The sequence below is a fragment of the Oncorhynchus tshawytscha genome, linkage group LG17 (assembly GCF_018296145.1).
Source record: "Oncorhynchus tshawytscha isolate Ot180627B linkage group LG17, Otsh_v2.0, whole genome shotgun sequence".
Classification (NCBI taxonomy): Eukaryota; Metazoa; Chordata; class Actinopteri; order Salmoniformes; family Salmonidae; genus Oncorhynchus; species Oncorhynchus tshawytscha.
The window spans coordinates 19422451-19566629 of NC_056445.1; the positions used below are offsets into that span (position 1 = coordinate 19422451).

General features: G+C 43.1%; 2 protein-coding genes across 14 annotated transcripts in view; both read left to right on the top strand.

Annotated features, from left to right (window-relative positions):
* Nucleotides 1-29348: 29348 nt before the first annotated feature.
* Nucleotides 29349-99844, top strand: LOC112217034 (protein phosphatase 1 regulatory subunit 12A-like). Of its 12 annotated transcripts, none has more exons than XM_024377262.2 (28): nucleotides 29349-29683; nucleotides 54845-54975; nucleotides 64937-65055; nucleotides 70686-70845; nucleotides 71511-71655; nucleotides 71793-71867; nucleotides 72101-72192; nucleotides 72801-72961; nucleotides 73574-73710; nucleotides 75262-75369; nucleotides 76227-76490; nucleotides 79063-79154; nucleotides 79551-79670; nucleotides 80236-80388; nucleotides 80754-80921; nucleotides 81144-81302; nucleotides 82123-82213; nucleotides 82847-83029; nucleotides 83226-83427; nucleotides 86221-86354; nucleotides 86627-86692; nucleotides 89757-89773; nucleotides 90077-90188; nucleotides 90316-90420; nucleotides 90544-90591; nucleotides 90763-90793; nucleotides 93779-93829; nucleotides 98131-99844. In XM_024377262.2, exons 1-27 carry the CDS (start codon nucleotides 29447-29449, stop codon nucleotides 93808-93810), a joined length of 3342 nt encoding a protein of 1113 aa, XP_024233030.2. In that variant the 5' UTR covers nucleotides 29349-29446; the 3' UTR covers nucleotides 93811-93829; nucleotides 98131-99844. The 12 variants fall into 12 exon arrangements, with proteins under 12 accessions (XP_024233030.2, XP_024233025.2, XP_024233026.2 ...); XM_024377257.2 differs by lacking the exon at nucleotides 90763-90793 and adding an exon at nucleotides 94820-95031; XM_024377258.2 differs by lacking the exon at nucleotides 90763-90793 and adding an exon at nucleotides 94820-95031 and having other exon boundaries at nucleotides 81144-81287.
* Nucleotides 99845-126890: 27046 nt separating this feature from the next.
* Nucleotides 126891-144179, top strand: part of LOC112217036 (putative ferric-chelate reductase 1) — a 17845-nt gene continuing 556 nt past the window's right edge. Inside the window, exons 1-14 of one of the 2 annotated variants that reach the window (XM_042300368.1) lie at nucleotides 126891-127190; nucleotides 127392-127525; nucleotides 134720-134886; nucleotides 139078-139175; nucleotides 139868-139997; nucleotides 141154-141348; nucleotides 141651-141752; nucleotides 141932-142076; nucleotides 142412-142519; nucleotides 142658-142773; nucleotides 143194-143280; nucleotides 143464-143555; nucleotides 143672-143730; nucleotides 143878-144179. The exon at nucleotides 143878-144179 is cut by the window's right edge and continues 556 nt beyond it. In XM_042300368.1, coding sequence (XP_042156302.1) covers nucleotides 134740-134886; nucleotides 139078-139175; nucleotides 139868-139997; nucleotides 141154-141348; nucleotides 141651-141752; nucleotides 141932-142076; nucleotides 142412-142519; nucleotides 142658-142773; nucleotides 143194-143280; nucleotides 143464-143555; nucleotides 143672-143730; nucleotides 143878-144098 — 1500 coding nt within the window. In that variant the 5' untranslated portion in view covers nucleotides 126891-127190; nucleotides 127392-127525; nucleotides 134720-134739 and the 3' untranslated portion in view covers nucleotides 144099-144179. The remainder of the gene's footprint in view (nucleotides 127191-127391; nucleotides 127526-134719; nucleotides 134887-139077; nucleotides 139176-139867; nucleotides 139998-141153; nucleotides 141349-141650; nucleotides 141753-141931; nucleotides 142077-142411; nucleotides 142520-142657; nucleotides 142774-143193; nucleotides 143281-143463; nucleotides 143556-143671; nucleotides 143731-143877) is intronic. The other variant, XM_024377269.2, reaches the window with a different exon arrangement.

Sequence of the window (144179 nt, forward strand, 5' to 3'; positions counted from 1 at the left end):
GAGCCACAGGTCTTACCTTTCATATCTCTGTCTGTGGGTCCATGAATAGGCCCTGTCATTCCCACTCTTCACCCTACATCCTGCTCTTAAAGAAGTCACATGCATCAACCTTCCCAGTTTCGTCATAATGACTTGTTCCACTGCGTAAAAGGCAGGCCATCCAAGGTTAGGTTGTGATTAGTCAGACAAAATAGGAAAATGACAGTTGATGTATCAGCGACATGACCAGGCCACCATCCTCTAGCTGTGGGCATGTTGGCTTGTTTAGTTGACGCACACAGCTATCCAAACCATATATTTTCCCATAATGCCTAGCCTTAAAACTTTACTCCAATGCCCTTAACCCCTTTAGGTCTAAGCCCTTAGAGCGCAATATCTACTAAGCTAATATATGGAATTGTTTTAAGGACCCATGCAGGTATAAAAAAATATATACCTATATTTGATAAAACATTGAATTTGGCCTTTACTGCTATAGCCCATAGAAACGCATTGAATAACACATTTGTACATGGCAAACAGACAGTGTCTGTCCTATTTCCGAGAAATATAAGAACTTTGTGAGAGTCTCCCTTTTCTATAAAGGTGACATTATTTTGTAGCTCCAATGATTTGGTCTGGACAACTTGTTCTGTGAGAAGATCTCTTCGAAATGAGGATGTCCGCGACAGTTCAGACAACTGATGTAAAGCTTGTGGATGTTGTAGAACGAAACAACCGTTGTGTTCGTGAGTCTCATTTTTCGATGGTGGTGACACTAGTTTGTAGCTCAAACATTTTGGGTTTTACACATGATTTCGTGATGATTTTCTTGTCTGGATCTTGTCATGTATAGAAAAAGACCGCTATAGGCTCAAACTCTATATCGGTGGAAAGAAGGGATTGAGCTGCAGCCACAACAAGAAACAGCAAGTCTTTAGCAGAAACACACAGGGAGCTATTCAATATTCAAAATGACATCACTGTGTGACGCACAGGTCTGTCAATGTGACATAATTGTAGTCTACTTATAGGCTACTGTATGCATCCACAATTTTTAAGTGGAATCATATTGCTACATAATTTAAACACTTTTCCTGCTTGTCCATAGAAACATTGCTTGAGCTTCTCAGTGTCAGTTGTGTACATACTGATAGGCTCTGAGTGACAGTTATTTACAGTATGTTTGGCCGCCTCCAGCCTCTTTCCAGCCTCTTTCTTAGAAGCACCAGGGTGCATAGCGGTGGGCCACTGAAGGGGGGATTTCCTCACCCTTTACCACAGTATAAAGTTACCCTGGAGGGCAACCAAAATGGCCGTCACTCCATCTCCACCTCTTACTGTTGTGCCATGGCAGCGGTAAATATTGATGTCTGCTGCTGTGTGTGACAGCTCAGGCCGGTAAAATGTGTCCTGGTATTAAACCCTCGTTTGGACTTGAGCCTCTTCCATTAATTTGGCTATTTTAGCAGGCATCGGCTGCATAGTGGCGGGCCTTGCAGACAGCTGTCCTCTAGCCCACTGGGGTGGGAGGCATTGTCCCCTGGCCTGTACACATGACCTGATGCTCATCATTAGACAGAGCATTAGGTTCCAGGAAGAGACAGAGACTCACACACACTGCTTTTTCAGCAGAGAGAGAGAGAGACAGAGAGAAAGATGGATAGAGAGAGAGAGATGGAGAGAGACAGAGACAGAGAGACAGAGAGACAGAGACAGAGAGAGAGACAGAGAGAGAGATAGAGACAGAGAGAGAGAGAGACACAGAGAGAGAGAGAGAGAGAGAGAGAGAGAGAGAGAGATGGAGAAAGACAGAGAGAGAGAGACAGAGAGAGACACAGAGAGAGAGATGGAGAGAGAGAGATGGAGAAAGACAGAGAGAGAGACAGAGAGAGACAGAGAGAGAGAGAGATGGAGAGAGACAGAGAGAGAGAGAGAGAGAGAGATGGATAGAGAGATGGAGAGAGACAGAGACAGAGAGAGAGAGATAGAGACAGAGAAAGAGAGAGACAGAGAGAGAGAGAGAGATGGAGAAAGACAGAGAGAGAGAGACAGAGAGAGAGAGAGAGAGAGAGAGAGAGAGAGAGATGGAGAGAGACAGAGAGAGAGAGAGAGAAGATGGAGAAAGACAGAGAGAGACAGAGAGACAGAGAGACAGAGAGAGAGACAGAGAGATGGAGAAAGACAGAGAGAGAGAGACAGAGAGAGAGACAGAGGCAGAGACAGAGAGGCAGAGAGAGGGAGAGAGAGAGAGGTTCATTAACAGGGTAATGTTTAACAGCCAGTTGTAAACATCTAGATGTTTGAGAAAAGGCACGTAAGGGAGAGTGGGGTAAGTTGAGCCAAAGAGGATGAGACACACTTGTTTCTAGGAAAACATACACAAAATGAATAATTTGACCAAATATTTAGGAAGTCATCATTCCATTGAGTCTGTGAAGGAAGAAACCACAAGGAAAAAGTGGTAAGTATTAGGTCCAAAAAAACGATTTTCACAAAGTTAAACAAATGTATTGTGTTAGAGGTTTCATGATGCTTACATCTAAACAAAAGTAGAAGATCGTTTTATACATCAGTTGAGATAACAACAGGGTCTAGCCTGTGTTAAAATTGTTTTAAAAATAAACTTACCCCACTCTCCCCTACTGTAATATTAAGTTAAAAGCTAGCGCGATGTAATGGCCATGACATTAAGGTGATATCCAATGTGTTCTGTTCACATAAGCTACATTTCTTCATCCCACTTTCTCTTAAAGCATCATTATGTATTTTAGGGTTATTATTTTATGGGTTATTGTTTATAGAGTGTCTGGATCATTCAAAGGTTCTGTCTTAAAGCTACACTTGAAACATTGAGAACATTGAGTTGACCTGGGAAAGTAACTAAACTTGCCAACGCAGTAGTCATTCCCTCACTGTCTCTCTGTCACATTCACACTCTTTCTCCTCCTTTCTCTCAGCCTTTCACTTTCTTCTCTCTCTCTCTCTCTCCCCCTTGTCCTCCTTTTGTGGTTCTGGTAAGGATTCATGCAAGAGGCAGAGTGTGGAGGGTGTGTGGGGGCCATCAGCAGCGTTCGAGTCAGGGCAGGGAGGGCCACCACAGCACAGTCTGTCTCTGTCTATCTGATGGGCTCTGGGACAGTGGCTGCAGCCTGGACAACATCTGCTGGACCTGGGAGGAAATACAATGACGGATACTGCTGCCAGAACCATGGAGGTTCTTTCCACCACCACCACCACACTCTGAACATGGCCTTGCTGATGAACACCAGTTAGCCAGACTGAATCATACAGTGATAGCGGTAGTGTTATTGCTCTACCTCAGTTACATAATGGACCACCATTATAAATCAATTATTGAATTGATGCATGGAAATACATTTTGGTCTGTCTCATTTTTTGGGGTCTTTGAGTTTTCCTGTTAGCGTCTGTCTGTGTAGTATGGCTGCATGCATATGCACAGTGTGATTTACTGTCTGTTCCTCTGCATAATGTACAGCGTTTTTGTGTTTATAGTTCAGTGCATGTCTGCGTGTCTATAGGATAGGTGTCTCTGATCCACGAGGCCTGTAATGTATGCCATTTTCTGTCCTCACCATAGCTAATCAATGACATCATCAACGATATAGTTCCCAAACCAAAAAGAACTCCAGCAGGACTGAGGCCCTTTAGGACTGGGGTTGTACACCCCTGACATAAGCAGCCTGACGGAGTGTCTCTGTGTAACCGTACAGCATGTCTTTGTATCGTCACTGTGTGTGTCTGTGTCTCAGTACAGTCCGTGTCTGTGCTCCTGGCTCCCCAGGAGAAGAGAGGACGGGGCTGGGAAACTGTGTTCTGCTGCAGCTGGGAAAGTGGGCCAGCACAGCGCTCACAAGGCCTCCACAGGAGCACTCCTTAAAAGGCCAGGATGAATGATGTCGTCGTGGACTCTTCTTTTCATTTTTTTTCTTTCCTACTTAAAGAGGAGAGAAGCCTAGCAGCAGGCTTTGTGGCTTTGTGGAACTCGTCGTGCACATCAGATACACACACAACATCGATGACTTCAGAGGGCTGGAGTACGTAAGCCTCATGTCCATCATATTCTGACTGGTGCACACAGAGACCATGGGTTTATTTGACAAATTGCTACAGTATGTGTAGTCGTTCAATGGGACAATGTTTATATTTGTCTCTATTAGATATTGGAAAAGTAGAATAAATCCCTGAGTAGTATAAAACTGTTATTTCCAGCAATGCAATCGAATTGTCTCCTCCTCTTCCTCACAGTCAAAGTTACGTGGTTCTCCATGATAGGGCATGTTTAAGGGAGAAAGTGAGGAAGAGAGGGCTGTCCACTTTGATAGAATGTGACATGAACATGGTTGACAATATGATGCGTCGAGGCAGGGTTCTCAAGCGTTCTGGACCATTTACAGTCTGCTGAAGGCTCTGGAGAAGGGCGTCATTAATTCAACTGTCATCCTTATGAAACCCCGGTTAATGTGCATGGTTCAGTCTTGGGGCCACTGAAGATGGAGAGAAAAACAAGATCATGGAGTGAGCCAAGGAATATATGGGAACAATAGCAGGTTCCCCTTCTACGAAAAATATTAACATTTCATCAACTACCATGTATGTGTTAATCTAGGCCGACAATACAAATATCAGCAAGATGTATCAAGTGATAATTTCCATGCTATGAAATTCTCATGCAGTTACCAGGAAGGCTCTTTAGCTACATCTTGACCCTAACAACTAATTAAAAAACACAGAGCATGTTCAGTAGCGGATGTCTTCTTCAGACAACAGCTGTTGGCCTCTCAGTTTCAGGGGGTTCAACTTTTTCCACCAGGACCTCACTGATAGGGGTCAAGGACTGCTTTATGTACACAATGCTACAACATGGCCGAACCCAGGGTCCCTCTTAAACCCCTGTTTGCCTCCACACAGGACAATTTGGTAGCCCTGTCTGAAGTCTTCCCTTTCTCCTCAGTAAACCGCCGCACCAAAGGGCCTGCGATGCGAAGCGAGTGTGGGCTGTTCCTCCTCTCCCCGCTACGCCCAAATCTGTGAGCCATCTGCTGTTATCTGAGGAATGTGCTGCACACTTTATGGACATATATGTACCAGCGCTTTGACGTCTTCCCTATTTTTAGACACCGGCCCCACTGCTGGAGGTTGTTATTATGATGTCACAGGCTCTGAAAATAAATCAGTTTGTTTGTCTTAGGTTGCACCTCCCGCCTGCTTTCCATGTCAAGTCTGTTTGTGTTTACATGTCTGTTAAACTGCATTTTTTTGATGGCTTCCATGCAGGCTGGTCACAGTTCCAAGGACATTTCCTTGAACGATTTCCAAATGTGGAGTTGATTGGAGGACAATGTGGTGTGTGGATTGGAACCCCTTTCAGAGCTGAGAACCTGAAAATGGTTCCTTTTGCTGTATCTTTTCCCATGACAATGTTGAAGTCCATCTCCAGAATCGCGTAGATCTCGATTGGAGTCAGCTGATATTCAGTTCCCTGGAGGAGATGCATAAAATTCATATGTAAAACTGTAACCAGAAAATAAGCATTAATGGGCTGGATGATTTCCATGTCATATGAATTGGATGATAATTACTTCCCTGCTTTAGTTTAGTTGTCACTTTCTCTATCGGTAGATATATCAAATTATTGTACCCCTATTTTGAATAGACAATGAGTCCATTATGTAATGATCACATCCTGAAAACAGCATGCCATGAGAGATGTATATGCTCTCCTGTGAGTGAGTGTGAGATTACATGCACACATTAACACGTGAGAGACCTGTATGTGTGTGCGTGGGTGCGTGGGTTTGTGCGTGTGTGCGTGTGTGTGTGTGTGTAGAGAGAGGGGCATCAAACCATGCAGGGTGAGTTGATCTGGGGTGACAGGTAAATGTGTTTGACTAAGTCTGATTTAGGGAAGTTCTGACATGAGGATCCCCCAGAGGTGTCTGGGAGGTACATAGTGACTGGCTCCACAAGCTGCTTGTCACCCCTCCTTCTCCCTCTCCGACACATACACAAAAACACACCTTATGTCCTCCACCCTCCATCCTCCACCACACCTCTAGTACAGGCAGAGGAAGAGAAGAAGCGAGAGATTTTACTCTGCCCAAAATCTGTCCACGAAAATAATCCCACAATGTGAGGAATTTTAGCATGGAGGTCAATGAGAGAGTGTGGAATAACTTATTTTCGATGTGAGGTTTATTTGATTGAATAGAAGTTTGGTTAGGTTGTTAGGTTGTTACGAATGCACTGATATAAGTGAACGGACATGGCATTTCGCAACTTTATATCAAAGCATTGCCTGTTGTCATAGAGATAGATAAAGGACACATCATGGATATAACCTGTTTTAGCATGGACATTGCCCTTGAGAGCTTCCACCATTTTAAAGTAGTCAACTGGGTGGGGATTCCAACGAGTTGGGAGATATCAGCCAATGAAGAAAAAGAAAATGGACTATGATAAAATGGAGATAGCCTCAAAGGCACTGCCTATGCTGTCACAGGTGCTATAATGGCACAGATACAAAGACGAGTCATTTTTCTATCTCTATCGCCTGTCTTCCATGTAAGTATCTGCCCTCTTATGGGCTAGAATGGTCCCACCTGATCTCGCCTCCTCCCGCCTGCCATCCATCTTTGAGGACATGTAATTACCATTGTTAGAGTGGTCACTTGACTATCTTGTCAATATAATAGACAGTCTTTGGAACATGTAATGCGTGAGCACTGATCAGGGCCTGTCACGGGGCTGATGACAATTTCCACATGATGAACAGCGTCAGTCGTCGGCTTGTCTTCTCTGACACAGGACACCTCGCCATAGCTCAGAGACAACACTGACATTACCTCATTATCATGTAGCAGGAGAGAATACCCATTCAGACTGGCTTGTTGTATTCTACCCTATAAAACTCAACATTTTGTAATGTATACCTGCAAAATACGTTATACATTTTCCATTGAACCTCAATATATATATATTTTTTAAAATTTTTATTTCACCTTTATTTAACCAGGTAGGCAAGTTGAGAGCAAGTTCTCATTTACAACTGCGAACTGGCCAAGATAAAGCAAAGCAGTGCAACACAAACAACAACACAGAGTTACACATGGAATAAACAGCCAATAACACAATAGAAAAAATCTATATACAGTGAGTGCAAATGAAGTAAGATTAGGAAGGTAAGGCAAAAATAGATCGTAGTGGCAAAGTAATTACAATTGAGCAATTAAACACTGGAGTGATAGATGTGCAGAAGATGAATGTGCGAGTAGAGGTACTGGGGTGCAAAGGAGCAACAAAAAAACAATATGGTGATGAGGTAGTTGGATGGGCTATTTACAGATGGGCTATGTACAAATGCAATGATCTGTGAGCTGCTCTGACAGCTGATGCTTGAAGTTAGTGAGGGATATATGAGTCTCCAGCTTCAGTGATTTTTACAATTCGTTCCAGTTATTGGCAGCAGAGAACTGGAAGGAAAGGCAGCCAAAGCAGGAATTGGCTTTGGGGGTGATCAGTGAAATATACCTCCTGGAGCGCTTGCTATGGGTGGGTGCTGCTATGGTGACCAGTGAGCTGAGATAAGGCGGGGCTTTACCTAGCAAAGACTTATAGATGACCTGGAGCCAGTGGGTTTGGCGACGAATATGAAGCGAGGGCCAGCCAACGAGAGCATACAGGTCGCAGTGGTGGGTAGTATATGAGGCTTTGGTGACAAAACCGATGCCACTGTGATAGACTGCATCCAATTTGCTGAGTAGAGTGTTGGAGGCTATTTTGTAAATGACATCGCTGAAGTCAAGGATCGATAGGATAGTCCGTTTTATGAGAGTATGTTTGGCAGGATAAGTGAAATAGGAAGCCGATTCCAGATTTAATTTTGGATTGGAGATGCTTAATGTGAGTCTGGAAGGAGAGTTTGCAGTCTAACCAGACACCTAGGTATTTGTAGTTGTCCCCATATTCTAAGTCAGAACTGCCCAGAGTAGTGATGCTGGATGGGTGGGTAGGTGTGAGCAGCGATCGGTTGAAGAGCATGCATTTAGTTTTGCTTGTGTTTAACAGCAGTTGGAGGCCATGGAAGGAGAGTTGTATGGCATTGAAGCTCTTCTGGAGGTTAGTTAACACAGTATCCAAAGAAGGGCCAGAGGTATACAGAATGGTGTCGTCTGTGTAGAGGTGGATCAGAGAATCACCAGCAGCAAGAGCAACATCATTGATGTATACAGAGAAAAGAGTTGGCCCGAGAATTGAACCCTGTGGCACCCCCATAGAGACTGCCAGAGGTCTGGACAACAGACCCTCCGATTTGACACACTGAACTCTGTCTAAGAAGTATTTGGTGAACCAGGTGAGGCAGTCATTTGAGAAACCAGGGCTGCTGAGTCTGCCGATAAGAATGTGGTGATTGACAGAGTCGAAAGCCTTGGCCAGGTCGATGAATACGGCTGCACAGTATTGTCTTTTATCGATGGTGGACTCAATGATATCGTTTAGGACCATGAGAGTGGCTGAGGTGCACCCATGACCAGCTCGGAAAACAGATTGCATAGCGTAGAAGGTACGGTAGGATACGAAATGGTCAGTGATCTGTTTGTTAACTTCGCTTTTGAAGACCTTAGAAAGGCTAGTAACAGGGGTTGCAACAATTGCGGTGGATAATTTTAAAAAGAGAGGGTCCAGATTGTCTAGCCCAGCTGATTTGTAGCTCTTTCAGAACATCAGCTATCCGGATTTGGGTGAAGGAGAAATCGGAGAGGCTTAGGCAAGTTTCTGTGGGGGGGTGCAGGGCTGTTGACCGGGTAGGGGTAGCTAGGTGGAAAGCATGGCCAGCCGTAGAAAAATGCTTATTGAAATTCTCAATTATAGTGGATTTATCAGTGGTGACGGTGTTTCCTAGCCTCAGTGCAGTGGGCAGCTGGGAGGAGGTGCTCTCATTCTCCATGGACTTTACAGTGTCCCAGAACCTTTTGGAGTTTGTGCTATAGGATGCAAATTTCAGTTTGAAAAAGCTAGCCTTTGCTTTCCTAACTGCCTGTGTATATTGGTTCCTAACTTCCCTGAAAAGTTGCATATCGCAGGGGCTATTTGATGCTAATGCAGTACGCCACAGGATGTTTTTATGCTGGTCAAGGGCAGTCAGGTCTGGAGTGAACCAAGGGCTATATCTGTTCCTGGTTATATATTTTTGAATGGGGCATGCTTATTTAAAATGGTGAGGAAAGCACTTTTAAAGAATGACCAGGCATCCTCTACTGGCGGAATGAGGTCAATATCCTTCCAGGTCGATTAGAAAGGACTGCTCACTGAAGTGTTTTAGGGAGCGTTTAACAGTGATGAGGGGTGGTCGTTTGACCACAGAACCATTACGGACGCAGGCAATGAGGCAGTGATCGCTGAGATCCTGGTTGAAGACAGCAGAGGTGTATTTAGAGGGTAGGTTGGTCAGGATGATATCTTTGAGGGTGCCCGTGTTTAGGGATTTGGGGTTTACCTGGTAGGTTCATTGATAATTTGTGTGAGATTGAGGGCATCTATCTTAGATTGTTGGATGGCCGGGGTGTTAAGCATGTCCCAGTTTATGTCACCTAACAGTATGATCTGTGAAGATAGATGGGGGGTATTCAATTCATATATGGTGTCCAGGGCACAGCTGGGGGCAGAAGGTGGTCTATAACAAGCTGCAACGGTGAGAAACTTGTTTCTGGAAAGGTGGATTTTAGAAGTAGAAGCTTGAATTGTTTGGGCACAGACCTGGATTGTATGACAGAACTCTGCAGGCTATCTCTGCAGTAGATTGCAACTCCGCCCACTGTGGCAGTTCTATCGTGCCAGAAAATGTTGTAGTTAGGGATGGAAATTTCTGGATTTTTGGTGGCCTTCCTAAGCCAGGAGTCAGACACGACTAGGACATCCGGGTTGGCAGAGTGTGCTAAAGCAGTGAATAAAACAAACTTAGGGAGGAGGCTTCTGATGTTAAACTCTTGGAACCACCCCCCCCTCCCAGATCCGGGATAATTGTCATCACCAACTATCAACTACATCAAATTATGCTTTACAGCGAAAACAATACAAGCGTTTGTGTAAGTTTATCGATATACTAACAAAACATTATGTACACCTTGCGGCAGGTAACTCAAATCAAATCAAATTTTATTTGTCACATACACATGGTTAGCAGATGTTAATGCGAGTGTAGCGAAATGCTTGTGCTTCTAGTTCCGACCATGCAGTAATAACGAACAAGTAATCTAACTAACAATTCCAAAAAAACTACTGTCTTATACACAGTGTAAGGGGATAAAGAATATGTACATAAGGATATATGAATGAGTGATGGTACAGAGCAGCATAGGCAAGATACAGTAGATGATATCGAGTACAGTATATACATATGAGATGAGTATGTAAACCAAGTGGCATAGTTAAAGTGGCTAGTGATACATGTATTACATAAGGATGCAGTCGATGATATAGAGTACAGTATCTACGTATGCATATGAGATGAATAATGTAGGGTAAGTAACATTATATAAGGTAGCATTGTTTAAAGTGGCTAGTGATATATTTACATCATTTCCCATCAATTCCCATTATTAAAGTGGCTGGAGTAGAGTCAGTGTCATTGACAGAGTGTTGGCAGTAGCCACTCAATGTTAGTGGTGGCTGTTTAACAGTCTGATGGCCTTGAGATAGAAGCTGTTTTTCAGTCTCTCGGTCCCAGCTTTGATGCACCTGTACTGACCTCGCCTTCTGGATGACAGCGGGGTGAACAGGCAGTGGCTCGGGTGGTTGATGTCCTTGATGATCTTTATGGCCTTCCTGTAGCATCGGGTGGTGTAGGTGTCCTGGAGGGCAGGTAGTTTGCCCCCGGTGATGCGTTGTGCAGACCTCACTACCCTCTGGAGAGCCTTACGGTTGAGGGCGGTGCAGTTGCCATACCAGGCGGTGATACAGCCCGCCAGGATGCTCTCGATTGTGCATCTGTAGAAGTTTGTGAGTGCTTTTGGTGATAAGCCGAATTTCTTCAGCCTCCTGAGGTTGAAGAGGCGCTGCTGCGCCTTCCTCACGATGCTGTCTGTGTGAGTGGACCAATTCAGTTTGTCTGTGATGTGTATGCCGAGGAACTTAAAACTTGCTACCCTCTCCACTACTGTTCCATCGATGTGGATGGGGGGTGTTCCCTCTGCTGTTTCCTGAAGTCCACAATCATCTCCTTAGTTTTGTTGACGTTGAGTGTGAGGTTATTTTCCTGACACCACACTCCGAGGGCCCTCACCTCCTCCCTGTAGGCCGTCTCGTCGTTGTTGGTAATCAAGCCTACCACTGTTGTGTCGTCCGCAAACTTGATGATTGAGTTGGAGGCGTGCATGGCCACGCAGTCGTGGGTGAACAGGGAGTAAAGGAGAGGGCTCAGAACGCACCCTTGTGGGGCCCCAGTGTTGAGGATCAGCGGGGAGGAGATGTTGTTGCCTACCCTCACCACCTGGGGGCGGCCCGTCAGGAAGTCCAGAACCCAGTTGCACAGGGCGGGGTCGAGACCCAGGGTCTCGAGCTTGATGACGAGATTGGAGGGTACTATGGTGTTGAATGCCGAGCTGTAGTCGATGAACAGCATTCTCACATAGGTATTCCTCTTGTCCAGATGGGTTAGGCCAGTGTGCAGTGTGGTTGAGATTGCATCGTCTGTGGACCTATTTGGGCGGTAAGCAAATTGGAGTGGGTCTAGGGTGTCAGGTAGGGTGGAGGTGATATGGTCCTTGACTAGTCTCTCAAAGCACTTCATGATGACGGATGTGAGTGCTACGGGCGGTAGTCGTTTAGCTCAGTTACCTTAGCTTTCTTGGGAACAGGAACAATGGTGGCCCTCTTGAAGCATGTGGGAACAGCAGACTGGTATAGGGATTGATTGAATATGTCCGTAAACACACCGGCCAGCTGGTCTGCGCATGCTCTGAGGGCGCGGCTGGGGATGCCGTCTGGGCCTGCAGCCTTGCGAGGGTTAACACGTTTAAATGTCTTACTCACTTCGGCTGCAGTGAAGGAGAGACCACATGTTTTCGTTGCAGGCCGTGTCAGTGGCACTGTATTGTCCTCAAAGCGGGCAAAAAAGTTATTTAGTCTGCCTGGGAGCAAGACATCCTGGTCCGTGACTGGGCTGGGTTTCTTCCTGTAGTCCGTGATTGACTGTAGACCCTGCCACATGCCTCGTGTCTGAGCCGTTGAATTGAGATTCTACTTTGTCTCTGTACTGGCGCTTAGCTTGTTTGATAGCCTTGCGGAGGGAATAGCTGCACTGTTTGTATTCAGTCATGTTACCAGACACCTTGCCCTGATTAAAAGCAGTGGTTCGTGCCTTCAGTTTCACACGAATGCTGCCATCAATCCAAGGTTTCTGGTTAGGGAATGTTTTAATCGTTGCTATGGGAACGACATCTTCAACGCACGTTCTAATGAACTCGCACACCGAATCAGCGTATTCGTCAATGTTGTTGTCTGACGCAATACGAAACATCTCCCAGTCCACGTGATGGAAGCAGTCTTGGAGTGTGGAGTCAGCTTGGTCGGACCAGCGTTGGACAGACCTCAGCGTGGGAGCTTCTTGTTTTAGTTTCTGTCTGTAGGCAGGGATCAACAAAATGGAGTCGTGGTCAGCTTTTCCGAAAGGGGGCGGGGCAGGGCCTTATATGCGTCGCGGAAGTTAGAGTAACAATGATCCAGGGTCTTTCCACCCCTGGTTGCGCAATCGATATGCTGATAAAATTTAGGGAGTCTTGTTTTCAGATTAGCCTTGTTAAAATCCCCAGCTACAATGAATGCAGCCTCCGGATAAATCGTTTCCAGTTTGCAGAGAGTTAAATAAAGTTCGTTCAGAGCCATCGATGTGTCTGCTTGGGGGATATATACGGCTGTGATTATAATCGAAGAGAATTCTCTTGGTAGATAATGCGGTCTACATTTGATTGTGAGGAATTCTAAATCAGGTGAACAGAAGGATTTGAGTTCCTGTATGTTTCTGTCATCACACCATGTCACGTTAGTCATAAGGCATACGCCCCCGCCCCTCTTCTTACCAGAAAGATGTTCGTTTCTGTCGGCGCGATGCGTGGAGAAACCCGCTGGCTGCACCGCTTCAGATAGCGTCTCTCCGGTTAGCCATGTTTCCGTGAAGCAGAGAACGTTGTAGTCTCTGATGTCCCTCTGGAATGCTACCCTTGCTCGGATTTCATCAACCTTGTTGTCAAGAGACTGGACATTGGCGAGAAGAATGCTAGGGAGTGGTGCACGGTGTGCCCGTCTCCGGAGTCTGACCAGAAGACCGCTTCGTTTCCCTCTTTTTCTGAGTCGTTTTTTTGGGTCGCTGCATGTAATCCACTCCGTTACACTGGTTGTAAGGCAGAACACAGGATCCGCATCGTGAAAAACATATTCTTGGTCGTACTGATGGTGAGTTGACGCTGATCTTATATTCAGTAGTTCTTCTCGGCTGTATGTAATGAAACCTAAGATGACCTGGGGTACTAGTGTAAGAAATAACACGTAAAAAAACAAAAAACTGCATAGTTTCCTAGGAACGCGAAGCGAGGCGGCCATCTCTGTCGGCGCCAGAAATACTAAGGGGGCACTATTTTTATTTTTGGAAAAATAACGTTCCCAAAGTAAACTGCCTATTTCTCAGGACCAGATGCTAGAATATGCATATCATTGACGGCTTACGATAGAAAACACTTTAAAGTTTCCAAAACTGTAAAAATATTATTATATTATTATATTGCAGGCGAAATCCTGAGAAAAATCCAATCAGGAAGTGACTCTTATTTTGAAACCCCTGTCTTTCTATGCATCCCTATTGCCCATTGAAAGGGATATCAACCAGATTCCTTTTTCCGTGGCTTCCCTAAGGTGTCTACGACACTGACTCTACTCCAGCCACTTTAATCATGGGAATTGATGGGAAATGATGTAAATATATCACTAGCCACTTTAAACAATGCTACCTTATATAATGTCTAATAATCTCATATGCATACGTAGATACTGTACTCTATATCATCGACTGCATCCTTATGTAATACATGTATCACTAGCCACTTTAACTATGCCACTTGGTTTACATACTCATCTCATATGTATATACTGTACTCGATATCATCTACTGTATCTTGCCTATGCTGCTCTGTACCATCACTCATTCATATATCCTTATGTACATATTCTTTATCCCCTTACACTGTGTATAAGACAGTAGTTTTTTTTTGGAATTGTTAGTTAGATTACTTGTTCGTTATTACTGCATTGTCGGAACTAGAAGCACAAGCATTTCGCTACACTCGCATTAACATCTGCTAACCATGTGTATGTGACAAATAAAATTTGATTTGATTTGATTTGATTCAGACAGCTAGCGGGCCGGGGATAGCAGGCTAGAGGAAGGGCCTTAGGGGGACGTAGCAACGGAAGAGTCTGTTGTAGCCCCCTCGGACGGTTACGCCGGCAGACCAGTCGTGATGGATCGGCAGGGCTCTGTGTAGGCAGTAAAAGGGTCCAGGCCAATTGGCAAAATAGGTATTGTAGCCCAAGAAATTGGCTGATGGACCTCTTCAGCTAACAGTCCGATATGCTCTAGACAGCTAGCAGGCCGCGGCTAGCAGGCTAGCAGATGGGGCTTCTGGGGACGTCGCAACAGAGGAGCCTATTGAAACCCCCTCGGGCGGATTGCATCGGTAGACCATTTGTGATGGATCGGCGGGGATCTGTGTCGGCAGTAAAAATGGGTCCAGGCCAATTGGCAAAATAGGTATTGTAGCCCAAGGAGTGGCTGATGGACCTCTTTCAGCTAGCCGGGAGATGGGTCTAGCAAGAGGCTAGTTCCAGGCTAACTGGTGCTTGCTTCGGGACAGAGACGTTAGCCAGGAGTATCCATTCGGATAGTAGCTAGCTAGCTGCGATGATCCAGGTGAAAAGATTTAGAGCTTGCGGTAGTAATCCAGAGATGTGGAGAAAAAGCAGTCCGGTATGCTCTGGGTTGAATCGCGGTGTGCAGACTGGCAGGAGCTGACCGTGCTAAGGTTAGCTGATGACCGCTAGTAGTGGCCAACTGACTACTAGCTAGTAAGCTGGCTAGCTTCTGTTGGGGGTCCCGGTTCTCAAGTATAGAAAATAGCACATCCATACCAATAGATTGTATATTGGCAGCCATTTTGTTTTTACTATCTCTGGGCCTAGGATGGAGTGGGACCAGTGGGACCAGTGCAGTGGGACCAGGGTAGGAGGCTGTTATTGTAACTTTGGACATTCAGTTGACCTTGACCTAATTTGTTACTCTAAATTTAAAGCGCATCCCAGAAAGCCGTAGTGGTAGCTCGCCGCTCGGTGACATAACCAACATAGTCTAGTTCCATGGTCAAAATTATTGACCATTAGCAGCTATGCTGAAACGGTTACTGTGTGGTGTAGATTGGCCTTGGAGTCTGTCAGAGGGCCGACGTACGACACAGTTGTCTGGTCATGAAGGGCAAGGCGAGAGAGGGACACTGGCTGTGTTTGGAATAGGATTACAATGAGCTTGATGAGCTATTTCACTCTATTTGTTTAATGAGAGAACGTCTGTCTGTGATAAGTCAACACAGCTGAGTAATTCTACTCCTGTTAGAAATGCAGGTCTCAGCATAGCTTCCCTGGAGGCTGAATATTCATATTCACACCTGTGACACCAAGCCCTCATCTCACTGAAGCAGAATCACTCTCATTGAATTATTATTGCATTTTATGATAATACATGAATGCATTAATCCTGCTATGTTAATGCCAATGCCATCTCCTTCTACGTGTGTATATTGTATACTTCAGGCCACCTGTGTTAACTGATAAACCAACTAGATTGTGTGCTAAAATAATAGTTTTGTTTCAGCTCAGGAGCATGATTTTTACCTCCTCACTGGTCTTCTGATTCTGGTGAGTGGAGAGCTGCAACATAAACGCTAATAATGAGTGTCTCCAGTGTAAAGAGAGGGGGAAGAGTTGTATCTAAGTAAACAGAGGAACACAGCTCTATTTATAACTCTGGTTGGAGGGTCTATTCTGTTTGCTTCATCTTGCAGACACTCAACACTGCTGCTCCAGGGCTTCTTGTGTAAAATGGAGGGTCTCTCACTGTACATGTGCCAACTCTCCACAGTGGTAACCATGGCGGACTAGGTTTAAGGAGGATTATGTCTTCAATGGCCAGAGGCTCTGGTTGTCTATCTATCTACCTACAGTATTTTTGGTCTGGGCTTCTATTCGCTCTGTAGATGGTCAACTAACACTGGCTACAATGTTGTGGATAGATAACACTAATTTCCTGTAACTAGTTGTTTTGCTCTGGAACTCTGGGGGATATGAGGCCGATGGGAAACAAGATATATGACACCTGTTAATTGAAACGTGAACCTGTCTGCATGCAGATTTGACTGCCTTGAAGTCCTGTCCATGGCAAATGGACTGGTCTGGTGAACTTTGAACCCTTAGATAGAGATGTCTCCACTAGGCTCCCATCCACTGATCATCAAAAGGGTTTGAGTTCAGTTCCAACTGAGGGTTGAAGACCCGACAGCCCTCAGGTTGAGTGATCGATCAAGTGGCTGCCCTTTTCATCACATGGTTGTCATGAAGGTAGGCTAAATGGAATGGAGTCTGGATAGGAGATATAACCAATAGTAACTCTAAAGGGGAAAGCCTTTGTCCCAGTGGTATATTTTACTCTTTGAAGTCAAGAGGCTTTCTAATATATTCTCCATTATCAACCACTCATTAATGTTAACCACTGATATGTATACTGTCATGGAGAAATGGAGGACAGACAGACAGACAGACAGACAGACAGACAGACAGACAGACAGACAGACAGACAGACAGACAGACAGACAGACAGACAGACAGACAGACAGACAGACAGACAGACAGACAGACAGACAGACAGACAGACAGACAGACAGACAGACAGACAGACAGACAGACAGACAGACAGACAGACAGACAGACAGACAGACAGACAGACAGACAGACAGACAGACAGACAGACAGACAGACAGACAGACAATGAGGAAGTGGCAAGAAAAATAAGGAACAGCAAATCCTCCCATTGTTAATAAGCCAATAGACACAAATGGAGGAGTAGGCAGCTGAGAGTGCCTCTCGTCAACTGATCTCTTGATGACGCTGCCAGTGCAAATGTTGCCATGGTAATAATTAGCAGCCCATAGGAGTGAACAGGTCAGCTGTTTGGTAGAGAGACTAAACACACTCCATCACCATAATACACCGCCTCACCAATGGCCTATATGTTGTTAACCTTTTATGACAATAAACGATGGATAGGCAGGCGTCTTTATCCATGGTTTGCTCTGTCGGAGTGACTAATTTGAGCTCTTAGCTCTAACCCATTACCGGTTGCTGCACAGCTCCAGATTCATACTATTATTAGACTCTTGATATGAAACAAGGTCAGTCCAATAGCCTTGTCTTATTAGGCTGCCACTACTTTGCCTTAAAGAGACATGTATCCCTGTACCAGTAGAGTAATGTTCATAGTATACATCCATTCATTACAGTAAACCATAGCCATACCATAGGAAGTATAACCCCACACTGTGGGATATCTTAAAAGTTGAAAGTTCCTTTGATGGACTACAGTATCTGTGTATGTGCTGCCTTTAGACTAGTAGAGAGAATGGAGTGATGCTATAGTAGGAAGAGCTGCTAAATGAGGGGCCTGCCCTGTATCTGGCTGAGGCAGGACCTCAGCTGTTGTCCATGACAAGATCAGCTCATGATCACTCCTCCTCTGGGGGGGTTGGCGAGGGATGCTCTCGCTGAGATATATCACGTGTTGAACACAGGGGCGCACCAGCAAATTTTGCCAGGTGGCATTTGACAGACTGGCTGGTATTCTCAAAGAACTGCCTGCCCGCTCACAACGGAGAAATATTGCTCCTTACGTTGAAGAAGCCACATGCTCAGTGGTGTAGATATCCTAAGAGTGTGAATTCAAAGTGACAAGCTCCCTGAGACTACAGAGAGAAGCTGAGCCTCCCCCCATAAGGAGGCTCTGAAGAGCACAGTGAAAAAGGGGGCCATGGGACAGCTGCAAGGGGGGGGGCAGCTCCATCACAGATCTGTCTGACCTCTGACCCCTGGATGCAAGAGTCAAATCCCTGAGTCTCTCTTCCTCAGTGTCTCTGCTCTGCTGCTGTTTGCTGGGCGCCACAATTATACCCTGCACTGAGAGTTTAGCCACAGCTTATTCTTTCCACTACTGCCTTTCTGCTATCTATTTAGTGATGTGTTTCCATGGTTTGGTTGTTGGTTGTATTTGGTCTTCTGTGAACCTCAAATTGATTGGACTCATCAACAACTGACATGGGCAATAAACTACACTTCAACCCTTGAGAAGCTTGTCTCACAGAAGCGTGAAGTGTGTCACCCACAATGTCAAACCTAAAACCCCAGCCTTACATTCATTTTATTTATTTACTTGGGGGAACTGCTCAATATATTTCTATAGAAATTATGCAAACATGTGCACTCACACACACACACACACACACACACACACACACACACACACACACACACACACACACACACACACACACACAACAACATCAACAGACTTCAAATCATGTGACTGGCTGCTGCGGAGATCAGCTTGCTATTATTACTCTACACAATGAGGAGGGTCTGACAGAATCTAACCACACTGCCTCAGCCAACTCAGCTCAACTCATGGTGGTTCAAAGTTCCACATGTAACATACTTTGAATATTTACAGTAGAGGCATAGGACCTATTTGTCAATGACAGGCGTGGATGAGCACAGATGTATAGGAATGGTTGCATTGGGCCTGCTGCCTAATTAAACGTCATGCTGTGCTTTTCTGGGAATGTGATGACATGTACTTTGCCCATTGCAAAACAGCAGGCCCGAGAGCGACACTGTCTGCAGACCTGCTAACTCTCACCTGATACCAGGGGCTTTAAAATCTGACAGTGACTAATTGAAGAGGCTACGGTCTGAGCCGGCACTATCTATGCATTTCTTGCAATCGCCTTTCGCATCCCAGATAACATCAAAGCAGGACTATTTCTATCAGTGTGATGATAGCACTGCAGTCTGTGTTTTCTGCTCTGGGAGGAGTTGAGTGTATGTCACAGGCGCCAACGTCGCCGAGGCAGCAGGCAGTGGGCGACAGGAAGTGGGCGCCTGGCTTCACTCAGATGGTGCTCACTCGTCCACACTCACCCAGCTCTGAGTGGCTGCTGCCTCAGTTACCTTCTGGGACATGTTACTGTTGTTAGTGAATATGTCTGAAGAGACCGTTTTACTGTCAATGGTAGTCAGTTATTTATTGGAAGGATTCTAACTAAGCTGTATTTTATCTTCAGTGCAATATCTGATCATTTAACCCTGTCCAATATATTAACAGTTTCACTCCCACTCACAACCACAGGCAATAGCAATCATCCCACTCACAACAGTCCACAATATTGTATAGTCCTCCACCCTCGGCCTCAGTCAGCTATCCCTTATGCTCTTAGGCTCCTCACCTCATCTGGTTTTACAAACCACATCAGGGAACAGTTGTTTCAGAAACACTCAATTACAACAGTAAACACCAGCTTCCCCTGAGGAATCAGTCATAGGTATAACCGTTCTGACATGAGATCACACAACAGCACACACACAACAAGCCCCTGGGATAAGTCTTTAAGACTTCAGTCACTAACATGTCAATGGACACTGCCAAAAAGAGAGTGTTGGTGGTTCTCTCTACCAAACAGCTGACCTGTTCACTCCTATGGGCTGCTAATTATGGTCCTCTGTGAGGAACAGGAACAACAGCAAACAGTCCTCTGGCATCAAAGTGAAAGGTAATGAGGGACAGAGTTCGTCTGGATTTCCTTCCCTCCCAGTGACACATGATGACTGGACTGGCCTGCATGCAGATGAGGCAGCCACTGATGGCCCACGTGAGCATTGTGGTAAACACAATTGTTTAGTGTTTAAGGAAAAGACACCTAAACATTTATTATACATTCAAGAGGTAGGTTAGTCCACATGGGAAAAGCCAAACAGAGCGCACACAGTCATATAACTGATGTGGTTGGATGATGGATCACTTGGTTGCCCCAGGGAGCAAATGACCACTGTTAGACAAGCAGAGGGGCTATGGCAGTTGTGGCGAATGACTACAGACAGGACCTGGCAGGTTGGGAAGTACAGGCCAGAAGGAGGGGCGGTGGAGAGTGGATATTAATTCACTTTGGGGGCCGTATGATCTACTGTTTCTCTGCTGAGGCATCCAATCAGAAACCTGTAACAAATTAGCACTATGATGTCTCAGAAGGCCTTAGCTGTAAGATAGATAGAGCTTGGCTCTGTATTACACCCACAGATGGTTCCTTGGTGGTACCTGCCTCGTGGAGAGAGACAATTCACTGCCATGCTTGGCTCTGCCTGCATCGCAGACTTTGTCTTCTATATTCCGCTCAAACTACCAATGATCCCTGCAAATTTTATTACAAGCAAATGGATTTACTGTGTTTGACGTGACATCATCCTTACATAATGAATGGTTGGATCTTTATAATCTAACCCGTGGGAAAGGTGTAGCTGTTCAGTCTCACATACAGTATGGTGCTGCATGTTATGTATAGTAATAGCATAAACCGATGACAGTAAGGTGTTTAGGTAGGAGAGGGGCCCTGCTTTAAGGTTGATATACAATTTCTCCACTATTGGCTTGACAATCAACATTTTAAAGCAGTAGCAAGAACTTTTGAAGTTGATTTTGACACACATTTGACACATTTTCTAGTGTGTGTTTATTCGGTAGGATGATTTCATTGAGTTTGAGCACCTCCATTAACACATTGAGAAGAACAATACGCAGACGCTGACAGATTGTCAGTGTTCCAATACAAACACTACAGATATCAATGCCGTCCAACACACGTACCTTGAACTCACTCACACTGTCCATCACATTACGGGGAGGTCTGCTCCCTGCAATGCCCAGCAGCAGCTTACACTTCACGTTCCACTACTAGCTCTCCTGATATCAGCACATAAAACCCTTTTAGCCATCATCCTGACACCACAGACGTTTGGCGTGCTCCACCTCCCCTGTAACTAAACACAAAAGACCTCCCTCCAGGATCTCCTGATGGCTGTTTGCACCATAGACTTTGGTTCGAGGGGTGGCCAGTAAATCAGGATGAACTGGGCCTGATCCCCCTTCTATGTATCTTGGCCTCCCACGGGTTCTCCTGGACTAGAGATCCTCCACGCCTCAGCGTCGGTCCTACCAGGAGGCTGATTTATGCTCTGAGTCTGCAGAAATCAATTACTGTTAAGTCTGTCCTCCTTATGATTAAAAAAACATGGCAAAAAAGACCTAGATGGCAAAAAAGACCTAGATGGCAAATATAATCTATCTAAAAAACTGGAGGCCACTTACACTTCAATAGCAGCTACCTCTCAGAGAGTTTTGACATTTCAAGAGGAGTTAAAGAAGGGTGTCCTCTGTCACCATATCTATTTGTTATGGCCATCGAAATGCTAGCTATTAAAATCAGATTAAAGAACAATGTTAGAGGATTTGAAATCCAAGGCTTAAAAACAATGTTATCTATGTATGCCGATGACTCACGTTTTATATTAAGTCAGCAAGCTAGATCCCTGTGTTGTCTCATTGAAGATCTAGATGACTTTTCAAATCAAATCATATGTATTTATATAGCCCTTCTTCAATCAGCTGATATCTCAAAGTGCTGTACAGAAACCCAGCCTAAAACCCCAAACAGCAGGCAATGCAGGTGTAGAAGCACAGTGGCTAGGAAAAACTCTAGAAAGGCCAAAACCTAGGAAGAAACCTAGAGAGGAATCAGGCTATGAGGGGTGGCCAGTCCTCTTTTCTGTTCTCTCTGGACTTAAACCTAATTATGTATACAATATTACGTATTGAATCTTTAAAAAAGACAACTTTTACATTACACTGCAGTTTACCTATAAAATGGGCTGACGGTGAAGTAGACATACTTGGTGTTCATATCACAAGATATATAAATGATCTCTCCACAATGAATTTCAATAGAAAACTACTAAAAATAGAGAAGATCCTGCAATCATGGAGAGGTAAATACTTGTCTATTTATGGGAAAATTGCAGTGATTAACTCCTTAGTCATATCTCAATTTACTCACTTACTTATGACTCTGCTTACTCCCGATGTCACGCCCTGACCTTAGAGAGCCATTTTATTTTTCTATTTGGTGAGGTCAGGGTGTGATGTGGGATGGGCATTCTATGTTTTGTATTTCTTTGGTTTTGGCAGAGTGTGGTTCCCAATCAGAGGCAGCTGTCTATCGTTGTCTCTGATTGGGAATCATACTTAGGTAGCCTGTTTCCCATCTATGTTGTGGGTTCTTGCTTTTTTTTTTTTTGTTTGTTAGCTCTGTGAAGCTGGCAGAACGTGATGGCCGTTATATTCCTTTTGTTGTTTTTTGTTTGGTGTTCTGAGAATTAAAGATCACGAACACTTATCACGCTGCACCTTGGTCTACTTCTTCAGATGATCGTTACACCCAATGATTCGTTTTTCAAATCATATGAGCAGAAAATATTTAGCTCTATCTGGGATGCTTAACCAGACAAGATAAAGCATGCCAATCTATATAATGAATATGAACTGGGTGGGTTGAGATTATTAAATATAAAAGCACTAAACATATCTCTAAAAGCTTCACTTAAACAAAAGTTTTACTTGAACCCTAAATTGTTGTCAAGTAGATGACTAAGAAAAGCTCATCCAATGTTTAAAAATAGCCTTTTTGCCTTTGTGCAGATTGCCATGTCTCATTTTCAATTAATTGAAAATTGAACTTTTTTCAAAGTATTTCTCTATTTCAAACAAGCATTGCAATTACAATTTCAAATTCATCCCCCTGAAAAGATAAAACAAATATTACAACAAATATTATGACTGAACTCAAATGTGCTGGTTGATAGAAGACCTGTATTTATGGAAAATATGTTTGAAAAGTGTATTTTGTTTTTAAATGATATTGTAAATTGGAATGGTAGAGTTATGTATTTCATGGAGTTCTCAGAATTGTATGGGAAGGTCTGCTCAATCAAAGATTAGAACCAATTGATTACATCATTACACCAAAAATGGAGGATGCAGGTGGCAGCGGGAGGTGGTATGGAACTGGTCTGCCTGCCCAATATAAAGGATCCAAACTGGCGGAGGAATGAAATTAGCATAAATAGGAAAGTATACCAGTTTCATTTGAGGACCAGGATGTTGACAGCTGTGCTATACAGATTGTAAAATAGTTGGGAAGAGATTTTTGATAAACCGATTCCATGGTACAGGGTGTAGGAGTTCAAGACTTGCCACCAACAAAATGTTGAGTATTTGGGGCATGCAATCATCGCAGCTCTGCAGATGTTGTTGTGAGGATTCATAATCAATATACCATTTGTTTTGGTTTTGACCTCAGGTAGTCAGTTTCTGGTCTCAGGTTCTGGAATGGCTGAAAAAGCTTAACATTAATCTAAAATTGATCCTAGAAATAGCATTGTTGGGAGATCTGGAGAGACTTGGTCAGTCAATTTCTAACATACTAATACTCTAAAAGTATTTTTCTTCAACTCACAATCTGTGGATAGTATTCGATTAGATAGATTCAAACTTTATGTTAAACATCACAGCATTATTGAAAGATATTCTGTATGGTGCATAGAAATCCGAAGAGGGTGGCCAGCAGAGATAGGTGGGATGGGACGAGGGAAGCTGAGGGTTGGGATGTGGAATTGGAGACAAGTGGGATTGGGATAAAATGACTGTCAATGTTTGCTTGAGGCTGATGCCAAGCAGCTGTTTGTACGCGTGTACACATGTGAATACACACACTCTCATTCAAACACACACACATCTACTTTGTGCATGACACAAGTAATTTTTCCAACAATTGTTTATAGACAGATTATTTCACTTTAATTCACTGTATCACAATTCCAGTGGGTCAGAAGTTTACATACTCTAAGTTGACTGTGCCTTTAAACAGCTTGGAAAATTCCAGAAAATGATGTCATGGCTTTAGAAGCTTCTGATAGGCTAATTGACATAATTTGAGTCAATTGGAGGTGTACCTGAGGATGTACTTCGAGGCCTACCTTCAAACTCAGTGCCTCTACTCTTGACATCATGGGAAAATCAAAAGAAATCAGCCAAGACCTCAGAAAATTGTTTTTAGACCTTCACAAGTCTGGTTCATCCTCGGGAGCAATTTCCATACTCCTGACGGTACCACATTACAAACAATAGTACGCAAGTATAAACACCATGGGACCACGCAGCCGTCATACCGCTCAGGAAGGAGACGCGTTCTGTCTCCTAGAGATGAACGTACTTTGGTGCAAAAATGCAAATCAATCCCAGAACAACAGCAAAGGACCTTGTGAAGATGCTGGAAGCAACAGGTACAAAGGTATCTATATCCACAGTAAAACGAGTCCTATATCGACATAACCTGAAAGGTCGCTCAGCAAGGAAGAAGCCACTGCTCCAAAACCGCCATAAAAAAGCCAGACTACCATTTGTAACTGCACATGGGGACAAAGATCATACTTTTTGGAGAAATGTTTTCTGGTCTGATGAAACAAAAATTGAACTGTTTGGCCATAATGACCGTCGCTATGTTTGGAGGAAAAATGGGGAGGCTTGCAAGCCAAAGAACACCATCCCAACCGTGAAGCACGGGGGTGGCAGCATCATGTTGTGGGGGTGCTTTGCTGCAGGAGGGACTGGTGCACTTCACAAAATAAATGGCATCATGAGGCAGGACAATTATGTGGATATATTGAAGCAACATCTCAAGACATCAGTCAGGAAGTTAAAGCTTGGTCGCAAATGGGTCTTCCAAATGGACAATGACCCCAAGCATACTTCCAAAGTTGTGGCAAAATGGCTTAAGGACAACAAAGTCAAGGTATTGGAGTGGCCATCACAAAGCCCTGACCTCAATCCTATAGAAAATGTGTGGGCAGAACTGAAAAAGCGTGTGCGAGCAAGGAGGCATACAAACTTGACTCAGTTACACCAGCTCTGTCAGGAGGAATGGGCCAAAATTCACCCAACTTATTGTGGGAAGCTGGTGGAAGGCTACCCAAAACATTTGACCCAGGTTAAACAATTTAAAGGCAATGCTACCAAATACTAATTGAGTGTATGTAAACCTCTGACCCACTGGAGAATGTGATGAAAGAAATAAAAGCTGAAATAAATCATTCTCTCTACTATTATTCTGACATTTCACATACTTAAATTAAAGTGGTGATCCTAACTGACCTAAGACAGGGATTTTTTACTAGGATTAAATGTCAGGAATTGTGAAAAACTGAGTTTAAATGTATTTGTCTAAGGTGTGTGTAACCTTCTGACTTCAACTGTATGTTTGACAACTATTACTTTTATTTCACTACATTCCTAAAAAATATATTGTACTTTTTACTCCATACATGTTCCCTGATAACCCAAAGTACTTGTTACATTTTGAATGCTTAGCAGGACAGGAAAATTGTGAAATTCACATACATATCAAGAGATCCAGTGGTCATCCCTACTGCCTATAGTCTGGCAAACTCACTAAACACAAATGTATCTTTGTAAAAAAATGTCTGAGGTTTGGAGTGTCCCGCTGGCAATCGATACATTTTCAAAACAAGAAAATGGTGTTGTCTGCTTAATATAAGGAATTTGAAATGTTTTATACTTTTACTTCTATTTTTGAAACTTAAGTATATTTGAGTAATTACATTTACTCTTGATACTTAAGTATTTTTAAATCCCAAAAAGTTTGGACTTTTACTCAAGTTGTATTGTACTGTGTGACTTTAACTTTTGGTACTTTTTCCACCACTGGTCCTTGCTGGATGTCCACTGAGTCTGATGGAGGGACCAGGGTTGGGAAAAGAAGTGGCAGCTGGATCTGCAGAGGAGATCTCTCTCTCTCTCTTCTCTCTCTCTCTCTCTCTCTCTCTCTCTCTCTCTCTCTCTCTCTCTCTCTCTCTCTCTCTCTCTCTCTCTCTCTCTCTCTCTCTCATCAACCCTTCTGTCCTCACAGTTGTCGGTCTGTCTTGAGGTTTAACTCATGTGGGTGGAGCTGTGTAAATGTTTTGGATAATTTCTTTGCTTGGATGGCTTTTTGGCTCAGGTTGTCAGATTTTGTCAGATTGTCCAGAGTCAGGCGGGTTTAATCGCACAACAACATCTCTGATGCTGCTGACAGATACTAGAGGGTTCCATTAACAAATTAAGCATTGTGTCAAGCAACGTTACAGAAGATTAACTAAAGCAGCCTATAATGGGCAACCAACTTAAGAAATATGTATCTGTATCACTATTATCCCCACTTGTTTTATACACAGGGATGTTCTAGATTGTAGGAAATAAATTACTTTGAGATCCAGGAGCCATTCCCACCAGAATTAGCAGGACAATTAGACCAACAATTATTGCACTCAAAACCATAAACACTATCATTATGAACATGACAGTAAATGGCACTTCTATTTAAATAGTTGTGGCATGCTCCATGATGACTGCCTAGGAACTGGCCTCTAGAAACAACTCCACAACCAGCATACATGGAAGCAAAACCACACCCCTGTGACGTACACATGGGCATCTGCCAATAAAGGTATTTTCCCCCGACAAAACACACACACAAACACTACTGAGAGACAAAGCAGTCCATACCATGGCTTACATCCTTGTGTTTCCAATCCAATGTGAGGCCAAGGAGGAAGTCAATAGTTTCCTTTAGATGTTGTTGTTGCACACTAGTCACTAAATGTTTTCCTATCGACCCACAGTGCTTCAAAGCACCCATGGTAAAAGGCTTCTACTTGGTCTCTCTCATATCTAATGTAATTATCTCCATGGACTGGCCAGCTAATGTTTCATTGACAATAGTCTCTCTCTCTCTCCATAATGGCTCCTCTGAAGGAGTGGCACAGCTGACACAGATGGGCACAAACTAAGTAAACATACTAATATCCTGCTACTACAGTGAAACTACCACAGAGACATTTAAGTAGAAAATAGAGACATATTTGTTCAACTAGTGGTAGTTTTGTAAACAAGCTATTGAAAATTCATAGTCTGATTAAGTGACCATGGTCACATTTCATTTAAAGGCCCAGTTGAACATTCTTTGGGATGTAATTTCATCTGGCATTTTAATCACTGGTGAGATGATTGAGTTTTTTTAGGGCTTCACAAATAACTCTAAATGTAAAAACAATGTAATAGCACCTCATCCTTGATGAATAAAAGGCTCCGAAAATAATTTAGATGAGACATGCATTTAACTGGCCTGTGTTGCACAGTATGTGGCCTGCCTGTCGGCTGATATTGGCTCTGCAACATCAATTTAACTTTTTTTTCTGAGACCTTGGTGTGCAATGCTCAATGTGCTACCTTAAAAAATCTGCAAGTTCTACTTTTGGGGATTGTGCCCTTTTACACCATTTTACCACTGTTGGTAAAACATAAACCCCATTGCCTATTTCTATTGCCAATGTTATTTAATTGTTATTGTCTTCCTCTGGTAATTTCATATGAATAAGGGATGATGTTCTTTGAACGTTATTAATAAACAGCTGAAAAAAAGAATGAAGGAGCTATGTTTACCAATCTAAGAAATTGCCATCACACTACACACTGCCCTATCCCATCTGTACAAAAGGAATACCTATGTAAGAATGCTGTTCATTGACTAGAGCTCAACATTCAACACCATAGTACCCTCCAATCTCATCATCAAGCTGAAGGCCCTGGGTCTCAACCCCACCCTGTGCAATTGGGTCCTGGACTTTCTGATGGGCTGCCCCCAGGTAGTGAAGGTAGGAAACAACTTCTCCACTTCGCTGACCCTCAACACTGGGGCCCCACAAGGGTGCGTGCTCGGCCCCCTCCTGTACTCCCTGTTCACCCATGACTGCGTGGCCATGCACGCCTCCAACTCAATCATCAAGTTTGCAGATGACACAACAGTAGTGGGCTTGATTACCAACAACGACGAGACAGCCTACAGGGAGGAGGTGAGGGCAATCGGAGTGTGGTGTCAGGAAAACAACCTCTCACTCAACGTCAACAAAACAAAGGAGATGATCGTGGACTTCAGGAAACAGAAAATAAATAAACCCCCTTATCCACATCGAAGGGACAGCAGTGGAGAAGGTGGAAAGTTTTAAGTTCCTTAGTGTACACATCACAGACAAACTGAAATGGCCCACCCACACAGACAGTGTGGTGAAGAAGGTGCAAAAGCATCTCTTCAACCTCAGGAGGCTGAAGAAATTTGTCTTGTCACCCAAAACCCTGAACAACTTTTACAGATGCACAATCGAGAGCATCCTACCAGGCTGCATCACGGCAACTGCACCGCCTTGTGCAGGTGTGGTCTGCACAATACATCACCAGGGGCAAACTACCTGCCCTCCATGACACCTACAGCACCCGATGTCACAGGAAGGCCAAAAAGATCATCCGAGCCACTGCCTGTTCACACCGCTACCATCCAGAAGGTGAGGTCAATACAGATGCATCAAAGCTGGGACCGAGAGACTGAAAAACAGCTTCTATCTCAAGGCCATCAGGCTGCTAAACAGCCATCACTAACTCAGAGAGGCTGCTGCCTACATTGAGACCCAACCACTGGCCACTTTAATACATGGATCACTAGTCACTTTATACAATGCCACCCTAAATAATGCCACTTTAATAATGTTTACCTATCTTACATTACTCATATCACATTTATATACTGTATTTTATACATCTATTGCACCTTGCCTGTGCCGTTCGGCCATAGCTTATCCATATACTTAAATGTACATATTCTCATTCACCTCTTTAGATTTGTGTGTATTAGGTAGTTGTTAGGGATTGTTAGATTACTTGTTAGATATTACTGCACTGTTGACAAATACAATTTTATTTTATTTGAAATAAAATACCTATTTTCTCAAATGTTTTGACTTAGTTTGACCAGTCACCATAAAAACCCTTGAAAAAAACTGGAAGCCATCCTGATAGAACTCACAATGAATAAAATCGACATTATGCTGGTCTCATTGCTCTTATTTATGATAATAAATTATAACACTCTAACTCTGTCAACGAATGTAAAACCTCCTTTTCCCTTCATCTGCTGATGATGACGTTATACTGCAGATCCTGAGGTGACGTTGCTTTGTCTCGCGAGTTTATGGAAAACAAATCCAGACGCTCTCTCAGGCCCCCCTTCCCACGCCCAGTGCGCTGTGGGATAGTGGCAGTATAAAGTATATCCTCTCTCGGAGAAAGATAAGAAGCCCGAGACAGGAGGGGATGAAGATGGCGGACGCCAAGCAAAAAAGGAACGAACAGTTGAAACGGTGGTTAGGGTCGGAGACAGACATCGAGCCTCCTATTCTGAAAAAGAAGAAGGCGAAGGTGAAGTTCGACGATGGCGCCGTGTTTTTGGCTGCCTGCTCAAGCGGTGATACCGAGGAGGTGCTCCGAATGATTGACCGGGGTGCTGACATCAACTACGCCAATGTAGACGGTCTGACTGCCCTCCACCAGGTTTGTCTTTTTCAGCTATAAGCCTAGACACTTCCCATACAAGAGCACGACAACCATATGTCTTGCCAAAGATCGTAGCTAACGTTACCTCCTGCCACAGTAATGGAGAATGGAGTAATTCCTGCTGTAGCTCAGTCTGTTTACCTAGCACGCCCGTCTTTTTTTAAGACGAGACAGGGCCATTTCATTTGTTGGGCTGTGTTGATTGAATTGGATCAGAAGCGAAGGGGTGGTTAAACTCATAAAATATCTGATTGGTAGCTATCCTGTTTGAGCTAGCTAGGTATGTTTAAATGCATTCGTAGCTTAGCTAATGTTATATGGATTGTTAGCTATTTGGTCTTCGTTTATCAGCAACTGATTCAAACATCCAATAGTCAGGAAGAATGACGTTGGCTTGCATGCTAACATTTAACCAGCCACTTGGGTGGTGCAGTTAGCATAGCTAATTAACGTCAGCCAGTTACAGGCACAGCCCAGATCTGCAAACCATTATTGGAACTGATCTGCTGCCCTGCTCTGGCTAACCTGTGTAAACTATGAAAGATAGCTTTACTCCGTATTGTTGTTTAACAAATACCATTTTGTTAGTCTTTGGCGAGGTTAAAACTGCAGCCAGTTGTGTTATTTGAGTCAATAGGAAGTACAGAAAAGTAACACTTTTTTTGTTAGTTGATAGCTAGCTAGCCAACTTGTAGCAAGCTAGCACAACTAACGTTAGCTAACCTGTGGAAAGAACGTTTAGCTAGCCAGTGCAGTGGCACTGTTCGTTACCATGCAGTCGGTTGGCAGTAAAACTCCATTCAAATTAAATTCAGATGTCAGCTTGGATCACATCGAAACTGTAACATGCAACAATATTTTACAATATGTTTAGCTACTGTAGCTATGCCGCAGTCTCTAGACTAAAGGGCAGGACGACTGTAAATTTAACGAGCTACAGTCATGACACATTTATATTTTCAAGAAATATTATGTAACTAACCAGTATAACTCAATTATCATACAACAGCCCACTAACGTGTTACTAGCAAACGTTAGCCTCAGTAGCCAAGTCTTTTGACATTATGTTGATACTCCTATTATTTTAATAATACTATTGTAGCAATTTGATAACGTTACAATTTGTACCCACATTTTGTAATTTCCAGTGTTATATATAAATAAATAAATAATATTACACATGTATCACAATGCATTTGGCCTAGTTTCTGTTGCTGCTGTAAGGTGGGCACATCTTAGTTATTGTGATATATGGAGGCTATAGCTATGCATAGATCTGTGTAATTGTAAGCTCTCTGCATGGATTGGCAATCAACTTGTGCTGTTTCAAAGTAGTTAGGGAAGTCTATTTAAAAATAGCCCAGCTAACTAACATTCTTAGCTTAACACTAAGTAAATGCTCAGAATTAGAATCATATGCTCATTTTATAAAGATTGTTACACTTTGGAATTGGCTCTAAATTAGGCAAGCTAGCATATATCCTGCAGATGTGTTTGGATTGCAATGTTGCATTACTGACATGGGTTTTGTAAAAAGTAAACTGTTCTGCAGTCAGATAACAGCTGACACATTCTGTCTGAGAGATGTGAGGTTTACATGTCAATATCTGTCACTTTCAGCTGTGTGAAAGAAGCCAATCCTAGGTTTTTGGGCTGTTAATATTATTAGTCAACACTTTAGCCCATGTTATGGCAGGTGGAGCACCAGCCTGTTACCTTGAATACTGACAACCAAAACAGAGTGCGTGTGGAAGCCAGAACTCTAAGTCAGGGGAAAGTGTTTTTAAAACGGATACTGCACATTAACATTTTACGCCATTGTTTTGTCATTGTAACATGTTAATTGTCCAACGGTTTTCACACTGGTGTAAATTCAAAATTGAGAAAATGTAGGCCTTCCTGCCTCCCCAAATGCATTTGAGTAAAGTCAGAATGAATCATGGTTTATTGAAGTCTTGCATACTCAAAGTGTCTTGAACCTTACATCTACAATGATCTCATCACCCAGATGTCCTGTTTGCTAAGTGATGCATCACCCGCTCTTTCTCATAAGTAGTGTGATGTGTGCACCTTTATATAAACTGTTATTGCCGGGCAAGGCTATATCCCCCAAGGCTGATCTCAGTGTGTGGAATTGGTGCCATATCTCTAGAATAGATGCTGCTGTATTACTAGTTGATTTTGGGTGTGGGAATTCACACAAATTACTTTGTCTTGTCAGACATTTAGGTAGTCCCTGACTAGTAGTACATGTCTCTTACTTAGGGCTGGGCGATATGGCCAAAATATTATCACTGTATCTGAATAAAAATGGACGTTATTTGACGGTATAAAAAACTTTTTTAATAATGCAAGTTCTAAATTTGCTTTGAGTAGTGAGTGACCCTAGGGTGGCAACGCAAACATTAAGTGATTTCAATGGGTCTTCCTCCATTCTGATTGTTTTATACTGTTCAATTAAAAAAATGTAATTTTCATAAATTTCTATATTTAAGATCATTTCCACACTGCCACGATATGGGCAAGCAATCTGGACCTTATTTTTAACCAAATGTTGCAATTTGACTTAAGATTTAGAGCAAAACACTTGGGTTAACTGTTGGAATCATGGAAATATAATGTCTTATTCTATAGTTAGAATATAATAGTGTTCACTTTTAAGTGTTTGACATGACAATTAATTAAAATGCCAGGGAGGATTTCTTGTGACAGGGTAGGAACTAAAGTGTTGATAGGTGTTTCCTAAGGGACCCTATAATCTTTGGCTACATGTAATGTTTTTTCTTAGCTCTTTCATGCAGCTAAAATATTATTGCTTTGCGTATTCCTCTTTAATTTCGAAAATACTGTTGCACAAACATGCTGATTTAGGTCTACCCCATCAATGGTATTATCAGGCTGTATGGCTAATTACACTTGCTCTTACTCGGTACATTTATTAGCTAGTGATTAGCATTAGCGACTAACAAGATTTAGGAACAACTTGCCAAGAAAAGACAAACTAGCTGTTTGCAGATGTAAGAAACGCAAGCTAATAGTGTATTTATAGAATGGTACTAGATTTATATTAAGAAGCAAATTGACAACTGCATCGTTGTCATCAACAGTGCTGCATTGACCATGCAGACTGAACACAAGTGTCTTATGATGGAGGAACAACAAATGTGCTCCTTGAGTGACAGGAGCCTGGGCTAGGTCTGTGTGGAATGCGGCATAGAGGGATGACTCGAGTTGCGAAGTAAACTATAAAAATGGACGTTACACCCTGCGTATCACATTTAACAAAACAAACATTCAAATACTGTTATAGAAGGTAAAGTAAAAACCCAAACTGGTCCGTGCATCAATACTGGTATATCGCAAAAAACAGTATACCGCCCAGCCCTACTCTTAAAACCTCTTACAGCTACCCCCCTACTTTTTTAAATTTCCGCCTGAAGACATACCCAAATCTAACTGCCTGTAGCTCAGGCCCAGGACCAAGGATATGCATATTCTTGGTTTCATTTGAGAGAAAACACTCTGAAGTTTGTAAATGTGAATTGAATGTAGGAGAATATAACACAATAGATCTGGTTTAGATAATACAATGAAAAAACCATACAACAATAAAAATGAAAAAAATTTATCTTTAAAATGAACAAGACAAAACAAACACATAAGAGGGCAACAGTACTTGTCCAAAGTTTCAGAATTATAACTTCCAAAATGAGTGTGCTACATGACATTTATCATGAAGTCACCCAGGTGTCCCACACAAGTATCCCAAATGTACCCAAGTGGCCAAATTGGTGAAGTTATCCATTTTGAATGGAATAACTATATACAAAATACCAAAATTGTATTTTACCCCCCCCCCCTCCAAAAAATGGAGAAAAAACTTGAAAAAAAAAAATATATATATATATACACATTTACAAAATAACACTTTCAATATTTGGAAGACCCTCAGTCCTCTACACAATATTGTGCTGCTGATGCCAGGTGCCATACAGCTCTTTCTGCTGTAAAGCAGAGGGTCACCAAGCATGTGGTGCAGGTGATGGGGGACTTTTGCAAAGAACACAGCGACGCCTCCATGCTGTGCCCTTTTGGCCCTGAGGCACATCCATGCCTGTAGAAATAAATAGATTAACACCACTTGTGGCAGGAGCTGGATGAACCAGCTTTAGTGGGGGATGGACACCTTGGCACTGGGGGCTCCCATTTGGAGTCGGTGTCACTGGGAAATAAAATGTTCAGTTCGAATAGTTTCACATATGAGCCCTGTATCAACGGGTATAATAAACAGATATATATATGAGTACAGGGAACATAACATTGAATATATTATTATAGACCTGCTAGATCTACTGTCTCATTTATATTATGACAGACCAGCTAGATCTACTGTCTTATATTATGACAGACCAGCTAGATCTACTGTCTCCATTTCACTTTGGCCATTGTTGTGGGCCTGCCCTCCTCTCAACAGCCTCAAATAGGCTATTTCATGTGGGGGTGGGGCGGCAGACACACACATCTCGGCCATGCTCCCTCTAATCCACAATATGTATGTATGTGTATATATATGTATATGTATATGTATATGTATATGTATATATATATATACACACCCCCACCCACAATGTATAGTCAACGTGTACTTTACACATTTCATTACATTTTTATAAATTGCTACTAAAATTTTAAAAAATAACATATTTTATATTATTCATTTCAAACAACTGCATTAGCATGAGAAGAACAAAACGATGTCCTCTCTGTTCAAAAATATTCCTCCATTTGGGAATCGTTAAATGAATCGTCCTCCAACATTCTGTCTCACTTTCCCGATCAATTTCTTCTAAAATTGTGTGTACATCTGTATATCTAGACTTAGATTTAGCTTTCCCTGATTTAGTCGCCATACTGGTTGATATATAAACAGCTGAAGATGCGCTTTACCAAAACAATGCTGTGCGTAACATGCGTGGCTCCTTCCGGTGTGAATCTTCAATGGCGAATGACGCTCTTTACGCCGGAGTTTACAACATGGGTTGGTCTTCCAACACATAAACATTACATATTGCCGTTTAGCTCAGCTCATTGGCTATCTACCCAGCTAGATTTCAAGACGATCAGTGGTCATTGGGTTAAAATGCAGTCAATCAATGAAACAGCGGTCATATCATTGGTGCACAACGATTTCATTACTTGTTGTCTTCAAATCGGTTTCTGTCAGTCAATACGTCCTGGGAAATGACCCATCAGGTTTGGTTGTGTTACAAACAAACCAGTTGATTGCAATGAAACCAAACATGACTGGAAAAGTCACGTTTAGTGTGTGTATTTACATCGAATGTGTCATCAAATGGAATGCGACAGAATTCACAAGACAAGCGGTTCACAAAATGTTTCGTGTTAAGCTATAAAAATTTATTTTATCAAACAAAAGACCATTCATTGTGTAACAATGAGCATTGGGATTGCAGACAGGAAGATCGTCAAAGCTAAACTATTTATTTGATTGCAATTTGTGATGTTACGCCTGTGCTGGTTGAAATAGTTTTTTTTATGGGGCTTTGTTCTCAGATAATTGTATTATTTCGCAGTAAATCCTTTTTTAAATATGACAACGCAGTTGGATTAGCAAGATTCTAGGCTTTCGATCCATGTGAGACACTTGTATTTTCATGAATGTTTAATATGACTATTTATGTAGCGATCACCGTATGTTGTCGAATTTAATCCCGCAAACGGGTTCGGTGCGCAGAGAGGTTAATCAGCCTGCCTTTAGGGTGACTGAGTTGAGCTTACTTTCAAATGGAATTAGTCAGTCCCCCGCACTGAGCAGGCTCACTGGGTGAAAACATTGCCTTTTTTTGGACCGGAGTCTGCTCCAGGGACAAGCAGAGTTAGGAAAGCATTTGCGACGCGTTGTTGGAGACCTAACCATGTCTGGAGAGACTTGGAGCAGCTTTGTTTGTGTTCCAGCATGTGATCCTTGGCTTCAGGGTCTTGGATAAGAGTTGACGGAAAATTAGAGATTGGCTTTTAGCGTGCTAATCCTAGGATTTCAGGAAGGTCCGGCTGATGTTGGTTTGCTCAAACCAACAGAGATTTGGTTTAGGGATGTGCACTGTTATTTGAATATCTGAACAGACGTTGGTATTAGAATACTTTTGAGTATTCATTTTAGGGCCCAAAAAATGTATAGGCCTATTTTAACACTGAAAGAATTTTCTAAATGTAAAATATCCATGTGACATTGTTACATGCAAGAATATACCATGACATTGCAAATTATACATTTAATAAAAACAAACCTTTCATTGTGATTTTTATGACGTTCTCCCCATAAAGACTGGTAGCATTCAGGTGTTTGTTGGCCAATCAAAGTGGCTCAATGGATGGGGAGTTCACTATTGCAATGCAAGATGGAATACAATTATGTGATTTAAAAGTGAGCGAAATGTGGCCTCAATTAGCCTAGCTAGCTATAGTTGGCTAGCTTAGCTTCTCTAGGCTACTCCAGTCAAGATGGGCGCTGTTATATGGCATGACAAATAACATTGTGGCTTTTACAAGCTAGGTAGTCTTGGCTGTAGATGAGTAGCATCGCTCTCTGCCTCAGTCTGCTCATTCCCATCTCACCGGCACCTCCACAGCTCCCTCGTGCAGCAGTGTTCAAGTTTTAAAAAAACGTGCATGCATTTCAGATATCCGACAAATCTAATTTGATTGGACACGTGCCAAATACAACTTTCCCAACCTCGCAGAGTTAAAAAAAAAAAAGAAAAAAAAAATATTGAAACATATTTGCTGTTAAAAATATCTTGATACCATTTCAATAGTGACATTTTTGCTAACCCCCATCTAATGTGGCTCAGTCTGGGTTGCCTCTTTGTTTTGGTTGCCACGTTAATTGTCCCTGATTGCTTTGCTAATCATTATCCACATTAGGAATCTCTGCCTTCAAGGAGTAGGGCCAATTGGCTTAGAGAATCAGTTGTCAGAATGACTGGTTAATGACTCTCCCAAAGTGGGATGGACTCCCCTCCTATTAGCAGGAGGCCAGTAGTGGTAATGCACCCTAGTCCCGGTCTTGAATGGAATTAAACCAAACAGTAAGTCAATTCTCCCCAATACGCCACTACCCATCCCCCATTCATTGTAAACAGGCCTCATATTTTCATTGGTCCCTAACAAGTCTTCCATGAAAATGTCTTTATTAGGTGTATAGGGTTAATCACCTGCCAGTGGTTTGACTAGCCTTTTTATTAATAGTCATTCATTGTGCCACGATTCACCACTACTGTAATAATTGGCTTAGTCGTGAAACTACTGTGGCTTTAACATAACTCTAATGCTACTACCACGCAGGTACTCAAGTGACCACTGACCAGCCAGGCAATGTAGGCTAATTGACATGGTAGAGTGGCAAGTCTCCTTTCAGTTTCAGCTGTAGAGCTGTTATTTTATCTGCAACAATTGTTTATGGGGGTTGTCGGTTGCTGATGACATCAGCGGCCATTGACATGCCCTGAACCATGTCCCTTCCTTGTGACAAGGCAGTGACCTCTAGCTTTGATTGTAACAATGCTTTACAAGGAGGGTCACTCACTCCTCCTTGGGTGCAGTGACTGCACTGCACTCCCGCCACTTCTGAGTGCCAGGTTATAAATACCACCTGCATCAGTTCTTCTCAGTATAGATTGTTTGTGGAGATGATTCTAAGTTTGCGTATGAGTCACCGCCACACATACTCTGGACCGCTTAGCTTTGTACTGGAGGCCTGGCATGCATTTGGAGTTTGTGGACAGTCTGTCTTGAAAGGGTTTGTCTGTGTGGAACAGATCACCTACTAGTCACTGAACAATGGCCTCTGATCACCTTTTGTTGTGAATGAGCACCACTGTTCTTAACTATGGACCTGGAGGACTAGGCCTATTTGGTTGATTTGAAACTGTTAATCAGAATTGGGTGTCTTAAGGCTTCCGCATGCTACCAGTTCGGAATAGTTGTGATAATATATGCACAAACATTTTGTGACGCTTTGGACTTCAGTGAGGGTTTTTTCGGCTGGTTGGGCCCTTTTTACATAAAAAACAACATTTTTCTCCCCTCTGGAGGCAAGTTGAAGCTGGCGACTACGCCCCTTCGTCTGATTGGCCAACAGTAGGGATTCTTCAATAAAAGATTACTTGTTTTTCTTAACCACACTAGCGTCCCACCGGGCCAATATCCAGTGAAATTGCAGAGCGCCAAATTCAAAAACAGAAATGCTCATTATAAAACTTCATAAAACATAAGTGTTATACATAGGTTTAAAGATTTTATTTTTTAATTTTACCTTTATTTAACTAGGCAAGTAAGTTAAGAACAAAATCTTATTTTCAATGACGGCCTAGGAACAGTGGGTTAACTGCCTGTTCAGGGGCAGAACGACAGATTTGTACCTTGTCAGCTCAAGAAGATTTCAAGGTTTTACTGCGAAAGCATACCATGCGATTATCTGAGAACAGCGCCCAGCAGACAAATCATTACAAACAGTAACCAGCCAAGTAGTTACACAAGTTAGAAATAGAGAAAATGAATCACTTACCTTTGATCTTCATATGGTTGCACTCAGAAGACATTAATTGTTCAATAAATGTTATTTTTGTTTGATAGTCTCTTATATCCAAATACCTCCGTTTTGTTCGCTTTCTTCAGTAATCCACAGGCTCAAACGCAGTCACAACAGGCAGATGAAAAATCCAAATAGTATCCGTAAAGTTTGTAGAAACATGTCAAATGATGTTTATAATCATACCTAAGGTTGTTTTTTAGTCTAAATAATCGATTATATTTCAACCGGACAATAACGTTGTCAATATAAAAGGTAAACAAGAAAGGCGCACTCTCGGTTGTGCGCATGGAAAAAGCTCTGAGACACTGTAGTGTCCACTCATTCAGAGAGGTCTTACTCCCTAATTTTTCAGAATACAAGCCTGAAACAATTTCTAAAGATTGTTGACATCTAGTGGAAGGCATAGGAAGTGCAATTTGAGTCCAAAGTCAATGGATACTGTAAAGGCATTCAATAGAGCTACAAAATAAACTACTTCCTAGATGGATTTTCTCAGTTTTTTGCCTGCCAAATCAGTTCTATTATACTCAACATTATTTTAACAGTTTTGGGAACTTTAGTGTTCTATCCAAATCTACCAATTATATGCATTTCCTAGCTTCTGGGCCTGAGTAGCAGGCAGTTTTCTTTGGGCACGCTTTTCAAACAAAATTCCGAATGCTCCCCCCTATCCTAGTGAAGTTAATGCACCCCCCCGAATCAAACCTCTTAGATGTAAAACTGTGTGACTAAGAACTTGGCAAAAATGAATGTCAAATTTGAGTTGTCATAAAATTCTTAGATTAATTCTGAATATTTGGCTACGGCGTCTTTTTCTAGGTTTTCATGTGAAAGTCTTTTAAGGGAGTATGCGAGCACACTCGTTCGGCTACCTGAGTTTGACGAGGCACCAGCCGAACTGAAGCATGCTGACGTCTTTACTGCTGGGGCACAAGCCCTCACACCCTGCAGCCCTGTAGGACCACTGAGTAAATTTGTAAACCAGAATTGTAACGCTTAACACAGTTGCTCCCCAGAGGTGTGGGGTGGAGAGGAGGTACAGGGAGTTGTGAATGAGGGGGCAGGACTGGAGAAAGATGTTTGTAGATATGCACTGGATGGGTAGCATTCCGGTTCTGTCGTCCTGGCCCGTGCATTCCTCGCATGACAGTTGGTGGAAACCATGGCAAAGGGAGAGCAGAGCAGGCATTCCTCAGCTGTCACCTAACCCCCCCCACACACACACACACAGTCCTACCCTCCTGTTTCTGCCCTGCCTGCCAGCCGCTCCCCAGGCAATGCCAGGACCCAGCTGACTGCTGCATACTTTGCAAGCAGGGCCTACACAGGGAAACAACAGGCGTATTCACCCATATCTGGCCTTTCTCTTGAGTCATCCACATTGTATATCATTGGTAATGCACTTAGTGTATATAGTCTAGCTGGTACAGTTATTGTCAAAGGATTATATTTTTACTGGATCATCAAAATAGCTTTTTGTAAGTTGTGGTTTTGACGTCACGGTGAAGGTTTTACGACATTGGGTTAGGCTTGATAAAATGCCAACTGTTCACTTTTTTTTACCATATCAGTTTACATTCCACGCCCTCACTATCGGTGTGTGAACTCTAACAATGTAACCATGACAACGTCTCATGCTAAGTTGCTAGTGGCTTGGCGGCCGATTCCCGTACATACGGAGTTACATAACCACTGACTGAGCAGAGTAGCCAGCAGCAGTTTAGAATCACATGGACTGCATGAATCTTGAAATGGAACCTATGCAGACAGCAGTACATGAGGCCCTCACTGTAGTTCCATCCAAAGCAAAACCAGTTACATTAACACATTACATAATTGCTCCAGCCCCAACCCTGAGATTCTCAGCTGTGGCAGAGGCTCCCAGTCAGCCAATGAGAGCCGGGGGGGGCTGTCTCGTGGCAGGAAGCATAGATTTGACTTTCAGTAGAGGTGTTGAGATGTTTTTGTTGCTTGAATTGAATCTCTTGATTAAATTTGGAAAATGTACTTGTTGACTTGATATTTGGAAAGTCTGGCCTTGTAAAGTGTTGTCTTCACACAGATCCTATTGCTGAAATATTATGTTCTGGAACATTTCTTTCACCAGTCATGCGGCACTTTTATTCTTAAGGCTGTAAACTCACTTACCCTGGTGGGAAGCGGAGAGCGTTTTGGTTTACCACGGATCACCTGATCTGAAGTGAGAATTGTGTGTCAGGACCTGAAAGCGCTGCCCAATTAGTGCTAGATTTAAGTTGATTTGGGGTGAAACGAGCTGTGTGACTTTTGATGACGGGGGAGCACCGTGTTCCTCATTACTAGGGACATTTGTCGTTGTTCACCTTGGAAGATAATCAAAGAAATGCCGAACAAGACTGAATACTTTCAGTCAGTTTCCCCCATATCACTGTTTAAGACATTAAACATTTGGTCGTTTTTGGAGAACTTTGTAAAATCCACACTACTTTGGTGGTTGAGGTGAGTTTAGCCATTCCTATTTAAAGCTCTTGATGTACCTCTGGTAGAAAGGCACTATAGAAATCATCTATTATAAGAGAAATATTTCAACCACCCCTTTTTTGTTGAAGATGAAATTTAGGCTTTCTAATTGACCTGCCCAAAGGCAGTGATTCATGCATTTATAATGCACAGAGCAGATTGAGAATACATTAATGTCACTCAGTTATTTATAGAATGGAATGAAGAAAATCTGAATCGTATTACTTTATGCGTTCAGTCGTCTCTTGTAGAAAGTTTAATGGCAAATACAGTGATGTTTTCATAACCGTAGCAGTCGATTGCTTGTCAGTTTTTATGGACACTAGTGCATTAATAACATAATTCAAGTGTTACGGGTCACCCAACCCAATGTTGATTCAACGTTGCCTCTGAATCATCAGCATAACCGTCACGGGCCTCTAGCTTGTGACAACTGTATTATTAGAAAAGCTCACAGAACTTGCACATTCTACCTGTTTATAATTGGTAGGTCTTGCTCTGTCAGGCGGGCCCTGTCTAAGTTTTCATTGAAGTGTTTCCACAAAACCTATAATCAAGTGCAGGAAGTCCTTGTGTCGTTGCTCTCGGCTGCTTCTCAACATGTCAGGTAGTCTGCTGATCATGACACGTCTGCATGGCTTCCTTGCGCAATGTGTCACACATATTAGAAAGCAGACACCTTCCATGATTGTTCAACTTCAGATTTTCTTGGAAAATGACTGTTACCTCAAATAAAACACATTTAAAATATAGGCATAAATACAAACATTTTCTTGAGACATATTGATACCCAATTTTCTTGATGCTTTAATTTTGAAAGGGCTCGATTTGGTAGGAACTGTGAAGTATTTGAGACTAGCGTCACTGCAGGTTGAAACTGGTTCACCTGGGGTTGTAGGTAGAATTCCTCAGCAGGGGTGTAAACTCGACCCTCTTTTGCCACATGTGCTCAGACAGACGTGACAGCCAGGCAGGATGTGGAGACTGACTTGACCTGTCACACATTAGCTACCGATAGGCTAGGTGCTCTGCGGATGTCGGCCATGATCAAGACGAGACAATGAAGCTGGAGACTCGGCTATACATTTAAAGGCAAAGTCACGGTTGATTTTGAAACCAGAAGCTACCATTCATCCACACCTGTGTACCACCCTCTCCCACAAGTACATTTTGTGAGCTCTCTTGCTCTCTTTCCTACCCCTCTGCCCCACATCTCCGTCCACACTTGGGCCCTTAGCATAGTATTGAGCTGCTGCAAAATGTTAGTGGGATGACTTCAACAGCGTGTCTGTTTTTATTCACCCTGTGGCAGTCTTCTCTGCTCTAGATTGGTTTTTAAACTATCCCAGGGTTCTTTGCTTTCCAGCAGTCATATGCCTCACTGAGTGTGGGTTTATAACATGCCTTTGAACTCAAAACACCTGGACGCTGAAGACTGTGAATTCCTATGTCTTATGCAGCGGGAGGACAATTAAGCCCAGAGTCTGTTTTGTTGTCCTGGGAGGGAGAAGTTACATTCTTTCTATAATAAACATTAGAAATATGAGGGACTTTTTGTTGTTGTAAGCAATGTAAAATGCAGGTGAAATTGTTTAAAATCAGTTTCTTTGATGGTCTGCATATTGAAAGTGTAGATATCTGAACTCAAACGTGATCCCAGGAGGTAAAGCCCTGATTACAGCCTAGGTGAAGGACCATAAGATGTAGGTCTAGAGTATGAGTGAAGGACCTACAACTTACTAGATGTGACAGGCTTCACACCCCTATGTGGTTTCAAAGTGGGCTACTTGCCTTGCCTATAGTCAACCAACCCAGTACGCAACAAACTCTTTTTAGCTACCTTTGTACAGGCTAACCAGTCTGCCTATTCCCCTCAGCCTGCGATGGATCTAGTTTTGTACTGATCCACCACCAGCCTTGTAACTATGTGCCAGTGAAACTGCTGTGTGCAGTTGTGCTGACAGAGGCTTTTAATTATAGTCTGTGGTGTGTGTGTGCTGTGCGTGTGTATTTGACTGCAGAGTAAAAGCAGTGGCAGTGAATAGAGCTGCGTGTCCGTGTGTTTGGTTGAGTTTTGATGGCTGCAGGCATTGGACATCATTCAAAACCACTGATTTTATTTAGTATCTCCAGGTACAGTAATTTAGTGGTGCCATTAACACTGCTGAACAGACCAGAGTAGGAAACTATTCAGAGCTGGAATTCGAGGTCGACCGACTATGATTTTTCAACGCCGATGCCGATTTATTGGAGGACCAAAAAAAGCAGATACCGATTATTGGATGCCCAAAAAAGCAGATACCGATTAACATCGGCCAATTTAAAAAAAAAAAAAAAAACTTATTTGTAATAATGACAATTACAACAATACTGAATGAACACTTATTTTAACTTAATATAATACATCAGTAAAAATCAATTTAGCCTCAAATAAATAATGAAACATGTTCAATTTGGTTTAAATAATGCAAAAACAAAGTGTTGGAGAAGAAGGTCAAAGTGCAATATGTGCTAACGTTTCAGTTCCTTGCTCAGAACATGAGAACATATGAAAGCTGGTGGTTCCTTTTAACATGAGACTTCAATATACCAAGGTAAGAGGTTTTACGTTGTAGTTAATAAAGTAGTTATAGGACTTTTTCTCTCTACAATTTGTATTCCTTATACCTTTGACTATTGGATGCTCTTATAGGCACTTTAGTATTGCCAGTGTAACAGTATAGCTTCCGTCCTTCTCCTCGCCCCTACCTGGGCTCGAACCAGGAACACATCGACAACAGCCACCCTCGAAGCAGCGTTACCCTTGCAGATCAAGGGGAACAACTTTTCCAAGTCTCAGCGAGTGACGTTTGAAACGCTATTCGTGCTCACCCCGCTAACTAGCTAGCCATTTCACATCGGTTACACCAGCCTAATCTCTGGTGTTGAGAGGCTTGAAGCATTGCGGAGAGCTGCTGGCAAAACGCACAAGTGCTGTTTGAATGAATGCTTACGTGCCTGCTGCTGCACTGCTCAGTCAGACTGCTCTATCAAATCATAGACTTAATTATAATATAATAACACACAAATACGAGCCTTTGGTCATTAATATGGTTGAATCCGGAAACAAAACGTTTATTATCGCATATACCCAGACTCTGCATGCAATGAACGCAAGAGAAGGGACACAATTTCACTTGATTAATATTGCCTGCTAACCTGGATTTCTTTTAGCTAAATATGCAGGTTTAAGAATGTATACTTCTGTGTATTGATTTTCAGAAAGGCATTAATGTTTATGGTTAGGTACACGTTGGAGCAACGACAGTCCTTTTTCCACAAATACGCACCGCATCGATTATATGTAACTCAGGACACACTAGATAAACTAGTAATATCATCAACCTTGTGTAGTTAACTAGTGATTATGATTGTTTTTTATAAGATAAGTTTAATCCTAGCTAGCAACTTACCTTGACTTCTTACTGCATTCGTGTAACAGGTAGGCCCCTCGTGGAGTGCAATGTAATCTGGTGGTTAGAGCGTTGGACTAGTTAACTGTAAGATTGAATCCCGGACCTGACAAGGTAAAAATCTGTCGTTCTGCCCCAGAACAAGGCAGTTAACACACTGTTCCTAGGCTGTCATTGAAAATAAGAATGTGTTCTTAATTGACTTGCCTAGTTAAATAAAGGTGTATTTAATTTTTTTTTTACAGATTTCACAAAAATACAGATTTCCGATTGTCATAAACTTGAAATCGACCCTAATTAATCGGCCATTCCGATTAATTGGTCGATCTCTAACAGGAAAATTCTAGAAGGTAAATGTACTTTTTTAAATCAGTGGACATTTTTGGTTCAATGTCACCGTTTGCATATTTTTCACTGTTCATTTTCTAATATTGTAGACTTGATTTAACATTTTGTGGAGCGTGAATATTGTCTGGTTAAGTCTCTGAGCTCCTATCCCAGATGTTGATAGCCTGCCAAATTTAATAATTAAATGAACCAAAAATAAGCAAACTGCCCTACTGTATATGTGCCTGTCTGGACAAAGGAGGCTACAGTCGGAAGCACAACAACGTCAATCTAGAAGTATAACCTTTTCAATCCAAATAAGTGAACTTTCTCTTTCACAAGCAATGAGTCATTTAGCATACATTTACAAAATCGATAGAACTCTTGGTGTACCAGTAATTTTAGTCTAATTTAGTCTCCTCAGACCACACTGGAGATTCATGCGAGCTTTCCAATGTAGTTGACATTTTCTGAGGCTCAGGGAGATTAGGTGTGCCTTCGGAAATCCCAACGCCCTAGTCTCCACCAGAGCTTTTGTCTCTGCTCAGGACTCCTCATGTGGATTTTCATTGGCTAATTAAAGGTGTTCTCTGCTGTCGTCTGTTTTGAGGGCAGGAGGACGGACAGGAATGTTTCTCTTCTTAAATGGGGGGGTGTAGTGGGGGATGGGGTGTTGGAGAGACTTTTCAGGCAGAGGAACAGGAAGTATTTGTTTATTTTCCTCATTTCCTCGTCGAAGCTCCAAGTGAGCACGGCTTCATCTACTAACTCCTAATGCCTGGTTTTATTACTATAACCCCCCCCTCCTTACCCAGCATTTGACACCATAACCACCACCACAGAACATACACCCAGCTCCTCTCCTACTTCAAAGCCCAGTCTGTAATATATGCCCCTCTTACATTGGAGAGCCAAGACAACTATCCTAATTGTGTAAACTGTTTCCTCATTGACTACGGTGTGGCTTTTTAAGGAAATCACTTTGATGCCTCTGTCTTGACTCATTCTTTCCCAAAAGCAGCCTTTTGGCGATACCAGGAACAGAAGAGATCCTGTCTCGTGAGCTAGGCCTAAGAAGATTGGCAATATAATGTGCATGATGGTCCTATGTGAGACATTGAGTTCAGCTTCACGTGTGTAGGTGATGATGGTGGCACTGTGCAGTGGACAGTGGCTGGAGCCTTTATTCCAAAGGCTATGGAGGTGATCCATATTTTTCAACCATAATAGCGATGGATTGTTTGACTGCCTGGCGGGCAGACACAAGCATACACACTGTCCCTTTAACCTCTGGAGTTCAGGCAGTGCTTGCCTGGAGAATGACATAAACAGGCTTCATCAGCATTTTCTGCTCATGGCTGTAGGTTAACCCACAATGCACGGTATTAAAGGAGATTGTGCTACACTCACACTCGTGTTACTGTGGCCGTCTGACCTCGTTACCCCCAACTAATTTGCCCCGCCCCTCTCTCCTTGGACCACTGACAGTAACAGCTCATGGAAACAAACTTGGCTCTTAAGCAGGGCTATTGTTTTGGCTGCAGAGCGTAAGCCGAAATGTATAGTTACAATCTCCCTGGACCCCCCCCCCCTCTGCTTCAATCCTGGCCTTTTTCCATGGGAATCCCAGATCCATATATGGTCATCCTCAGCAGCAGTGGAGGCAGAGTTCTCTGTGCAGCCGGGTTACTGCTCCCAACAGGGCTCATCTAGTGGAGGAACCCAGCTGGCTGGCCCGCAGCGCTCCCCCCCCCAACCCTTCTTCTGGCCTCCTGCAGTAGCTTTGTGCTTTTAAATCACACACACACTTTCGCTCAGTTGCTCCCTCTTTTTAATTTTCTCTCTCGCGAGCATACACACACACACACCGTAAGAAAGAATTCCTTTTGTGGAAGTGACTGCGTGCCTTTGAGCCGGTGACATAGCCCAGTAGGTGTGGCCAGAGCGTCACTCGAAGGTCTGAGCCCCGGAGTATTACTTATCTGGGAAGTTCTCCACTGCTCTGCTAGACTGTGGCTTGGCTGCAGATATGCTAGGTGGCTGCGGAAAGGAAGCAAGGTTGTGAGGGAGAGAAAGGGGCCAGTGTTGGTCTTCAGGAGAAGCTGCTCTGTCTCCATACTTATTGCTTTAGAAGGGAGTAAAGGGTCTTTTCCAAAAAGAAAACAAGGGCTCCACAGTGGAGCCCATCTCCTGTTATTACATTTAGTTGCTGACTCAAAAAGCCAGCGGGCATATTTGGGTTATACACGTGATATTTTAAAGCCAGGCCCATGATGGATGTTTTGCTATTTCTGACAGCTACTCAAATATTGCACTGCCTTAATCTCTCGCTCTCCTCTGAAATTAGATTACCAGTTTTGTTTTCTCAAAAGGTCTGTGAGGCTTATCTGAAACATGAGTAGACGGTTGACAAAATGATAGAATGGTGATAGTTGCTACAGAAAAAAAATAGAACCATTATACTTTTTTATGGTGTTGATATTGTGACAATGCTGTCATTTGGTGTCATGTTTTCAAAGAGCTCAAAGTGCTTGGTGGCTGTGCTGGGGCTTTGTTCCCACCTGGAGAGGGACTCAGGCCTCGCTCTGTCGTTATGGGTTTAAACAGCTGCTCATTCACCACACTGTTCTCCACTCATGGCACTCAGTGTTTTGTTTATTTTCATCTGTTCTGGTTCCTGTGCAAAAACAAAAGTTTCTAAAACCAGCACTGGATGTGCCAACACCCATACCTAGGGCTCTGTATGTTTCCTGATCAGGAACCCACAATATAACCTACAGTTAGGGCCCTGATATGATCCTGGTAACGTTACATTTGCTTTAGTCATTTAGCAGATTCTCTTATCCATAGCGACTTACAGTAGTGAACCCACAACCCTAGCGTTGCAAGTGCAATGCTCTACCAACTGAGCCACACTGGTACAAGTCATGTTGTCGGGAAATACCCAGGGTCCTAGCCATGGCTACTAGTGGTTGGAATGACCAGTTGTAGACCTGTCTGCTTGGTGGGTTGATACCAGGGTTTCCGTTAGCTGGGAATAGCCGGCCTTTGTCTGATTTATTTAAAATAACTTAAAGCCGATAAATAAAATTTGTCGGCCAATTGTCTGTGAGGAGTCCCATTGCAAAATAATAATTTTTAGTCTATTCATTGATGGAAATGCCAGTCTGTAAAAATATTTAGACTTGTCATGCTTATCAGTCTATAGGTTAATTTGCATTATTTAGTGGAATTGTTACATGCATCCAGAGGCCTGAGATTCCGACTTGGATATTCTTACAAAATGATTTTTCCTAGTCCCTGCTATTTTACCCCCCCCGCACTGAAGTCGGATTTCATAGTTCCCAGTTTTGAACGTGGCGTCAAACGGCAACAGAAGACAGGCTTCATCAGAACGTCACACACTGCTTTGCAGTGAGCTGGAGGCCGTATGCATTTTGAAAACGTATACCAAATTGTTTTAAACCTGAATGTTATTTAATACATATTGTGACTATAAGTCTTATCTTTCTTCAAAGTAACCTATTACTTCTCTTTCTAAATTTCTAACGGATATTTTCATCTGTCACGTGAAACCGCTTGCATGTGCAGTGCCCTTGTGACAAGTGTTTCCTGCTAATTCCGTTATGGAACTAACATTCACGTGTAGCCTACTGATTTGTGTACATTGCTGCGCCTATAATGTAAAGAAATAAGTTAATCAACAGTTTGAATGTAAACGTTCTGATCTGTTGCATCAGACTTGTTGCTGTAACTCTTTTTCTTTATGTTGTCTAGGCATACTGGTTGTGTGAATCTGGGATCTATCGTCTTACAACTGTTCCAGAGTCTGTTTGCCGTCGGAGGGCCCTGCCAGAGGAAGTGGTGGGAGGGGTCCTCAAGTGTGTTCTCCTTGATGTGGAGTGCTGCTAAAGTTAGCATGGAGCGCTCTGCACAATGACCCCCAACTGTATCAGTAGGAAGTACAGTGCCTTTTAAAGTATGGAAAAAGCCCTCTGTCCTTTTTCTGAACTGTACTATGGGTGGGAGATGGGGTTTGGAAGCTGTCACAGGTTCATTAGGTTCTATGAATGTTTTTCTATTGTGTGACTTCATTCTAATAGATAGGAGAACCTGTATACATGGGCTAGGATACTCTTTTTGGCGAAATACTCTTGGTTGGAGCATAATGGTTTAACACATTTTAATCAGGTGGAAGTCTTTAATGTTCCCTTTGATTGGACAGTAAAATAATACCTCAAATGCGTTGTGGTCATATTGCATTATTTGTCAGACTTTGCAGTGTCGGCCTCAAGACTGGTTATATGGATGACACCACGCCCTTAGCAAGAAGTTGTCTTTTTTGAGGGGGGGTGGGGTTGTGGGTTTCTCCACAGAAATGGCTACAAGGATAGCCACCCTGAAGTGTCTGTTCTTTTAATGTAGGCTGTCACCATTCTATTTGTTGTATCTGTTTAAGCTAACCTATTATGGTTCATGGTGACTTATGCTTTCATCCTGTCCAATAATACACTCTGCGATTCTGGAGATGAGTACTGGTACATTTGCTGAGAGGTCTAGCAGCAGAGAACAGTGTCTCTGTCCTTTGACCATAACCAGTCATGAGAACAGTGGTGGGGGGAACGAAAACTTGGAACGTCCAAAAAGAGAAGGAACCCTTCTCTCCCCCTGTTCTCAAGATTAGCTGTTGATCTTGTACTTGTGAGGTCTGCTCCGTGCGCTGCCTCCGGGGCCTCTCTGAGCAACCCCAGTGTGCTTTAAATGAACTATTTTCTCTTTTTATTTATGTTTCTTACAAAGGCCCGACAAGACTGCACTCTCGTCTTCTGGTTTTGGGCTCTCTGGGGGCGGGGCACGTCATTGGTTCATTTTCGGTCGTGCTCAGAGAATGGCTTTGCCCATCTCTACCCGCTAGCCAGGGCTCTTGAAATCCTCTATTTTAGCATTAGGCTGGTGCATATGGACACTGTATTCTTTCTGCTCTTAATGTTTCCATATGTATTCCTACTGCTCAGGGTGGGTTCATTAAGTTAATCTATAGATAGTGCCCTGTAATCTGCCCCATATGGGTGCCCTAAATTGAAGAGAATGTGTGAGGTGCATAGGGCACTGCTTCACTTGCCTTGCGGTTGGATGAAGTCTCTACTGCCGGGGGACAGTCGCTCCTTGTAGCCTGAGCTTGTGAACACAGTCAGCATGGAGGCTACCTCCAAGCGTCTCTTCCAGCAGACGGGGTTTTGATTCTGTCATGTGTATCTTATAAATGTTCTACTGGTTAGTTCCCTCTTTACTTCCAACTGTCTTCTCCATTAAACAACGTTTGACAAGGCCAGGGCAGATGCAGAGCATTCGCTCACTGATGCCTGCGGATATGATTTCCTGCAGTCATCACATGGACAGCTAGCTAGCAGGGCCATGATGTGGAGGCATTTGGCTGTGCTAACATTGTGGTTTACAGCGTGAACCCAGTGTGTTTTTGTATGGGTCAGGTTTCACTAAACACTGGGGTGTTTAGGCTCTGCTCTAAGACTACAAGAGACAACCTCTACCTCCCACCCTCGGTGCTCTTTTGTGAAGTGTGCACACAGTCACTTCCTGGCACATGCCGGCTGACGCTCCACTGATGGGAATGGGTAATCGAATGTACACACACCCAATAAACACGCACAGGTTTGATTTAGGAGTACTTTTCAGTGTTTGAAAAGAGCATCGGTTACAACAGTCCTGTGTGTTAGTGTTGAAAGTACCCTCCAGTGAAAATAAGATGTTGAGTGTTCTGTCTCTTAGCAGCACTGAGATTGAGTGCATACTAGTTACACCTGTGGTAAATTCTCACAGTTTCTCAAATCACAAGCAGGCCTGGTAAGAATTGATCCACTATTATAAATTATTCCAGTAGCCACCTTTGGGGGAAAAAAAGTAAATGTAGAGATTCCTAAGAACGTTACAGAGCTGTGTGTTTCATAGAAATGTAAAAACCAATATTGCAACTGGTAAGGATGATTACATCTCGATTTACTTCAACTTAATTAAACAGTCTGCTAGGATCTCTTGCTAATTGGTCAGTAACACAAAAAGAGCATCATTACCTGGCTTTGGGTGGTGGGTGTCTCGAGATGACAACGACTTTGCTATTCTCCCTGGTCGGACCATTTTAATGGATAAACAGACTGTTTTTCAGATGGAGAGGCACGTACATTTTAAAGCTGCAATATGTAACCTTTGGACACACTGACCAAATTCACATAGAAATGTGAGTTATATTTCTGTCGTTCTTTTGAAAGCAAGTCTAAGAAGCAGTAGATCTGTTCTTTGTGCTATTTCTATGCTTCAAATAGCTGGAAATACAATATTTCTCTACACTAGCTTGCTTTGTCACAAACTGAAATTAGGGGAACTATTACAATTTGAGCAACCAGGAAATGGCAGAGCTATTTCTCCGTAGTGCATCTTTAACTCTCTAAACCAATGAAGTGGGGAGATCCTGTCATAATGTACATCATTGATTCATTTACTAAAGCGCTGTCAGTGTTTACTCCCCAGAACCCCTCTCTTCCTCCGTTAGACCTGGTGCGTTCATGAGTTTTAGTGACAAATGTCAAAATATATAAGGTCGCCAAAGCAAATCTGAGAAATGTATTTATATGAATGCTGTAAGTACAGATTGTTTGCTTAGTAGGAAATGAATGTCCAACTAGTCAGTGACAACTGTTTTGAGTTTGACAGCAACTATGTGAGCTAAAGACACTGTCGTGGGATTTCCTATGTAGAAGAACCCCTTACCTTCCAATGACTCGTGTAGCTTGTGAACGTCATGAAGCAGAACATGTTACATGTGCGTGCTTGTTTGATATAGTTTGTAGCGCAAACCGTTCAGACTCTAGACTTAAAAAGACCTGGCCCCGGGGCTTTTCGGGATCGGCTATTGTCTCATAAACACCGTTAATCACACAGACGAATGGTTGGTGTCTTCAGATTCAGAATAAATAGATGAATCCGATGGTACAGCCCAGGAATATTTTAAATGGGGTTTGAAGTCCAAAACGCACCAGCGTTAGTGGGACTCATTGGTTTAAGAACATGCTGGAAGGGAAATGGAGAAATAGCCCCTCTGCTATACTCAACTGCTGTCTTCATGTTATGTCGGTTAGCACAACCCTCTTCAGTATTACTATCGACGACATCGCTCTGTGTGGTTGAGGAACACTGGACTTGAACTGCGAGTCATGATGATGCTACATTTATTTTGCGAGTTCGAGACACCGCATTGCCCTCTCCTTCCTGCCCCGTCTGTGTTATGCAGACTGCTGACAAGGCCTGCTCTCTAGCTAGAACACTGGTCAAACAGGTTTGCATGGTAACGTGTATGTTTCCTATGGAGTGCGAGTCAGTACATGTCTAGTGTTTCCCCTATATTCAATAAATTAAGTGTTACCCTTGACACTGCTGACAAAAGTTTCCCCTAGGATTGTCTGTGTGTGGAGAACAGGCCTGTCCGTCAGGCGTCATTCGTGGTGAGGCGGGCTTTACACACAATGTCTCCTGTTATTACCTACATTTAATAGTCAGATTAGCTCCCTCTCTCCCCATAGTGTGTTTAGCATTCAAATAGAGATGGCTTTGTCTGCCTTGTTTGGCTTTAACCACCGAAACACTACTGAAATCCCCCGTCAGTAAAAAGCTGGTTCAACCCATTCCCGGTATTGCTCCCGTTGCATTTCTCAGTGGCTCCTATATTGGTCAAGGAATGCCGCCCCCCCCCCAACTTTAAACAGTGGCAGTGTCCCTCCTGCGTCAGTGGGTGTCTCTCGCAGGCCACTGAGCGATGCCTGGCTGCCCCACTCTGTCTCTGAGAGGTGACCGAGTGGGGCAGCCAGGTATGCCACTTTCCCCACAGCTCTGCCAAAGGACTGTTAGCAAAGGATGAGACTCGCCATCTTCTCCTTTATTTTTTGTCCTCCTCGTCCTGTCCCCCTGGCTGCCATGCTACTCGTCCCTGGGATGTTGGCAGTAACTCTGGCACCTGTCAGCTACAAACAATTACAGCCATTAAGGGATTACCATTGTTGGGCTCCTGTAGCCGGTGGGCTGGGCCTCTGTAGGGGATGACGCAGAGGGGAGCATCAGGAACGGACTGTTCTCCTTAAGGGGCATGGTAGCAGATTTGTATACAAATCAACTGACCTAAATCACTACTACCTTAGTTACCTATAGTATCAGTCACCTGCAGATATGAGACTTCAGACGGTGCAGAACAACGGTCTAGCTGTTTGTATACCGTCTACAGTTAGCTACATTATGTTGGTTTCAGCATTTAGCAGACAGTCTCTTATCAAGAATGACCACAATGTATCTAAGGGATGGTGACTGAACTCTTGACAGACAGACGGGCCTAGCGGCATCTTGTCACTCAGCTAGAGGCTGGTTGTGAGCAGCTGTGTGGGTTGCGCTCAGTGGAGTGCAGTCTGTCTGCCCTGCAGCAAAGTCAGAGGAGCCCAGCCAGCCTGTGAGTTAAAGGTGGATACACACTTCCAAGCAGCTGCCTGAACAGCTTTACGGCCTCCACACACACACACACACGCACGCGGGATATGTCCCCATGAGGGAGCATTTTCCTTGTTTTACTATCCTTGCGGGGACTTTGAGGATATCGGGTATCCATGAGGATAGTAAATTACACACACACACACACACACAGTCCCAGATAAGAGCAGCGAGGCCCATGCAGACTTTTCTCCAGCCCTGGCCATGTACGATGCTGTAAACGGCCCAAATTTGGACAAGGATTCCAGCCAGATAGCGCTGTGACCCAAACGTGAGTCCGGTGTGTTTTCCCCCCTCGTCGCTTTTGAGGCATCATAGCAGCTCACAGAGTGGGAAACTTTACAGGCTTTAGAACTGGGGAGGCCTCAAGGTCAGAAAGTTATCTAGAGATCAAGGTTATGGAACGCAAAGCAGGGAATTCAATTCCAGGTCCTAAGTCCGTAAAGGGATCCCAGAATGACATTTAACAGTAGTGCATTCAGTCGAATGAGGGTAGGGGGGGCCTTTCGGGCATTCCTGATTTTGTGAAATCCACCTACTGTAATAACTAAGATCTGAAATCTGCCGTCAAAAGTGAAAGGTTGTTTCACTAATTTTGTCCAGCTTTATTCCCGTCGTTCCTGTGTACAATGTTTTTCCCAGCCTGGCCTTGTTTCTTTGTTGACAGTCACCTTGTTATCTGGCTGGCTTTGAAGCGGGTGACATTTTAACCCCTAGGTCTTCACTGAGGTCTCTAAATCTGTCCCAGCAGCCCCTCGTCCTCTGAACAGAGTCAACTCCCTACGGCGCTCACACTCTCCTCTCTCTCCTACAGATAGTTGGCCTTTGTCATCCCTTTTACCTCTCAGCCTCGGCAGGGAACGCCCCCAGCTAGTATGCACACACACAGTTGCTGGCTCACTCCCACATGTCATTTTATTGTATTGTTACGATTTGTCTTTGGATGCAACCTAAAATTAGCAGATTAGTCTTTACAGCCATTTTGTAATGTCGTTGCTTAGGCCTAATATTTTCCCTTCTCAGGTTTGTGCTCCTTGCCTGTATCAAGTCCTGGCATGCATATTTGAAGGAAAAGAAGACTCCTTTTAGAATTTCTGACTTACCGGTTTCTTGTTCCTAGAATGCAACGGATTAGCTTATTCCTGGGGACTAAATACTACTGAGTCGAGGGTATAATGGCGAGTGTGTTTTGGGTAGCTTAATGGACTTTTCTGTCGAACCACATTTTGACTGGAGTGAAACATCGGTCATGTTGTCTAGAGCGGCACAAATCCATAGGTACAGCCTTTGAATGGGACAGCCTAAAAGATGGAGTGAAAAGTCAAAGAATTTGCATATGAGTTGTCAGAGAACACCCAATTTTCCCTCATCCCAACAGCAGTAGTACGCCCTGAGGTATTCCAAACACCTCGGCTATGTCCTGACATTTTGGCCAATGGGTAACCCCGCCAACATACCCCAACCATTTCTGAAGTGAGGCGCCTCTTTTTTTAAAACGGTGCGTGAGGTAGGTAACTCTCTGTCGGTGGGGTCAACCGGGGGTGTGTGCACCACACACAGGTTCTGCTTGCTGGTTCTTGACACTGAGGAAGGCATCACACACAATGTGACCTGCATGTCTCTGAAGGCTTGTGATTTTTGTCCTTTCGGGGGTCGTCACTGAAGTTTCTTAGTGTTAAATGTTGGACTTTTCTAACGTACTTTCTATTTCTCTCCCTTCAGGCGTGCATAGATGACAACGTGGACATGGTGACCTTCCTGGTGGAGCATGGGGCTGCCATCAACCAGCCCGACAATGAGGGCTGGATCCCCCTCCACGCCGCAGCCTCTTGCGGATACATGGACATAGCAGAGTAAGTACAGCTGCTGGGCTGGAGGTGTCATGGCTGACGTGGCGAGGGTCTAGCTGGAGGCTCTTATGGAACTCTAGGGAATAGCTGGTCTCTAGGGCCCCCCCACACACGCACACACGCATTACTGCATTGGAATAACCCCATTATGTACCAGCCCTTTCACAATGTTGCCTGACGACTCACCCTGAATTAAATTCTGCTGCTCTGATCGCTACATACATGATCGTATACATTCATCGTGGAGAACAAATGTCATTTTGGCTGGTGCGACATGGCTGGCTAGCCAGGCAATTCACCTTGAGCAAAACCCATTTTTATCAATGGAGGCTGACTCACAGGCACATCAATGGTCAGTTTTTTTTTTCTCAATTGAACAAGTATTTATTTTGCATTGCCAAGTGTTACAAGGCTATTCCCTGAGGTTTATGGCTGGTTGAACTCGTAATTGTGCGAATGCCTTTTCATTTGGAGAACATGCATTACCCCTGCCCAGACACATTTTGTTGTAAATCACTAGTCCGGTTAGGTCATCCTTTAACGTTTTTCTATTCAATCATCTTAGACTTTGAAATGCATTGCTAATCAATTCAATCCTAATAGTTGCTACTTATGGACTAGACAGCCTAAACTTGTCAGGGGTCACTGTTTTAAATGGTTTATCCAAGGTGCATGATTACATGTTGATTGGGGCAACCGCCTGTCAGATGGCCCCAACAACCTCGCACAAGTTCCTTGATGTAATCAATGTAGAGAAATCGGGTTAACCTCCGGCATCAGACATTACTCCAGTTGCATTCCGATCCTTTCTTTCATTGTCCTTTTGAGGTAAGAAGGCTGTTTAACGGGCTCAGAAACCGGGCCGGCAAGTAGGGAGATATTATCAGTAGATATTTTAAACCGGCTGAGAGAGCTGAAGGATCTCACTTTGCACTCATTGTGCAGTTTTACTTATCTGTATAATATTACAGGAGCCTGGCATGAGTGTTGTTATCCCACAATCGCACCCTGTGCAGTCTTGTTGCCCTAGTTAGAGTAGAATTATCATACTACGCTACCAATGTCATTGATTGACAAATTCCTTTTTATGGTGTTTCATGAGCTGCAATTGGTTGTTGTAATTGGTTGCCTTGTACATATTTGTACATATTTCCAGAAAGTTCTATCCTTCAGACTTCCCTCTCACCCCTATGGCAAATTATTTATTCAAAATAAGTAAAAAAGCTGTTGAATGTTCAGTTAAATCATTTTCATACAGTGGGTAGTCTACCTTATTGCTCCATTTTTCTCCATATCAGGACTGGGCTGTTGAAGACAAGGGCTCCCACTTTCTCACAATGCAGTGAGGAATGAAGGAGAAAAGTGAAGGGCCTTGTCTGATATGGATGACTAATGGAGTGCTCTGGTCTTGGGCGACTCTGGGACCTGATGTGGGTGGTAGGAGCACATAGCAGTGCCATTTTAGCCCACAACACTGTCCCCGTCATTCCCATAATGAGGCCTACAGAGCCGGAAAGGCAATGGCAGCCTTTTACGCCAAGCTCTTTGGTGTCGAACCAACAACCATCCGATGGCAGTAGTTCTGAGCGATTAACCAACACTTCTGTTATAAAAAAACAAAAAAAACTAATTGAATTGGATTCCATTTAGTTTTTCTGTGAGCTCAATACACAGTTTGTCTCGAGAAATCGGGTCAAGCCCGAACTGTGTGATATAGTAGGGAGTTGCAGTTTCCAACAGGCCAATAGTATACACAGTTTAGCGCAGGAAACATGGCAATGACTATAATCCATTGCGAGACTACTTGTCCAGTCTATAGTACAGACCGTCTGTGTGGGGTAGACCGAGAGAAGAGACGAGAACACTGATCGAGAGGGTTGCTTCGTGGTATATCTACCTGAAAATACATGATCTATGTGATAGTTGGTATTCAGGAGTCATAAAAGTAGGCTATATTTACTTTGACAATAACATTTTAAAGAATTTTACAGACAGCATAGGCAGCAGCTCTATAGAGATGAGGACTTGGAATGAAATTGGTCATCAAATGTAATATAGAGAACAGACTTTTTTTAAATTAAAGTAATGTAAATAAATTATTTTATACGTAATAAGCAGTTGGGCTGGGCAGTATACAGCTATTAATGCACAGACCGATATGGATTTTTACTTCACCCTCTAACAGTATTTCAATGTTTTGGTTTGTTGAATGTGAGGCACAACACCAGCGTGTCCGTAATGTCCATTTTTATAGTTCACTCTGTTTGCTACTTGCAACTCGACGCTCCTGCATTCCGCTTCCCGCCCCCTGTCACTCAAGGAGAGCAGTTGTTGGTGTTGCTTGGCTGTGTAGTCATGAGCACTTCACTTGCTGCTTACTTTGGAGCTAATGCTAACTGCTGGTTAGCTGGCTAGCTAAATGTAATCGGAGTTGGAGCAAACCTAATGGCTAATTACAGCCTGAAACCAGTACTGGTGTAGGCATAGATCTGCATGTTTGTGTAATGGTATCTACTAAATCAGAGGAATAGGTGAAGTATGAATTTGTTAGCTAGCTAGCTACATAAAGGGGAATATAACTTCATATTGGGACCCCAGGGAAACACTGACCAACACTTTGGTTCCTTTCCTTACACTGGCTTACCCCTGGCTTATTCATTTATATCAAACAACAATGCATTCAAAGTGCTGCCCACTATATTCCAACTGTTGAATTACAATCATTATATTTCCATGATTCCAACAGTACACCAATAACCTATGCCTAGATATCTCATACATTTTTTAAATATTTTTTTTATACATCCCTAGAGGTCGACCGATTATGATTTTTCAGTGCCGATACCGATTTATTGGAGGACCAAAAACAATTACAACAATACTGAATGAACAATAAACACTTAACTTAATATAATACATCAATAAAATCAATTTGGTCTCAAATAAATAATGAAACATGTTCAATTTGGTTTAAATAATGCAGAAATAAAGTGTTGAAGAAAGTAAAAGTGCAATGTCAAAAAGCTAACGTTTAAGTTCCTTGCTCAGAACATATGAAAGCTGGTGGTTCTTTTTAACATGAGTCTTCAATATTCCCAGGTAAGATGTTTTAGGTTGTAGTTATTATAGGACTATTTCTCTCTCTACCATTTGTATTTCCTATACCTTTGACTATTGGATGTTCTAATAGGTACTTTAGTATTGCCAGCCTAATCTCGGGAGTTGATATGCTTGAAGTCAAACAGCGCAATGCTTGAAGCATTACGAAGAGCTGCTGGCATACGCAGGAACGTGCTGTTGAATGCTTACGAGCCTGCTGCTGCCTACCACCGCTCAGTCAGACTGCTCTATCAAATCGTAGACTTAATATAACACACAAATACGAGCCTTAGGTCATTAATATGGTCATCGACAACCAAACGTTTATTCTTTCAGTGAAATACGGAACCGTTCTGGCATCCCTAAATCTAAATATTGCTGTTACATTGCACAACCTTCAATGTTATGTCATAATGTAAAAAATGATGGCAAATTAGTTTGCAACGAGCCAGGTGGCCCAAATTGTTGCATATACCCTGACTCTGCGTGCAATGAACGCAAGAGATGTGACACCATTTCCCTAGTTAATATTTCCTGCTAACATGAATTTCTTAATTTCTTAACTAAATATGTAGGTGTAAAAATATATACTTCTGTGTATTGATATACTTCTGTGTATTGATTAAGTTTATTGATAGATATTAGCATAGGATAGCATAACATGTACACTTAGCATCAGGAAGCTTGGTCACAAATCAGAAAAGCAATGAAATTAATCGTTTACCTTTGATCTTCGGATGTTTTCACTCACAAGACTCCCAGTTACACAACAAATGTTCCTTTGGTTCCATAAAGATTATTTTTATACCCAAAATACCGACGTGTGTTTGTCACGTTATGTTCAAAAATCCACCGGATTTATTCGACAACGCAGACGTATATTTCAAATAATATCCATAATGTCCACAGAAACATGTCAAATGTTTTTTATAATCATTCCTCATTCCTCAAATATATATTCGATTAATATATCAACCGAGTGTCTAGGTTTTTCCAAAAACAGCGGGAGGAACAATGGCTGCTTTACTCAGTTGCGCAAATGTGATCCTTCATGCTAATTTTTCAAAATAAAAGCCTGAAACTGTGTCTAAAGACTGACACCTTAGGGAAGCCATAGAAAAAGGAATCTGGTTGATATCCCTTTAAATGGAGGATAGGCTTGCATAGGAACAGAGGTTTCAAAATAAGAGGCACTTCCTGATTGGATTTTCCTCAGGCTTTCGCCTGCAATATCAGTTCTGTTATACTCACAGACAATATTTTTACAGTTTTGGAAACTTTAGTGTTTTCTATCCTAATCTGACAATTATATGCTTATTCTAGTTTCTGGGGCTGAGGAAAAAGGCAGTTTCAAATGGGTATGTATTTTAAGCCAAAAACGAAAATACTGCCCCCTACACGCAAAAGGTTAAATCATCCCCTGTGATTCAATGATAAATTAACAGACAACGCAGGACAAGCTAGATAACAACACTGTTGATATTACTAGTTTAACAGGTGATTATGTTAAGATGGATCGTTTATAAGTTTAATGCTAGCTAGCAACTAACCGTGGCCCCTTGCTGCACTCGCGTAACAGGTAGTCAGCCTGCCATGTAGTCTCCTCGTGGAGTGCAATGTAATCGGCCTTAATCGGTGTCCAAAAATGCTAATTACTGATTGTGATTTGAACTTGAAATCGGCCCTAATCGGTCAACCTCGAATACATGCATACATACACACAGTTGAAGTCGGAAGTTTAGCCAAATTTAAACTCCGTTTTTTCCCAATTCCTGACATTTAATCCTAGTAAATATTCCCCGTTTTACACAGAACCCAAACTGGCTATGCACATGCGTCACCGTACATTAAATTATTTTTATAGTCTCCCCCCTCCCTCCCACACCAAACGCGATCATGCCATGCAGGTTAAAATATCAAAACAAACTCTAAACCAATTACATTACAGGTCGAAAAGCATTAAACATGTATGGCAATTTAGCTAGCTAGCTAATTTGTCCTATTTAGCTAGCATGCTGTTGCTAGCTAATTTGTCCTGGGATATAAACATTGAGTTATTTTATCTGAAATGCACAAGGCCCTCTACTCCGACAATTAATCCACACGCACAACTGTCAACCGAATTGTTTCTAGTCATCTCCTCCTTCCAGGCCTTTTCATCTTTGAACGTGTATATGGTGATTGCCATCTAAACTTTCATAGTGTTACCACGACGACCGGCAACAGTTTCTTTCAATCACCCACGTGGGTATAACCAATGAAGAGATGGCACGTGGGTACCTGCTTCTATAAACCAATGAGGAGATTGGAGAGGCAGGACTTGCAGCACGATCTGTGTCAGAAATAGAAATGTCTTCTATTTTAGCCCTTGGCAAACTAGATGCTTGTGAGCAGTGTGGGTGCAATAATTGAATAACATAGATTCCTACATTTATTTTGCAATGCGAGCTGTGTAGTCAGGGTATTAGGTCAGTTAAGATCACCACTTTATGTGAAATGTCAGAATATGTATTTATTTCATCACATTCCCAGTGGGTTAAAGTTTACATACACCAAATTAGTGTTTGGTAGCATTGCCTTTAAATTGTTTGACCTAGGTCAAACGTTTTGGGTAGCCTTCCACAAGCTTCCCACAATAAGTTGGGTGAATTTTGGCCCTTTCCTCCTGACAGAGCTGGTGTAACTGAGTCCGATTAGAAGGCCTCCTTGCTCGCACACACTTTTTCAGTTCTGCCCACAAATGTTCTATAGGATTGAGGTCAGGGATTTGTGATGGCCACTCCAATACCTTGACTCTGTCCTTAAGCCATTTTGCCATAACTTTGGAAATATGCTGCAATTGAAGAAACTTTCAAAGTTCTTGATATTTTCCGTATTGACTGACCTTAATGTCTTAATGATCTGACCCCCTTTTTTCCCCCTGCCTAAAATGACACCCAATCTAACTGCCTGTAGCTCAAGGATATGCATATTCTTGACACCAATTGAAATGGAACACTTTGAAGCTTGTGGAAATGTGAAATTAAAGCAGGAGAATAACACACTAGATCTGGTAAAAGATAATACAAAGACTTTTTCTTTCTTCATCTTTGAAATGCAAGAGGCCACAATGTATTCCAGTTTAGGCACAATTTTGATTAGGCCCAATAGATGGAGGCAGTGTGCAAAGTTTTAGACTGTTCCAATGAACCATTGCATTTATGTTCAAAATGTATCATGTGTGCCCAATTGGTTTATTGATACATTTTCATAACTGCACTCTCCTCAAACAATAGCACAATATTATTTCCCTGTAATAGCTACTGCACATTGGAGAGTGCAATTAGATGAAGAATAATTTAAGCTTTTTGCCCATATCAGATATGTCTATGTCCTGGGAAATGTTCTTGCTACTCACATTAGCTAAATCAGCCCGTGACGATTTAGTGAGCGCGCCAGACCGAGGCTATGGCACTCTGCCAGACCACTCGCTCAAAGAGCCCTTATGAGCCCCTCCTTTTAGAGTTGAATCCCCAATTAGGTTCTAAATACTGTTGACATCTAGTGGAAGCCTTGGGAAGTGAAACATAACTAATATCACCCTGTATCTTCAATGTTGGCCGAGTTGAAAAACTACAAACCTCAGATTTCCCACTGCCTGGTTGGATTTTTCTCAGGTTTTCGCCTACCATATGAGTTCTGTTATACTCAGACATCATTTAAACAGTTTTAGAACCTTCAGAGTGTTTTCTATCCAATAATAATATGCATATGTTAGCATCTGGGAGTTGGAGGCAGTTCACTCTGGGCACGCTATTCATCCAAAAGTGAAAATGCTGCCCCCTATCCCAAAAAGGTTAACATTAATCTTCAATTATGTTCCAACTGGAGAATTCCTTTGTCTTTAGAAATGCAATGGAACGCAGCTACCTCTCACGGGAGTGCGCGTCATGGCACTCTGCCAGACCTCTCAGTCAAACAGCTCTCTTTCTCTCCCCTTTCACAGTAGAAGCCTCAAACAAGGTTCTAAAGACTGTTGACATCTAGTGGAATCCTTAGGAAGTGCAATATGACACTATATGGGATAGGCAAAGACTTAAACCTACAAACATCATATTTCCCACTTCCTGGTTGGATTTTTTTTCTTCTCAGGTTTTTGCCTGCCATGAGTTCTGTTATACTCACAGACATCATTCAAACAGTTTTAGAAACTGTTTTCCATCCAAATCTACTAATTATATGCATATTCTAGCTTTTGGGCCTGAGTAGCAGGCAGTTTACTCTGGGCACCTTTCTATCCAAGCTACTCAATACTGCCCCCCAGTCCCAAAGAAGTTACACTAATGGACTGTCATTTTTTCTTTGCTCATTTGATCTTTTCTTGCCATAGTTTAGACTTAGCCCTGTGGTAAAAAAAACCTTCTGTATAGTAGCCTAACTTGCCACAACACAACTGATTGGACATTTCAAAAAACATACTTTTAACATGGCACACCTGTTAGTTGAAATGCATTCCAGGTGACTACCTCATGAAGCTTGTTGAGAGAATGCCAAGAGTGTGCAGAGCTGTTATAAAGGCAAAGGGTTTGTTTAACCCTTTTTTTCCCCGTTACTACATGATTGCATATGTTATTTCATAGTTTTGAAGTCTTCGCTATTATTTTACAATGTAATGATAAAGAACCCCTGGAAATGAGTAGGTGTCCAAACTTTTGACTTGTACTGTATATCTCATGATATGCTGTTTTTACCATATCTCCCGGCCCTAATAAGCAGTATTGTACAGTCACCACCATCTTGCGACTTTTGGTAATTGTTTTTATTCTTTTACAGCATTCAACCCACAATTGTTTAATTTCAAAATCGAAAACCAAGTCATTTTGATCAAACCCAACCGATCTCAAAAAACACATCGCTCGGCAGTAGATGGCAGGGTGAACTCCTAACCACAAGGCCCAACCACACCTTGTAAAACCCAGCTAAAATGGGGTGAAAGTGAATTCAAAGACAATGTGGAACTCTAAAATGTAACGGCGGTCGCTGAATCTCCATTACGAGGGAAGTTACCGGAATGCGCCGGTTTCAAGTGGTGTGTTCTAATGAGAAGGGTCTGCGTCTCTCCACGGCTGTAATTGGTAGCAGCAGGAGTCAAGATCTCCTGCTGGTCCAAGAGCCTCTTGAATCAGACCAGCACAGGGCGAGAAATCCATGAGGAAAAGATAATTGGAGCGTTATTGACCACACGGGTGAATCACTAGGCTAATTATGCAGTGAATGTGTGAACTAGTTGTTTGATTAGAGGCAGGGTACTAGAACGACAGCATGAACCCCTCAGGTGGTTAGGTCAGTGGAGGGATACAACAGTAAACCCCTCGGGTGAATATGGTGTAATGACAGACTGCAATTTGGGGTGTTTCTTTATGGGTGTTCCCTGATATCAGGAACCTGCCATTGGTCAGTTCCGGCCTTATGCAACTGATGGTTTCGCGACAGATTTGTTGACACAGCAGGTTAGGTGAATTAGCATGGCAGGTTAGGAGACTGTTAAGGTTAGGAAAAGGGTTAGGCTTAGCTACAATGCTACATTTGTTAACCAAATAAAAATGTAATTTGTCACATGCGCTGAATACAGCTGTTGTAGACTTTATCGTGAAATGCTTACTGACAAGCCCTTAACCAACAATGCAGTTCAAGAAATGGTTACAGGGGTACTGTTACCGAGTGTGTGGGGTACAGGTTGAGGTCATTTGTACATGTATGTAGGGGTAAAATGACTGCATAGATGATAAACGGCGAGTAGCAGCAGTGTTAAAAAAAAGGGTGGGGTCCATGTAAATTGTCCAGGTGGCAATTTGATTAATTGCTCAGCAGTCTTATGCTTTGGGGGTAGAAGCTGTTATTAAGGAGCCTTTTGGACCTAGACTTGGTGCTCTGGTACCACTTGCCGTGCAGTAGCAGAGAGAAGTCTATGACTTTGGTAAATGGAGTCTTTGACAAAAAAAATTGTCCATCCTCTGACATCACCTAGTGTATATGTCCTGGATGGCAGGAAGCTTGGCCCCAGTCATGTACGGGGCTGTACGCACTAACCTCTGGAGTGCCTTACGGTCGGATCCCGAGCACTCTGATGTTGCATCACTCATTTGCTTTTTAACGTGTTTTTTTTAATGTAGCCTAGTCTTACTGGTTGTATGACTGTTTGAGATCATCCTACAATTGTCCCACAGTCTGTTTGGAATAAGCTATTTATTTTTATACAAGCTGACCAATAGAATAGTTCACTTTTTCTACTGTGGGGGTTAGTAGATTGACAAATGCTAGTGATTTTGCTGTTCGTTACTCGTCTTGTTGGCTGAGGAAAATGTGGACGATTATTCAAAGTGCGACTCAGAATTTGGTAAGAAAGACCACACATTGTCGATCCTCAACTTGTATGTTCTGTTAATATGAATTACTAAAATGTTTAAATGCTGCTGGTCAAATGTCTGGCGCCACATTTTCGTAACGGAATCCCTGGTTATGACATACAGGTTTTCATAATATATTCACTCGACTGTTTCCCTGCAGGTGAAAAACAAATTATTGACAGAGTTATGGTAATTTGTAAATGCATCTATTTTCCAATCCTCGTGAATGTGTATTGCTAGAATTTGGACCATTTTTCTTTTCAAACCTTTCATAGGCCTACAGCAGTAGCTTTATATAGGCCTGAGATGGACCATGATTTCCTAGGCATTTTTATTGAACCTGTATTCACCTGGGTTAAATAAGAGACTTGATCCGTCCATATTGATTCAGTGATGACGGAATTTACTACTACTGAGTGTTACTAATACTACTTGGACTACTATTTACCTGTCCTAAGTAAGTGTGTGTGTTTGTGCAGGTATCTGATTGGCCAGGGAGCCAGTGTGGGGGTGGTGAACAGTGAGGGGGAGACACCACTGGACATCGCTGAGGAGGAGGCCATGGAGGAGCTCCTGAAGAATGAGATCAACCGACAAGGTACAGACGGACCGCAGCACTGACTCACTGTCTGCCCCACACTGACCTGATAATCAACAACTTTCACTTCTGTTTTCAGTTGAACCATTTCCGGTCAAACGTTGTCCACCAAGCACATCATTAATGGGACTAAAACGACATAATGGAAATGTTTTTCATTAAGGTTTCAAATTAGATGACTTTTTAATGACACACGAGTGCTGCTACTTTGCTAGCATCATTCTGTGTTTGCTACATACCAGGCAGTTATGCACTGCCTTTCTAAATAGACTGTTTAGGGATGAGAGGTGTGTGTGTGCGCGCAATGGATCGTGGTACATGCATCTAGGCCGCTGTGGCCTCCGGTCATATCAGGAAGCAGGTCTTGGCAGGCCTCCAGTGGCGTGCACTCCGCTTGGTTCAATAGCACTACAGCCTCCATGGCCAACATCTCACTGGTCTAGTATAATTCCCCCTTTACTACTTTACCCAATACCATGCTTACGTACATGATGTCCAGGTATGTCATGCGTGTACCATGTCATAAAGCATTTATGAAATCAAGTGAGACCCAGTCCCGGCAGCTTTGCCTCAGTGGAGAAGTTACATAATAGAGATTAATGCGATCCACTTAAACTCTGTGTTTCTCTTTGTGATGATTCTGAACTGGATGGAAGGCTTTTTCTATTTTTGGCCCTGTGTTCTTGAAATGATGAAATGTACCCCCCTCCCGCCCCATGCTCTGGTGGGAGGCCTTGTTCAGATGTGCTAATGGCCCCTGGGACAAACTGCTCCTCTTCTCATGATGCTGCTGCGTTGTCGGAAGATTATGGCGCTCTCCTTCACCTAGTAGCCATTCCAAATTCACCTCTCATCAAATCCACTTAAGTGTGGCTCGACACCTTTGCTCTGTTTACGTTGTTAGCCATGCTAGCCACCAGCCATAATTAGAAGTTAGGTTGCAGCTTGTCAGACAGCAGGCCCACCCCCTCTGTTTGCACCCTTCTCTGCTTCGGTTGCGCCTCCCGTAAGGTGTAGACGAGTAGAACTAGGTGAAATTGTTTTTGACGGTATGTTATGTTTTTTAAATAATTACAGTTCTACATTTGCTTTGAGTAGTGCGTGATCCTACAGTGGCAACACATAGATCCATTGAAATCACTTGGAATGTTTCTCCATTCTGTTTTCTACTGTTCAATTCAACTTCAACCGAAAAATAATAATTAAATCTGCATTTCCTGCACTCATTTGAGAATGTCCACACTGCCACGTAAAGGCTGCACAATATAGGCAAAAAAAACTAGGCCTTTAACCAAATGTTGCAATTGTGATTTGACTACTGATTTAGATCAAAACAATTGGGTAACTGTTGGAACCATGGAAATATAATATTTATTCTAATTCTTTAGTTAGAATCTAAATAATAGTGGGTATTTTGAAGTGTTTGACATGACAACGTATGAAAATGCCAGGGAGGAGTTGACAGGGTAGGAACCAAAGTGATGGTCTGTGTTTCCTAAGGGACCCTATAGTCTGTGCTGCATTGACCATGCAGACTGAATTAAGGGTGTGTTTGTAAAATTCACTCATGTGCCAGAGAACGCTCCGGGTGTTTGTAAATTCAGAGGATTGTCAGATTTTTGTATATTCAGATTGTTTTCGTGCTCGGAGGGGTTTGAGCACACACTGGACGCTCTGGCCGAGGAGAAGTGTTGATCTGAGAGATCTGACCTCACAACGGCAGTCAAGCTAACTTGCTAAAATTAGCTAGCTTGCAAGTTACTTCCAGACATGAATGAGAGAACACATCACTCACCCTTTTACTTGCCCTAGCAGAGCTGGTTAAGCTGTTTTCATGTTATCCAGAGTGTTGGTGATTAACTGTGCTGCTGGCAACAATTTTTGCCGGTGTTTACTGACACCGGCCATATTCAGCAGGTGTTGAGCGTTCGTAAATTCATCAGTTATTCTGTGCTTTGGCTCACTCAGACGAGTGCTTGGAAATCGGAATAGATAGGGCGTGTTCGTAAATTCACTCTGGCTATGTGTCTCGTGGTCAAGCAACAACAAAGCCCACGAGTGACAGTGGGCTGTGCTAGGTCTGTGTGGAAAGTGGCGTGGAGAGGGATTAAGTAGAACCAGACTAGCCCCAGTAAAATGAACCAGGTCAGGGTATGAGGTGGAGGGACCTGGAGCAGGGTTTGGCTGAGGTGGTCAGAGCCCTATCCCTTTTAACACTCCTCCAGTCCTAAGGGCTGAATGTGCAGAATTCATTCAGCAGTTATGACCTCTTCTCCTGTTTCGTTAGCATGCTACGCTACTTAAGAGAATTATATAACGGAGGCGGGGTCTTATCCCACGGGAGCCCTGCTCGTCTCAGCCGACTGCAGCTTTCTGCAGCTTTCAGCCGACTGCAGCTTTCAGCCGACTGCAGCTTTCAGCCGACTGCAGCTTTCAGCCGACTGCAGCTTTGTCTTCATTTGCTGTGCTTGATGGATATGCAGTCTGCGGCTTTGGAGCGGGACGTCAGCATGCCAGCTCCCAAGATCCCTTATTGACAGACACACAAACCCCTGCCTGCAGCACCAGTGTTGCCCACCACTGCATTTACCATCAGTCATATGACAGACATCAAACCACCGGGCCTTTTTAACATGCAAACGTTTCTCCCTCCTGGCTGTATCTGATCAGTGATACCACACCATTTTTTGTGTCGATGGGCAGTTACACTGGCAATTAGTTTGCAGCAGAGTTGCAGCACGAGTGGATTGCCCAAGCTGTTCGATGGAACTCCACATAGGGAATGAATTCATTCAATTGTTCTTGAATTTACCACTAATGGCTAGAGCAGCTCTGTGTTCAGTAAGGTACAGTGTTGTGCAACTCCCTCTGTTTTTAATGGGATGTTCACCTCCCGTCGTGTGGTCTCCTCTCCAAAAGAGATCTTCTTGGTCATGGGGTTAAACTCGTTAAAGAGCCACCACTGTTCCCCCACGGCCGGGCGACTGGCTCCACCTTCAGATCCCTTCTCTGCCTCCCGGACAGTTGCTCCACGCAGGCCAGGTGACTGGGCTGCCTGTACCACCCCCCCACTCCCCCTGTAGCTGCCCATAAGGGCTGTCTCTGGTGCCCCCCCACACACACACACAGTTTCCCTGCTCAATGTCTTGGGGTCATTTTAGTTTTGGCTTGTCAACAGGTTTTCCCTCAGCTGAATTTAGTCCTGTGTTATCACATCCTCAGAGGTGACTTTCCTCAGAGGATTCACATGTTTGCTCCATGGCCGATTCTTTGGGATATTTTGGTTTTACCAGACCATATGCAGGTCTAGCTTTGAGAGAGTGGGAGGGAGTGTGGTGGGGACTTAATCAGTCAGTCTACTGGCTTTTCTCTATTTATTTTCTCAGGGTCCCGGTAGAAGGTGCAATATTCTCTTGAAAAAGCAGCTTGGAATGTGTCCAGTTCCTCCACCAGGCTGCTGTTTTGTAGTCCTACTTAGGATCTATTAGTCTCCCTGCCTTTTTATAGAACCAGTACAGGCTACTCCTTAAATGTCCCTGCTCTCTAGTAAGCGACAGGCCCGATTGTAGCAGTTGCAATAAACATTTATACAGGCCAATTACTGCAAGGCTAGTAATGTTGATAATGCCTTGACTAATAGAGTTCCCCTGCCTTGCTGGTGCATTTGTAAAACATGCATCTGTGAGGTTGTGGACATCTCACCTTTTGTACCACAGTCCACCCGTTCCACAGACTGAATGTGCAGCAGCCCAGCAGAATAAAGGACTAATTGAGATCCATTATGACAGCAGTGCATTGTGTATTACACTGTAATGGCATCACATGGACTGGACTAAAGGGCAAAGCATTACTCAACACTGCAGCCATGGTGCCATCTCCCCCCAAGACCAGCCTGAACCCATTGAGTCACTTCTGTATTGGAAAAATCTCTGTTTCATTGGAACATTCATTTGTGCAGTGAGTCAGGGATTTGACTCATAGAGCCACACCCATCCCCCTTTCAAATGGGGCTTGTTTATTCCATGCAGCCAGACATCATAGTAACCCAAGGTGTCGTTGATGAAAGGGATGGCCATCTCAATGCAAAGGCCTGTAGATTAGCTAGAAGTATTTTTGTCACAACCATGAACTCTTAATGCACAATGTGAAAGTAAAACCAAACTAGATGGACTGTGTGGTGAGCTGTAGCTGTGCAGCAGGATTGTTTTTTGGGCTGCCAGGAGTCAATTTCAGACCTTCTGAGTCCTCTTAATTCCTTCCCACGATTTGAAACGCAGCATGCAGACAAGCGGTGCTCTTGTCAGTGAATTTGGGCAGGAATTCTTGCCCAGGTCCCCTAGCTGACAGATCATCGTCCCTTGTTCTCCTCCGCTGGCCCCAGGCCTGAACTTCTTCTGGTTGGAGTTAACTGCTCCCTGTCCATCCAGCCTAACACACTGTCAGACAGTTGAAATCTTCTTTTGTCCTTTTAATTAGTCACGCTTCAGCTCGTTAATCTCATCAACAATGACAGGTAGTGTTAGCCAGCGCTGATTTAACTAATGTTGCTCTATTTCTGAATAAAATCAGATTATTCCTGGACATTCTATTCGATCTTTGTCAATCTTGTTCATTTTTTAATGCTGCTTGACTGTCCTTGGCCTTCTCATGAACGGAAAAATTAAGTGACTTCATGAATGGATAGAAAAAGAAAGTCCAGCCTTTTTTGCAAGAGCTGACCAATGAGGGATGACTGTGCATCATACGAGGAACCCTAAACCTATAGGATCAGCTGAAGTGTTGGCTTCCACCCCAGAGCACTTATGCTCATTGTTTATGTAGTTGAGCACAATCAACTCAGAGCTGAGTAGTCACACACCTTCACCAGTCGCTCCAAATTTCAGCCGTCTCGCGTTCCAGTCGAGTGTCAGCAAGACAATACACGCCTGTTCCTGCAACAGCCTGTATAGTGCCGGCCTATACCTTAGACATACTGACCCACATGGAAAACGTACTGTTTGCTCTGTCCCAAAGCAGTGATAACATTGACAAAATATTGAAATAAGCAATTTGTCAGAGGCCTCCAGTTAATGGAAAAGAGTGCTAGCTTTGCACAACCACAAGTGGATTATTTGCTTCAACTACATGCCTACATGGCTTGAATTTTGACACCTCACCATACAACGTATGTCAAATGTCCATAGCTCGCTTACACCACTGTAAACCGTAGGGAAATTTAGCCTGTTCTTGTGTAATATTCCAGGGCAGATTTCTGCTGTGTAAAGGGTTTCAGCTGCATTTGGACTTTTTCATCCATTGTTAGTTTCAAATGAAACTCTGGACTGTAGTTCCCAATTTGAGTGTGAGCATTCAACTCAATCACTTAAGGCCATGTGTGCCAAGCATGTGGTATGTCCAGTTTCAGCTAATTTCAGGGTTCTGTTTTCATGTCTTTGAATAATTTCTGTAATATTCTAATGTTAGTTCCCTGGGGTTGAATGCCAGAAAGGCAGCATTATTTCCTGACAGTTTCTGCCTTCTACTGCTAGATAATATCCAGTGTTTATAGGGACGGGCCTCTCTTTTAAGTAGCCATTAATCCACCGAGGCCAGACTAACAGTGGTCACCGTTAAACTCCAACCCCCACCAGGCGTGGACATCGAGGCGGCCAGGAAGGAGGAGGAGCGGATCATGCTGAGGGACGCCCGGCAGTGGCTCAACAGCGGAACCATCAACGACGTCCGACACGCCAAGTCCGGGGGGACCGCACTCCACGTGGCCGCCGCCAAGGGATACGCTGAGGTTTTAAAGTAAGTCCAGACTCCTTACCTCGCCTTTACCTCTAACAAGCTGTAGCCCATCTTTGGATTCCTTTTAATTCTAGGCTTATCGCCTTTATTAACGCTGATTTAAAAGATATTTCCACTTGTTATCGTTAGGTATTTGTTCTTAGGTGGATGCTGCTTATAGTCATGTCCCTTGTTGGATTTTACTTCATCAATGGTTATCAAAAGCCCATCTTCAGCTCTGTCCTGTCAGTACAGACAGACTGCCTAAGGGAGGGACTGCAGCACCCTGTCCATCTGCTCCTGGGAATGCAGCCAACAAAGTCTCCCACACACACTCCACTGCCATAGTTGGCTAACACTAACATCTACCATGTTGAGTACCAGATACTCAGAGGTCACTCAGAGGTCAACATTTTTCCTGTCCTGCAAGACGTTTATTGACTGAAATATGAGTCTTAAACCTTTGCACAAATGTATTTGCGCTTATGCAAATAGTTGATGGAATACTTTTTCATTTATTTGTCTTTGGGTTCTGTTTTTGCGTAACTAATACAAAATACAGCCATAATGCTGCCACAGTAGCAAAAGCCTGGACACTGGCAACGACTGATAAGATTAGGTTTCAGCACCAAATCCAAGAAAACAAGATTAGCTAAATCTCAAATACTATTTTTGTTCCCCCCCAGGCTTTTAATCCAAGCAGGGTATGATGTAAATATTAAAGACTTTGACGGCTGGACCCCGCTCCATGCTGCTTCACATTGGGGCAAAGAGGAGGCCTGTAAGATACTGGTGGAGAACCTGTGTGACATGGACCTTATCAATAAAGTGGTGAGTAGTACTTCTACGGAGTCTCCATCCTCTATCCATACCCTCTAAGGTTCAGTTGAATATGGAGCATGTTCTGTACTGCACATATGTGCTTTTCTCATAACACTAGTTCTGATAATTGTCTGTTTCCTCCTCAGGGTCAGACATCTTTTGATGTTGCAGATGAAGATGTCCTTGGCTACTTAGAGGAATTACAGAAGAAGCAGAATCTGGTAAGCCAGTGTGTGGCTAATGCTTACATAAGCGCTTTCATTTGAGCCTGGATGAACTGCATAACCTGTTATTATAGCTTTCAAAAGTGAAACTGCGACTCGCTGGTATATGCCTTGCAGGTGTAAGCATAGCACAAGCCCTTGATCAAATCTGACAATTCTGTTTTTCACGGCTGAAAGTTTGGCGTTATGGTACTAACTGCCGTCAGTCATTAAACATTCTCCCGTTGCAGCTCAATAGTGAAAAGAAGGATGTTAAGAAGTCTCCCTTGATAGAGACGACGACCGCCGGGGACAACAATCTAAATCTAAAATCCATTAAGAGGTAAATGTCGTGGGGTGGGGTGTGTGTGACATTAGGTAGTCACTTGGTGAAATAGTCATGTAATGGATTGTTCATCTTTTATGCATTAACTCCAGGGTAGGTCACCCACCCCCTCTTTTACACTGCTGCTACTCTGTTATCTATGCGTAGTCACTTTAATGACTCTACCTACATGTACATATTACCTTGACTAACCGGTACCCCCGCACATTGACTCTGTACCGGTACCCCCTGTATATAGTCTCGCTATTATTTTACTGCTGCTCTCTAATAACTTGTTCCTTTGATTTATTTTTCATATTTTTTAAACTGCTTTGTTGTTTAGAGGTTTGTAAGTAAGCATTTCACTGTAAGGTCTACCTGTTCTATTCGGCGGATGTGACTAATAAACATTTGATTTGAGGTCTAGGCCATGGGGCAAACCATCGTTAAAGTGCCTGTTTGAAATACCATGTTTTCATTGAAAGTAGCTCCAAGTCATTGAGGCACCCTGATAATATGGAGGTTTATGGGTGTTACTCTGAAATAGTGCACACATGTCTTTGTAGTCTGATAATAATGAATCCATGCAGACTGAAAGTACCAAACATTCTGTGTGTTTGTTCCAGCAAAGAGACCCTCCTCCTGGAGCCCGAGAAGCCTGCCCTGCGCATCGATACCCTGGAACCGGAGAAGGTGGACGAGGAAGAGGAGGGCAAGAAGGACCAGGAGTCTAGCTGCTCCAGCGAGGAGGAAGATGAGGAAGACTCTGAGTCTGAGACTGAAGCCGGTACGTTCAACCTACTGTAATGGTACAATAACCTCAATGGCAGGCATGGTCTTTCTAAACCTTGACCTGATTTCAATCTAAGCCATTATCCCAGAGTCCAAGTCTGAAGTCTTTAGACCCTGTCTACATTAGTTGAACTGATTGTAAGTGTTGTAGATGTACTCTTTTGAATGGTGTCTGTATACACTTGTTGCAACGACATGAAAGTTGTTGGTTATGACATCCCCTATGGTCGTTATCTTTATGAAAAAGTATAAATACAAACGACGGTCTGCATGACATCAGAAAAATATGGTCCAAAAACCATACCTGTTCTATTTTAACACCAACAAACCCATCTGTTTTAAAAGTTATTTTAGTACTAAAACACATTTCTGAAGAGGGGTTTGGTGCTAGCACTGTAGCTTGCTACCTGGCTAATCAGACCATATCTTAAAAACAACAGTTGCAACGACGGTCTACAGACAGTCTACTTGAGTATCATTTTTTTTTTTTAAGTTGCCAACGACACTTGTCTGTAGACCGTTAAAATAGGATATGTAGTTAGATGAAGTACAGACCCGTCTTTATGCATCAGTAACTCATACTGGCACCTCTATTCCTCCCCTCCAGACAAGAGCAAGACGCCTGTCCCTGTGAGCAACAGTAACGGCACTGCTGTGGTGCCAACGCCGACCAGCGTTACGGTGTCTTCCACCTCCCCAACCAGCCCCACTAACCAGGTGACTCTCACCTCGCCTGTCAAGAAGGTACGGCCTGGTGGATAGGTCCACTGCAGTCCTCCTAGTCCTTGTCAGCCTCTTCTGCAGAGAGTTTATCACTTCTTTACAGCTCCCACTACTGAATAACTCTTTCTATAGTCACATGACTGACCAAGTGGTTCCGTGTCCCAGAGGTTTGTTAGTTATAGAACCTAAAAGGAAGGTTTAACCGCTGACGCGTTAGGCTGTCATCTGGGATACATAGCGATGCCTAAGCTCAGTTTATGTATGCAGCTTTCACGCGAGGCCCTGAGATGAGACATCTAGACACCTCACCGGTATACAGATCGATATAATTCAATGTCTTATTTAGTTAAAGCGTTAACACAAACCCACACTTCACGCTTGGCTCAAGTTACACAGAGTTTACATAAAGGGGGTTACGTTGGATTTGTCACATGAATAGTACAACACTTGTGTAGGTCTTGTTGTCACCGCCTGCGGTACACTGAACAGACACAAGTGTCACAGAGGCCCAGGGCGTGAGTTACGATTAGTTGAAGAACTGGAGATCTGGTCTTCAACAAACATGGCAGTGGTTGTACATGGGGGTGAGTAGTCATTACAATGTTAACGGTACACTAACACTGTTGGCCTTACCTGTGTCCTTCCAGGCGTCATCAGTCAGATATTTTAGCAGTGTTGATTATTACGAGACACAATGAGGATGTGATTTTATCGTTAAAAAATGGCCCCACAGTTTCCCTTTGTCTGCTGCCCTCTGCAGTGCAGATGTGGCGCTGCAGCTGACTGAATGTACTCGGTGACCTCAGTCCATATACTGTGTATTTAAGTGTAGACCTGTTACTCTCTTCAGAGGGCACTTCTGATTTATTCCCTCATAAGAACTGAGGCGGGAGACTTAACCACATTATCCTAATGATACTACAAACGTACTGTCTTTCCTTCAACACCACTGGCACAGTATCATTGAACTAGAAGGGAAAAAAACCTTTTACGCTACAAACAATTCCTGGTCTATACTACTACTGTTTTTACGTCACTTTGAAGTCCAATATTTTTAAATGGTCACGTTTTTAAATTGTCAAGTTTTGTGCCCATGGAAATTTCTCCCATTGGATGTATCCTCCATCTGATTGCATTTTCTTGGACTCTGCATTCAAGCTGAAGTCCAGACTATGAAATATACCTATCACTATCCTAGTTATCCATATTTCCTGTTATCTCTCGTAGAAATGCCCTTATTCCCCTCCTACTTTAATGCCTAGCACACACACACACACACTGTCTAACGAGAGTGATCAAAACGATTAACAATGTCCACTTTGAGACTAGCATTGTCTTGTCTCTTCAAAAAGCCTTGTGTCCTGCGAGAGCGATCACTCACTCAACCAATAGAAACGATTGACCCCCTTGTCAGTAAACATTGTGTGGTGTGATCAGGCCTTAAAATATGTCTTTGTCTCTGTCTGTGCAAGGTACTGTCTGTCTTTGCTGCTGCTTCTGTCTCTCTACTCTGTTTCTCTTTCTCTCTGTCCGCCCCTCTCTCATCATGGCTCTTGTCTTGGTTGGCTTTAGTCTGATTATATTACTGCCCTCTTGCCTGTGGCGGAGCCAAGCTGTCCTGCATTGTGGCGTCAAGGCTTGCGCAAAACTGGCATTTCTCTTGTGCCCAAAAAACCCATGGTGAGGCATTGGTGTGTTCCAGAGTTATTAGTTACCATGCCTTTGTTGCCTTCCCACCAAACAGCAACTTGCCTAATCACCTGACCCCAATAGCCCATCCAGTCAACACTCTTGCTAACCCCCCTAGTGACAGTCCCTTCCCCGCCAAAACATTTATTTTCTGCATGTGTCTTCAAACACAGTTCTATAATGCTTTCTCTGTAGGCTCATGTGCTCTAAATATTGTCTATTTGATATGTCTCTAGCCATTATGTGTGCAGTGTGCCCATAGCTTGTGAGGACTTAACAGCCCTCTAAACCCTAACAGGTTGAATTGAACCAGTACCATCCATCCATGCACTAACTGGAGTTTATCAGTGAATGGTGTTTAGTCTCTTTAGTGTCTGATTCTAGGCCTGCCACTGCTGCTGAGAGTAAGGAGTTTGTACTCTGTCCCTCAGTCAAAAGTCTAATACCGGAGTTTATTACTTTTACCTTTATTGTATCAGGGAGTCCAATGTCTTTTCAAGGGAGCCGTCGACCTAGACGTGGTTATGTTATTTCTAGGGGTACAAGTCACTTGTGGTGTCTCAAGCATGTCTCCAGACCTTTGGTTCCCCCTCCAACATGCGCCTCTACTCAAAACATCCCCTGCATTTTGTTGTGCTGCCAGAGATCAGACAGTAGCCTCTGCAGATTCATTCCACACCAAAACTCCTTTGCTTTTTGACCTCTTGATTAACCTCTGTGGACTGCTCTGTGTTCTTTACCCAAGAAAACTAAACCCCGGACTGCTGCCTTCGTCTGCTTTCTGAATAAACCCCTTTATTAACGTGTCTAAGCTAACCACGAACCCCTCTCTCCTCTCTCCCCCCCAGGTGGCCCAGCAGGTGTCCCCTGCTGGTAAGGTCTCTCCTAAAGAGGTCTCCCCTAAAGATAAACAGGAGGATGACAAGACGAAGAAATCGGACGAGTCCCCGGCGTCGTGGCGCCTGGGCCTGAGGAAGACTGGCAGCTACGGGGCGCTGGCGGAGATCACGGCCACCAAGGAGGCCCAGAAGGAGAAGGACACGGCCGGGGTGATGCGCTCGGCCTCCAGCCCCCGCCTCTCCTCCTCCCTGGACAACAAGGACAAAGAGAAGGTCAGTAGCTAACTAACACCACACTGTCTGACCCCAGGCCTCAGTGCCCATCTGACCCTATAGGACTTAGCAACTCTGCCTAGAAGGCCAGCATCCCGGAGTCGCCTCTCCACTGTTGAGATTGGTGCTTTGCGGGTACTATTTAATGAAGCTGCAAGTTGAGGACTTGTGAGACATCTGTTTCTCAAACTAGACATTAATGTACTTGTCCTCTTGCTCAGTTGTGCACCGGGGCCTCCCACTCTTTCTATTCTGGTTAGATCCAGTTTGCGCTGTTCTGTGAAGGTACTACACAGCGTTGTACCAGATCTTAATTTTCTTGGTAATTTCTTGCATGGAATAGCCTTCATATCTCAGAACAAGAATAGACTGACGAGTTTCAGAAGAAAAGTCTTTGTTTCTGTCCATTTTGAGCCTGTAATCAAACCCAGAATTGCTGATGCTCCAGATACTCAACTAGTCTAAAGAAGGCCAGTTTTATTGCTTCTTTAATCAGAACAACAGTTTTCAGCTGTTTACATAATTACAAAAGGATTTTCTAATGATCAATTAGTCTTTTAAAATGATAAACTTGGATTAGCTAATACAACGTGCCATTGGAACACAGGAGTGATGGTTGCTGGTAATTTACAACATTAACAATGTCTACACTGTATTTTTGATCAATGTTTAAAAAAATGTGCCTTTCAAAAACAAGGACATTTCTAAGTGACCCCAAACGTGTGTGATATATATGTGTGTGTATATATACACACACTGCTCAAAGAAATAAAGGGAACACTAAAATAACACATCCTAGATCTGAATGAATGAAATATTCTTATTAAATACTTTTTTCTTTACATAGTTGAATGTGCTGACAACAAAATCACACAAATTATCAATGGAAATCAAATTTATCAACCCATGGAGGTCTGGATTTGGAGTCACACTCAAAATTAAAGTGGAAAACCACACTACAGGCTGATCCAACTTTGATGTAATGTCCTGTGTGGCCTCCACGTGCCTGTATGACCTCCCTACAACGCCTGGGCATGCTCCTGATGAGGTGGCGGATGGTCTCCTGAGGGATCTCCTCCCAGACCTGGACTAAAGCATTCGCCGTCTGTGGTGCAACGTGGCGTTGGTGGATGGAGCGAGACATGATGTCCCAGATGTGCTCAATTGGATTCAGGTCTGGGGAACGGGCAGGCCAGTCCATAGCATCAATGCCTTCCTCTTGCAGGAACTGCTGACACACTCCAGCCACATGAGGTCTAGCATTGTCTTGCATTAGGAGGAACCCAGGGCCAACCGTATCATCTCTGTACCTAATGGCAGTCAGGCTACCTCTGGCGAGCACATGGAGGGCTGTGCGGCCCCCCAAAGAAATGCCACCCCACACCATGACTGACCCACCGCCAAACCGGTCATGCTGGAGGATGTTGCAGGCAGCAGAACGTTCTCCACGGCGTCTCCAGACTCTGTCACGTCTGTCACATGTGCTCAGTGTGAACCTGCTTTCATCTGTGAAGAGCACAGGGCGCCAGTGGAGAATTTGCCAATCTTGGTCTTCTCTGGCAAATGCCAAACGTCCTGCACGGTGTTGGGCTGTAAGCACAACCCTCACCTGTGGACGTCGGGCCCTCATACCACCCTCATGGAGTCTGTTTCTAACCGTTTGAGCAGACACATGCACATTTGTGGCCTGCTGGAGGTCATTTTGCTGGGCTCTGGCAGTGCTCCTCCTTGCACAAAGGCAGAGGGAGTGGTCCTGCTGCTGGGTTGTTGCCCTCCTACATGTCTCCTGATGTACTGGCCTGTCTCCTGGTAGCGCCTCCATGCTCTGGACACTACGCTCACAGACCTGGCAAACCTTCTTGCCACAGCTCGCATTGATGTGCCATCCTGGATGAGCTGCACTACCTGAGCCACTTGTGTGGGTTGTAGACTCCGTCTCATGCTACCACTAGAGTGAAAGCACCGCCAGCATTCAAAAGTGACCAAAACATCAGCCAGGAAGCATAGGAACTGAGAAGTGGTCTGTGGTCACCACCTGCAGAACCACTCCTTTATTAGGGGTGTCTTGCTAATTGCCTATAATTTCCACCTGTTGTCTATTCCATTTGCACAACAGCATGTGAAATTTATTGTCAGTGTTGCTTCCTAAGTGGACAGTTTGATTTCACAGAAGTGTGATTGACTTGGAGTTACATTGTTGTTTAAGTGTTCCCTTTATTTTTTTGAGCTATAATGTGTATGAATGTATGTGTGTGTGTATATGTATGTATGTGTGTGTGTGTGTGTGTATATATATACACACACACATATAGATGGAGAGAGATACATACACGTGTGTGTCCAGCTGCTTGGACATATAGCATGATTTGAAACGGATGTCATCATTCATATGAAGTTGATGGTTCACCATTCCAGACTGTTTTGATAAGTTGCGTTGCCAGGTTGAAGTTGAAATCCACTGTCGGTTGACAACTGGTTTGTTGGCTGGGGGACAATGCATGAAGAATGTTAGTAGATGTAGCATGTGTTTGTTTAGGAGCTCAAGCAAATGGCTCCAATGTTTCATGTGCAGGAAAAAGACAAAGGAACCAGACTTGCCTACGTTGCCCCCACCATCCCCAGGAGACTGGCCAGTACATCAGACATTGACGAGAAGGAGAACAGGTGAAGTGCCAGCGTGGTCCTTCCGAAGGGAAAAGTACACAGACAGGAGCACCACCTGCTGTTCACTGTTGTGTTACAGGCCCAAAGCAGCACTGCATGTTGTCTTTACAATGAAAAATCTATATATTTAAAAAGTGGCCTCGTACATATTTCTTTGAAGTGTAGGAGATAGTTAAATTATATTCTCAATGTTCATTTGGCCAGCATCAATCAGATTGACTATCTAGAATATAATGTTACAAATATCGATCATTGATACTTTATTAGTCATTACTGATTTACATTTAGGCACATTTGAGGATTTATCCAGTATTGACTTGTAGCACAAGGCTGCGGGTCCTTGCCAGCATATTGTGGAGCCCTGGGTGCTATTGTAGTGTGTGGTTCCAATCCCAGGGACTCTGCTGCTAGTCTGGTACGTAGCGGCTCCTACACCAGGAGACGCTGGGACGATGAGCTGAAGAACAGTGAAGGAAGCGCTTCCACCAACCGAACAACACCCAGCTATCAGCGCAGGTTAGCCACGCTTCACGATATGCTACCCCTCATTCCTCAACCTGACCGACTCACTACACCAGATCAGTGCACCATCTTCCATTCATTCAGTACTAGTTCTGGACTTACTAACAACATCGTGGAGCTATCCAGTTCCACTTCAGTTGACTCTTAGTAGTTTTGCTCATTCCTCATGTCAATTTGATTTCGCACTGTCATTTGACACAAGTGCACGTACATGCTTAACATGCAAACATCTACTGAGAAAATCCATGCAAGTCAGTCCAACACCTCTGTCACAAACGCCACAGTCTCCTGCATGACTGTACTAGTCCTGTCGGGTTTCTGTGCCTTTAGTTTCTCTATACTACACATCAGGTTCTACATTACAATCTGCCATTGTCATGCTCTTACAGCCTGCAAGGTTCCAAAACTACATTACCCAGAATCCATCACTACGGCCCAAGAAACCAAGACATGGACCAAGCGTGTCAGAGCTTAGTTTTTATACATGTTATGTAAATGTGTGTGGTGTGCGCCCCCTTGCTAACATGCCTATCTCGCCCCCACCTCCACACACTTCCAGCACGTCCCACACGCTAACGCTAGGGCGGAGCGGCAGCACGCGGGACGTGCCAGCCAAGTCCTCGTCCGCCTCCAGCTTGGACCCTAACACCTGTAACACTAAACCCTGGCAGTCGCCCACCTCCCACTACCAGTCTTACAGCATTTACCGCAGGTATACTACCAGCCCCCACTGATCAACAACCTCTATCTACCTCCACTGTCTCTGTCACCTGTCTGTCGGTCTCGGCTGCATAAGTGTTGTGTAGTTTCATGCGTCTTTGACTGGTGTTCTCTTGACCCTCCCATCAACTGAAGAGAGATCAACCCCATTTTGGAATAATGGGTAATGGCTAACGGAGAGGAATTCATCTTCAAAGGCCACATTGTTAACTGTTTTTGATAGCCTAGTTTTCATAACGTGTCATTCCTTTTATGGGTAATGGGTCCTGTCCAGCTGTCCAGCCTACCTTTCACTCTCCTTCCCTCTTTCCTGTTCTCTCATTTCTTATCTGACTGTTGTTCCACTGGTATCCACAGTGGTTCCTTTGGCAGGAGGCATGAAGACCTGGGTTCGACCACCTCTTCCTCCACTAGCACCACCACAACCACCTCGTCTGTTACCTCGCCCACCGGCTTCCGTGACCGCAGCCTGCTCTCCAGCCTGGGCTCCTCCACCCGCACCGGATCCTCCAGCCTCACCAGCAGGTACACACACACTCTCAAGGATCTCCCCAAAGAATGAGGGGCATTGCTCCACTATGTAAAATAAGTACATCTTATTTTATTATCATAAGGCCATTTTAAAAAAAAATCTTGATTGCAGGAAATGTCAGTTTCAGGTGTTAAAAATCCTGGGAGAACCCTACACACATGAATGTAAAAATGTTATTCATATTTTGAAGTCCTGTGTACAATTGTGTGGATCAGGTACTGGGCAGAGGAGAGTGCGGAGAGGGAAAAGGAGCGGGAGAAGGAGTCTGCTGCAGTCATCCCTACGATTAACACTGGTTCTACCACCACCACGTCCACTACTGGCACTATCATTGGCTCTGACGGCAGGGAGAGACGCAGGTCCGACACGCGCACGTACGCGCACCCCCCGCCTACACAAACGCACACACTCTGAAATGCAAACATGGAAACACACATGGATGCCCACACGTGACACCCACAGGGGAAAAACAAGGATATCACTGATAAACACATTGTCTATTATTTTACACACAGCTCTTGTTTATGCAACTAGAAACAATGTAATAACTGCCGTCTCTCAGAAAGCGGAATATCTTGAAGCTAGCAAGATCCTGTGCTGTTTGAGATTGCATTGCCTCTACTTGAGAATTGGGTGTGATCTCCTACAGTGTGTACACACTGGAGGAGGAGTGGGAGTCTGTTCAAATGAATGGGGTTAAGAGCACGTCTTCCTGTGAAATCACTGCTGCTGAAAGAAGCCACCTGTTCTGGGAGGGTTCTAGAACCCTGTCTGCTTCAGAAAGTTCTCCTTATAAGGAAGATGGGGTTTCTCAAGGCCTAGCCAAGGCTCACAAGTGATTGAGTTGATATTTTTGTGTGGGATGAAGGAACACGTTCCCTCTTCAAAGAGAACGTTACAATTACCCGTCTTGTTGCTCGCTCAATATTTGCTATATTTTGAGACTAACGCTAAATAAAAGGTGAAAGGAGATTAAATATCTCCATAGCTGATAGTACAATAAGAATATGGTTGATTAAATGGTGAGCAGAAAAAACACTTGGATGTTCGATTTGTCATTTTAGATTGTTGTCGACAACTGTTGAAGTAAATGGCCTAATCTCACAGCAATACCATGTCGATGATCGTTATGTGTGGCTATAGCTTGTTTTTGTTCAAGGTCATACCTCACGCATGTCCTTGTTTGTGTTGCAGGTCGTACCTCACCCCTGTCCGGGATGAAGAGTCGGAGTCCCAGAGGAAAGCCCGCTCCAGACAGGCTAGACAGTCCAGACGGTCTACCCAGGTTAGTAAAGACGTCTGTCCTGACTGCTTCTGAACTGGGCCTAAATGGCCAACCAAATACTTGGTATTACAATAAATGCAGTTTCAACTGAGTCACTTGTTATTGGTCTTTGTAATGGTTGGTTAGTCCATTTCTCTGCTATGAGTTCTACAGAAAAAGTTATGTACGTGTTATCAAGTATTCTGCCTTTAATGTGGCTTGGGGTAATATAGCTGAACTGATTGTTGTTAATAAAAAATACGAAAAGTTGCCAGTTTTTATTGTGGAAACATAAACATTGTATAAATTGGCAAACATTCCTAAGCGTGCCGAGTTTTAATGAGATTGTTTACAAGCCGTTGGAAACTGGGCTGGTCCTTTTCCACGCTGTCACTAATACTATCTGAAATAACTAAATATGGTTCAGCTTAAAATGCCCTGTTAAATTGTCCACTTTTTATAACCCAAATGTTCACAGTGCAATAAGTGAATGCCTGAAATTAGTTAACCATTTTCCTCTTCCAAAACGCAGATTTAATTCCATTTTGTAGTTTTTCCCCTCCATGAGGAAATTTAAATTGGCCAAATAAAAAACATTTCTCCTGCAACCCTTTTTTGTCAGAGATACACTAAATTCTCTCAATTTCCTCTCAGGGTGTGACTCTAACTGACCTCCAAGAGGCAGAGAAGACCATCGGCAGGAGTCGCCCCATACGGACCCGGGACGAGGAGAAGGAAGAGAAGGAGAAACAAGACAAGGAGAAGCAGGAGGAGAAGAAGGAGACTGGTGAAACCAAGGAGGACGACTACCGGTCGAGGTACCGCAGCTTCGAAGAGGTATGTGATGGCTTCCTCGTTATTTACAATGCTCTATTATCCACCTGGAAATACAACATATGAGTTTACTGTTGATGTGTAAACTGACAATCACTTTTGAGATTTTATTTTATTGTTGCAGTTTTCCTCAAGCCCAGGTTGTTTGATCTGAAGATAGTAACCATTCTGGACTTCCTGTTCTTTCTCCTCTCTCCAGACTTACCAGCGCTACCGTCCCTCCACCACCTCGGCCACCACCCTGAGCACGGCCTCCACCCCGTCCTCTACTTCATCTAGCTCCCTCAACAGGCCCAACAGCCTGACCGGCATCACCTCCTCCTCCAGTTCCCTCAACAGGCCCAACAGCCTGACCGGCATCACCTCCTCTTACAGCCGCTCCTCCAGGGACACTGAGAAAGGTCAGCAATGAGAGCAGACCTACGGGTTCAGATCTCTAAATACTATGGATTGTATTAAACCTCATAAGCTCACGAAAAAGAAACGTCCTCTCACTTTCAACTGTGTTTATTTTCAGCAAACTTAACGTGTAAATATTTGTATGAACATAAGATTCAACAACTGAGACACAAACTGAACAAGTTCCACAGACATGTGACTAACAGAAATTTAATAATGTTTCCCTAAACAAAGGGGGGTCAAAATCTAAATTAAGTCAGTATCTGGTGTGGCCACCAGCTGCAAGTACTGCAGTGCATCTCATGAACTGCACCAGATTTTCCAGTTCTTGCTGTGAGATGCTACCCCACTCTTCCACCAAGGCACCTGCAAGTTCCCGGACATTTCTGGGGGGAATGGCCCTAGCCGTCACCCTCCGATCCAACAGGTCCCAGACGTGCACAATGGGAATGAGATCCGGGCTCTTTGCTGGCCATGGCAGAACACTGACATTCCTGTCTTGCAGGAAATCAAACACAGAACGAGCAGTATAGCTGGTGACATTGTCATGCTGGAGGGTCATGTCAGGATGAGCCTGCAGGAAGGGCACCACATGAGGGAGGAGGATGTCTTCCCTGTAACGCATAGCGTTGAGATTGCCTGCAATGACAACAAGCTCAGTCCGATAATGCTGTGACACACCGCCCCAGACCATGACGGACCCTCACCTCCAAATCTATCCTCTACAGAGTACAGGCCTCGGTGTAACGCTCATTCCTTCGACGATAAACGCGAATCCGACCATCACCCCTGGCTAGACAAAACCGCCGGGGATGTCTGGTGAGGACCTGCCTTACAACATGCCTACAAGCCCTCAGTCCAGATGTTCGGATGTACTGATCCTGTGCAGGTGTTGTTGCACGTGGTCTGCCACTGCGAGGACGATCAGCTGTCCGTCCTGTCTCCCTGTAGCGCTGTCTTAGGTGTCTCACAGTACAGACATGACAATTTATTACCCTGGGCATCTTTCTTTTGGTGTTTTTCAGAGTCAGTAGAAAGGCCTCTTTAGTGTCCTAAGTTTTCATAACTGTAACCTTAATTGCCTACCGTCTGTAAGCTGTTAGTGTCTTAAGGACCGTTCCACAGGTTCATGTTCATTAATTGTTTCTGGTTCATTGGACTAGCATGGGAAACAGTGTTTAAACCCTTTACATTGAGGATCTGTGAAGTTATTTGGATATTTACGAATTATCTTTGAAAGACAATGTCCTGAAAAGGGGACGTTTCTTTTTTGCTGAGTTTGTTGCTGCCATTTGATGTGTCAGTATGATAAGTATGTACTCGCATACCAAACTGTAAGCATTCCGGACACATTTTCAGCAGTACATTGATTGACTGAGTAGACACACATATACGCACAAATATTATACTGAGATACTCCTGCTTTCAACAGCAGACCTATTCATTGTAAAATAGAAGCTTTAGTTCTACTGATGTAGAATGTATTCCCATGTTGAGGTATGGCTGGAGTATGTATCATTATTAGATATACAGTGCCTTCAGAAAATTATTCTACATTTTGTTACAGCCTAAATTCAAAGTGGATTAAATGGATTCTCGCCCATCTACACACAATATCCCATAATGACAGTGGAAACATGTTTTTAGAAAACGTGTGAAGATGAAATACAGATCTAATTTATCCTGAACAAAAATATAAACGCTACAAATATTTTTACTGAGTTACAGTTCATATAAGGACATCAGTCAAATGAAATAAATCCGTTAGGCCCTAATCTATGGATTTCACATGACTGGAGGGCAGGAGTGGAGTGTTTATTTTCCACCATAATTTGCAAATAAATTCATAAAGAATCCTACATTGTGATTTTCTGGATTTTTTTTCCTTCTCATTTTGTCTGTCATAGTTGAAGTGTACCTATAATGAAAATTACAGCCCTCATCATTTTAAGTGGGAGAACTTGCACAATTGGTGGCTCACTAAATCATTTTTTGCCCCACTATGTAAATTAGGTTTCTCTATTACATTTTCAATAAATCTAAAAATATGTTTTTACTTTGTCATTATGGGATATTTTGTGTAGATGGGCGGAAGAAATTATCAATTGAATACATTTTGATTTCAGGCTGTGGAAAATGTGGAATAAGTCAAGGGGTATGAATACTTTCTGAAGGCACTGTATCTAATAGCCACCTGGCACAGAATGGTTAACCTGAATTCCACCCAGGCAGGGAGAGGATTGGGTTGCCTAAAAATGAAATGCCTTAAATGAAACATGACCTTGACTCTCAATGCTCGCTTAACCTGGAAGCTAGGCGCACGAATGTGTCGCTGGAAACACCGTCCAACTGCCGACTGAAGTCAGCTTGCAGGTGCATGGCCCGCCACAAGTAGTCACTAGAGCACAATGAGACGAGGAAATCCCAGCCAGCCAAACCCTCTCCTAACCTGAATGACGCTGGGCCAATTGTGCAACGCCCCATGGGTCCTGGCCCGGCTGGGATCAAACCCGGGTCTGTAGTTTCACCTCAGTACTGCGATGCTGTGCCTTAGACCGATGCGCCACTTGTGAGGCGCAAAGCAAAGATTGAACTTAAGTTTTACCGAACTAAGCTTTGATGGAATGAAACTTTGATGTCGGCACATACTGGCTATAATGAACACTATTGATGAAGTACATGCTAATTTATTGGGTGATTTTGATTTGACAATGTAAACAGGATACAGAATTGGAATTGACCCCATGTGCTGGGTCAGGTGCATGTGTCTCACTCAATCTCTCTGTGATTGACAGAATCAGACAAGAAGCAGCAGCAGGAGGAGGAGAAGGAGGGAGAGGATAAGTCCCAGCCCCGCTCCATACGTGATCGCCGGCGGCCCCGTGAGAAGAGACGCTCCACCGGGGTGTCTTTCTGGACCCAAGATGGGGTTTGTGGCATTACACACTGACACTTTCATGTGGACATGCATCAAGTGTAATGATCAGAGCCCACTTGACCCACCCATAAGGCAATAAGGATACATGTCAGTTTTGAGGTAAAAAGCCATTTTATAGATTTAGCAGTACAACCACTCTTGAGGTACTACACTGAAGTGCACCTCATGAAACACCTCTGGATTTAGCTGATTGGGGCTATGGATTTATTGAGGATAACTGTCCCGGGGCTGTTCCTGACCTCCTTTCCCTCCTTGTATTCCAGAGTGATGACAATGACCCAGACCAGTCGGCGGACTCAGAGGAAGGCAGCATCAAGGGTGAACCTCAGGTAACCTCAGTCCACACAACCATGCAGAAATAAACCCGGAATAGTTGCTGCAAAGAGGTCATTGGAACGCAGGATGCAGTGACTCGCCCATTGGCGCAAATTCAACAAATCTGATCAAACTAAGTGGATATTCCGTATTTTATGTATTCATTTGAAACTGGCTCAAGGTGGTTACTAAAGTCTGATTTGGATATATTTGGCTATTTTCGCTGCATAACTTTTAGAAGTTGTCCCGTTTCACTTTTTGAAGAAGTAAATGCTAACTCACATTTTGTATGCGATGTTTGCATAGCTAGCATTCAGAAATTGGTTATGGGAAGTCAGTAGTTTTTAACTGAAAGGCATGTCTACATTAGTGTCAGTGTGTGTATGTCATGAACCCCATTGATTGATTGCCGATGACATGGACTTATATATTGTGCTTGACAACCTTACTAGTATTATGCTCAGATTTATACCTCGACATATTGTGAAATATACATAATCAACAATAGCCTAAATATAGGCTGTTTTTGCTGGGGGGCTATGAGGATGTTCCAGATCTTTCCACTACTTGTTTCCATGGCATTGCCATTGTTTTGGTTGAGTTCCATTGACCTCTTTATCGCAACTGTGGTCCAACCTCCAGGCGGAGACCCAAACTAAAGGATGATTTAACTTTTACCCAACTAAACTTTGATGTCGGCACATACTGACTAATGAACACTATTGAGGAAAGACATGCTCATTTATTGGGTGACTGATAGTTTTGATTAAACACTTGCTCTTTAGTGATTGGCCAGTTTTTTTTTTTTGTTTTTTTTTACCCCAATCAACTTCTTTTGCTCTCCTTTGTCTATAGTCACAGCCAAGCAAGTGCCTCTGATTTTCCTTGATTTGGCCAGCTTTGGTACTGTAACGACTCCCTCTTTCTGATGACTTTGGGTTTAATGGTTCCTCCTTTCCTGTGATTGTCCTGTCGCTAAGGTGACCTCAAATGCAAAGGAAATTTGTCTTCTTTATGTCAAAGGTTGAACGTACAGACAGTTTTCACTATTAGGAAAACTATTCTGCGAATGGAGGAGAAAATATTCTGGACTAGTTCATTTTTTGGGCAGTAATGGCAAATGTATTTATTTTAAGGTTTTATTTTTTCACATGCAGTGAAAAATCAGACATTCTGCCATCAGCCAGGACTTATTTTTAGTGGACATGACATCTCCCTGTAATAATAGATAAAGAATCCCAATAGAGTTCCTTTGTAGCTTTGCGAGAGGGGAAGGTTGGTGTGTGGGTTGGGCCTCTTTGTACGTAAGGAGAGCAGCATTTTATCTACAAAGGACTCATGTAGAAACTTCCTATGTCTACTGTATCATCATTGATTCAATTTATACTTGAAAATCACCAAACCCAGTCTCAGGCTTGGATGCTACTGGAGGCCCTTTCGGGCTCCAGAGTTGGGTAAAGCTGCTTTGTTCCACAAAAGTAACAAAAACCAACTTACAGAGCTCTCTGGAATGAGATATTCCTATCCTCCTTGGTCAGTTTAGAGTAATGATAAGTGACCTCTAATAGATCTGTTTGAATACTTTTTGTAATTTTGTATATTTTATCTGATGTATTTATGCAGAGTTCATCTTTAAGAGACCTTAGTCTCGTTATGACTTGTCAAAATAAAGGTTCAATAATATGGATTCTCCCTGGCTAAGTCTTCCTGTTTTGGAAGGGGTGTGTCCTGTGCAGTACTGCGTAGCAGACAGTGTTGTGGCCAGGCGCTTTGCTGCAGATGACGCACACAGTGGGAGGAGGGCGGCAGCTGGACGGAGCAACCAGTCAGAAAGCCAGCATATCTCTGTTGTTGAAGGCTGCACATTGGGGCGTGGCCTGAACAGAACACCAAATAGGAAAGCATTCAGGAAGAGCTGCTCCCTCCTGGCAGAGTTGATTTGGGTTTCTCCCTGGGCTTGGAATTGCCAGGGACCTCACGATACGATGTCACGATACTTAGGGGCGATATGATATGTATAGCGACTCTACCCGATTCTATGTGTATTGCGATTTGATGTTTCAAACTATTTTGTTCACTATATGTCTGGTACAGAGAGATGAGAGCGCATGAGAAAATAACTTTTGATCAGTCATTGGAAATGAAAGGGCTGAACATTTTGGCTCACCATTTAAGATGGAGAACAAGCTATAGGATGAACAATACAAGAGTTTTGGTTCAGGTACAGTCAACTAACGTCACCTAGCAATCAGGGTTGAATATTTTCCTGGTATTTTACAAATGCTCCATCCTGAGAATAAATCGCTTTTCTCCCGTGTAACCTGGTATTTCCCCATCAAAACCGGAAGTGTCATTCAAAGCATATAAATAGACCTATGTCTGGTTATGATTAGAGCTTTGATTTGAACATTCAAGCCTGATGCAACCTGAGCCTGATTTAAATGCATATTATGAGCCCTACATTAAAGACAGGCCAAAATGATTGGGACGTTATCCAATACGTGCACATTACGCACCACAGGAACTCATAAAAGCACGCAGATGTAGCTATGCTATGGGTAAATAAATGGCACTAATCTTTTCAGTGTTAACTGTATGACTGTATTGTGTGGACTGGCATTGCGCACCTTGTTCAAACCATGATGGCGCTGTTGCAGTGCAGAGTGGTCAGGTGCTATGAGAAAGGAGAGAGGCTCGGCAATGAGGGGGCAGACACTGATTGGTCCAACATCTAGCCCTGTCAACTCTTTGCAAGTCAAGGAGGCAGACCTTTGTGAAGCCAAGAAAATGACTAACCTATCAGTACATTTAATTTAGTATTTACAAAAATAATGGACAAAAGAATGTGCTAGGAGAATAGAATGCCACCTTAAACATCCTGTTTTCAGTGTGACGCGGCAAACATTCCCCAGCAGAATATCCGAAACCCTCAAATGCACTCTAATTGATCATCTACATTCCAGGCACTGCACTTGTCTAGACAACAGGAAAACTGCACTGCTCTGGATCTGTCATGTGGATTTGCTTGATGTAACATCGGGTAAAGACATTAAATCACATCTGTTTTTCTTTTCACAGAGTGACCGACTGTCCAGGTATGTGCCAAATTCAGTTTATTCTTCAGATCTTTCCAAATGGCACCCTATTCCCTATATAGTGCACTACTTTTGACAAGGGCCCGTAGGGCTCAGTGCACTACTTTTGACCAATGTGGAGAATAGGGTGCCATTTGGGAATGCATCCTTCCGGTCTACTACTTAACCTTCACTTGCGGGTCTTGTGCCACTTTGGACCAAATAAACCGTTGACAACCTGGTATATGGCAGTGTAAATATTAGACATGGTCGATAAGATACTGTAACTGTAGAGCTAAGTATCAATGCTTTTATTCTCTTCAGGAATGAGAGCAGCACTTCCTCTTCCGACCACTTGGGTAGCCGTGGCTACGGCGAGGGTCGCAGGTCATTCTCAAGCAGGCTGGACCGAGACGATAGCACTGACTACAAAAAGGTACTGGAGCTCCCAGACATTCACCTTCTACCTTAGTTAAAATCACACCAGACTCAATAACACCACCATAGAAATAGTAATACTTCCCTGTGAAGTTAGACTTTTTTCTGACTGTTTTTCCTCTCAGCTTTATGAGCAGATCCTAGCTGAGAATGAGAAGCTGAAGTCCCAGTTACGTGACACAGACCTGCAGCTGAATGACTTGAAGCTACAGCTGGAGAAGGCCACACAGGTGAGGCACTGTGGCCAGGCTGCGCTGTACAGTTGGGAAATTAGCATGTGGCATTAGGATCACTCATTGTGAATAAATAGCACTTCCTCGCTAACTGGGTTATCGATGTTGCTTGTGTTACAGAGGCAGGAGCGCTTTGCTGACCGGTCGCAGCTTGAGATGGAGAAAAGGGTAAAGATTATTGTTATGTTTTTAACTTAATGAATCATTTTGCTCAACAAATGAATGAACTCACAAAAATGAGTTGTATGTATGAAAGGCACTTATAAATACAATTATTGTTATTGGTAATGGTAGTGGTTAACAGCGTGGTAATCAATGCCAACTGGTTTATGTCTGAAGGTTACAAGCAGGCCCCAATTTCAGCTGGGTGGTATGGTCTTATAAACCTGACTACTTTCTCCAGTCTACTGCCTCTCCTGCTGACTGGCTCACCATGCCCATATAGTTGGCTGGGGGGTGTGCCACCCCACCCAAGCACGAGCTACCTACCTTCTCTCACGTGTTTTTGAACATTTTTAGCCAGTGTGTGTGGTCACTTCTCCAGGGTTGTTCTTTTTGCATAGTGTGTGATGGCGAGTATACATGATGGATTGTTTCAATGGAAATGTTATCTTCTGCATGTGCTTTTTGCCATTTTCTTGGCAAGTGTTCACTCACATCACCTTAACGACTGACACAAACATATGGGGTGAACTTCACACCATATCTATTGATTTCAAAATAAAATACTTTGTGAACATGAAAAATACAGTTGAATTGTAAACATTGTATTTTCATGGACGGGTGAAATAATGGATGTTGAAATCAATAACCAATCAATTGAAAGCAAAATGTATAGAATTGTATACAAAAATAAGACGTCAAAAGCAAAACCCCAAAACTTGCAAGCAAATCATTTTAAAGCTGGAGCAAAACTGACAAATGATTAAAAAAAGATTTGAAAACGAATGCAAAAAAATGTTTTTCCGTGAAGCTTTCCCAGCAACCACTCCTATTGAAATAGGTTTTGCCTAGGCTCTTGCCTGCATGTACTACCTTTTTTGTTACGCTACTCGTATCTTTGCTTTCACTGCCAGTCTTTTCGATTGAGAGTTTTGGCATTATTTTTCTGTGAAGGGCGGGGTTTAGAGGGAGGCGTATTGGTCTGCTAGTTTTGGATTGACGGTTCGTCCCAATCAATGAACTTGATAGACAGGCTTTTTTTGTATTGCGTCCTTAAGTAGACAGCTAAAACGAGGTGACGTCAGACTGACTTACTTCAAACTGTCAGTCACGGGTCAATAATGTACGGATATTAGACTCATGTCTGTCTAATACATTTAATGACAAACCTTCTTACTACTTAGATAAACATATGAATTACCTGTTGCACAACGTTCGGTGCAGGTGTTGGTAACTAGTTCGACATACACCTGCACCGAATGTTGTGCGACAGGTAACTCATATGTTTATCTAAGTAGTAAGACGGTCGGTAGATGGTTTGTTTGTCATAGTTTTGCTCTCGCTTTAACATTATTTGCTTACACGTTTTGGTTTTTCTTTTGATGTCTTGTTGGGTTTTTGATTTCAACCGCCATTATTTCAACCGTCCTCAAGTATGTTTTACATTCTCAACTTTATTTTAAGTTCACGATTGATTTATATTTTACACATGGCGTGAAATTGACCCCATAGAAACAGCACCTTAACGACTGACCCAAACATCTCCTTAACGACAACGGGCACATGCAGTTCGCATGGTGGCCAAGAAAGAGAACTTTATCCTGAACTCCCAACATATTGCATGAGTGATTTACTCATACCCTATTCTATTGCTTTAGACTGCTTAAAGTCCATGTCACTGGATTTTAGATGGCCTTCCCCTGGCATTCCTTAGTCAGCATACCTCCAGACCTTCACAGCTTGGGTCTGCCTTTTGTATTGTGCCTGCCAGTATAGCTGACCATTACCCATGTGTCATTTCATTAACTTGTCATGTTTAGATAACCACATCAGGAGATGGGACATGCAGCACTAAACATGTTAGGTCTTTTAGATTAGTCTCCATGGTTCTGGCTTTGACATGCTTCACAGTCATGCGTGTGTACCTCACCCACTCTCCTCTCGCCTCTCTCCATGTTGCTCCTCAACCTGCATCTGTTATCTGACGTTCACACCTCCTCTCCACCGTCACTGGATATAACTGCAGCTAGGTTTTACTATCAGACCGTGTCAATTTAGATTTAGTCTTTGTTTCAGTCTTAAAATACCCTTTTAGGCTTAGTCACATTTTAGCCACATGGTGCATTTAAAAAAAAAAGAATAATATGTAGGCTACCTCTAACATTGATTATTGTGGTAGATTGTAACTAATGCCAGCCATAATTAACCATAGGCTATTAAGCCTTGGCTACCGGTTAAACTATTTACAACTGATTTTCTCCCCATCATAAGTGGTTTCTTGAAAAGTGGCGAATTTGAGCTTTCCAGAAATGTCAGAAGTTTTACCGTACTCCTAATATTCAACAAATAGCATTCGTTTCTCCCACAGGAAAAAAGCAACCACTTGTGTTTGAGCACCGTGACTCGTCAGCAGCAACACACATGAATAATAGGAAAAGGGGGAAAATAGAGGTTCTGATGTGATCAAAGCAAAAATAGCCAACATGAAATTGAGTAAACATTACTGTTTCTAGTTGAGTTTAAAGTCAAGTGTTCTGGCACTTGGCTTCACATCAGTTCAAAATATTGACGAGTGATTGAAGTGACCTGGGTAGCTGAGTGGGAGGAGAGCTGGATAGATCAGCTCAATCAGACTGCAACTGAAAGATGTCAATTCTACAAACAAACAAGTCCAATCCTCAGCATGCATGCATGCAGAATATTTAATGCAGTCCTCTCTTTGGCAGAATTCACGTCTTTCATGTTCCGCGGTCTGCAGCTGATTAAGCTGATCTGTCCAGCTCTCCCACACAGCTCCAGTTGGTCACTTCAGTCACTCGTTGACCTTTTGAATTGATGCGAAGCCAGGTGACACTTGACTGCCGAATGTTGCGACATTTGCGCCGTGGTCCGCATGCCATGTCAAATGAAATGTACATTTGAGTCACATAGACATCTCGTCACATTTTTGTTGACTAAAATGACAAGGAAATTGTAATAGTTATCGCCCCCCAGGGAATCTCGTCTCGTTTTAGTCAGGAAAAATAGGGTGTAACAACAGCCGAGCTGTGGAGCCGAGGTGTGAGGTAACATAACTGAAGCAGTTTGTGGGAGCCTGTATGCGGTGGTTGTCTTGAGGGTTTTTTCTTTCTCTATGCTCGTCTCCCTCTTCTTTAAACCTGTGGTTAACATCTGTTTGTCCCCCTCCCTGCAGGAAAGAAGAGCTCTAGAAAGGAAGATCTCTGATATGGAGGAGGAACTTAAGGTACTGTCTCATGTGACTGGGCCCTCGGGATGTATGTAGTTGGCTGTATGGCCCTATTTGTGTGTAGGGCACCAGAAGGTTGTGAGTGACATAATTACATATTGCCCCTTTAAGATCAGGAACGGCAGTCAATATTCTGTTGTTAAACACACTGTATACTTTAGCTGGACCACTACTGTACTAGATTAGTATGCCCTGCTGAAATGTATTGCTGAACAGTTACTATACAGGTTCGCGTTTTTGCACAAAGACTGCTATTTTTCTCTCTGCCACAGGCCCAATGTGAGGAGGGCTGGAGGCTATTCAATGTCCCGTTTTGATAAACTCTGTTGCTGTGAATTATAGCACAGTAGTTATATAACCTAACAATCCTAACCGACAGTCAGCATAGTGCTGTTGTCGATGTTTGATTTGAGCCCCCAGTATATCCTGTGTGTATTCTGAATGTGTGTGTGCAGTATTTGTCACATTCTGGGATGCTCTATATAATCTATGGTGACGTAACTCATATGCCCTTCTAACTAAGTAGATGTGAGATTGGATGTTTTCAGAAACGGGGCAACAAAATCCATTATGCCAGAGTCAGCAAGTTTTCTTCCTTCTTCCCAGCACTGCCATAATGAAGTGATTATTTCTCGGTCATAGGCAGCCCAGCGACCATATCGGTCTTCCTCTCTCTCTAGTCTACTCTGCTACTGTCGATTGCAATCTCTCCTACATGCCAGCCTGCCTGGAAAGCACTTGTCATTCCTCCAGTTCCAAACTCTGTCCCATTTTTCCTAATAATCTCCTTTTTCTGTTTTGTCTTCTCTTTGCCCCTCTTCTTATCCTCTCTATAATTTGTATTGCCCCCCCCTTGTCTTCCATTATTTCTCTCCCTTCTGGTACTCTCCCATCTCCCTTTTTTCTCTGCCTTCTGCTGGTTTGACCCTTTCTCTCGCTCTCTCTCGCTCTCTCTCCCCCTCTCTCTGTGTTGTGGTTTTCCTGCAGAACCTCCCAGAGGTAAAGCAGGTTCAGGCCCTGCGTCAGGTCAAGGAGCGGCTGCAGGCAGAGAACAGGGCCCTGGCCCGCGTGGTGGTCAAGCTCTCCCAGTCAGCCTGCAGCCAGCTGCCCCCCTCCGTGGACCTGTAGCCCTGCCCAACCGCTTCCCCTCACCCTCCCTTCTCATGCTCCATTTGTGCTCCGACCTCACCCATAGACAGGCAGGTCGTCCACCCCCCCCGCCCAACTACAGGATTATCTCCTCCCCCTGAGACTGACTCCCCCTACCTCCCCAGACCTCTCTGGTTTTCATATTGGGGAGTGTGTTTTGACTGGGCACTTTCATTTACACTACCTATTATAGTTCACAGTAAAGTTAAGTGTTATTTTCAGTCAGGTAGGTATCAATTCAGGTGGTAATTTTCATATAAGCATATACACTGCTCAAAAAAATAAAGGGAACACTAAAATAACACCCTAGATCTGAATTAAATATTCTTATTAAATACTTTTTTCTTTACATAGTTGAATGTGCTGATAACAAAATCACACACAAAATGATCAATGGAAATTAAATTTATCAACCCATGGAGGTCTGGATTTAGAGTCACACTCAAAATTAAAGTGGAAAACCACACTACAGGCGGATCCAACTTTGATGCAATGTCCTTAAAACAAGTCAAAATGAGGCTCAGTAGTGTGTGTGGCCTCCACGTGCCTGTATGACCTCTCTACCACGCCTGGGCATGCTCCTGATGAGGTGGCGGATGGTCTCCTGATGGATCTCCTCCCAGACCTGGACTAAAGCATCTGCCAACTCCTGGACAGTCTGTGGTGCAATGTGGCGTTGGTGGATGGCGCGAGACATGATGTCCCATATGTGCTCAATTGGATTCAGGTCTCGGGAACGGGCGGGCCAGTCCTTTGCATCAATGCCTTCCTCTTGAAGGAACTGCTGACACACTCCAGCCACATGAGGTCTAGCATTGTCTTGCATTAGGAGGAACCCAGGGCCAACCGCATCATCTCGGTACCTAATGGCAGTCAGGCTACTTCTGGCGAGCACATGGAGGGCTGTGCGGCCCCCCAAAGAAATGCCACCCCACACCATGACTGACCCACCGCCAAACCGGTCATGCTGGAGGATGTTGCAGGCAGCAGAACGTTCTCCACGGCGTCTCCAGACTCTGTCACGTCTGTCACATGTGCTCAGTGTGAACCTGCTTTCATCTGTGAAGAGCAAAGGGCGCCAGTGGAGAATTTGCCAATCTTGGTCTTCTCTGGCAAATGCCAAATGTCCTGCACGGTGTTGGGCTGTAAGCGCGACCCCCACCTGTGGACGTTGGGCCCTCATACCACCCTCATGGAGTCTGTTTCTGACCGTTAGAGCAGACACATGCACATTTGTGGCCTGCTTGAGGTCATTTTACAGGGCTCTGGCAGTGCTCCTCCTTGCACAAAGGCGGAGGTAGCGGTCCTGCTGCTGGGTTGTTGGCCTCCACGTCTCCTGATGTACTGGCCTGTCTCCTGGTAGCGCCTCCATGCTCTCGACACTACGCTGACACACAGCAAACCTTCTTGCCACAGCTCGCATTGATGTGCCATCCTGGATGAGCTGCACTACCTGAGCCACTTGTGTGGGTTGTAGACTCCGTCTCATGCTACCACTAGAGTGAAAGCACCGCCAGCATTCAAAAGTGACCAAAACCTATTGTCTATTCCATTTGCCCAACAGCATGTGAAATGTATTGTCAATCAGTGTTGCTTCCTAAGTGGACAGTTTAATTTCACAGAAGTGTGATTGACTTGGAGTTACATTGTGTTAAGTGTTCCCTTTATTTTTTTGAGCAGTGTACTTTGTTAGTGCAGCACCTGAAGTTTAAATATTGGACTACATGATTAGATCTTCATGCAGTTGATTTTACTATATAATTTGATGTACTGTAAAGGAGAGTGCCCCATTTTGTTCTTTTCCCCCCCAGTGTGCAGTCTTGAAGTCTTATCAAGGAGTGCCGTTGTTTTGTTCCGCTTGTTTCTGGCTTTGCATGACGTGGCTTTCTTTTTGCGTCAAATGGCGGACATTTTTTTTATGGAGGACGAACACATTTCCTTTCCCCTCAGTGTCTCTCTCCAGTCCTACCCCCATTTCAGTTGACTTACAGATGACATCAACACAGCTTTGAGACCGGGTCACCCCAATACTGCAGGTTTACACTTGGTCTTATTTAATTTCCCAGTGACCTAGACATTAATTTGGCTCTTGCTCATGATTTCAATTTCCATTACATGCCATAAGAAGCTCAGGTTGGTTGATTGTCATCTGTAATAAAATGCCTTATAGTTTTGCGGTGGATAGTTACGTTTTGCTCTTGATCTCCCTGGATGTTCAGTTGTTCCAAGAGTGACTGGGCAATCTGCCATGGTTGCTCTGCCCCAGGCAATGCTGTACTGCATGGCTTCAGGAATCTGCTTAGCCCAGTATGGTTTTAATTGATATTGAGGGAATTATACCTGTAAGGGATAATCTTGTGATTGGTAATATTTTCATTTGTCAAACAAACTGGGTTGTATTTCTTAATCCACAACATTTGGGCATCACACTGATGAACATTGTGTTGATAAATAGTTAAAGCAGTAGGATATCCCTTATCCAGATGCCTAATAATGAGTGGCATAGGGCTGTTATTAAGTCATTTTATTGTTTCACTTTCAGACTAAACTCTCAAACCGTGACCAAGATGACAGGCAGTGGTGTAGTTATGTTAGTGAATAATGTAACTACTCTCATTGTATTAAGGCAGATGTAGTAATGCAATTATTTTCTAATACCAGTTTGGAAATTTGGTTCAGGGCAGAAATGGGTATTGGGTGGGTATTGACTGAGATGGTGTTAGCTTTACACGTGGTAAGTCTACCTCACGAAGACACAGGAAAAAAACAAACGATTGCAAAGGCATTATTTGATGCTGCAGCAGTTTGTTGCTCATGCATTTTTTGCCCCTGTATGCTTCAAATAAAAGAGCACAGTTTGTGCTGCCAGGATTTGTGCAGGTTATTTGAAGAGTATGTTTTCCTGGGTGCCAGTGGAGCCGCCTCTCCTGTTCTGCATGGCTATTTAGCAGAGACTTTTGACCGGAGTGTGCTTGCTCCATTCTCAGCTAAGAAAAGAAATGACAAAGGGGGAAAAAAATGGTTGACTGTGGCTCGTCAAAGATGCTGATGACACACTCTGCAATGAACAGTTTCTAGTACTGGGCTGGCTGACTGGTAAACCTCAACGTGTCTCTAAGCCCGTTTCCCTCTCTTTTGTTCTCTTCCAGACGCTACCAGACTTGAAAGCAGACAACCAGAGACTAAAGGACGAGAACGGAGCTCTTATTCGAGTCATTAGCAAGCTTTCCAAGTAGAAAATACAACCCCCCCCGGCCCTCCTCCTGCGGCCCACCCTCTCCTCCATGGCAGTGACTAATGGACTTGCAACTTTTAGGTATTAATTGCAAGAGACATCAGCATCAAGAAGACTCCTTCTCCCCTCAGCCCTCCTATCCCCCTCTCCTCTACCACCACATCCTCCATGTCCTCCCTCTCTCCATTAGGTTATTCTCCACTTCAACCTGTGGCTGCTCTCCAGATAGAACCACTGAGTTTACATTAGCAGAGGATAGGGTTGTGAACGGCATGTAAAAGCGTTTGCGGGCGGGGAAGCCTCAACTATTTAACCAATAAGCCTTAGTTGTACATAAAACACTTGTATCGATGTCTCGGCTGTCACAGAAGGACAGTTATTTCACACCTGATTTTATTTGTGCCACAAACTCATATTTCATCTTTTTGTTTCCATTTCCTGTTTGTTCCTCGACCTACATACAAAGGTTGTGCGATGTGTAGTTGTCCTGTTCTTTCTGACCCCCAGAAGTCCTCCCCCTGTTTTTGGAGGCTCTGTCTCACAGCAGAAGACTTCCCAGTGGTACCCCCTGTCTTAGTGCATGCAACCCCTCCCCCCGACACACACCACACAAGCACACGTGCACACACCTCTATCCACGCCACTCACCCCCTTTCCATTTCTGTACCTTTGTGTGTCTCCCTCAGAGGTAAATGGAATTATCGCTTTACAGAACAGGTGGACTTGGTGGAATTTAAGCTTTCACTGTATGTGCAATATGCATTTATTTCTAATAAAAATGCTTTAATGATGAGTCCATCACTAGTAGGATTTTCACTCCTCCATCTTTCCATCGCTCACCCCTTTCACCGACCCTCTCCCCCCCTCTTTTCTTTAAGGTTGTAGTGTAGTCGTTGGTTTATACTCTGTATTTCTCACTTCGTTTTAGCAGGTACTGAGTGATGCTGTATATACCTGTATGTATCGTTTGAGACCAGCACATGGCATGCATTTATGATTCCCGTCTGTTACTATTAAAAATCTACAAACTCCAGAGGACAAAAAAAGTGTGTTTTGAACTATTTTCTTCATTTATAGTCTGAAGACATTGGATTACAACCGGGCCTCTCTCTCTTAAAGGGAATGGCTGGCAGTGTTCAGTGCTCTTTCTTTCCAGTTTTAATTGTTCACGGTAATTGAGATACGAATAATATAATTGCTTCACTACATTTCACACATTGTATTCAGTGTCTTTGGACGAGTGCTGTTCATTTTTTATTTCAGTTTAAGCTGTAGTATTAGCCAAGGTGTTGTCACTAAAAGATCTTAGGTATTGCTAACCCAGTCTTTTTTACAATGTCTACATGCACTGTCAATGCCATGTGAGGAGTATTTCATGTCAGCCACCATCAAAGTCCCTGCATCAAACACATTTGATGCATTTCAGTGGCCTTTTTAAGGATACTGTAGCAAAGAAAACAAGTTGCTGTAGTTGGACTGTTGGCCATCTCCTCTTTTGGTTTACATTTTTGCTGTTTTTCCTTTTTAAATTTCCCATCTTGTAAAATAGGCGTGTGGCTTCATACATGCGAGCTGTGCTGTGACTACCAACCACTGAAGAGTTCATTCAAAATAAACTTGTACATTGTGAAGCCCTTGTTGCTTATTTTATTGTCATTCATTACCTTGTGCACTTGAAGGTGACTTTATAGCCCTTCAGGGATGCTAACCAGTCACTGGTCTGTGAATAGTTTGTCTTGACCTCTTTCTGCAGCGATACCTCCATAACACAGCAGAATCATGCTACGAGAGGTTTCTTGGGTTATCTCAGCTGTGTTATGGATGTCCCCAACTCCCAAGAACTGGCTAAAGCTGTGAAAGATGTCTCGACTACCTGTATTTTATTTAGGACAAACGAGTGTACATGTTTTTAGAAATGGTCTACTGAATGAGGTCTACTCATACCTATTCATGTTTCCCAATAATGTTCAAGTTTATTTTAACCCACATAGAATGGAAACACCCAGCTCAGCTGGGGAGAGCCCAACAACCATGCTCCTCTAGGCCTACATCCACCACCACCTCAGGTCAGTTTGTTTCACCTGCAATAATAATGATGTGATATAGACCCATGTCAACCATGGATTAGTTTCTCCTGGCCCATAGATTACTTTCAGAGGGGGGAACCATCTAACCTCGTCCCCGGGGCTGTTGCGCAAATAATCGTGGCATAGCAACGATTCAAAGTGGGAGTGATTTACACTGAGTGAAATATTTCATTGAATGTTTGCGAATCACACGATTGTGAGGTACGGGGAGGGTTAGGGGTGTGATTTTTGTCGCCACAGCTGATTAGGATATTAAAGCAGCAGTTTTGGAGAATGAGGTTCAGATTAGGAAAAGGGTTAGGGTTAAGCTAATGCTACAGTTGTCAACTATTGTCCCCGACGCGACCGCTAGATGGAGATGTAAACCTACGTCAACTCCCTCTAGCCTCAACAGTAGTAGTAAACAAACCATCTGTGGCCACAAATCATGTCTGCTTTTGGATACTCCGTTATTGCAATAGACCCGCTCATACAGTGATGGCTAACTATGTCGAATCACCTTTTCTGATATTGTATGCTACCTTCTATAAGACAATTACGATCTTTATGTCCGATAAGGGTGCTTTAGACCCGTTTTAGAGGAGCGGGAATACCTTGAAGAAAAGGATCCTAGTAATCTTGAGCTGGTTGTTGCCTTGTCGCTAGTGTTGGAGCTACAAATGTTTGTCACGCTTGTGTTACAGTAATGAGCCCTGATCCATCCTGGAGTGTTGTAACTGGTTGAGGAACCTGGATGGAGGAGCGTAACTGCATCGTGGAAAATGTAGTTTATAAACACCTTGCGGACCACCAGCCTAAATTGGGACCTAATCACCGGGAAACATCCAGTGGTGTGCAGATATTTCACCTCAGGAAAACTTGGTATTTGACCAGGAAATGCAACTGATGAGCCAGACGGACACTTCCTGGCCCACGTCATATGACCCCCTGAGAAACTTTGCAGAGTCAGGTCAGCTGATAGTTCAGCAGTATTAGGTTCCAGGTCAGCTGATAGTTCAGTAGTTTTAGGTTCCAGGTCAGTTGAAAGTGCTATTGTAGCTGGGGCCTAGTTATAGGCCTAAAATTGTCATATCCAGTCTATACCAAAAAGGGGTGGTAAAGATTTACCTTCCCTGAGAAATGTGGGGGAGACTGCCTGAAGCTGTACTGAGGGGAAAGCTGATCTGCTGCTGGGAGGCAGCCTGGAGCTGTGGGCTCACATGAAGTGGTACACAGAGACCACGGCCTAACACTTTACAGGCATATGCCTGGACAACTGTCACTCCTCTCTACTTGCATGACCGAGATAGTCAAATCAGCAGACTGTAGATCCACACATTCATATCTGCATATATCTACATATTTTCCATGATACTCTTAAATTGAATGTACTGAGTATTACAGGTGTTACTAGGCCAGCTTGGTCCTCTTGTTATTGCTGGAGGGGAAAAACAAACCTTTTCTAGAAACAAGTCTTTCTAGAAAAGGGGGCCCTTAGTCTTCCTGCCGTCTTGTGTGAATGTACTATGGAACATCTAGATTAGAGCATTATGAACAATTACAAATGCTGTCAAATAAATGTAAGTACATAAAGTATTTGCCTTCCACAGCACTGTATCACAGCACAGTATTTATGAACAAATTGTAGCCCCAGGAAGGCTTTACTGTCATGTTCTCTGTAGGCGATGCTGGCAGCAGCCAAGGCGGTCAGACCTAACCTGTATGTGATAGTCTGGTCAGAGGCGATGCCACTTCCCTATCGTGGTGTAGGACTGTACGGGGAACTCCCCTGCTCCCCCCTCCTTTTTGCCAAGATAACAGCCTGCAAGTTGTCAAAAGTGCTCCACAGGGATATTGGCCCATGTTGAATCTGATGCTTCCCACAGTTGTCAAGTTGGCTGGATGTCCTTTGGGTGGTGAACCTTTCTTTATACACACGGGAAACAGTTGAGGGTTAAAAACCTAGCAGTGTTGCAGTTCTTGACATGTACCTGGCACCTACTATCATACCTCGTTCAAAGGCACTTAAAGCAGGTATTCTTAATGTTTTGTATATTATCACCAGACTACCTTTGCACATTCACTTAAATATAAATTGATTTTGTTACTACATTTCCCAACACCCCTTTTATTGGGCCAATTCCCACCATTAACCTGTTTGTTGCCTGGTAATTGACATGTCCCCCTCCGCTCTGTCGTTTTCCTATTTGCTCTCTCTCTTGTCCAGCCTGTACCCCTTCTCTCTCCCTCGCCTCCTCTCTCGTCTCATATCTATATCCTCTTCTCTCCTCACTTCCTCTTCTTTTCATCTCTCTCTCCAATCTCACTCTTCCTCCATTCCCCAACATTGCCCATGTTGCATTGTTGTCCCTGGCCTGTGTGTGTGTGGTGTTGCTGTATGTAGTACATGCTGGACAGAACTCGCTAGCTGAAGTTGGACCTGTATATGGTGGCTGAGCTGTTCACAGGCAGCAAGGAGCTGGACAGATCTGGGACCAGACTCCATAATCTGTTAGAAATGGGAAAAATAAATGTTCACTTTCTGTTTTGCTTCAACATGTGACATGGATATGCGTTTGTGAAGGTGGGTGTTGCCTTAGTTAATGGTATGAAATGCCACAGGAAATTAAATGTCTGCAATTGATCGTCTCTTGGCTAAAATGACCTTGGTGTTAATATGAACGGTGAACTATGAATAATAAATTGACAGATTCATTCAGGTTGAGTTTTCTTATTAAAGACTGCAATGAGCACATTGGCTACAACCATTTGCCTATTTTCTCTAGTTGCTACAATAATAATATCCTCGCTCTCTCTCTCGCACTCACCCTCTCTCTGCTCCTCGGGGACTGTCACGTGGAGGGCAGGCTGGTCTACACATTTGGTGGAGAGCCTGTGGGCTCGTTCGTTCAGCCTCAGACGTCTAGTGCCCTCTATCGCCCACGCCATGTTCCTGGATGTTACCCATGACAACGATATGATCCAATTCACAAACCTATCAATTTAACGCCTTGTAAACCCTACTGCCTCTGATCTGGTGGAATCACTAAACACATACTGTATTTGTGAATGTTGGAGTCTGCCCCTGTCTGTCCGTAAATTTAAAAAGCTTTTAAGAAAAATGGTATCTGGTTTGCTTAATGTGTGGATTTTGATCTATAGCTTTCACTTTTACTCAAGTATAACAATTTTTGTATTTTTTTCCACCACTACTTAAGTACATTTTTTTTTAATCATTCAAAAAGAGGTGGTGGTTCTGGAGGCTAGGGCTGTTGAGTGGATCAGATCTCTGTGTCAAACCAGAAAGACAGGAACTGCATCAACAGTCTGCCTGAGCACACAGAGATCAGAGAACACATCCAGGTCACATGAGAACAGCACCATAGAATTACAACTTTACATCCCAGCTATGGTTACAGGTGTGTCTCTGTATATGCCTGGCATGTGGTTGTACACAATGGGCTTGTAGACAATGGGCAATTTAATTAAAGGCATGAGAACACGGGGATTACTGTGTGATAACTCAGGGCTGTTCTTAGACCTGAGGTTTGTGCTTGGGTCACTTCAGTCTAAACACATGTACATGAGTTATATTCCTTTTGTAAGGCACGGCTAGTACCATTTCCCCCCCCCCCTACTGGAACTGTCCAGCTACATGACAGCAGGATTGTGAAGCAGGCTGATGTCACTGGTAAGGGCCGCAATGAATTGTAAGCATATTACATTTGAACAGCTCACTCTGGTAGTGTGACACTTGTTCAGGTAAGTAAGAATACAATGTCCTATTTATTGTCCCAGGTGTCCTATGTATCAAATATCTCAGAGTAGGAGTGTCCCCTTTGTCCATATAATATGATCTAAACGGGTCCTAAATCAGCACTTCTATTCTAAGACAAATGATACACATGGCCTGTAGGTTACAAGTCATGGCTCATCCTATATAACTATTGCTGGACACTCATTTTCTATTAATTTACTGTCTATACACATTACACACCATACATACACTGAGTATACCAAACATATGTATATACAGTACCAGTCAAAAGTTTGGACACCTACTACATTGTAGAATAATAGTGAAGACATCAAAACTACTAAATAACATTCAATCATGTAGTAACCAAAAAAGTGTTAAGCAAGTTAAAGTATATTTTATATTTGAGATTCTTCAAAGTAGCTGCCCTTTGCCTTGACAGCTTTGCACATACTGCATTCTCTCAGCCAGCTTCATGAGGTAGTCACCTGGAATGCATTTGTGGAATTTCTTTCCGTTTGAAGCAATCAGTTGTGTTGTGACAAGGTAGGGGTGATAAACAAAATATAGCCCTATTTGGTAAAAGACCAAGTCCTTATTATGGCAAGATCAGCTCAAATAAGCAAAGAGAAACGACAGTCCATCATTACTTTAAGACATGAATGTTATTCAATTCGGAAAATGTCAATAACTTTGAAAGTTTCTTCAAAAACCATCAAGCACTATGATGAAACTGGCTCTCATGAGGACTGCCACAGGAAAGGAAGACCCAGAGGTACCTCTGCTGCAGAAGATAAGTTCATTAGAGTTACCAGCCTCAGAAATTGCAGCCCAAATAAATGCTTCACAGAGTTCAAGTAACAGACATCTCAACATCAACTGTTCAGAGGACACTGTGTGAATCAGGCCTTCATGGTTGAATTGCTGCAAAGAAACAACTAAAGGACACCAGTAAGAAGCCTAAAAACACGAGCAATTGACTGGTGGGGAGTAGGTGAATGGATGATCTCACATGTGTAGTTCCCACTGTGAAGCATGGAAGAAGAGGTGTGATGGTGTAGGGGAGCTTTGCTGGTGACACCGTCAGTGATTTATTCAAGGCACACTTAACCAGCATGGCTACCACAGAATTCTGAGTGATAGTTCAACTAAGTGCAAACCAGGCCTATCATTTGTTTTTCAACAAGACAATGACCCAACCCACCTCCAGGCTGTGTAAGGGTTATTTGACCAAGAAGGAGAGTGATGGAGTGCTGCATCAAATGTCTTGACCTCCGCAATCACCCGACCTCAACCCAGTTGAGATGGTTTGGGATGAGTTGGACCGCAGAGTGAAGAAAAAGCAGCCAACAAGTTCTAAGCATGTGGGAACTCCAAGACTGTTGGAAAAATATTCCAGGTGAAGCTGGTTGAGAGAATGTCAAGATTGTGCAAAGCTGTCATCAAGGCAAAGGGTGGCTACTTTGAAGAATATAAAATCAAAAATATATTTTAATTTAACACTTTTGATTACTACATGATTCCATATGTGTTATTTCATAGTTTTGATGTCTTCACGTCACTGTGTCCAAACTTTTGACTGGTTCTGTATATATATTCCAGACTGATATTACTCGTTCTGATATTTCTTTAAAAACTTTTGGGATTATGTTTGTATAAGCATTTTGCTGCACCTGTGATAACATCTGCAAATCTTTTTTTATTTGAAGTACAATTTACAAACTGTAGTTTACAGATGTACTGATGGCCATAGTCTGTAACCCATGTTGTCCTGGACCCCAAGTTCCAGGAGCTGGTGGGGGTTCTGAGGAGACACCTCATTCACTTCTGTAATCACTACAAGACAGGTTGTGTGCCTGACACCAACTCACCAACCATACTCACTACTCCCTGTGCAGTGCACTTACTCAACATTATTATTTTACTTGGTTGATGGTTATTTTTGTGATGAATCTCAGCCCATACAATATCTGACCTGATCTGATGCATTGCAGACATAGGGCCTATTCATTCACATAAGTAACTACCATAAGACTTGGCTGTCTTCTACTGGTACTGTAAATGGTCATCTACCTCCTCACCAAGCAGTAGACTTTTACAAACCTAACAAAACGAACCACCTCATCACACACAATCTCTGCATCTGTGTTGTATTGATTATGTACTGTATACACTGAGTGTATAAAACATTAACACCTGCTCTCTCCATGACATAGCTTTCACCAGGTCAGCCTATGATCCTTTATTGATGTCAGTTGTTAAATCCACTTTAGTCAGTGTAGATCAAGGGGAGGGGATAGGTTAAAAATATATATTTTTAATCCTTGAGACAATTTAAACATGGATTGTGTACAGTGTGTACCATTCAGAGGGTGAATGGGCAGGACAAAAGATTGAAGTGCCCTTGGTGTCAGGCACACTGGTTTGAGTGAGTGTGTCAAGAACTGCAGCGCTGTTGGGTTTTTCACGCTCAACAGTTTCCTGTGTATCAAGAATGGTCCACCACCCAAAGGACATCCAGCCAACTTGACGCAATTGGAGTCAAAAAGGACCAGCATCCCCGTGGAATGCTTTTGACACCTTGTTGAGTCCATGTCCTGATGAATTGAGACTGTTCTGAGGGCAAAAGGGTGCAACTCAATATTAGGAAGGTGTTCCTAATGTTTTGTACACTGTATTTAGACTGGAGGTAAGTGACTATAAACAAATACTGTTCTGCAGTTAAATTATATGTCTCGTGTTGTCCCTCCATGTGGGTAAGTGGTTCCAGGCTATGTTCACATATCCCTTGTACATCACTCGTTACCTGGTGCCATGCTACTTTGGCTCCATCATTGTTGGGGCCTATACTACCACCTTGGATATTGTGTTCAATCAAATGTAAAACTGGGTTTAATAACAACTTGCTATTCCTATTCAAAAATAAAATAGAAGAATCTGAATTTGTCAATGAGACAAGTCGTGACCAGAGTACAAAAATACTGCTGTTCTAAACTAATGGGCAGTCCTTCAGTTTGTAATATTTGTGTGTTAAGGTTTATGCAGACTAGTTCCACTCTGGTGAAGCAGTTAGCTCTGGGCTCAGTACAGATGTTTTTTGTGGGCCTGCACCTGGCCCTGCCCCCCCTCGCACCCATGCTGCACAACGTGCCCTACCGTCTCAATGATTTGGGGCGGCAGGGTAGCCTAGTGGTTAGAGCGGTGGAAGCAAGTTCAAACCCCTGAGCTGACAAGGTACAAGTCTGTCGTTCTGCCCCTGAACAGGCAGTTAACCCACTGTTCCTAGGCCATCATTGAAAATAAGAATTTGTTCTTAACTGACTTGCCTAATTAAATAAAGGTAAAATTAAAATATCACCAATGAGAAAGAGCAGTGATGTGTTTCACTGGCTTCAGGTAAGGCTTTCAATTCAATCCAGTTTAATTTAAATCCAATTCATTACAACTTTATTTTTGCCCTTCTGGGTATGTAAAATCCCCCTCTCTGTACTGTTACAGAGATACAGATACATCCACATAATGTTGCTCCCTTTCTTTCTCTTTCAGTTACTAGTTGGCTGATGAGGTTTCCCTCATTTTGCAGCCGGGATCTTCCATTGCTGGGGCTGGGAGGTCTGTTTCTGATGACTGAAGATCAGTTCTGTTTCACACTCTCAGCTCTCACATATAAAGTTTCCATGTGCATGGAGAATAAAACTATTCATATAAAGTAAGAAACTCCAGTGCACTTATGATTTTGGATGCTGCTAAACAATTGAATGGATCTCACATGAATGTTTGTCAATAGACTGTCAGGGTTACACAGATGATTGCTTGAATTGATCTAATAGCTTATTTCCACATGAACTTCATCCTGGCCTGAGATGTGGCCTGAACCCCAACCTGCAGTGTCGGGGGACTTGACACTCGTTAAAACTGCTGTGAGGTAGTGTGGTGGTGGCTGCAGTGCATCCAATCCTACTGCAACATGGTGCCTGACAGTGTCAACCTTCTCATGTTCCCTGTGTTCAGGATGTAGCCCACAAACATGTCCGAGCCACAGCCTGCCGGAGCCTGGGTACACTCACACACACACATTTTTAGACAGGACATTTGGAAATGTTTTATTATTCAATTTGACTTGTCTTTATTGACTGTACATATCAAAGTGGATTTGCAATGTCACCACTGCAGATCCAGCCCCTGTATGATGTCATCCATGAAGCGATGACGCATCACATGCAGGGGCTGGAGTTCAGGGAGAGGAACGCTGGACCACAGACAGACCGCAACATGACAGAAGAAGGCACACAGTGCAGTAGCTACATATGCGGACACCGAGGTCTGGACTAAAAATTGAATTCAAAATATATATATTTTGGACTCAACCTACTGCTGAGAGTTAGAATGGTAGAATACACAAGGTGCAGTTTTGAAACTTGGTTGTGCATCAGTGGTTTCCCTCTTGCTATATGTGACTCACTGACAGTCACTCAATTAGCCCATGTCAGTTAACAGCTTTGGTCAAATAGTCTAACCAGCTATCTAAATTTGAAGTAATCATGGCTGAATTACCGACTGGGAACACTGGGCACGTGCCTGGGGCCCTGACCTCTAGGGGGCACCCGTTGATTTTCTTAGTCACTCTCATTCAGATATCATATGAACATTTAGCTCATTAAATTACTTCACCAATCAGTGCCAATAGAGCAGGCATGCTAGTTATTTACATATGTGATGGACAAGCAAGTGTAGCCTTTTAAGCAATACACAACCATTTTAACAAATGGAGAGAGAGGGTTTCAGGAGGAGGCTTGAAGCGCTGGGCATCTTGTGTCATAACATGCATTATCTGAATTATGTCTACAGTATTATAACGAGGAGGAGCGGCTTTTATGGAGGAATTTTGAATATCCTTTGAGCTAGCTAGCTAAAAAGCTTGTGTGTAAAGAGCGGCACCAGAATTTAAAAACACATCTTAAGATTTTGTAGTTAATAAATCCAACGTGAAAGGTGATAACTAGGCCTATAGTATCCTTAACTAGCATTGAAAAAAGTGAATCCATTCTTCTCTCGCCAAATAAAATCTCTCTCCTATCTTCTGAACCAAACTCGTAACGTCAGTAGTAGCCTATGGTAACGTCGGTACAGTAGCCTATGGTAACGCTGGTACAGTAGCCTATGGTAACGTCAGTACATTGGTCTATGCATCGGAGGGGGGAGGGGCAGGTAGCCTCAACACGCGCACACTGGCAAAGATTTTCAGCTAGCAGGCAGATACCGGAATACATTTCTGAGTGACAGAGGCACTTGTTTTGGGGGGGGGGACTAGGAAAAAAATGCTTGGAACATAAAAAAACCCGTTATTAACCGGTTCCCATGTTTTAAAAATAATGGTTCTGTTCCGGAACCGTATGGACCACTTTCGTTTCCGTTTCTGTTAATTGAAAATGTTTGTTATTTTATGGTTTTTGGTTCTGTTCCCGGAACCGGTTCCAACCCCTGATTGTATAACTAATAGATCGAATTTTGGATCGAATGAGGTGAATGAAGCTACAGCAACCAATGTGATAATGGTTGGGCTAATTTCTACTTGTTTTTTTCTGTTCTCCAAATAGCATTTTAGAGTTTTCAATAGTCTAGATTTGCTGTAAATGAGCTTCAACTTTCTTAAAAATCTTAAACACAAACACTTTTTGTTCTTCTATCCTCGTGAGGACCTGAAATGTATTTCCATTCAAAATCCTATTTTCCTTTAACCCGTAACCCTAGACCAAACCCTAACTCCTAAACCTAACAACTAACCGATTACCCTAACTCTAATTCCATAGTTATAACCCTAATCCTAACCCTAACTCCTAAACCTAACAACTAACCGATTACCCTAACTCTAATTCCATACTTATAACCCTAGACCAAACCCTAACTCCTAAACCTAACCACTAACCGATTACCCTAACTCTAATTCCATAGTTATAACCCTAATCCTAACCCTAACTCCTAAACCTAACAACTAACCGATTACCCTAACTCTAATTCCATAGTTATAACCCTAGACCCTAACTCTTAAACTCAGAATAGCCTTTGTCCTCATGTGGACGTAGGAAAGGATTTTCCTTGTTTTACTATCCTTGTGGGGACTTTGTGGGATTTTAGGTCCCCACAAGGATAGAAGAACGAAGAAGTATTTAGACCCTTTGATTTTTTCCCCCACATTTTGTTACTTTACAGCCTTTACAGATTAAAACATAATAATCCTCAGTAATCTACACACAATACCCCATAATGACAAAGTAAAAACAGTTTTTTCAACTTTTGGTAAATGTATTCAAAATAAAAAACAGATACCTTATTTACACCCTTTGCTATGAGAGTTGAAATTGAGCTCAGGTGCTTACTGTTTCCATTGATCATCTTTGAGATGTTTCTACAACTTGATTGGAGTCCGCCTGTGGTACATTCACTTGATTGTACCTGACTTGGAAAGGCACACACCTGTCTATATAATGTCCCACTGTTGACAGTGCATGTCAGAGCAAAAACCAAGCCATGAGGTCGAAGGAATTGTCCGTAGAGCTCAGAGACAGGGTTGTGTCGAGGTACAGATCTGGAGAAGGGTACAAAAAATATCTGCAGCATTGAATGTCCGCAAGAACACAGTAACCTCCATCATTCTTAAATGGAAGAAGTTTGGAACCACCAAGACTTTTCCTAGAGCTGGTCGCTCGGCCAAACTGAGCAATCGGGGGAGAAGGGCCTTGGTCAGGGAGGTGACCAAGAACTCGATAGTCACTCTGACAGAGCTCTAGAGTTCCTCTGTGGAGATGGGAGAACCTTCCAGAAGGTCAACCATCTCTGCAACACTCCACCAATCAGGCCTTTATAGTAGAGTGGCCAGACGGAAGCCACTCCTCAGTAAAAAGGTACATGACAGCCCACTTGGAGTTTGCCAAAAGCAACCTAAAGACTCTAAGACCATGAAAAACAAGATTCCCTGGTCTGATGAAACCAAGATTGAACTCTTTGGCCTGAATGCCAAGAGTCACTTCCAAAGAGAACCTGGCTCCATCCCTACGGTGAGGCATGGTTGCGGCAGCAGCATGCTGTGGGGAGGTTTTTCAGTGGCAGGGAAAGATGAACAGAGCAAAGTACAGAGAGATCCTTGATGAAATCCTGCTCCAGAGCGCTCAGGACCTGACTGGGGCGAAGGTTCACATTCCAACAGGACAACGACCCTCTAAGCCAAGACAACACAGGAGTGGCTTCGGAACAAGTCTCTGAATGTCCTTGAGTGACCTAGCCAGAGCCCGGACTTGAACCCAATTGAACATCTCTGTAGAGACCTGAAAATAGCTGTGTAGCAACGCTCCCCATCCAACCTGACAGAGCTTAAGAGGATCAGCAGAGAAGAATGGGAGAAAGTCCCCAAATAAAGGTGTGCCATGCTTGTAGCGTCATAAACAAGAAGACTTGAGGCTGTAATCGCTGTTCAAGGTGCTTCAACAAAGTACTGAGTAAAGCGTCTGAATACTTATGTAAATGTGATATTTCTTTTTTTTTTTTAATGAATGAGCAAAAATGTCTAAGAACATGTTGTTGCTTTGTTATTATGGGTTAATGTGTGTAGATTGTTGAGAGAGAAAAACACTTATCAATTTTAGATTAAGGCTGTAATGTAACAAAATGTGGAAAAAGTCAAGGGGTCTGAATAGTTTCCAAAGTATTTTTTATGAACTTAAGAGTATGTTTCATTTACAGAATCAGGTTTGATCAGCTATTTTTTTCCTTCTCTTGGCTTGGTTGTCTTTCCCCTCCAGGGTTTAATTTTGAGGCCAAGTCGAATGATGACTCTGGGTTTGTCTATTGAGGAAATTGTTTTAGCTGTGGGGTGTGGATGGACAAGACGGGAGAGAGTGACACAGCTCATAACAAAAGAATCCCAGCTACACCTAGGTACAGTGGCTTTGCCCTTTGCTCAAGACAATATATGATAAAATAGGATGTACTTTACTATCCATTAACCCTAATTGCACTAACGGGTCTAAAATGTCAAAAAATGTTATCCTTATGAAATGTTGGGACATTGTCAAGCAACTAGTTACAGACATAAAAACACAATTTACGATGTTTCCGTGTTAATACGGCGGAATGAAAAATGATCTCGCTTTTGTATACCAGTGGTGCTTTTCTTACTAGTGACCCACTTTCACTAACTCTAAAAAATGTTGATGAGTTATGGCAATTGGTATACTACTTTGCAGAAATGTCATGGGGTTGAATTGTCTATTTAAACATGATACAGTACCGCACTGGAATTGTAAAAATAAAAATGGTGTGTATGTTTTCCGATCGATAAGTTAGACATATCTGTTTTGTTCTAGGTCGTAATACCTCTTTGCCCTATGAAGAGTGGAACAGGAGGATCCAGCAGAACTTTGAGATGTTCTATCCCACTGGGCACACACTGTTTGAATCAACGTCCTTTCAATGAAATTACGTTGAACCAACGTGGAATTAGACATTGAATCAACGTCTGTTGCCCGGTGCGATGTATCTCACAACCTTCAGGAACCCAATGAGAAACATCCAGACCGGGTGCACAAGAGAGGCATCTACAAGGACAGCCATGGGGCCGCCCGTTCCTTGTGTGACTAGCAGCTAAGGCCTAACTTTGCTATCACCATTGTGGTGGTAACCACTGTTCCTTTTTTACTGCCTCATTAGCTTTGTAGCTAAAGTCCTAGTGTCCTGTCCAAGTGAAATAATTCTACATCAAACTGCCTCATGCTAAAGAAACAGGAAGATAGGCCCCTACCCGATGGGTCACTCTGGCTCTGATAAGGCTTACATAGCTACGTCATTAGTGTTGTAAAGGAAAGTCAGTACTCTGGATAACCCGAACACTGTCAATGTGGGTCAAGAAAAGGTTATCACACATTTCTGTCATTAATAGCCCTGCTGCTGTAAGACAGGTCTGTCTCTGGCTAACCCTAACCCTGTACTAAGGTTACTAATGTATTTGTGCTGACCATTATGTGAGTGTAACGGCCGTCGTCAGTGGAAGAAGGTGAGGACCAAGGTGCAGCGTGGTATGTGTCCATATTTTTTAAATGAACACGGAAATAACAAAATAACAGAGAAACGCCCGAAAACAGTTCTGGCTAATGCAGACACACAACAGAAAACAGAAAACAATCACCCACGAAACACAATAGAAAACAGGCTCCCTAAATATGGTTCTCAATCAGGGACAACGATTGACAGCTGCCTCTGATTGAGAACCATACCAGGCCAAACACAGAAATAGCAAATCATAGAAAAACTAACATAGACAACCCACCCAACTCACGCCCTGACCATACTAAAACAAAGACATAATAAAAGAACTAAGGTCAGAACGTGACAGTGAGTCTTTCAAACAAATATACTGTCCAGTATTCCCCTGCATTACAGTGTCTCTATAAAGTATTATTTCTTCTGAATCAGAGGTCACCATTTGTCACAACATCAGACCCTGCATTTCTCAGCACAGGCTTTAGAAATTGGAAGAAGGCTATTAAGTTTTCAGCTCATGCTAAAAGTCACTCCCATTGCCACTCAGTTACAGTGAATGCACAGGAATCACAATTCTTAAAAATTCACCAGAAATAACAATTTCACTGCTATATTTAAAAAATCCACCAGAACCCATTGACCCTGACCACTCCCAATATTCAACACAAAGTTATGCCCTTGCATCAACATCACACCAAAACATACACAGAACATGGTTGCCATGTATCATGGCGCCGGAGAAGATGAGTGAAGAGAAGACGGAGAAAAAGAGGACGGAGGTCGGGCTGCCTTCTGAGAATTGGTACGAATAAACACCCACTGCCTTCCGTTCTACTAGCTAACATGCAACCATTGGAAAATAAAATCGAAGACCTACAAGGAAGATTAAACTATCAACGGGACATTAAAATATGTAATATCTTAGGCTTCACAAAGTCGTGGCTGAAAGACAACCTTTTCAATATACAGCTGGTTGGTTATACGCTGTATCAGCAGGATAGAACAGTGGCGTCTGGTAAGACAAGGGGGTGGACTATGTATATTTGTAAACAACAGCTGGTGCACGATATCTAAGGAAGTCTCAAGGTTTTGCTCACCTGAGGTGTAGAGTATCTCATGATAAGCTGTAGACAACACTATCTACCTAGAGTTTTCATCTGTATTTTTTGTAGCTGTCTACATACCACCACAGACTGAATATGGCACTAAGACCGCACTCAATGAGCTGTATTCCACCATAAACAAAGAGAAAAAAGCTCATCCAGAGGCGGCACTCCTAGTGTCCGGGGACTTTAATGCAGGGAAACTTAAATCTATTTTAGCAAATTTGCATCAGCATGTTAAATGTGCAACTAGAGGGAAAAAAACTCTAGACCACCTTTACTCCACACATAGAGATGCGTACAAAGCTCTCCCTCCAGTTGGCAAATCTGACCATAATTCTATCCTCCTGATTCCTGCTTACAAGCTAAAAATTAAAGCAGGAAGCACCAGTGACTTGGTCAATAAAAAAGTGATCAGATGAAGCGGATGCTAAAACTCAGGACTGTTTTGCTAGGACAGATTGGAATATGTTCCTGGATTATTCCGATGGCAATGTGGAGTACACAACATCAGTCATTGGATTCATCAATAAGTGCATTGATGACATCGTCCCCACAGTGACCGTACGTACATACCCCAACCAGAAGCCATGGATTACAGGCAACATCCACACTGAGCTAAAGGCTAGAGCTGCCGCTTCAAGGAGCGGGACTCAAACCCGGAAGCTTATAAGAAATCCTGATATGTCCTCCGACGAACCATCAAACAGGCAAAGCTTCAATACAGAACTAAGATTGAATCGTACTACACCGGCTCCGACGCTTGTCGAATGTGGAATGTTGCAAACCATTACAGACTACAAAGGGAAGCAAAGCCAAGAGCGACCCAGTGAAGCGAGCCTTCAAGGCAAATAACACTGAAAAATGCATGAGAGCCACAGCTGTTCCAGATGACTGTGTGATCACGCTCTCCGCAGCCGATGTGAATAAGATCTTTACACAGGTCAATGCTCACAAGGCTGCAGGGCCAGACGGATTACCAGGACGTGTACTGCGAGCATGACCAACTTGCAAGTGTCTCCACTGACATTTTCAACCTCTCCCTATCTGAGTCTGTAATACCAACATGTTTTAAGCAGACCACCATAGTCCCTGTGCCCAAGAACACTAAGGTAACCTGCCTAAGTGACTACCGACCCATAGCACTCACGTCTGTAGCCATAAAATGCTTTGAAAGGCTGGTTATGGCTCACATCAACAACTATCCCAGAAACCCTAGACCTACTTCAATTTGCATACCGCCCTAACAGATCCACAGATGATGCAATCTCTATTGCACTCCACATTGTCCTTTCACACCTGGATAAAAGGAACATCTATGTGAGAATGCTATTCATTGACTACTGCTCAGCGTTCAACACCATAGTGTCCTCAAAGTTCATCAATAAGCTAAGGACCCTGGGACTAAACACCTCCCTCTGCAACTGGATCCTGGACTTTCTGACGGGCAGCCCCCAGGCGGTAAGGATAGGTAACAACACACACGCTGACCCTCAACACAGGGGCCCCTCAGGGGTGCATGCTCAGTCCCCTGTCACGAACCGTCTCGAAGCCCGTAACAAAAGGGAGACAACGTGGAGATAAGGAATAACAAAATACATTTATTAACTAAGGTAACCTAAATGCAATTAACAATGGTGTGTGTAATCAGTAGTGCAAGTGAGTGTTTTGCATGCATAAATGTGATAATGCGGGGTGTTGGAAGGTGCCAAAGCAAACAACCAAAAGGCCACAAAAATACCACAACAAAATCTATGAAGGTGCCTGCATGGAGAGAGTCTCCCCAATGAATCTGGAAGAGGTCCATTTATCCTGGGACACACCCGGGCCCAGGTGTTTCCCATGTAGCTGACGACCCTCCTAACTCCGCCTACCGGTATCCTAATAAGGAAACAAGAACAAAGAGAGAATACGGCAGACAGAGTGGGAGGGTCGTGACACCCCTCCTGTACTCCCTGTTCACTCATGACTGCATGGCCAGGAACAACTCCAACACCATCATTAAGTTTGCCGATGACACAACAGTGGTAGGCCTGATCACCGACAATGACGAGACAGCCTATAGGGAGGAGGTCAGAGACCTGGCCGTGTGGACACCAACCTCTCCCTCAACGTGACCAAGACAAATGAGATGATTGTGGACTACAGGAAAAGGAGGACCGAGCACACCCCAATTCTCATCAACAGTGCTGTAGTGGAGCAGGTTGAGAGCTTCAATGAAGATGACAAGACAGCCTATAGAGAGGAGGTCAAAGACCTGGCCGTGTGGTGTCAGGACAACAACCTCTCCCTCAACGTGACCAAGACAAATGAGATGATTGTGGACTATAGGAAAAGGAGGACCGAGCACACCCCAATTCTCATCAACAGTGCTGTAGTGGAGCAGGTTGAGAGCTTCAAGTTCCTTGGTGTCCACATCACCAACAAACATGATCCAAGCACACCAAGACAGTCGTGGAGAGGGCACAACAAAACCTATTTCCCCTCAGGAGATTGAAAATATTTGGAATGGGTCCTCAGATCCTCAAAATTATCTACAGCTGCACCATCGAGAGCATCCTGACTGGTTGATCACTGCCTGGTATGGCAACTGCTCGGCCTCCAACTGCAAAACACTGCAGAGGGTAGTGTGTACGGCCCAGTACATCACTGTGGCCAAGCTTACTGCCATCCAGGACCTCTATATCAGGTGATGTCAGAGGAAGGCCTTCAAAATGGTCTAATTCTCCAGCCATCCTAGTCATAGACTGTTCTCACTGCTATCAGGCGGCAAGTGGTACCGGAGCGCCAAGTCTAGGTCCAAGAGACTTCCCAAGCCTTAAGATTCATGAACATCTAATCAAAAGGCTGCCCAGACAATTTGCATATTCGTTGTGCTTTCAGGCCTATGTAATGAATGGTGAGACTACTTTCTTATTAGATGACAAATTATACTGTTTTGAGAAATGTATTCTCAGTTGCACACGATGCAACTGCCATACCTGGCCTGAAGTAAGTTCTGGCCTGAAGCACCAACCTTAATGTCATGTTAGGCCTACAGCGTGTTCACGACCAAGATAAACCAATAACATCTGTACTTAGGGATAATAAATATACAGACTTTGCTGCGGATTCAGGTAGGCAACATGCTATAGGCCTAACATCTCTGTCATGTGAGGCCTACAGCGCGTTGTATGCAAAGCTATTGAAAATAACAGTTTTGAAGGTGTTAGTTAATTTAGCTAAATAAATCTTCTCATTAATGACAAATGATACTGTTTTGATGGAGTGATTTTAATTTTGAGACTGGTATATGAAGCTTTCATGGTGTTAGTGCATTTTGCAAGAGAATTGTTTTGGCAACCCCACTTCAGTTAAGGGGGCTGCGCTACAGTTTGTCTCGATTCATTATATACTGAAGGAAACGTATAACCAGTTAGCCTAGCAATTTCTGATTGTTATCACACTAAATGCAAATACTAAACAGTTTGAGTGACTGTGTGTGAAATAGCATCCTATTACATACAGTTTAAGTCGGAAGTTAACATACACTTAGGATGGAGTCATTAAAACTCGTTTTTCAACCACTCCACAAATGTCTTGTTAACAAACTATAGTTTTGGCAAGTTGGTTAGGACATCTACTTTGTGCATGACACAAGTCATTTTTCCAACAATTGTTTACAGATAGATTATATCACTTATAATTCACTGTATCACAATTCCAGTGGGTCAAAAGTTTACATACATTAAGTTGACTGTGCCTTTAAACAGCTTGGGAAATTCCAGAAAATAATGTCATGGCTTTAGAAGGTTCTGATAGGCTAATTGATAGGCCATAAAAAGCCAGACTACGGTTTGGAACTGCACATGGGGACAAAGATCATACTTTTTGGAGAAATGTCCTCTAGTCTGATGAAACAAAAATAGAACTGCCTTAATGACCATCGTTACGTTTGGAGGAAAAAGGGGGATGCTTGCAAGCCGAAGAACACCATTCCAACCGTGAGGCACAGGGGTGGCAGCATCATGAGGAAGGAAAATGATGTGGACATATTGAAGCAACATCTCAAGACATCAGTCAGGAAGTTAAAGCTTGGTCACAAATGTGTCTTCCAAATGGACAATGACCCCAAGCATACTTCCAAATTTGTGCAAAATGGCTTAAGAACAACAAAGTCAAAGTATTGGAGTGGCAATCACAAAGCCCTGTCCTCAATCCTATAGAAACTTTGTGGGCAGAACTGAAAAAGCGTGTGAGAGCAAGGAGGCCTACAAACCTGACTCAGTTACACCAGCTCTGTCAGGAGGAATGGGCCACAATTCACCCAGCTTATTGTGGGAAGCTTGTGGAAGGCTACCCGAAACGTTTGACCTAAGGTAAACAATTTAAAGGCAATGCTACCGAAAACTAATTGGGTGTATGTGAACTTCTGACCCACTAGGAATGTGATGAAAGAAATAAAAGCTGAAATAAATAATTTTCTCTACTATTATTCTGACATTTCACATTCTTAAAATAAAGTGGTGATCCAAACTGACTTAAATGTCAGGAATTCTGAAAAACGGAGTTTAAATGCATTTGGCTAAGGTGTATGTAAACTTCCGACTTCAACTGTACACAGGGCACTACTTTTTTTACAAGGACCCATAAGGAATAGAGTATAATTTCAGACACAACGACTGACATGTTTCGTCCACACATTCACATACAGTACATCATTCTTCTTGTGTTGTTGCTTTATTTAGACACATCAGAACAGAAAGGTGAAAGATGGAGGGTAAATAGTTAAGAAATTGTCAGCGTACCATAGATTCGCTCCCCAGCAATACTCAGAAAACGTCTGTGTTACTCACTAGACTAGACCAATCTCTTACACCACAGTTAACATGTCATCTATTTTCGTGGTGTCTATGATAATGCTCTGGATAGCGAGAATTTCAATGTCGCTAAGGGCTTCCAATACCCCAGGGATCCGCTAATACATTTACAGCCCACATAAACATTTCTGAGCAGATATGAACTGTACTTTGCCAAGAAGATGGGAGATCTACGAAAAGACTGTTAACCTAGTGAAGAATTTCCCCTCTAGGCATAACATTCACTTGGAGAGGTAAGACACAAGGCCAAGAACTTAAGTGACTGCAAAATACTACACAGTTCTCAATTGTTTAAACAATAAGTGACCAAAATGGTTTTGAAAATGCTCTCAGGATGAAATAATGTTTTTTCGAGTCAGAAGTACATTCGATTTTTCCGTTGTTTCACTCAAATGATATTATTGATTATATTTGTCACATAATCAATATTTTCTCTTATCACCCACCAGATTGTCTTGGAAGGGTCTACTTGAGCTGACGAATGAGAATGGCCAGTACTGTCCCTTCAGCTGTGAGACCCAGGCCTGGTCCATCACCACTATACTGGAGGTCCTGCAAGATCTGTAGGTTGAGAATATATTCTCCCCCTTTTCTTTTGTTCTTTTCTCTTGTCAAATCAAATTGTATTGGTCACATACACAGGTTTAGCATATGGGGGCTGCAGGTAGCCTAGTGGTTAGATCGAATTCCCGAACTGACAATGTAAAAATCTGTCGTTCTGTCCCTGAACAAGCTAGTTAACACACTGTTCCTCAGTAGGCCATCATAGTAAATAAGAATTTGTTTTAACTGACTTTCCTTGTTAAATAAAGGTTACATTTAAATATATATATGTAATTAAGGAATATATAAACAATAGGATGAGCAATGTCGGAGTGGCATACACCCATTACAGTTTCAGCCTCCTAGTCTATCAGTTTTCAAAAATATTTCAACTTTGACAGTATTTTCAGTGAAGCCATTTTAAACAGTATCTCATACTCCTTAGCTGGAACCCTGTGTCTATCTCTAAAAAACGGCCTTTAACAACATAAGAAACCTCCCTCAACCTCTTTGTTACATCTGGATATTATGCCAATGTGTGTTTTCATAAATGTGGCTTGCATGGTCAATGTAGGCCTTGTCAATACATCTTGAATTGCTTTGAAATCTTGTAGACTTAAATATTTTAGTCCTTTTTTTCTTAATTCTGCACTCTCATCCCTGCAAGGGTGAATTACCTGACTTCCAGTTCTAAATGCTGTCTCATACAATAGCCCATATATTTTTGCCCTTGTGACTCATGATGAGGCATCAAACTGTGAATCAGAAATGTCAAAAAATAGTGTGAAAATCTTGCCTGTAAATCCACATGCTACATCACCGACCACCATAATAAAAAATACAAAAATACAATTTTGGTTTTGGTTTAAACTTGTATGAATTATACCAGTAGAAATAAATTATTTGAAGTAATTGTCTCTTGCTGTTTCCTGCATAGTCATGATGATTCAGCCCCTTTTCTGCAAAGTCATTGTTTATTCATCCTCTTGCTGGAAGCCATCATCTCCTACAGATTGTTATTACATGCTGGTAGTGGCATTGCCCAATGTGTTGATGTTTCTCATCGCCCATTTAGCTGTGTGGAAACAAAGGACACGCACATAGTCTTAGTCATACACACACAACATGTCTTAACCCCACACACACCACTGAGAAGAACATGGGAAAAACACAAAGTCTGATGTAAAGGACGCCTCACAGGCCTCATAAACAGCTGCCCAAACATGCCTCCCCACACATAGAACCAGTCTTTAAAAGAAATAAATAAAACACGCTCACAAACACCTGCATCTCTCGTTCAACATCAATCAACACACATTGCTGAGTGAACAAAATCCACCAAACCACCCCCCAGAAACACATCGGAAACCTAACCTACTTGACATACATATACAATACCAGTCAATAGTTTGGACACACATACTCAAGGGGTTTTTCTTTGTTTGTACTATTTTCTACATTGTAGAATAATAGTGAAGACATCAAAACTATGAAATACACATATGGGATCATGTAATAACAAAAAAAGTGTTAAACAAATCAAAATATTGTTTAGATGATAGATTCTTCAAAGTAGCCACCCTTTGCCTCGATGACAACTTGTACACTCTTGGCATTCTCTCAACCAGCTTCACATGAAATGCTTTTCCAACAGTCTTGAAGGAGTTCCCACAAGCTGAGCACTTCATGGCTGCTTTTCCTACACTCTGCGGTCCAACTCATCCCAAACCATTTCATTTGGGTTGAGGTCGGTTGATTGTGGAAGCCAGGTCTGGTTAAGCTGGTTAAGTGTGCCTTGAACTCTAAATAAATCACAAACAGTGTCACCAGCAAAGCACCATCACAGCTGGTCCTCCATGCTTTACGGTGGGAACTACACATGCGGAGATCATCCGTTCACCTACTGTACTCTGCGTCTCACAAAGGCGGTTGGAACCAAACACGGCAGTTTGAACCAAAAATCTCAAATTTGGACTCATCAGACCAAAGGACAGATTTCCACCTATCTAATGTCCATTGCGCGTGTTTCTTGGCCCAAGCAAGTCTCTTCTTCCTATTGGTGTCCTCTCGTAATGGTTTCTTTGCAGCAATTCGACCATGAATGCCTGACTCACGCAGTCTCCTCTGAACAGTTGATGTTGAGATGTGTCTGTTACTTGAACTCAGTAAAGCATTTATTTGGGCTGTAATTTCTTAGGTTGGTAACTGTAATGAACATATCTTCTGCAGCAGAGGTAACTCTGGGTCACCCTTTCCTGTGACGGTCCTCGTGAGAGCCAGTTTCATCATAGCGCTTGATGGTTTTTGCGGCTGCACTTGAACAAACTTTCAAAGTTCTTGACGTTTTCCAGATTGACTGACCTTCATGTCTTAAAGGAATGATGGACTGTCATTTCTCTTTGCTTATTTGAGCTGTTCTTGCCATAATATGGACTTAGTCTTTTACCAAATAGGACTATCTTCTTTATACCACCCCTACCTTGTCACAACACAATGATTGCCTCAAACACATTAAGAAGAAAAGAAATTCCACAAGTTAACTTTTAAAAAGGCACACCTGAAATGCATTACCGGTGACTACCTCATGGAGCTGGTGGAGAGAATGCCAAGAGTGTGCAAAGCTGTCATCAAGGCGCTGAAGGGGGGCGTTCACCCAGGGCTAGAACCGACACTGACTGAGATGCAGTGCCTTAGACCGCTGCGCCAATCATATCCGTCTCTGGTCGTATTCCCCTGCTCAGACATTGCATGTATCAATCTATGTTTGCGTGCTACGTCATCGACTGTGCCACAGTCTATTTATAGATTGCTATAAATAATATGTGTAAAAGCTGATACATAAAATACCTGTCCATTGTAAGATCTGTGCAGAGGAAAGCCCCTTTGTCTTCACCTAGGGCTAGATTCCATCCACATCGCCGAAGTTCATTATAGCTATATTTTATTCAAATCCTTTGGTACATTTCACAACACTTAGTACAAAACTCTAAACAGATAATCAAGAAGGCAGTTGTTTCAAAACTCTAAGCACTCCAATTGACTAAGTACAACACACCAATTTATGTTATTTTATTTTAAATGTAAATGTTCACCAAACTGTTTTCATGTAGAAGTACATGTTTCGCATTGCAATAAATGTTCAAATAAAGTAATTGCTTTTCACAATGCAATGTTCACATATTTTCTTATCTGACTGTCTTCTCATTCGTTAAAATACATTTTACTATCCGTCTGCTTTTAATTGATAACCACTTAACCTTTTGTTAAAACTATAGATTCTAAGCATTTTTTTCTACTCCAGATTTTGAGAACAACATAATGAAAATCTTGTAAACATATGAAGTATGATAAACTGTATACTGTAATGTATTATTATATTGATGACAATTGGAATTTTACTTCACAGTAAGTTTTAAGCTATCTGATATTGACAAGATCAGAGATAATTCTGCCGGACAATTAAGAACGAAATCAGGCTTTGTGATATCTGTTTTATCTTATGACAGAGTGTCCTGGTTGAATTATCTTCAGTTTTAGAGAAAATTGAATGTCAAATTGGCAGTAACCACAAAATCCAAGGAACAACCAAGGAAAACAGCAGTAAATGAAGTTAATGCACTCTGGCTTTGTTCCATCGTGTTTTGACTACAGTTACTACGGTTTGCCTTGGTATTCTATCGGGCTCTGAGTTCAGGCCATCACGGTCATGACACACACACACCATGACAGCCAAGAAAGTTGGGATAAACACATTTATATTTGAGATAGTACACTTTGCTTTTGCATTACCCATATAGTTTTAAGGTCATACAAAGTTAGAGTGCACTGTCAACAGTCCGCCTCCTGTCCGTCCTATTGCCATAGGTACACCTTCCTGAAAATAATGGCACTATACTGTGCTTAAACCTGATCTGCCTTGAAGATTAGATGCCTTTAAAGATAAAAATGTTCCATTGTGGTTAGCCACATTCATCTTCCAGGGTTACTGTCAGAGATACAGTTGAAGTCAGAAGTTTACGTAAACCTTAGCCAAATACATTTAAACTCAGTTTTTCACAATTCCTGACATTTAATCCAAGTTAAAATTCCCTGTCTTAGGTCAGTTAGGATCACCACTTTATTTTAAGTGAAATGTCAGAATAATAGCAGAGAGAATAATTTATTTCAGCTTTTATTTCTTTCATCACATTCCCAGTGGGTCAGACGTTTACATACACTCAATTTGTATTTGGTAGCATAGCTTTTAAATTGTTTAACTTGGGTCAAACGTGTCAGGTAGCCTTCCACAAGCTTCCCACAATAATTTGGGTGAATTTTAGCAAATTCCATTCAGACAGAGCTGGTATAACTGAGTCAGGTTTGTAGGCCTCCTTGCTCGTATACGCTTTTTCAGTGCTGCCCACACATTTTCTATGGGATTGAGGTCAGGGCTCAATGTGCAGTTGCAAACCATAGTCTGGCTTTTTATGGCGGTTTTGGAGCAGTGGCTTCTTCCTTGCTGAGCGGCCTTTCAGGTTATGTCGATATAGGACTCGTTTTACTGTAGATATAGATACTTTTGTACACGTTTCCTCCAGCATCTTCACAACGTCCTTTGCTGTTGTTCTGGGATTGGTTTGCACTTTTTGCACTTTTCGCACCAAAGTACGTTCATATCTAGGAGACAGAACGCATCTCCGTCCTGAGCGGTATGACGGCTGCATGGTCTTGGCTTATTTCTTTTGATTATCCCATGATGTCAAGCAAAGAGGCACTGGGTTTGAAAGTAGGCCTTGAAATACATCCATAGGTACACCTCCAACTGACTCAAATGATGTCAATTAGCCTATCAGAAGCTTCTAAGGCCATGACATAATTTTCTGGAATTGTCCAAGCTGTTTAAAGGCATAGTCAACTTAGTGTATGTAAACTTCTGACCCACTGGAATTGTGCTGCAGTGAATTATAAGTGAAATAATCTGTCTGTAAACAATTGTTGGAAAAATGACTTGTGTCATTCACAAAGTAGATGTCCTAACCGACTTGCTAAAACTATCATTTGTTAAAGAAGAAATTTGTGGAGTGGTTGAAAAATGAGTTTTAATGACTACAACCTAAGTGCATGTAAACTTAACTTTTTTCCTAATTGTAGCAGGTGATGTTTACACGGAATCTTTCTCTATTACTACATGATTTCACGAGAAAAGTTTTCTGCAGGGTGTGTAATTGATAAAGGAATGTATATGTTTAAAGTAATGACTAAAGGATTCCACCCTGTAATCATATAATTTTATGAAATGTGTTAGAGTCATAATTCCATAATGTGTGTGACTAGACCATTGTGTTACTATTTCGAGATATGAGCTGGGTAGAGTTGAAACATTCAAGGCCAACTGAACTGTCGACTTGTGATAACTCTGAAACCAAATAACAGGAAAGAGGCCTCCCCAACTTAGATAAGGGAGAGTAACTGTTAGGAATGGCTAGGCTTGTGTTCTCATTTTTTACTTCAGAGTACTCTCTGAATAAACAATTAACCTCTAGCAGAATCGGAGACTTTGCCTAATTATTATTAAACCCAGGGTCGTACAAACCTCTGGGAATTGGTCAAAGTTATAAAATAGTTGGGATTGAAAATTCTCGTGACAGTAATGCAAGGCAAGGTGACCTTGGATGAATGTCAACCAGCTGTATAAACAGCATTGTTAAAGGGCAACTGCGCCACTTTTCAAAGTATTCATTATCTCCAGCACCAAACCAGGGCCTACATTTAAGAAAAACAGTGATTTTCAAAACCAGCAGTGAGTTTCTAGCCAGATGGAGGGTATTTTTTTAAATATCAAATCAAATTTTATTGGTCACATACACATGGTTAGCAGATGTTAATGTGAGTGTAGCGAAATGCTTGTGCTTCGAGTTCCGACCGTGCAGTAATATCTAACAAGTAATCTATCTAGCTCCTCATGTCACTCCGAATCTCATAGTGTTTGTAAATCACTGTTTTTAAATAGTTGTAACCTTTGATGTCATTGATTCGAATTTTTTAAGGTTATATTTTTTAAAACAAAATTAAGAAATCGGCCATTTTCACATACTGTATGTAGACACTGATTTGGTGCTGGAGATTATGAATGTGAGGTTGAAAAGTGGCAGATGTCCCTTAAAATAACTGCTTTAATCTAACTGCATTGGGTGCAATATTGTAGTATATGCCATTTACGTTTTCATTCAATTCCTTTGTTTCATTTGATTACAGTTGTCAGTTTGGAATTTTGTACTAAAAGTTTAGAAAATTCACCACATACTTGTGAAAATAGCACCAAAGCTCATTATAAAAAAGGTAAGCCGGAAGGAACATTGTTAGGGTATTGTGGGAAGCAATCATAGACATGTATACAGCCCCACAGTGGAGGTGTCCTAACAGTCAAACAGGGAATATTGATAAATGTCACCTTGTCCAAGAGATTTACACGGTTATCAAAGCGTCATGCCAGGGTAAGCCTACACGAAACAGCCCTTATTTTAAATGCTTCTAAAATCTCCTATGGAAAAAATGAATGGTGGAAAAACAATTGGAACATTTTTCCTGTTAGACCGCTAAGTTTTATCAGTGTTATGACTCATACTGTGGTACTCTATAGAGGCCTCTAGTGCCCAAAAGCCAGTTTTAGCATGGGCAGCACCATTGTGGACTTTCACCATTTTAAAGTAGTCTACTGGGCAGAAACTAGTTTCAGCCATGGGCTGATTTATTTTCTTCTTGAGCAGATGGTCTGGGGGCCGGAACATAATTACAAATCATTTGTAGATGGCAAATTTACCACAAGAAGCCCAAAGTTTCGATCTCTATACATCTCTATGGAAGCAACCTGTCATACCCTGCATTCATAACCCAGTGGGAAGGTGGTATTTACCACATACGACTGAAAATCCACTTGAATGCCCCTCTAACTGGTAATTACTAGAGGGAAACTCATCTATCATACCTGAGCTCCGACTTCTCCTACATGCTGACCTCTGACGTCAAGGAAATTACCTCGATAACAGCATTTTCGGCAGTTAAATGCAACAACAAAACACTATTTCTTAAAAACAATTTATTAATATGGTTTTTGAATACTATCATTTGTTTACAAGCATAATATATGTAATTTTAGTTTATGGTTGATGGAGCTTGTTGGCCAACTTGGCCATTAGCCAATCAGCATTCTATCAAGGAGTAAACGCATTGAACTAGTTTTACGACGTCACACTTGGTCATTTCCACCATCCCACCTGGTTATGAACGCAGCATAACCTGTCGAGACTTGTCTACTCTCCACCCACAAGGCACATCAATACAAATTCTGCCCCTCACCTAGATTTGCCCGAATCGGTAGGCTACTATCTCCAACAGTAGTCTATTTTTACAGTTACTTTTCATTTTTAATAATTTAATCTTAATGGATCGATACATATTTATTATTGTGTTATTAGCGTGTGTTCTGCGGGCCGTGAGGTGCTACAGCTCCGGAAAGGTGACTGGGGCGTGTGACAATATGACACCGCAACACAAAAAAGGCGCACAGCAAAGCCCCGCTCCATTCTCTGTCACCACTGACCGGTTCAGCTTTAAGGAGGGCGATGAAATCATAGGTGAGACATCATGTAGTTTTCTCTATTACTGTAGATATATTGTAGATATATTTAACACTCGCTGCTAGGCCTATATGTTTTATTAATATATCTATGGTTTGGCTGTTATGGGTAGATATCTCTGAAAAGTAGATATTCAATTAATAACGGTCTCCATTTTCTGTGGTGGTGTTTAAATCAACTAAACACCTTTGTTTACAGTCAAGCTCCTGGCAGCTTCCACTCCATTCACTGGGTTTATGTTACAAGCCAGAGAGGTTGGAGGAAGCAGTCCTCTGGGATCCTTCACTGTAACAAGTGGAGAGGCCCAGCCACTCACCTGCAACGGACTACCTGTGAGTCTATAACCATAGACTGTATAAATCCATTTAATTCTGTTTATTCCCACCTATCTATTACTACCTGACCTATAGCCTGCTTTTCTGTTATGTTATGAGAGCTACAGTATTACATATAACCCGAGGCGCAACTTTGATTTTAGAAGTGGGGGGGGGAACATCATTTAAAAAATATATATTATTATTTTTATCCAGTTGGATAAACACTCCAAACAAACCGCTCGGAGGCGTCCACATGATCCTAAAGCACACCGTTGCCTCATTTTGTATCACATTTCAATGATAAAACTGTGTGGGGGGGACAAAAATGACATACATGTGTTTATGAGACAGGAGAAAACACTACAAAAACAGATCAATTATTCCCTGTTCCTGCATGGGTCCTCCTGCTACCCTGTTTGGTAGAGTAGGTCATAAGGCTCTACTGAAAACGTTTAAAAGGTTCACAGATAATCGTATAATTAATTATCATAAATGTACATTTCCAATCAGCTTCTCTAAGATCAACACAACAATTATTATATCATTTTTACCGAACACCATTACTCAAATTGTGTGTTCCAAAACGCGCCTTCACATGCTCGCACATTCCGAGACAGGCACTACAAGTCAACCCGATTGACGTGGTTCGGCCAAAAAAGGTGGCTAAATGAGGATAGTTCAGTCAAGCTGTTTACCATTGTAAAAAAACTAAATGTCCTGTCTGTGTAAGTGGGTGATCCCCATCTCCCGTGAGCATGCTATCCTGTGAGAGCTTAGGGTTCCTCGATAATATCTAGCGTGCTCACATAAGAGGGAACAGCTGGCTCTGGTCTACTTATTGTCCCTGCCTCACCTGACCAGAAATACATTGCCAATGAGATGTCTTGCACTTCGTAGGGCCGGGGCAATAAAGTCGTCTTCACTTTGGCAGTTCGAAGTGACTCAAATAAAAAAAAGTGGCATATCCGATTTGAATCTGTTCGTTTCCTTCAGTCTGAACAGCCAAAAAGCACATGGAACAGGATGTTTCATGCCACATTTCAAACCACTTTCGTAGGTCAGATACAAATCTGATTCTTGGCCATGCAATTTATGTTTGAATGGTCAAATCTGATTAATTTGCCCTCAGGTGGTTTTTAGACTTATTTAGCACACCTTGTGGCTTGCAAGCTACATATGTTGACCGTTATGCCAAGAATACGTGGTAGCTAACTAGCTTGTAAATTGTTTTCAAACAAATGAGTGAATGTGCTAGAAAGCTGGCTAGCTACCTGGCTAGCTACCTGGCTAGCTACCTGGCTAGCTACCTGGCTAGCTACCTGGCTAGCTACCTGGCTAGCTACCTGGCTAACTACCTGGCTAGCTACCTGGCTAGCTACCTGGCTAGCTAGTTGACTACTTGTTTTGAAAGTTGGAGGATTTTATCATTTGAGGCTTTCAAAGTGTTCTTTACACTATGGTTTTGAATATTCAAAGCAACTGGGAAATGCCCATTGCAGGCATTGTTGTCACCTTAGCTTGCTACACAACTTCTGAGTGATGAGCACCACCACCCTATCATCCTTCACCACTGCACACACACCTGTCATTACTATGACAAATAGCATAGCCATGTCAGCAAATGACTGCTGTCTGAACACACACAAATACGATTTCAATCAATCACATGTATTTATAAAGCCCTTTTTAAAGCTGATGTCACAACGTGCTATACAGAAATACAACCTAAAACCCCAAACTGCAAGCATTGCAGATGTAGATTTGGTCACTTGTAACTTGCTGTTTGGCAGTCAGTATTTCTAAATGAAAAAAATTTATTGAAAAGATTTGAGGATTAAGACCTGCAGTGTGAACAAGGCTTTAGTAGGCCAGAGTGGCCCTGCTCCGATCAGAAAAAATGAGGGAGTGGGATGTATCGCGTTTTCTACCATGTCTGGTTTGGGTACCTTTCTTAGCATACCTGGAAACTACAGAGAATGGAGACAAAACAGAAACAACAGACAGAGCGCTTATCCAAAACATAGATAAGTACAATAAAAGGCACTCGCTTGTCTGAGCCTTATTTAAACCATACAAACAGTGACTGAATGGACCCACATTGCTGCTAACGTAGCTGAAAACAGAGCAGGGTAGGTGAGATTAGTTTGTCTGTGTGCATTAGCAGGGCCATTCGTAGCATTTTGCAGCCAAAACATTTTAGTGCTTGTATAAGTAACACAAAAACATGAAATAAACCTCCATGGACTGTTCAAAACTATTTTTGTCCCGCAGATGATTTGGTAGCGGCCATCATTTCTGCTTTGAATGCGTTAGCCTAGGTCTACTTACTGTATTAAAGCTGCTACACAGGATTTTTTGTTGAACTTTTGCATTGTCATTTCAGAAAATGTCCATAATATATCTGCAGTAAGAGTGGAATGATAGTGTTTCACAGTATTACCCACCCGCCAGTGTTATAATTGGCTGTGATATTCATCTATTGATATCTCCCTCCAGAGCGGCATCTGTTAAAATGGGAAAGCTGTTTGACTTTGTGGCTGTGATATTCATCTATTGATATCTCCCTCCAGAGCGGCATCTGTTAAAATGGGAAAGCTGTTTTGACTTTGTGGCTGTGATATTCATCTATTGATATCTCCCTCCAGAGCGGCATCTGTTAAAATGGGAAAGCTGTTTGACTTTGTGGCTGTGATATTTATCTATTGATAAGCTGGTGGACCAAAACCGAAAATAAAGGCTCAAGAGCAAGGCTCCGCCATGTTCTGGGGAAATGGGATGAGGGTGAGGGCGGAAATTTGTGTGGAAGGACCACCAGAGGGCAGGCTGGGCTCATGGATAGTAGCCCAACAAGGCATGGGAGACAAGGTAACCAGAGGCAATTAAGCACAGCTGACGGTACTAATGACATACTCTCCTTCCCCTATAAGAGAGAGAATGGAACCAGCAGAGAGGGGGGGGGGAACTATCTCTGGAAGATGGCCACCGAGAGAGAGGAGCTATCCAGGAAGAACCACTAAGACGGTGACAATCCTGTGACTTTTTGTTGTAGTTTAAAGATAATCCTATTGTGTTCCTGTTTCATCTGGAGAAGAAGATGTATGTTTTTCCTTGGAAGATTTTCATTGATTATGTTGGAGTGTTTGTGTTGACCAAATGCCCTCAATAGAGAATTGTGGTCAATCAAGAAAACCTACTCCTGACTCGTTTATTCCACCTTCCCGCTTTAGAGTGACGCCCAATTACTTGGTCCGCTCACATTGGTGGAGAATGCAGGGATTAGGTGGACGAGTGACACAAGGATAAGTGAGTAAATCAAGATTCTTCCAGTAGACCCGGAGGAACCATTCAAGAACGATGGATAACGCCCTACTACAACAATTGATCACGGCACAGCAGACAACCATAGAACTCCTGCAACAACAGCTGAGCCGACGAGAAGAACCTAGAGTTAAGCCAAGAGCAGCTGCTCACGCCATCTTACCTCGTCTCTCCAAGGAGGATGATATTGAGGCCTTCCTCATGACCTTCGAAAGGACGGCCACCTTGGAAGAGTGGCCGCCCACAGAATGGGCGAGCGCATTAGCCCCTCTTTTGACCAGGGTGGCTCAGGAAGCCTATTTTGACCTGGATTCCCGCGAAGCTGCGGACTATGGGCGTCTAAAAACCGAGATCCTGTCCCGGTACCAGCTGACTGCCAGAGATAGGGCTGTAAAGTTCCATCAATGGACCTATACAGCTGATCAACCCGTCCGTGCCCAGATCTTCGCATTAATACGACTGACGAAACAGTGGCTAGAACCTGGAAAGGGAGTAGGACATGTGATAGAGACTCTCGTAGTGGACAAGATATTGAGAGAATTACCCAGTGACTTAAAAAGGGTTGTGGGGCAAGCCAACCCGTTGTCAGCCGACGACATAGCCCAGGCGGTGGAAACATATCGGTCTACAGGGGAGTTGTTAAAAAGTGACAAGGAGGAACGGAAGGAGTCTTCCAATCCCGTACCACGACTCACCCCGGCGCGCCCGCCACCGAAACGTCCAAGCCCCCCCCGGAGGTGGGAGAAGTCAGCCACCACACAGCAGGGTCGGTGTTATAAATGTCAGTCTCCCAACCATTATGCCCCACAATGTCCTAGCAAGGATGAGCCCATGGTCACGGAGTCATCACTGCCTACCCCCACACATCCCGTTTTGTGGGGGCAGGATCAACACTGTTGGTTAGCAGAGATAGCCCCAGCCTCAGAGATTCCGGTGCGAGTCGAAGGACAAGATGTGGTAGCTATTCTCGACTCGGGAAGTATGGTTACGTTAGTAGAGGAGCGGATGGTGACCTCCGCAACACTGCTACCAGACAAAGTAGCCGTATCCTGTATCCATGGAGACACCCACTATTACCCCACTGTGAATCTGCCTATTCTCACTCCAAAAGGAAGGTGTACAGTCAGGGCAGGGAAAGTGCCCCAGCTGAAGGTGCCATTATTGATCGGGAGAGACTGTCCCCTATATAAGGAGCTTCGGCAGATGACGTTATGCACGGGAAGAAGGGGGACAGGAAAGAAGAGAAAATCCAAGCCCGAGGTAGTAGTCCTACAAGGAGACGTAGCCGCGTCCTCGTCCTCTGCAGCAGAGGAAGAAATAGCAACCCAACGTTTACGACAGATATTCCAGGAAACCACTGATGAAGACACATGTGAAGGGTTATACACAACGCAGGAAGGAAGGAGCAACCAGGCGCTAAGGGATATATTTGAAGCTCCATCCGAGGAGGGAACCTGGAAGGGATTCTCCTCGGCCACCCCTAATGGGGATGTGGAACATCCTCCACATCCCTCTACCGAGGTCGAACTGCCCCAGGAATTAAAGGGACAGTTCGGCACCTCGCAGCATAGAGACCCAGACCTAAGGGAGGCCATGAGGAAGGTGAAGGTGATCGACGGGAGGAACGTCGACGGATCAGAGACTCCCTTTGAACGCATAGCTATGGACCTCGTAGGACCCCTCCCAAAATCCGCCAGAGGACACGAGTACATCCTAGTGGTTATAGATTACGCTACCAAGTTCCCGGAGGCCATACCCCTGCGTAACATGTCGTCAAAGGGAATTGCCAAGGAGTTATTCCTGATGTTCTCTCGTGTGGGCCTCCCCAAGACTATCTTAACCGATCAAGGAACCCCGTTCATGTCCCGGTTGATGAAGGACTTGTGTCGGTTATATCAGGTTCAACAGATACGTACAAGCATATTCCACCCTCAAACAGATGGGTTGTGTGAACGCTTGAACAAAACGATTAAAAGCATGTTGAGAAGAGTGGTGTCCCAAGACGGGAAAAACTGGGACATGCTTCTCCCACACTTAATGTTTGCCCTGCGAGAAGTACCCCAGGCATCCACTGGATTCTCTCCGTTTGAATTGCTCTATGGCAGACCCTGTCGAGGAATCCTCGACTTAGCCAAGGAGACCTGGGAGACCCAACCATGCCCCTTTCGATCCACAATAGAACACGTTACCCTGATGAGAGACCGCCTGTCAGCAGTGTGGCCCATAGTCAAGGAGCATATGGAGAAGGCCCAAAGGACCCAAGGCCGGGCCTATGATAAGTCCGCGACCCCCTGTGAGTTCACCGTGGGGGAGAAAGTGATGGTGCTTGTGCCCACGGCCGAACATCGCTTGCTGGGGCAGTGGAGGGGGCCCTACGAGGTAATGAAAAGGGTCTCACCGGTCAATTACCTCATCAAGCAACCTGACAGGAGGAAGAAGGTCCAACTCTATCACATAAACCTGCTGAAGACGTACCATGGACGAGAGGAGGAGGTGGCTTTGATGGCCCTGGAGGGCAAAGGAAAAGAGGAGGCTCTACCACAGGTGCGCCGTGGCCAAACTCTCCTACCGGAGCAGTCAAGACAGCTAGACAAGCTGATTATGAACTTCGGTCGAATATTCTCTCCATTCCCAGGACAAACAGATGTCCTGTTCCACCATATCCACACTGAACCCGGCAAGAAGGTGCATATCCGCCCTTACAGGATTCCTGAGGCTCGCCGAGTCATCGCTAAGAAAGAGGTGAGGGAGATGTTGAGGATGGGCGTGATCGAGCCCTCGACGAGTGAGTGGTCCAGTCCCATAGTCCTGGTCCCCAAATCCGATGGTAGTATGAGACTCTGCAACGACTTTAGGGGATGTGAATGCCATCTCTACATTCGATGCGTATCCCATGCCCCGCGTGGATGAACTCTTGGAGCGCTTAGGAAAGGCCAAGTTCATCACTACCCTGGATTTGACAAAGGGATATTGGCAAGTGCCGGTGGCTCGGGAGGATCGCCCAAAGACTGCCTTCGCCACCCCAGAGGGGCTTTTCCAGTATGTGAGGATTCTCTTCGGACTGCACGGTGCCGCTGCAACTTTCCAACGCTTCATGGATGCCATTCTACGGCCCCATCAAGAGTATGCAGCGGCGTACATAGACGATGTGGTCATCCACAGCGAGGACTGGGATAGTCACCTCCTGCGATTACGGGCGGTGCTCGTGAGTTTGGAAGCCACAGGGTTGACAGCCAATCCAAATAAATGCTGCCTGGGCCTGTCCGAAGCGGAATACCTGGGGTACACCGTGGGGAATGGGAAAATACGCCCACAGGCAGAGAAGACCAGGGCAATTCGTGACTGGCCTCGACCCCGGACCAAGCGAGACGTTCGGGCCTTCTTAGGGATAACAGGAAATTATCGCCGTTTTATCCCGGGATATGCAACCATTGCCAACCCCCTCACAAACCTCATCAGGAAAAACCTGCCAAACCAGGTAGAGTGGAAAGACGAGACGGAAGAGGCCTTTCAATTGCTAAAAGATGGCCTGTGTTCTGATCCCGTTCTACAGGCTCCGGACTTCTCACAAGAGTTCATTGTGCAGGTCGACGCCTCGGATACAGGGCTCGGGGCCGTACTAGCTCAGGGTAAAGGTGAAGCAGAGAAGCCAATTCTCTTCATTAGTAGGAAGCTCAGCGATTGGGAACAGAGGTATGCGACCGTAGAGAAAGAGGCCTTAGCCATCAAGTGGGCCCTCGATTATCTCCGGTACTACCTACTGGGTCGGAGGTTTGCATTAGTTACTGACCATGTGCCCCTCACGTGGATGGCTGGTAAGAGAAACAATAACAACCGAATAGCCAGATGGTTTTTGTCTTTACAACCGTTCTCTTTCCATGTCATCCACAGGGCCGGATCGAGGAACGGGAATGCAGACGCGCTGTCCCGGCGCGACCAAGACGGTGCGTCTGGCGCCCGACCCTCCGGTTCGGTCCTGGGGGGGATGGTATGTGGAAGGACCACCAGAGGGCAGGCTGGGCTCATGGATAGTAGCCCAACAAGGCATGGGAGACAAGGTAACCAGAGGCAATTAAGCACAGCTGACAGTATTAATGACATACTCTCCTTCCCCTATAAGAGAGAGAATAGAACCAGCAGAGAGGGGGGGGAAACTATCTCTGGAAGATGGCCACCGAGAGAGAGGAGCTATCCAGGAAGAACCACTAAGACGGTGACAATCCCGTGACTTTTTGTTGTAGTTTAAAGATAATCCTATTGTGTTCCTGTTTCATCTGGAGAAGAAGATGTATGTTTTTCCTTGGAAGATTTTCATTGATTATGTTGGAGTGTTTGTGTTAACCAAATGCCCTCAATAGAGAACTGTGTTCAATCAAGAAAACCTACTCCAGGCTCGTTTATTCCACCTTCCCGCTTTAGAGTGACGCCCAATTACTTGGTCCGCTCACATTTGTTTTGAATGCAGTTTATTGCTGTTGAAATTCACCTAGCTTCCACATAGGGGAGACATTCTGTGGAATTCTATGTGTAGCACCTTTAAAAGCAGCTCTGTCACATTATTCACACACTCAGAATTCGCTGCTTCAAGTTTCAGTAGCCTACCTCTCCTCTCATAATTGGACATTTGAGATCAAGTGTGCCTACAGTAGGCTATATGTGTGGTCTCAATTAAATAGAGTATGCTGTCTTTGCATTGGCTGAGAATCATGTGGCAAATATCTTTCCAAGGGAAATAACTTAAATTTGATTAGGCTATAGTTTACTACAGTGTCTGAAAAGGAATATTGATAATGGAAAGAAGTGGATAGCGCTCAACCAACGTGAGTAGAGGTGCAAAAAAATATATAGCTGCAAGCAGAATTGAATGGGGTTCACAGGATTACACAATGACAAGGGTAATATTTGAATGTGGTTACAATTTTTTCTCAAATCCTAGAAGGATTAGAAGGCCAGCATCCTGGAGTCGCCTCTTCACTGTTGATGTTGAGACTGGTGTTTTGCGGGTACTAGTTATTTATTTCATTTTATTTAACCAGGTAAGTTCTCATTTACAACTGCGACCTGGCCAAGATAAAGCAAAGCAGTGAGACACAAACAACAAACCAGAGTTACACATGGAATAAACAAGCATACAGTCAATAACGCAATAATTTTTAAAAGTCTACATACATTGGGTGCAAATGCTGTGGGGAGGTAAGGCAATAAATAGGCCAGAGTAGCAAGTAATTACAATTTAGCAAATTAACACTGGAGTGATAGATGTGCAAGTAGAAATATTGGTGTGCAAAACAGCAGAAAAGTAAATAAAAACAATATGGGGATGAGGTATGTAGATTGGATGGGCTATTTACAGATGGGCTATGTACAGCTGCAGCGAACGGTTAGCTGCTCGGATAGCTGATGTTTAACGTTAGTGAGGGAAATATAAGTTTGGAAGGAAACGCGGCCAAAGGAGGTGTTGGCTTTGGGGATGACCAGTGAAATATACCTACTGGAGCGCGTGCTATGGGTGGGTGTTGTTATCGTGACCAGTGAGCTAAGATGAGGCGGAGCTTTACCTAGCAAAGACTTACAGATGACCTGGAGCCAGTTGGTCTGGTGACGAATATGTAGCGAGGGCCAGCCGATTAGAGCATATAGGTCACAGTGGTGGGTAGTATATGGGGCTATGGTGACAAAACGGATGGCACTGTGGTAGACTGCATCCAGTTTGCTGAGTAGAGTGTTGGAGGCTATTTTGTAAATGACATCGCTGAAGTCAAGGATTGGAAGTCGAGGTCAGTTTTACTAGGGTATGTTTGGCGGCGTGAGTGAAGGAGGCTTTGTTGCGGAATAGAATGCCGATTCTAGATTTAATTTTGGATTGGAGATGTTTAATATGAGTCTGGAAGGAGAGTTTACAGTCTAGCCAGACACCTAGGTATTTGTAGTTGTCCACATATTCTAAGTCAGAACCGTCCAGAGTAGTGATGCTAATCGGGCGGGTGGGTGCGGGCAGCGAACAGTTGAAAAGCATGCATTTAGTTTTACTAGCGTTTAAGAGCAGTTGGAGGCCACAGAAGGAGTGTTGTATGTCATTGAAGCTCGTTTGGAGGTTTGTTAACACAGTGTCCAAAGAAGGGCCAGATGTATACAGAGTGGTGTCGTCTGCATAGAGGTGGATCAGGGAATCACCCACAGGAAGAGCAGCATCGTTGATATATACAGAGAAAAGAGTCGGCCAGAAAATTGATCCCTGTGGTACCCCCATAGAGACTGCCAGAGGTCCGGACAACAGGCCCTCCGATTTGACACACTGAACTCTGTCTGAGAAGTAGTTGGTGAACAAGACGAGGCAGTCATTTGAGAAACCAAGGCTGTTGAGTCTGCCGATAAGAATACGGTGATTGACAGAGTCGAAAGCCTTGGCCAGATCGATGAAGACTGCTGCACAGTACAATCTTTTATCGATGGCGGTTATGATATCATTTAGTACCTTGAGCGTGGCTGAGGTGCACCAGTGACCAGCTGGGAAACCGGATTGCACAGCGGAGAAGGTACGGTGGGATTCGAAATGGTCAGTGATCTGTTTATTAACTTGGCTTTCGAAGACTTTAGAAAGGCAGGGCAGGATGGATATAGGTCTATAACAGTTTGGGTCTAGAGTGTCACCCCCTTTGAAGAGGGGGATGACCCCGTCAGCTTTCCAATCTTTAGGGATCACGGACGATACGAAAGAGAGGTTGAACAGACTGGTAATAGGGGTTGTAACAATGGCGGTGGATAATTTTAGAAAGAGAGGGTCAGATTGTCTAGCCCAGCTGATTTGTACGGGTCCAGGTTTTGCAGCTCTTTCAGAACATCTGCTATCTGGATTTGGGTGAAGGAGAACTGGGGAGGCTTGGGCAAGTAGCTGCGGGGGGTGTGGAGCTGTTGGCCGGGGTTGCGGTAGCCAGGAGAAAAGTATGGCCAGCCGTAGAGAAATGCTTATTGAAATTCTCGATTATCCTGGATTTTATCAGTTGTGACAGTGTTATCTAGCCTCAGTGCAGTGGGCAGCTGGGAGGAGATGCTATTGTTCTCCATGGACTTTACAGTGTACCAAAACATTTTGGAGTTAGAGCTACAGGATGCAAATTTCTGTTTGAAAAAGCTATTTAATGAAGCTGCCAGTTGAGGACTTGTGAGGCATCTGTTTCTCAAACTAGACATTCTAATGTACTTGTCCTCTTGCTTAGTTGTGCACTGGGGCCTCCTACTCCCCTTTCCATTCTGGTTAGACCTAGTTTGCGCTGTTCTGTGAAGGGAGCAGTACACATCATTGTATGAGATCTTCAGTTTCTTAGCAATTTCTCACATGGAATAGCCTTCATTTCTCAGAACAAGAATAGACTGATGAGTTTCAGAAGAAAGTTCTTTGGTTCTGGCCATTTTGAGCCTGTAATCAAACCCACAAATGCTGATGCTCCAGATACTCAACTAGTCTAAAGAAGGCCAGTTTTATTGCTTCTTTAATCAGAACAACGGTTTTCAGCTTTGCTAATATATATTTTTTTATTCTTCCTGATGGCAACCAGGTAAAACTCAGAAACCTGGTTTGTAGTAGGGACCTTAAGGGTTCCCCTATTTCCTGGGGCAAGTAAACTGAGAAGTCAGGCAAGCAGTTTTTTTTTACTGAAAACAACAAAACTGTAAATAATTCCATATTTATGGATCATTCCCATTGTTTAACTTGCCAATTTATGGCATGTATGGCAACCAGGGAAGTTGAGCCTGCTATGTGGTTGCCTTCTTGGAAAGTGAGAGCCTGCTCTGCTGTCTTTGTAGACGTGTGTCTTTTGTGATATTCATATGAATATTTTTAATGTTGAATACATTTATGTTAATTTTTGTATTTCAGAATCTAGACATACTCCATATTTTACAGCACACTATAAGGAATATCTTGACACGGTTCACAGAACATAGGGTCTTACAGGAAGCATGTATACAGTGCATTCAGCCCCCTTGACTTTTTCCACATTTTGTTACGTTACATACTTATTCTAAAATAGATAAAATAGTTTTTTTCCTCATCAATCTAAACACAAAACCCCATATTGACAAAGCAGGAAAAGGTTTTTAGAACCCCCCTCCCCCAAACAAACATCCCTCCTCCCAATGAAGTTTCTATGCGAGAATTGCCAGAACATTTTTGGGAATTCCTGGCATGGAATCACCCTGCTGCATCTGAATAAATCTGCATGGATCCTTTTTTTTTCTATTCTCAGAATTCTGCAATTTCTCACACATCAAGTTCACCTAAATCCTCCATCCAGGGAATATGGAGGGCCCCCACATCAGGCAACCTCAACTCCATCCAATTCAGGTGATTCACCCATCCAGTATCTGACTAGCTCCTGAACCAGAATTTTCACTTCTGTTAGCAGTTGTTCTTATTCTTCAGTAACACAGACCCCAAAGCAAATCAGGGGGAGAAAAAATATATTTATTGAAAGAGAACAAATCCTAGTTGTTATGCTCGAAAGTAGATGGCAGATGTTTATTCTTCCCTGTCCTCAATGTTTCTCCGCTGAACAACGAGACAGGATGTAGTTTATACCCAAGCCTAGCCTGTGGTTGACCAATTAGAATTCCTTGCAGTAAAACTGGGCCAAAGGCCAAAAACCAAGTATCCCGTTTTAGGCTCAATGTATAGACAATTTGGACCAATGAGACCTTGCCACATGTAGCTATGAGTCCCAGACTGAAATTCCTCCTGTATCCCTGACCCATTTATCTTCAGTTCCCCTTTACAAAGAAACAACTATTTCCATTGATCATTCATTCCCTAATACAGAAAAACAACCATTTCCATTGATTGTTAATTCCCTCTTGACCTCTATTCCTCTGCATTGTGTATTTATCTTAGAATATTCTTACATTTCTTATACCATGGGGCCCAGTTTCCTGGACACAGATTAAGCCTAGTTCTTGACTAAAACACACTTTAAATGGAAATGCTGTCCCTTAATGTTATTACATTGTTTTATTATTTGTTCTGCCGTGCCATTTTTACAGTGCCTCCTTTGTAAAAGATTACTCCACCTTCTGGGTTGGAGTGAGAAGTTCTCCAGTCACATACAACATCGCTGCTGCACCCCCAGCTAGCAGCACATCCATTACCTCTACTGCCTCCTCATCCTCAGAAGTGAGTATGATTACATGCACACAAAAATACGATTATTGTGAATATTCAGATTAATATAATAGTTTGATTAAAACATTTGCATGCTTTGCAAGAAGAACGATATTCGTAATAATCTTGTTTACATGCACACAAAATCTAAGGCTACTGATGGGACTTTGATAAATGCAGAACATTGCCAATCAAAAATAAACGTTCTACCACAGCTACCATGTTAATTTTGGGAAGTCTACTTGATTATGAGTTCTGACATTTTTAACTCCCTTCACTCATGCAAAAGAGGGAGGCTTGCACTGCTGGTTTTAGTACATGCGCAGATCAAATACACCGCTGGAACTACGATTAAGGTGTTTACATTTTCCACAGAGGGTTCTACATAGAACGCAAAAGAGTTCTACCTGGAACTAAAAAGGGTTCTACCTGGAACCTAAAAGGTTTCTCCTACAGGGACAGCCGCAGAACCCTTTTGGAACCCTTTTTTCTAAGAGTGTACCAAATATTTAGAAAGGTTGCTCAGAAAACCAGATGTTTTACTCGGCATATGCTTACTTAGAATGAACGCCGATTTAAGATAAGCAGAATAATGTGTTTACATGACTAATGCCATACTCGGCCTACTGATCAGTTTAATATCGAATTATTAGTGTGCATGTAGAGTATTTCCATTGAAATCCTTAGTACTTATGGTAATAGATAATAGTACAAATGTGTTTTATTTAAAACATAAACTTGTCTTAACAATGTATCACAAGTGTAAGTGATAGTCTCTCAAAAGGTCAAATAGGGGGTGCTTATATTTGTCCTGTTTCACTGTATGTACAAGTACGAGTGGGTAACCTGTACGAATGTGAGGTGTGAAATGGATTTTTTTTTTTTGTTGCTTATCCCAACTCCCCCTGAGAGTGGGGTCATTGATTGCGACCCTGGAGAAATTAGGGTTAAGTGCCTTGCTCAAAGGCAGATCAACAGATTTTTCACCTTGCCGGGGATTCGAACTGGCAACCTTTCAGTTACTGGCCCAACACTCTTAACCGCTAGGCTACCTGCCACTCACTCTCTGACAATATTATCATATTACATTTTCAATCAGACAATCACATTTATTTTCACACACTATTACATAAATGCTTTACAATAACATTGAATATGTTTGTAATAGGTTTCCAACTCCAGCACTGGATGTGACAGCACTAAGGTCTGTTTCAGCCAACCTCTGAACTGTGACCCTGGGGTCAGCCCAGACTGTTACTTCCTGTCTGCTATGACCTCTCTCGGTGACACAGCCATCCAGTTGGAGATGACCGGCCCTTCAGATGGCTACATCGCCATTGGCTTCTCAGATGACCAGAGGATGGTAATGTAGCCTTTTCAGAAGTAGTGCATGCACATCCTGCAATTCAATATGCTTATTCAAATTGAGGCACTCGTCCAGATACTTTCACTTCAAATGAAGACGGTGAACAAGTTTATTTTTAAAGCGATGAAGAAGGATTGCATGAGGGTAGGTGGAAGGCAGCCAATCAACTGCAGGATCATTCAACAGTGTGCTATTTTTCTTTCATGCATTTTTGTTTATTGTACCCTGCACATTCAAGTGGCCTGTGGCAGGGTTGATTGTGTTCCTCTCATAATCTGTTTTCCTCTGCATCACATCAGGGAAATGATGACATCTATATTTGTGGACGGGACAGTGGCGGACTCATCCAATTGCAACACGCCTTTTCAACAGGAAGGAAGACACCAGAGATACTTCCTCTGGTACTTGCTATTATTATGACGTATGAAAAGCTAAGAGGATGATCGCCATTGGAATATGGACTGGAATTAAAGTTTTGATATGACTGATTTGAAATGGAATGTACCCCCAACCCTGATGCCATAATGAATCACAAAACAATCGGTAATGACTCAAATGTCTCTTGTTTGTCCTTTTCTAGGGAAATGTTTCTGATGTTAAATCCTCAGTGAATAATAGTATCATTAGCTGTTCCTTCACGACTAGGAACCCCATTTCAACTCAGCGATCCGGAGGGTCCAGTTCCCTCTACTATCTCATGATCGTTCACGGGCCCTCCAATAATGGTACAGTATGAACCAAATGTTTACAGCATAGTAGCACCAGTACTGGTACAGAGGAAGTGGTTGTATCCCTCTGTCATTTTATTTACATAGTGCTATGACATCTTTAGATAATAATGAGTGACATTACATGGACATGGAAGACGGGATCTTAAATCAGCACTCCTACTCTGAGATATTGTATGAATACGGGCCCTGTTATCGAATAAGGATTCTAATGTTGTGGGCCTCGTACCGATGAAGAAAACAGTCTGCTTCAGTCTAGGAGTAATATGTTTCATAATATCATTTTATTCTATTTCTCTTATTGTATTTCACTTTTCGGTTGACTTTGACAGGGAAAATCGGCCCTCATACTGGCACCTTCATCAGTGACACTAAAGTGGATATTTCAAGTCCTCAAATTGTTACAAGTGAAAAAGAGCCACCTATTATTAAAGCACATGGTAAGGTTGCCGTTTCCTTAGTGAGATGAGTTTGCATTCATTACCTCAATCAAATTGTTATACGGTAATTCACTGATTATAACTACATATACAAGCTTAAAGATGTGTGTATTGATTTATTATCCTGTTGTGCTTCAGGTTCCCTGATGTTGATAGCGTGGATGACCACGGGTAGTTTGGGAATGATCATAGCCAGGTATCTGAAAGGTGTGGCCAAGGGGAAACATTATTTTGGGAAAGATGTTTGGTTTCTGGTGAGTTTCTATAATACTGTCCCTAATATATTAGTGTAGCAACATTTGATTGTACTTGAAATGTTTTCACTGCTATCGAATTGGTGACTTTTCTACATATAGATAGACTGGGAGAGTGTGTCAAGCAGGCGGTCACTTGTGTTTGTGAGGAAGCTATGCTGTTAATTAAGCAAGCAGACTGATGCCCGTCACGTTTCTAGTTTCGAGTTTTATTAGTCGTATGTACGGGATACACGTGGTATACACTGTCCAACAAAATGCTTACTTGCAGGTTCCTTCTCGACAATGCAACCACAAAGAAAAAATATAAGAATATGAACATAAACATTAGCACGTCTAGATGACTTTATTAGGTGGAATGTTTTTAGTACTAAATAATAATGCCACATAATCTGTACTCTTGGCTTGCATGTTCCTCAGGTGCACGTGTTTCTTATGACACTCACTGTTGCCGCCACCATCATTGCCTTCATTTTGGCCTTCTCAGAAGTTGGAGGCTGGAGTGGGGTATGTATCATAAACCTTTACTGCGCGTCGATTGTTATTTGAAACAAACCTATCTGACAAATGCTGTGCCGTCTACAGTTTTATAAAACCTACTCCATTATGAAAGGCTCAGATAATTGAAATAGTTACGAGAGACAGTTTATGAGCCCAGGGTGTTTATAGGGAGCCCATCTGTGTTTATAGGGAGTCCATCCTGTGTTGGGCTGCATCGTTATGATCCTGGCCTTCTTCCAGCCAATCGGTGCCATGTTCCGATGTGGACCTCATCATCACTTGTAAGGGATCCAGACTCATACCTAGTGTATGTCAGTTTGCTCAAGTGTATGTAAATCCAAAAGTGGCTTGTTTTCTCAAGTTAATGTATTATATTTGTGTTGTTGTTTTTTCACAGGCGATTCTTATTCAATTGGTCGCATGCTTTGAATGCAGTGGCAATAAAAGGTTTAGCTGGTAAGGAACTGTGATTATGACATTGTTTTTTTGTTGGATTTTATTAGCATAGTACAAAGTACCGTAATCTTCTCAGCCAATATCTGTCAAACATGTTTGCTGTTGCACTACTACCATGTTAGTAATTGTGTTGACATTATCTTCCAGTGGCAGCCATCTTCACTGGGCTGTCGTATTTTAGCACCTCTGAGGATAGTTGGCTTCTGAAGGTGATGGGTGGGTTTGTTGGATGGGAGGCAACGATGTACATCCTGCTAGAATTCCACATGCGCTGGAAGCGCAATGGTGAGATCAAATACATAATGATATCGATTAAATGCAGGTTGATGATATATAGCCCCCCTATAATATTGTTAAATGCAGGTTGATGATATATAGCCCCCCTATAATATTGTTAAATGCAGGTTGATGATATATAGCCCCCCTGTAAATCTTTAATATATCTCAAT

Bases quoted from the DNA above. Each gene is read 5' to 3' on its own strand.
- LOC112217034 (XM_024377257.2), top strand. From the start codon at position 29,447: ATGAAGATGGCGGACGCCAAGCAAAAAAGGAACGAACAGTTGAAACGG. The intron at 71,656-71,792 runs GTGAGTAGTACT...TTTCCTCCTCAG, and splicing joins TGGACCTTATCAATAAAGTG to GGTCAGACATCTTTTGATGT. The intron at 79,155-79,550 runs GTGAAGTGCCAG...TTCCAATCCCAG, and splicing joins ATTGACGAGAAGGAGAACAG to GGACTCTGCTGCTAGTCTGG.